At 43.3% G+C, this 144179-nt stretch overlaps 1 protein-coding gene across 1 annotated transcript; it reads left to right on the plus strand.

Annotated features, from left to right (window-relative positions):
* The first annotated feature begins 2149 nt into the window (after positions 1 to 2149).
* On the plus strand, positions 2150 to 80430 carry LOC134585735 (vomeronasal type-2 receptor 26-like). Its single transcript, XM_063441199.1, has 10 exons — positions 2150 to 2450; positions 2577 to 2748; positions 22884 to 22984; positions 25348 to 25448; positions 25847 to 25974; positions 26898 to 27189; positions 63058 to 63861; positions 67168 to 67395; positions 76995 to 77118; positions 79523 to 80430. The coding sequence occupies exons 1-10, from the start codon at positions 2150 to 2152 to the stop codon at positions 80428 to 80430; spliced, it is 3159 nt and encodes a 1052-aa protein (XP_063297269.1).
* The last annotated feature ends 63749 nt before the right edge of the window (positions 80431 to 144179 follow it).

Below are 144179 nucleotides of genomic sequence, written 5' to 3' on the forward strand. Positions count from 1 at the left end.
TTATCTGCCGTCACATTCTGTGTTTCTATGTTTCTACTGAAGGTTTCTACTGCCACACAGTTACAACAAGGGTAAAGCACAAAATTTCAATGCTGGTCTATGTCCCTCAATAGCTGCAATCAAAGTGTTTAGAAGAAGTATAGATAAGTTGACAATCTGTGAATAAAATGAACATTGACTAGCTCTCCTAACCATCAATCATCTTTTATTTCCATGTCTTGATTGGGCAGCAGATACACCCCACATGATTGGGTAGACCTCTTGTCTATCTTTGAAAACAAACCTGCTTCTTTGGCCAATCAAAGCAAAAAAATAGAACAATCTCCTCTTCTTTCCATACTGTTTTTTTTTTTCTGGAGCCAACAACTCATGTTTGAGTTTGCTTTAGTCAGTTCCCATGAGATTCTGGCATGAGGTGGCTCGTAAATCAGAATTTTGGTTAATCATCAGATCTGTTAAAAGTCGTTTGAATACCAATTCAGCACAAAAAAAAATTCAAATTTTAGTCTAGTTGTGAATATAACACACATAACTCCTAGCTAAATCATGTGCTTTTCCATTTCAAGCATAAACCAGACAGGCTGCTCCTATCACAATATATCGGAAAAATATATTTTTTTATATATATTTAAACAACAACCATGAGCCACAAGGAAGACGTGTATAAGAACATCCTACCAGTGGTTGGAAAAGGCAGGAGTGAAAGACAGCACTAAGTCACTAATCCTAGCAGCACAGGAACAGGCACTCAGCACCAGATAAATAGAAGCTGGAGTCTACCACACCAGGCAAGACCCAAGGTGCAGACTGTGCAAAGCGTCCTCTGAGACAGTGTGATGAATGTAAACTCACCACTGGTTCTTGGAGGGGCCTGCTTGCCAGCCTCTTGCCCCAGGACTATGGTCCATGTATTAGACCTTGGTTCAGAACTATGGAAAGGCTTTGTTCATGCCTTTTCCCTTATGTGGTTTGGTATATGGGGCTTACTGAACGGATTGTTATTCTGTTTGGTTACCTAACAGTTGGACCACCCGCAAGTGGAGTGTGCAGCCCATTAACCTCACTGACTTATGTTTAACCGCAACTTAATTGGTGATCGGCTGGGAGGTCGCCGTTGGGCATGCGAACATGTGGCGGCGGCCATCATTAGCAGCGAACACAGACAGCGGTGTTTTGTCGTCGAGTGCATGGAACTATAATTGGACACTCGACTGCGCAAACACCGCTGGGACTTCCATCTCTACATATGTTCAGCTGGATTTGTATGGGAAGAGTGGCGTTCGGTGGGAGGAAGCTCCCGAACGAGAGACATAGACTGAACCTACCCACGAACCACTAATTTCGGTATTTTGACTGTATTAAGTATGCCCGAGAGAGACCAACCTTTACAGCCTGAATTCGTGGAACTCTTTTTGGACAGGAGCCTCATGTGCGGTCGGTCAAAATATGACTTCCATGGAAATCCTGATCTCGGTGATTTTTGGATATATTGGTCACCCAGATTGGGGCTATCAGGGGATGTAACTTTCGTGGGGTTTCCATGGGTATTAAGGGTATTCTTGGGGTACTGCTTAAATGTGTGTTTTTGTGCCTGGAGATAATTACATTAGTACAGTTCCTGATCCAATTATCTCCCAGGCACAGGGGAGGGATTGTCTCATTTTGTATGGGAGTGTCCTGGACCTGAGAGCCAATGTAATTGCATGTATGTTTTACTGTAGTCTACTCTCAGGTCCAGAATGTAGTTCCCCTTGCATGGGGACTTGTATAAACCAGTTCTTCTTCACCCTCAACACAGAGCCTCATCTCGAGATTGTAGGGAACAATACCCTATACCAGCTATATCACAAGGTCTTGTAAGAGCTATCCTGCTATACTCTCTGGAGAAGGAGAGGTCTGCGCACTGGAAGCTGGTTCAGGGTGGGTGGAAGACGGTTAGACCTCAGCCAAGCTGTAATGTTGGAAGTGGGTACTATTGTGCTGATTGTGTCTGGTGGAGTGCTTGGAAGTACTCGGAGGTACTAGGAAGCATCGATTGGCGGAGGCACCCAGTCGGAGTGCCAGACGGTCCACCACATCTGGTGGCAGCAGTGGGAATGCTTCCTAGTGAGTGGAGAAGCACCCTGGAGACACCGTTTATGGATTTAGAATGGAGGGCAACGCTAGCACTCGTGCAGCGTCCCTGTCTACAGAGGAACTCGGGAGAATGGAGCAAGCTAGCACCCGTGCAGCGCCCCCATGTGAGGAAGAGATTCTCTGGAGGTTGCAGCAACACTTAGCCCAACAGGATGGGCCTGTATCAGAGGAGGGCATACTGGTCTGGAGAGATGCCACTCGGACGGAGCTGTGGTATGAGGTCTTAGAGGATGTGCAGTGGCAGCAGAGAGAGAGCCTTCCCAGTGAAGAACAACGGTTCCAGATACACATGGCCCTGCAGAATAAAATAAAAGGTAGGTGAGGTGCAGTGAAAGGAATAAGTGCAGGCAAGCCTCTGTGAGGAGGTCACTCCAACCCCAAATATGTACCAAAAAACGGTTGTTTTTTGGTACACATGGCACTGCTGCTACCTTTCCTAGGAGAGCAACTGCTGGATGAGTGGGTAACGGAACTGTGGGACCTGACCTGGAAAGAGCTGTGGTTGGACGAGGCTTACCGGGCACCAAAGTGGTACGCCAACCGGCGCGACCATTGGATGACTGTAGACAGTATGCCGGCGGGTGAGGACTACAATGACCCAGGCTTACTGCGGTAGGCCTTTGAAGCAGCAATGATTTTGGGAGTCTAGCAGAGTATCGGCTCTGGGACATCGGTGACATTTGGGGAACCCAGCTGGATATTCCTAGAGCTCAGCCCCCATCCCTAAGCAGTGGGTGGGGGCCCTAAATAACAATAAGGTCAGATGGGCTATTTTTATAATAAAGTATAAAAGTTATATATTTTGATGTATTATCATGTATGCAACAAAACGTGGTATTTTCAAGCGCTTGGAGATAATTAGGTTAGTGTAACCATTGAAACCAATTATCTCCAAGCTAGGAGGGTGCTTTTTCAAAAGATACATTGTATCTACTGTCCTCCCCCCAGCTCCCTGTTCCCTGTGCGGCGGTTGGGGGCCCTAAGGGGGGGACCTATTGTCTTCCCCCCAGCCTCCACCCCTGAGCGGTCGGGGCCATAAATAAAAATGGGGAGAAGGAATACCTTATTGGTATTTAGGGCCCCTACCTGCCACTCAGGGGTGGGGGTGAGGGGGTGCCCCACTCGCGCATCACTGGTGGGGGCTCACTGTTTAATAGACACGTCCCAACTCGCGGTATAGCGATTAGGGGCATAATTTACTAATACTAAGTGACCAGCTTCTCTAGAGGCTGGGTCACTTGCTGCACTGGCCGATCACAGCCATGCCATTAGAAGGCATGGCTGTGATGGCTTCTAAGGGCACACGAGTTAAACGATTCTTGATTGGCTACCCTGCGGCCTTTCAAAATGCGTCATTAAATCGCCGAACTCCAACCCGAACATACAGTGATATGTCCGTGTTCGGGTCTGGGTTTCAAAAAACTTAATGTTCATCTCTAATATGGACCAATACTTGTGTAGATTAGCACTAACATGACAATACTTGAAAACAAGATAAATTTCACTGTATCTTTCCTGGTAAAATATCTTATAAATAAAATATTAGCTGTGTCATCATCGTGAGCTAACTAATATTTCTATTCACAACATTATGCTTGTGTTGTTTTCTAAATCATATATGTCACACATTGTTGTTGTCAATTTTGTTTTGTATTTTATTTTCAGTTTTGTGAAAAATGCTAAATATAAAAAATAAATAAAAAATAAAAATAGAACAGAACTCCAGCAGTATTTGGTGAGCTGAATACCCTGCCTCAATTTTGCCTAGTTAATATCTTCATCTGCCTTTATTCAATCATAATTGGCACATTATTAGCAATACGCTCAATGTGGTTTTAACATGTGTTTCAACTCTGTAGACATCCATCAAAGCAATAACAAGAACACATTAAATTAGTGGCATATCAGTGCAAACATCGTCATTGATTTTATTAAAAGTATTTAATTTCTTAACCAACATCATATAATCATGATTGTAATATTTTATTATTTGTTAAATAGTCGTAACCAACAATATTTTTTTTGAACAAGCCATTAAATCGTTAACCTATCTGTTTTATTTTTCATTCATTTGAAGTTCACAGTAAACCTCTTTGGAATTACTGTGATTTGTCATTCTCTGCTATAACGGATGCTAAACTCTCAATTGATTCAGCCAAACACAGCTCAGAAATCATATACTGTACTTGCAGTTTGTGTATGTTTCCTCCCTTTCATGTCTCATATGATTACAAACCTTTGCCTATCATTAAACAGATTCACTAGAGGTCCTGTTGCCCAGTGATTAATTACATAGAGAAAGTTGTGAGTTTAATTTAACAATAGCCAAAGAAAAGAAATGTTCTAGAAAATTATAATGTACTTTGTTGTATCTATTTCAGGAAAAATACAATGAATGATTTGAATGCTAGTCTTTATTTTAACTTAAGTTTGCAGAAGTTGTAATTGTACTATAAGTGATGATATAAAGCATAAGAAAATAAACTTATGGTAAAGTTGTTTTTAATGTTTAGGACATTTAATAGGTTTAATTTTTTTAGTGTCCAAAGTGGCTCTGGACATTAAGGTGTGTTTGTTTGTTTGTTTTTTGCTTAAAATGTAATAAACGGCATTTTAACAAAATACATTTTATTTTATTAGAGAATGTAAATACTATATATTAAATAATATATAATACAATTTTCATTTAACATATTAAATCTAAGAAATCAAATATGTGAAAATGATTCACAATATAATTTAAAATAAAAATAATTATCCAAATGAACTGGATAAAACCAGATATCATGCATATACAAAATAATGTTTAACAGTAAAAAACACGTTATGTTTAATATGTATCTATGTCTTTAAACTACTCAAAGAAAAGTGACTATTTGCAAACAATATAAAGAATCTAATAAGAAATACATATATAAAAAGTAATTAAATATATAATAAAAAGAAATAAGACATTTTATTAGAAATATAATGAAAAATATAATTCAAAATAAATATTAAATAACCAAGTAGCAAACAACATAAAATATAAATAAAATACAAACCAATTAGGTATTACTTATTTTTTAATATTTTCTTTGGTGTTTTCAAATCGTGTTTTTTCTTTTAGTCTTTTAAAACCATAGACACATATTACGAATTAACTGTTTTTTACTGTTAAATGTAGATGATGTCTTATGGGGAACCTATGGTGGTGTTATTTGTTTATGAAATCTGGAATTTGGTACCATTTGGTTTGGCCGATAAAAACAATTGAAAAATAAACCTGAACTGGTCAAGTGAAAAAGGGCGCCCCCTGGTGCATAACTATACATATATACAATGAAGTTATAAAACATAACCTTTAATAGTTGCTGTAGTAAAAAACTCCAATAGGGAGTTAGAAAAAGAAAACAAAAGTAAACTTAAAAAATGGGAGGATAGGTGTCTAGATGGGGATAGATAACCTAGAGGTATCTCCTGGAGGATATAAAGCTAGATAAAGCTAGAAATCCCCCCAACCTGTATAGTTTGTCTCTTATGAGCAATCCCAGCTGGAATTGCCAAAATAGAAAATATAATTATGAGCCACTTCTGTGATCGCTAAACACAATCCCTGCATATAAAGAGTGCTTGCTTATGGCAAGAATAGTGCACACTTAGGAAACAATTGTAACAGAGAGTAGCGATAGAAAGGCTCCACGTATTCAGCAGCTAGTTTAAACATATACACGGATACATAGTGGCAGTTTGCACAGTATCTATAGCAATACTGTCACCAGGGGACGGACAACAGCGAGAGGGAGAAAAAGTATATATATTGAAGGTCTAGTTGACAGCTGGGATATATGAATTGTTTATTTTTCTACTAACACATGCATGTGAGGGTTATCCCCTGTCTTGGTCGCCCCTTGACACACACCCAGTTGCTTCCCCTCAGGGGTACCCAACTACTCTATTTACGGAAAAAACAATTGGGAACACATTCACACAATTAAGCTGTGACCATTTCAGAGACATTATTACTCTACTTTTGGCTAATTGCTGATTCACTTTCTCCCCCTAAACTGCCCAAACTGCAGCTGCTCCACTCTGCTGTCTTGGGGTTATGCTGCTACCACTGCTGAGAGTAGTAGACAATGACTGACAGAGACCCATGAATGGTCGTCTCATGCAGCCTACTTTGTTACTGCTGGAAGGGACCCTTCAAATGTTAGTCTTCTCCAATTACACAATGATGGAATAGTACTGTTGCTGGCAGAGACTATAAATTGTGTGTCTCTTGCAGCTTACAAATAACTGCCCTGAAAGTAAGAGATTGGTTTATTGATCGTACCTGTTGCTGGCAGAGACTATACATTGTGTGTCTCTTGCAGCTTGCAAATAACTTCACTGATAGCAAGAGATCGAACAGCAATTAGTTTAGCGCACACTGAGCAGATGCCTGAGCTGTGCCTTCAAGGGCACCTAGACTCTATACATGAGCCAAAACTAACTGTCTGAATCCAGTGATATTAACAATAGTACTGCCCTGATGGTAAGAAAATGGTTTGAAGATCGTGATTCTCCTAATGGCAAAGTAACTATAGACTTTAGTTGTCAACTTGTCTGCATAAAGTTCTACATAGGTTGTTGCCGGCTGGGAGGTGTTTCACTAATAGGTCTGAGCAGGAAAATCCCTAATCTGTCCCTTCAAGGGCACCTAAGTAATACACTTTAACTATCTGTTAATGAGTGCATGCCTAAAGTGCATATAACACTATAGTTATATCGTAAATAATACACTTTAACTATCTATGCCGAATGCATGCCTAGAGTGCATATAACACTATAGTTCTTGGATAGCCTGTGTTACGGTTGCCTCCAAGCTAGCTGAAAGTTGGACGTTTGGATATCCTGGTTCCCGAGTTTGAAGAGGGAGAGCACCGCTCCGATCAGCATACAGTGATATTTCCTGAAAGTGTAGAATAATTTTACTAGCTATAGTACAGCTAGAATAACACCTTTCCCTACAACACGAGTCGAGGCTGCGAGTTGAGGGTGAAAACTAACTGGTTTTAATGGCACTCATACATGGCAATTTATACCTGATGTACCTGATGGTACACTGGACAATGCAATATCCCAACCAATGAGAATACAATGTATCTTTTGAAAATGATCCCTCCTAGCTTGGAGATAATTGGTTTCAATGGTTACACTAACCTAATTATCTCCAAGCACTTGAAAATACCACGTTTTGTTGCATACATGATAATACATCAAAATATATAACTTTTATACTTTAATTTAAAAATAGCCCATCCGACCATTCGTTGGATAGCTCAGATCTGAGTGCACCAGATATACGAATTGCGCTCAGATCTCACGAATGGTGTATAAAAGTCACATCATTATAGTTTGTTTGTATGATTTTTGTGCGAACGGATGGGACAACCAGCATTTCAGCGGAATTCGTGTAAATCATCTGCCGATTATAGTTCCAAAGATTTTACCCCCAGGTCCCGCTGAGCACTCAATGACGGCATACGAACAGCGACCACCTTGGAATAAGAACTTAGACTGCGGTTAACCGCAGAAACCACAGCTTAATTACACGCCAGGGTCTAGGTGGTCATCGTTCGACAGTTCTTTCGTGCGAGGTTCAGAATTCCGTTCGGGCAATTGTGCGCAAACGGTGACCACCCTGATGACGGCCAATTAGGTTGCGGTTAACCACAAACCGCAACTCCCAGTGGTTTTGAGGTCAACAAGGTTAACTAGCGGCACACGCCAAGGGCCAGGTGGTCCATCATTCGTATATACGAACGGCTTGCAGGATGGGTTTGTGTAAAACAAAGTAACAAAATGTAACAAAAAGTAACTGTATATATTCGACAGAGGGGATCTCTGTAACAGCCAGGTCGGGTGAAGGGAGATCCTTCCTGTCCCTATATGCCGGATACTGGGTCTTTGGTTTCTGATCCTCTCATGCAGAGGTAGGTCAGTTTAACCTATCTAGGCTAGCCCACATGGGCACAGTAACTTTATGTAATGTTTGATCGTGTATTAATTCCCCGAGTGTGGATGACCAAAAACTTTCCCTGGTACCATATGTCCACAGGTGACACACCTCAAACAGTGGTAGCATCCGAGTTCTGTGATTGGCACCTTAGCTTGATAACAATGGACAGGGTAGGTATGTACTAACAGATCTCTTAAGTTCTTATTTCTTTTGAAGCACATCATAGGTGGATTCCTAAACTCTGCCGGTAGCGATGTATCATTGACGAGAACTCTCCAATCGTTATTTTTAATTTTCGTAAACTCTGGTGATGCTGTCGTATACTTAGTTGGAAATACCATCCATGGTGTTAGTTCCTTAGCGCTGTCACCCACTCCATCACCCTGACATTTCTGCAATGCCTTCAGAAGTGTATTCTCCTTGTAGCCTCTATGAACAAATTTGTCCCACAAAGAGGCAATTTGAGTATGTGCGTTATGAAGACTAGAATTATTTCTGAATACACATAAGAACTGTGAATAAGGCAGAGACTCTCTCAGGGCAATGGGATGAAAGCTGGTTGCATGAAGTAACGTGATTCTATCTGTGGACTTAGAAAACAGAGTGTGGGCTTGAGTGGAACCCTCTCAGTAGATGCTGTCTAAGGGTTGTGGAGGTATTGAGGAGGTTTCCGTGGAAATATTAGTGGTTTATTAGTGGTATTTTAATCCCTCTGTTGGTCGCACAGAATCAGATACAGCACCAGTGCACAAGTTGCCTGTCCTAGTAATTTATGCTTGTTCCCTGAGTAATACAGACTTATGATACAGAGTTATCACGGCACTAATGATGGCACAATCTTTCACACGCCCCCTACTCAGTTCCTTGCAGCACAATTTACACTTTGCAATTCACCCTTCTGGGTAGCTATCAAAGTAATTGCCAAATTCGGACTTGGCATGATATATTCACCTCAACCCTTCACCTTGTGATTAGTGAATATGCAGGTGCATTTGCATTGGTGGCAGTGGAAACTAGCCTTTACACTAACACTTTTCTGAATAATGGTAATAGGAAGGGAGGTGAAGGTATCAATAATAAAATCACTGCGTGAGCTATATAGGTAAGATATGAAGCACCAACTATTTCCACTAAAATAGGTGATTATACTGCAGATAGATATGGACAATAGGTGCAGAAAATAGTGAACTGCTGCCTCTCCTATCCAGGCTATCCTTTTTTGCAATTCAACTGCAGTCAATTTCCTCCTGGGACCTACTTAAAGTGGTTTTGAGTGGTGGGGATATAGTGATATAATCACATAATTACCAAGACTAGACAATGGGGGCCCTATGTGGGTACTTTGCTCTGCTACTTCATAAAAATGTGGCTCTAACAGGTCTGAAAAAGTCTCAGCTGAGCCTTAGTTGCTTCTTGGGGATTGTAGCAGACTTCATTCCCTTGTCCGTACCCCCTTGTTCATCTCGCGAATGGAGGGTGTGTGTGGTCCCCGTTTTTATACCTCATCGAACACCGACCTCCCCTGGCTATTAACCACAAACTAACACCTTGACACATTGCGAGTGGCCGCCATTCGTATAACCAAACGCACGTGGGCCAAGGCATGGTGGCCATTTTGTCTTCTGAACACAGGCAGCGGTACATGGTCATCGAACACCTAGAACTATTTTCAGCCACGCAAGTCCACTAACCCGGGCGGAGTTCGTACTGCTGCCCGTTCTACTTCCCGACCAACTAGACGAACAACATTCGGGAGATATGAACTACCGACCTGGGGAGCATTCGCTCCCTAAAAGCCAGAGGGAGCGTTAGTCTATGTTCGCACAGGTACCCCTGAAAGCCGACTTGCCGTCACCATCATTTCTCTGTAACTGTTCTGGGATATTGCCTTGTGACCAGTCGGTCAGAACTTTACCCGAATGGCGATTCCGTTCTACTGAACAGATCTGAGCGCTTTTTGGATATATTGGGTGCTCAGATCAGAGCTATTCTGGGATATATGAATTGTGGGTTTCTTGTAAATTATGACTATGTTTTGGGGGTATTTTGTATATATAGGTGCGCTGTGCCTTTAAGATAAAGTTACTTAAAGTGCATCAAGTGATTTTTTGTGCAAAATGTGATATATATAAAGTGCATAAATTTCCTTAACACATGTATTGTGCACATATGTGTACAACTGTGGTAAAATACACAAAGCACTCACTTATAAATGCATATGTTGATCCTCTCCATGTAACATAAAAAGGAGGGAGAGAAAAGCAATGATAGTGTAAATCTATAAAGAGAAAGCAAAATGTTATAGATAAAGTGCACACTCACAAAAGTAGAGTATTAAAGCCTGCTCTAACCATGACAGCTCCAAACATCAATCCCTCCTGGGATAAAAACAGCAGAGAAAATCGATCCACTTCTTACATGTATTGCACAGGTTATTTCATAGCAGCTTACTCCAAAGTTCCCCTTTGTATATACAATGTAACAGTTACTACACATACTACAGATACATTGAGGACTTGATTTGTATATGGAAAGGATCAGAGGAGAATCTTAAATTATTTTAGAAAGATTGAATACAAACGGGGTATTACTCTAACTAGTGATTTTAGTAAGTCTAACATAAATTTTTTTAGAGTTGAAAATGTATGTAGAAAACAATATAAATAAAACAAAATGTATTTTTAAAAAAGTAGATGCCAACAATTATGTCCTCTATAATAGTGACCATTATACACCTTGTCTGAATAATATCCCTAAAGGACAGCTACAAAGGATTAGGAGAAATTGTACGGATAAAGAGAAATTTGAAGAACAGGCCAGGTAGTAATGGATAAATTTACTCAGAAAAAATATCCGCAACAACTTTTAGAGAAAGCATATAATGAAGTAATAAACTTAAATCCAAAAAAATTACTAGGGGAACACAAACCCATAACTGATACCAACAGAAATAAGGAAAGGACACTCCCTTTAGTTTTTTATTTTAATCAAGATTGTAAGAAAACTAAGTCAACAGTAAACAAACACTGGCATGTTCTGAAAAAAGATAATGAACTCTCAAAAATTATTCCCGAAAAACACTTTATTACTTTTAGAGGAGCACTACATTTTAAACGGATCTTCTCTTTTAATCACCCCAAAAAAGATATCCCAAAAACTTTTTTAGACGACAAGAACTCTTAAAGGTATTAAGAAATTCAAAACTAAATTTAATGATACAGATTTTTTTTATAAAATATTTTATCACATGTTTTAGTAACAATGTAATTTATTTATTAATATGTCCTTGTGTACATCAATATGTAGGCCTTTATATATATATTTTATATATTTTTATAAATCTTTTATGATAAATTATAGATACTGGACTGTTTTGAAATGTGTGTATACATGAGTATATACAAGTACACACAATTTTAAAGATGTTTAATAAAATGTTTAATATAATTCTGTAGATTTTATATTGTTGTACTGTTTATTTAAGATATGATTATACTAGAGAATTATGTTTAAATACTACTTTTTAAGTTTTAAATGGTTATGTTTGTGTTTAATAAAAGATGTATTTTAAATGTTTACACTTAAGTAAAATTGTAATGATCTATTCATACAATGCTTTTTCAAATCACATTACTGCTTAACCCCTTAAGGACCAAACTTCTGGAATAAAAGGGAATCATGACATGTCACACACGTCATGTGTCCTTAAGGGGTTAAACGGAGGTGTGACGAAACCAATCTCGCCACATTGTATTGGAGGAGCCTGGTTGCCCGCCTGCTGCCTCTGGACTATGGACCGGCAGCTAAAGGGTTAATTTTACTGTGCAGAAGGATTTATTTCCCCCTTTCTGCTCAGCAGTTCGGTAGATTTCATCTACCGAACAAACAGCCGTTCACCAACCTCCCCAGAGCCGTGGGAAGCCGGCCGGCGTTGTTAATTGGCCACCCAGAAGCTGGAGTGTGCTGCCAATTTTATTAAAGACACGGAGGCTCATATTATGCATAACTCTTTCTTTATTTCCTCAGCAGCAAAGATAGAGGAATATAAATATTGTCAAAATGAAAGAAAAAACTGTATAGGCATAACGGGTAGCCGATCACATGGTAGAGGAAGTAGCTATATAAGTCCTGTGTCTCCCACAATCCCCCTCTTTCTTTGCTGCTTCCTCAGACAGATAAGTGTTACTTGTTTGCTCTTGACTCTGATTATTCAATTTGGTGTTTTACATGTAATTGTATTCATCTTGTATTTATTTATTCTGTTTGCCTTATTGTGCACTCTATTCTGTCTTGACCTGTACCGTCAGTGCCTCGGACTCCTTGGGGGTTCTACCCTTCTAGCCGGAGGTTTTTTCCTCCTTCCCTTCCCTCCCCTATTCTCCCGCTTTCCCGCGCGGGACCCGGCTCTGCCTCGTTGCAGCGGCCGTCTCCTGCCCTCGGCCGCGGCTGAGTGCTCTCCTCTCCCTTCTCACCGGCTGCCCGCGCGGCTCAGGTGCACGCGCCCCTTCCCCCGCCGGGCACCCGGTCGCGAGCGCCTCCCTCACGTGCGGCGGCCATTTTGGGCAGGCTCCGTCCTGTTTGCAGTGCTGCCGTGCGGTCGGTCGCCTCGTTTTGTCCTCTGGGTCCCCTGGCACTCTGACGGTCTGGTCCTTCTTTGTTTCTCCCTGTTATTTCTGTGGGTTACTCAACCCTTTTTTCTCCTTAGTATAATTTGTCAGTTTTTCTTAAACTTAAACTGTGGTTTTGCAAAATGCAGGATAGGGAGGATGGCCCTGTAGGCCCCCCTGGGGACTTTCACTCCGATAATCCTGAGGGTAATATGGCCTCTCAAGAGTTTCAGGCCATGCTGGAGGCCACTATGGCTTCTTCAATTCAGAAGGCTATTGCCTCAGCCATGGGGGCTGTTTCCTCCTCATTCTCACAGTCCCTGCATTCTGTGGTTTTACCTAATTTGGTCCCTACTACCCCCCTAGGTGTGGGTTCCCCTTCCCCTGCCCAGACTGTGCCTGGTGCCTGTAAGGCAAGGACTAAGTCTAAGAATGTCGGCTCCCACTCCTCTATGCAGGTGCTTCCTGCCATGACTGACACGCTGGAGGCGGTCACAGATAGCGCGCACCCCACGCGCAAAAGAGCCCCTGGCCGGGCTAAAAAGGCTAGATTATGGAAACGGGCTAGAGCCCTTGATGATGGGTCGGATACCGACCGGAGTGTGGAGGATGAATCCGACCTTATGGAGTACGACTCCTTTGATGATAATGACTCTGGCGAGGATTTGCCCCCTACGGGCGTCACCCCCTCGGGGTCCTCCGCCATGGACCGGGGCCAGTTGTTAGGCCCCTCTGGGGACTCCAAGGCGATCCTTGACCCACAGGGTAACCCCCTGTTCGACCCTGATGATTTGCGCCACCCCCGGTCCGCTGAATGGGTCCCCCCGGATCATATTGCCCAATATGTGGCTAAACGCATCCGCACGCCCCTTTCTAGAGAAGGCCGCAATAAGCTGCGCGCCGAATGCCCACGACCCTCCCTCCCGGGCTCTGCATGCAAGACCCCTGACATTGATCCGCAGATTGCCCAGTTTTTGAATAAGTCGGGGTGGAAATCTAAGAAGGGCCTTGACCACTCCCTAAAGGGTTGCCAGGACAAGATCCTGGATACGCTGGGACCCCTATCAAAGCTCTATGAGCTCCTCGACTCTGCTAGGGCGGGAGACTCGGTTGTTGATGTGGATGTGGCCATAGGTTGGGTCCAACGGGCGATATGCCTACTGGGAAACGCCAATACGGCAATGTCCACTGAGAGGCGTAAAGCGATCCTCCTGAAGATAGACCCTAAACTGGCCACTATGACCGTGGCGGAGCCTGATCCGACCGATGAGGGTTTGCTGTTTGGCACCTCTTTTGTTAAAGACATGGGGTCTTTTGTCAAGACCTTCACTGCCATTGACAAGGCACAGGCGAATATGAAGCGCGTGTTCGCGCCTAAGGTTTTCGGAGGGGCCGGGCGTAGCAGGAACCGTCCACCCGGCCGTGGTTTCCGTGGCGCATTCCGCGCAACCAGAGGTTCCTTTTTTCCCTCCCGGGGATTTCAGGACCAAAGAACCCCTCCCTTCTTCCCGGCCAGAGGTCGGGCCTGGGGCTCCAGGTACTCCCGCGGTGGTAACCCCGGCAGACGTCCTTATGGTAAGTACCCTTTCTTCCCCTGCCATTCAAGTAGCGGGGAGGTTGGCCCTATTTTACCGAGAGTGGGAAAATATCACCTCGGACGCTTGGGTTCTGCAGTGCGTAAGGGGGTATCGCCTAGAATTTGTTTCCATGCCTGTCCAGTTTTATTCCCCCAGGGAACTATCTCTTCCACCAGATCAGGACGAGATGATCTCCGCAGAGGTCACAGAAATGTTGTCCAAGGGCGCTATAGAGGAACTGCCGTTCACCGCCAAGGGCTTTACGAGCAATCTGTTCCTGGTGCCCAAGAAAGGGGGCGGAGTCCGCCCTGTGATAAATCTTCGTCCCCTCAACGCCTTCCTGCGTTACCAACACTTCCAGATGGAAGGTATACACTGCCTCAGAGACCTTCTACGCCAGTCGGACTGGCTGGCCAAACTGGACCTGAAGGACGCTTACTTCACGGTCCCTATTGCTCCGGAGTTCAGAGACTATCTCCACTTCACATGGCATGGGCGTCGCTGGCGCTTCACCTGCCTGCCTTTCGGTCTCTCCTCGGCTCCTTGGTGTTTCACCAAGCTCCTGAAGCCGGTAGTGGCGTTCCTTCGAACCCGCGGGGTTCGTCTCATTATCTACCTGGACGACATTCTGATTTTGTCCCAATCAAAGGAGGATCTCCTTCTTCACCTAGAGTGGACTACCAACCTGTTACAGAGGTTAGGTTTTCTGATCAACTGGGACAAGTCGGTCCTGGATCCCGCCCAGTCCATAGAATTCCTGGGCTTCAAAGTGGACTCCGTCCGACAGTTTCTGTTTCTACCGGGCCCCAAGGTGAAAGCCATCCAGAAGGAAATTCGCAGGGCTCTTCGCGTCCCAGACTTGTCCGTCAGGCAACTGGCGAGGATAATTGGCCTTCTCGCGGCCTCTATTCAAGCGATCTTCCCAGGTCCACTACATTACCGAGCCCTCCAGCGGCTCAAAGGGGCACACCTTCGGTCAGGTCACTCCTACGAATCTCGGATACGCCTGGATGCGGAGTCCAGAGACGAACTGGTGTGGTGGTTGGCACACATGGAGGCGTGGAACGGGAGGGCCATTTTCGGCTCCATCCCGGACGTTGTAATCGAGTCCGATGCCAGCTTACACGGCTGGGGTGCTCGTTGTGGAGACGTTTCCACAGGAGGCAGATGGTCAGACATGGAGAAGTCGTTGCACATCAACTGCTTAGAGCTCCTGGCAGGGGCGTTCGCGATCCGCAGCCTTACCCCAGGGCGGGCGAATTGCTGCGTTCTCCTCAAGATGGACAACGTGTCGGCGGTCCGTTACATAAATCACCTGGGAGGTACGAAGTCCAAAATGTTAGCGATGCTTGCAAAAGATTTCTGGCAGTTCTGCCTATACAACAACGTCTCGGTGACAGCGGAACACATTCCGGGTCTGGACAATTCGGGAGCGGATTGGAATTCCAGACACTTAAGAGACTCTGGCGATTGGCGTTTGCACGCTTCGGTGTTCCAGGGCCTGGAAATGTTGTGGGGAAAATTCCAGATGGATCTGTTCGCATCACGGCTGAACACACAACTGCCGAAGTTCTACAGTTGGAGACCGGACCCGGCAGCGGTGGCGACGGATGCCTTCCTCCAAGACTGGCCACAGGGTCGCCTGTACGCTTTTCCCCCGTTCAACATGATCGCACGCACGATCTCGAAACTGGTTCGCCACGACTGTCGTGTGGCGCTGGTCACTCCTCTCTGGAGATCTCGGCCATGGTTCCCTCGCTTGATGGAGTTGTCCATAGATTTCCCTCGGTTGATCCCAACCTTCCAGGACCTCCTTCTGGATCCGGATGGGAACTCGCACGACCTGGTGTTGCAACACCAGCTGCCCCTGATAGCGTGGTTCCTTTCAGGGGACCTTGGGTTGTCTCAGACGTTCCGCAGTCAACTCTCCTACTCCTCGATAACGCCTGGGCCCCAGGCACACGAACAGCTTATCGAACTTCATGGAGATCGTGGTCTGGTTGGTGCATGGAACGGGCAGTGGATCCCGTATCTGCCCCTCTACATTTGATCCTGGAGTTCCTCACGTCCCTGTTTGATTCGGGTAAGGCTTACCGCACGATCAACCTATCCCGCTCGGCTATTTCGGCCGGCCACAAGGGTTTGGATGGTTCCCCTATCGGCAGGCATCCTTTTGTATGTCGACTTCTCAAGGGTATTCGACTCGCCCGTCCCCCTCGGCCTCGTTTCTCTGCCTTTTGGGACGTCAACGTGATGTTGCAGTTCCTCTCATCATGGTACCCTAACCAAGAATTGACTTTGAAGCAATTGTCATCCAAACTGGTGATGTTACTCTGTTTAGTCTCTTGCAAGAGGATCTCTGATGTCAGGGCCCTGGATTGGGACGCCGTGGCATTCACCCCGGAAGGCGTGACTTTTGACATATCCAGGAGGACGAAATCTGCATCCAAGTCCTTTACATACCCTAGGTTTTCTGGTTGTCCGGCACTTTGCCCAGTGGATTGCGTCAAAGTTTATCTGGATGCTACACGTTCCCTCCGCTCCGCTGGTCTACATGATTTGTTCTTATCTTTTAAGTCACCTCACCGGCCAGTTTCGACGCCTACTCTAGCACGTTGGGTGCGTTGGTTGCTATCTTCTGCAGGTATAGACACCTCTGTTTTTACGCCTCATTCTGTACGAGGCGCGATGGCCTCAAAAGCCTCCTCAGTCGGATGTCGTCTGGAGGATATTATGCGAGCGGCAGATTGGTCCAGAGAATCGACCTTTAGGGACTTCTATTTCAGACCTATTGAACACATCGCATCTCGAGTGGTTGCACAGCTTTGAACTTGCATAATATGAGCCTCCGTGTCTTTAATAAAATTCCTAGATTTTACTAGTAACATGACGTAAAGTCATGATTTTATTAAAGACACGGAGGCGAGTATTATTCCCTCCCACCCTCCCGGTGTGGTCTTGGGATACGAGATGCTTGGGACTCTAAGGGTTTTTGCTGTTCTATTAGGTATGTATTTATTTATATGTATTTATTTATTTATATATATTTATTTATATGATTGGATGATATTGTACGTCTCATTATGTTTTTACTAACTATTTATATTTTGTATTTCAGAATCAAGTTTGTTGTTTGTGACTCCTCACAGTGATGTTTGGTAAGTCTGCAGTTTTGAGTCTGGAAATTACCATATTTCTCCGTCTTTTTTAGCTTGAAGTTATCGTATTGTTCCTGTCTCCTGTGTTGATCAAGTAGGACATCGTTCTTCTTACCTGGTCTTCGGTTTTCGCAAGAAAGAGGGGGATTGTGGGAGACACAGGACTTATATAGCTACTTCCTCTACCATGTGATCGGCTACCCGTTATGCCTATACAGTTTTTTCTTTCATTTTGACAATATTTATATTCCTCTATCTTTGCTGCTGAGGAAATAAAGAAAGAGTTATGCATAATACTCGCCTCCGTGTCTTTAATAAAATCATGACTTTACGTCATGTTACTAGTAAAATCTAGGAATTTACCTCCCTGAAGCTGCGGTTAATTGCCTGTTAACTGTGTGGCCGCTGTTACACTTAGCGGCCGCTAGGTGGCGCTGTTCTGGAGCTCCCCGGGCAGCCAGCACTTTTCTGCCCGGCTTTCATGCACCAAAATCGGACACTTTTCCGTGCAGGCACCGCTGAACCTCCAGCCCCTGGTTCTCATTCGTATGGATTTGGTGAATGCAGGGAAATTCGGTATTTTATGTTTTATGTGAACTGTAGTAACCCAGATAGCCTGCCATGGAGCCTGTTCGTATAATTAAAGACTTTGGCTCCATGGCAATTAAAATTTATTTGTGTGATCTGGGTGCCATTCACCTAATAATGTGCACCCAGACCTGAGCTATCTGGGGATATGTTACATGTCTGTGTTTTGTGTATAAAATGTGTCTGTATGTATTTTAAAGTGATAGTCTGTTTCTGTGTCACCATGTGCATAATGGAGTCTGGCCTTTGTTTTAGGAGATAATTGAATTACTTCATTAATTATCTCCAGGGCAGGGAGGAGGAAACCAAGATGCATGGTGGGAAAGTATTGTGGCTGTGTGTACGAAAATGATACATGTCTGTCTGCTGTTTCAGTCTTCCATCTGGTCCCCTAGGGGAGTGTCCACCAGGTGGGAGACCTGCATAAATACAGGGGCAGATAGCCCTGGATAAACAGACCACTGCTTGACCTTCAACACGGAGCCTTGTCTCGTTCTTGGGGGGATTCACTGTATGCTGTTGGAGATTGATTGCTAAGGAGTGTAAGCTGATGTCTGCTTTTCCTATTCATCTGCTAGCAGCTATTTGTGAGGTTCCAGCTGGAGTGCTACCTTATTCCCTTGTATGCAGTTCGGGAGTTTGGTGCATTCATTTATATCCGAATTCGTGAGTTTTGGTGCTTTTATAGTAGCTGTGCCTTGTTTGGGAAAAGGGGATTATCGCCTAAACGGATTTTTTCCCCTTTTATGCTGAAACGGTCCGTAACAGGAGGGATGCTAAACGCATGGGTGTGTATAAAAGACTATGACAGGCAAGAGTGGGCAGATCTGAAGAAGCCGGGAACACTGCGAAACGCGTCATCATGCTCGACCACACACGAACGCATGTGAAAGAAGTCGTCCTTTTTACTGTAAAGGCCTGAACTGTTACATTGTATATACAAAGTGGACCTTTGGAGAAAGCTGCTATGAAATAACCTGTGCAATAAATTTAAGAAGTGAATCGATTGTCTCTTTTGTTTTTATCCCAGGATGGATTGATGTTTGGAGCTGTTATAGTTAGAGCAGGCTTTAATACACTACTTTTATGATTGTGCACTTTATCTATAACATTTTGCTTTCTCTTTTATAGATTTACACTATCATTGCTTTTCTCTCCCTCCTTTTTATGTTACATGGAGAGGATCAACATATGCATTTATACATGAGTACCTTGTGTATTTTACCACAGTTGTACACATGTGTGCATAATACATGTGTTGAGGAAATGTATGCACTTTATATATATCACATTTTGCACAAAAAATCACTTGCTGCACTTTAAATAACTTTGTCTTATAGGCACAGCGCACCTATGTTTAGATTTTTTTGTATTTATTGTGTGTTGTTATGAGCTATAACACTGTTTAAGGTGCTGCTTTTTTCTAAGAATATTTGTGTTAAGTTTTAGAATTTATCTAGAGGACAAGTATTATTAGCGCCTATATATTCACTTGTCCTTGTTTGATATATTGCATATAAGTTACATATTTTCCTGTACCTGAGAGATAATTGAGTTACTCATTTTGGACTCAATTATCTCTCAGACACTGAGATGCCTGGTAGGGGCTTGTGTACTTTATGAATGGAGACCCCATGCTGGGGGTCTGTGCATAAAAGGCTGATTTTGTGTGAAATAAATAGGTTGCACACCCAGAACTGTGTGTCGTCAAGTTACTGGGGAGGGATAGAGCTATTCACATTTCAGTGCCTTATTTCTGAGTTCCAGTCTTCAAGGATCCAGCGGAGGAAAAGTCCTTGTCAGGACTAGCACTCCGCTACATTGGTTGACAGCGTCGGATTCTAGAGCTCACAACGGAACAAGAGCCACAGTTGGTGAATAGCAATACTGATTGGACCGTGGATGGAGATTGATTATACCATCCTAAAATGGTCTACTCAAAATAATCTCCTGGAGGCGAGAGGTATAGCAGCAAGCAATAAGAAAAAGGCCACCGTTATTGCCAAACTAATGGAAGGCAGCCGAATGTTCGGTAACCCTGAACCACCCGCAATGGAGGAAAATGCATTTCAAAAGAAACTATGATTTTGGCTGTCTTTTAATGTCGAAAAAACTTTGGTGGAAATATTGACATGAACCATATCTGAAGATCTAGCGTACGTACAGTCCACCACTGAACAACTAGCGCAGAAAGACCCCAAGCAGTAACCGTGATTCAGGAAAGTAAAGCCAAAGTACCGTATGGGGCATTTAAAGACTATGTAGAGGCAAATGAGGACATAGATGCCTTCCTTCAGAACTTTTAGTGGCTGTGCCATTTAGCGAAGAGGATTGGGTCCCTCCCCTAGCCGGCAGACTGACGGGTAGAGGCGGGAGGGGCGTAGAGGCATATTGGGTAGTCCCAAACAAGGACATGTAGAACTATGCTGTGATATTAGTCAGGTATGCCATAACTTCGGAGGTATACCACAGGCAATTCAGGGACCTAAGGAAAGTCGAGAAGGATTCCCATACAGAATGGGCATGCCAGCACCACAGGGCTGCCATGGCATGGGTACAAGCCCAACAACCGAGCACAATGGAAGGACTGTTACAATTGGTGCTACTGGAACAATTTTACAATGGTCTTTCCCTTGACATCCAAGAGTGGTGGAGAGATTGAAACCCCACCAACCTCACAGAAGCAGCAAGGCTGGCAGATGTCTGCTGACCCCAGAGAACCACACTGCAAAACGAATTTAGCAGGCAAACTCCCACTCCAGCACTGGTGGAACAACCTAGAGGCGGGGGCACAACTCCATGTCACCCCGGTTTATGAACCAAAACAATACTAAGTGACACCTATGCAAAAAATGGGGCACATGAGGAGAGACTGCCCCCAGAACCAGGAGCGGGCACAGTGGATTCGCCACAGAACTCTTCCACCGAACCGGACGGCCGCTCACTGCTACCAGACAGAGACAGCTCCCGAACAACCGGAGAAAAGTTGGGGAATCCTCCACAAAACTGATCCGATACAAGCGGCTGCAGACAACCAACAGCACCACCAGCAGTCCATACAGCTACAAGGGAAGGAAGTCCAAGGGCTCTGAGACACTGGGGCTACACTTACTCTAGTACGTCAACACCTGGTACCAGAGTCAGCCCAGACGGGCAGCTCTGTGGCTGTTCAGGTTGCAGGGGGCTGCCTACCAAATACTCATGGCCCGGGTTCACTTGAATTTGGGAGCAAGATTGGAAATGGTGGGAGTGGGGTAAATGCAGCCCTTGCCAGCTGAAGTGCTATTGGGAATGACTTGGGCAGGCTCACCTCCACGTTTGAGCCACCAGCCCCACCCACAGAATCATATCCAGTGACCACAAGACAGCAAGCCTACACCATAGACCACTGCTCACCTCCGGAGGCTTAGGTAAGGACAGATACCACAACCCTAGATATTCTGCCCTGGGATACCCCTTCTGATTTTGGGAGAGCGGTAGTCACAGACCCCACCCTCCAGATATATAGAAAGGCTGGGTTAGAAGGAGGAAGATATATATGGGACAAGGGATTGTTGTAAGGGAGTCTGAAAAAATAGTGTCAGGGTCCGAACCGACCCCTGTCAGACAACTTGTAGCACTGCATAAGTACAGACAAGAGATAGCCCCGACATTCCCCTCTCATGACACTTAGGAGTTAGCCGAACAAAATACCGGCTAACTCAAAATTTCTTCTGGCCAGGTATCTCACAGGATATTCAACAGTACTGTTAGACCTGTGATACCTGTCAGAGAGTAGGGAAGAGGGGAGACAGACACAAAGCCAAACTGCATTCCCTCCCCAATAATTGAAGAGCCCTTTGGCCGGGTGGTGGTAGACCTATTAGGACCCCTGGCCAAGCCTAGTCCCTCGGGCAAGAAGTACATCTTTAGGGTAGTGGACTATGTGACCCGATATCCAGAGGCAGTGGTATTGACCAACATCCACGCAGAAACAGTCGTGAAAGCCCTGATGAGAATTTTCACCAGAATGGGTTTCCCTCCGAAGATAATTTCAGATCAGGGCTCCCAATTTACCGTAGAAGTCACCCACCAGCTCTGGAAGTTCTGCTGCATCAAGCCAATTATGAGTTCCACCTACCATTCCTAAACGAACGGCCTGTGTGAACGGTTCAATGGGACATTAAAAAAATGCTCAGGACGTTGGTGGCCAACAGCAGGGACTGGGAGAGATTCCTGCCGCACCTCCTGTTTGGATACCGAGAGATGCCACAGAAATCCACAGGGTTCTCCCCATTCAAATTGTTATTTGGGAGATGGGTGAGGGGGCAATAGACCTTATTAGGGAACATTAGGAAGGCTACCTTTTCAAATGTACCTTGGTTACAATCCTCTGGCCATTCACTGGGTAGAAACCCCAGGTCAGTTACCATTGAGGTAGCCTTCCTACCAAATCCCTGAATCGGTACGGGAAAACATGCATAGGGAGATCGAAGAGATGCTCCAACTGGGCGTGATCAGACCATCTGACAGCCCCTGGACCTCCCAAGTAGTCCTAGTCCTGAAGCGGGATGGTGCGACTGTCCCGTCAACAAGTGGGATGTGGTCAACAGAAGCCAGAGCCTGCTAAGATTGAGGCACCAGCCCAGTGGCCTACCCCCAGGACTAAGACTTAGGTGTTAGCCTTCATTGGGACAGCGGGGTACTATAGGAAGTTTGTTCCCAATTACAGCACCCTGGCCAAGCCCCTTACCAATCTAACCCGTAAAAATATTCCTCGTCAGGTAGTGTGCTTCCACCGGAGCGTGAGCAGGCATACCAACAACTCCAACTAAACATTTTCTTGTTCACACAGATGCTTCTATATTTGGATTGTGAGCAGTACTGAGCCAATTTGGCCCCGATGGCAGAGAACATCCAGTGGCTTACATCAGTTGCGAGCCGTTACCTCGGGAAGTAAGACCAGGCTGTGGTGTGGGCCCTGAAAAAGCTATAGAGATATTTGTATGGACAACCATTATCCTTGCTCATGGATCCCTGGCTGAACCGGGTGGAGGAGACAATGTCAGGCTGCTGCGCTGGAGCTTGGCGCTGCAGCCTTCGATTTTACTATACACTACCACCCCGGAAAAGAAAATGGAAATGCTGACGTGTTGTCCAGACAAACCGAACTTGAGAAATGATCCGTGAGCACCCCTGGACATCCTCAAGCTGATCGGTCAGGAACAGACTGTGTATGCCGGCTTGTGGTTATGAAGGAGCATTGTAGAAGACTTAATTCCCTCATGTTCGGTTGTCTGTACCCCCTTGTTCATCTCCCGAATGGATGGTGTGTGGTCCCCCTTTTTATACCTCATCGAACACCGACCTCCACTGGCTGTTAACCACAAATTAACACCTTGACACATTAACTCCAGTGATTTCCCTGAGTGGCTGCCATTCGTATATCCAAACTCACGTGGTGCAAGGTATGGCGGCCATTTTGTATTCCGAAAACCGGCAGCGGTACATGGTCGTTGAACACCTAGAACTATTTTCAGCAAGCAAGTCCATGAGCCCGGGTGGAGTTTGTACCGCTGGCCGTTCTACTTCCTGACCAACTAGACGAATGCCGTTCTGGGGGGAGCATTCAATCCCTAAAAGCTCTGTAACTGTTCTGGGATATTTCCTCGTGGCTGGTCGGTCAGAACTTTACTCGAATGGCGATTCCGTTCTACCAAACAGATCTGATCACTTTTTGGATATGTTGGGAGCTCAAATAAGAGCTTATCTGGGATATATACGAATGATGGGGTCCCTGTGAAGTATGACTATGTTTTTGGGTTATTTATATTTTCCTGTACCTGAGAGATAATTGAGTTACTCATTTTGGACTCAATTATCTCTCAGAGAATAGGATGCCTGGTAGGGACTTGTGTACTCTTTGAATGGAGACCCCATGTTTTAGGTCTGTGCATAAAAGGGTGAGTTTGTGTGGAATAAATCAATTGTACTGCCAGAACTGTTTCTCTTCCAGTTACTGGGGAGGGATAGAGCTATTCACATTTCAGTGCCTTGTACCTGAGTTCTAGTCTTCAAGGATCTAGCAGAGGAAAAATCCTTGTCAAGACTAGCGCTCTGCTACAGGGAGCTACAAGAGATAGTGGGTAACACAAGCAACAACAAGCAGTTCACTGATATTTTGCTCTTGACATAAACCTTGCTTTTCGAAAAAGTAAAAAAGCAGTGTCAGTTAAAGTATGTTTATCGGTGTCATACCATGTCTTTCCATTGTTAGGGGACTTGTTTCTGGTTAACTCAATGCAAGTTTGAATTCTGAAGAGTCCGATTTGCCAAGACCACCCACAAGTCTTGGCTGAACAACACATGTCTTGTTTTTGTCAATCCTGATCAACAAACATACTAAATTAAAACATGCGCTTAAACTCCCACTACTCCTGGGAAGCAGTAAGGAAGGTTTGCCATTCTAACCTTCATTGAATAATTAATCTGTTATAATTTTAAAAATGAATCAATGCTTTCTGATTCATTTTCTTGATCATAGGTATTCATGGACCCAATGGAGGCTAGTACACGTGTGGCAAAATGCCTTGCTGCACAATCAAATGGTTTGAGACCATCTGCTTGAAATAGCTGAGATTCACTCAGCTATTTTGGTGGAAGCACCTATAGTAGCTGTTAGTTTCTGCAATTTTTTTCATTTGCCGAGTTGAAACAAGAGGGTCATGGCACCCAGAGCACTTCATTGAGAGGAAGTGACCTGAGTGCCTATAGTGTCCCATTAACATTTTTTTTTTTTTAAATAAAACTGTAAATTGGTAAATCGAAGAAACAAAGACAATCTCCTGTCTCCCACTCAAAGTTGTTTTACTGGCATCGTCACCCTCTCGTCCTCTGATGGAATTATTAGTGTGGTGTGTCTGGTCCATCTGCCCAGACAGCAGGCACACTACATTGGGAGTGGATGTGACAAACAGTGATATTTCAGTACCCAATCCAATCTCTTATATTGGTGCTCTCACTGCGGCTTCTGTTCTGCCTCTCGTTATGCTGATCTAGCCATTTGCCCCTCCATTTGCCCTATCCAAATTTTTGTATATTATCACAAATGTTTTTTTTTTTGCATAAAATCCATATATGGTTAAATATGCACTAATGCTAGAATTTGGAAATGTACCGGTTTGAAAACATAAAAGGTTTTGCAACTTGTTTTTAGATATTTCCCCAATTAAAAAATGCATTAATGAAATGCATGCATGTATGTTTTCATTGGTGGAATATCTACTAAACAGATATTTGTATTTGTTGCATTTGGACAGTGGAATGTCTCTTTAAGAAAACATATGTTGACATTCATTTTAATGGAGAAAATGCGGAATTAGAGTTTCTTAAAATCTCAAACTTGGTCAGAAATGACAATGTAATTATTTGACGTGTATTATATTTTAAGAAGAGAACAATTATTTGAAGCTATATGTTAAGAATAGAATGATGCTCTCAATTCACACACGTTGTAGCTAATATTGCTAGCAGTGATATGAATTGTTCAGGAAAGTATAAAGAGAGTTGTTAAGATTTTGACTTCATTACACTGACATGGAACTCCAGATGAGTTGTTTGCCCCATTTAGTAAACATGAATCTTCCAATACTCCTCTGTATTGCATTGGGTTATGTAATTCTATTTGGGAGCTCACCATACAGAGCTAGAACGTTATCTCATTTAAGAAATATCTTTCTATGTGTATTAATTGTATATCTAACACCCAGCAAATCTGAGATACAGAGTTTAACTTCTTCGTGTCATCTACACGTTCAGGAGGCATTCGAGGACTATGAATATTTTCATCAAGGAGACTTCATAATCGGTGGACTTTTCACTGTAAATTCAGCAGCACGTCAATTTAAGTTTAACAAAAACCCCAGAAAACATATTGTTTGCTTAAGGTAAGTCTAATACTTACAAATGACTGAAAAATGGAAAACTACTGATGTGCAATACCAATACCTATTCAGTTATACAGTAATAAAGTAGAATTTTTTTAATGTTTTTTTTAATCTAATTTCATAACATTTGAGAAAGTAGTGCAATAGAGGATGACTGAATTTATTAAGAACCAAAGTCACATTTGTATAATTTTTTATCTCAATACCCGTATTCTAAAATACTTGCTACAAGTTTACCATGTGGAAAATTAAAATAAACACTGGGCTCTCTCCCCTAATGAGCAACTGGACACACTATTTGCACCTTGATTAGTTAAGGAAAGATGATATAATTAGAGATATTACTGGAATAATAAATTGGATTTTCTTTTACAAGAAGAGTTAAATTAACTTAGGTTCAGCATCTCATCCATTTGTTTGCTGAGATAGTCAAAGCTGTATTTGTAATATTTTCCTATCTCTGATATGGTGATCAATTTTACACCATACAGGACTGACATATAATCTCACTAGTACTTAGTATAAACTAAAATATATAGTATTTTTTATTTCAACTGAAAATTCCTCTTACAGGCTAATTTACCAAAGTGAGAATTGGTGGATATTCACAGTGAATGTAAAGGGAATATAACATTTTAGGACAAAATAGTAAAATTTCATTTTATTTTGCTTATTTTGCTTCCGAGCATAAGCCGTTTTTCCAGATACATTGGGGACAAATAGACTAACCTAAATGTGGGTTTGACTCACTTTGCTACACCGGTTGTATTGAATAAGATCAAACTAAACACGGCATTTTGCGATAAGCACTTTAGAGCACTACAGATTGTTTTTTACTTTATTACTTCAGATTATCAATTAAATTTTATTAATATATTTATTTCAATTCCGCATTCTATTTGCATTTCCCTTTTTTTGTACAGGCCTTCCCGTCGTAATTACGTAAATGTTCTCCTATTTATTTTTGCCATTAAAGAAATTAATACAAATCCTGATATTTTACAAAATATTACTCTGGGATACCATGCATATGATACATGTTTAGACACGAGGAAGGCTGTGAAAAGTGTTTTACAGATATTGTCCGGACCAGGGAAGATTGTCCCTAATTATTCTTGTCTGGACCGTGGAATGCTGGTAGGATTTATCGGTGATCACTATTCAATCACTACCCTGCCCATTGCTCAAATACTGGGTGTCTATGGCTATGCTCAAGTAAGTAAAATTATCACTTCTAATATAACACTATGGGTGTTATTATATAAATTGGAAACCATTAGATATGGCAAAATAAATCACACATTTTAAACCTAAATAGCCATTTTTTATTCCGCAATATGGACAAATCACAAAGCAAACAAAATTAGGAATGGGCAACAGTTTTGTTTGTGATTTGGAGTGATTTGTGATTTGGCACCAAAAATAATATAATCAATGGGGAAAAAACTGATTGATGTATAGGGGACAGCCACTAGATGTTGTTCTCCAGTTAGAAGTGACCAATAGGAGAAAAAAGGAGGAACAGTGAAATATATCATATATTATACATTTAATATTATATCAATAACGATATTTTTTTTACTGCTCCTCTTATTTATTTATTCATCTAATATTCAAGTTTTTTGACAAATATAAATTTGCACACATTTTGGGTGATCATGATCAATGCATTAGTAAGAAAGATAAATGAATAGAATTTCTTACATAATGAATAAAATTAAAAATTAAATAAAACACATCTATTCAATTTAATTATTGATTTATTTTTATTTAGAGTGCAAGAAGGGAACCATGAGCTCTATAATTCTAATTTTACTGGATTTTTCTCTAAATACTCCAAGTTCCTTAGCCATTGCTGAGCACTGTAGAGGTTATGGTGCCAGGAGAATACTGGTGCCCTCTTCCCTCCTCCCCTCCCCCCACTGTAAATAGTCAATCCATTTTAGATTGGTTTCACATCATAATTCAGGTCAACCAAGTGCAACTCCCACATCTTCTCAGCAACCAGGAGAACTGGAAGCTCCTAGAAGCTACACTAATAACTTCACTTAACTAATCTGAGCTAAGCCATGCATTGCTGGACTAGCTCATTGGCTGGAAGAGTAAGTTGGTCGCTCTTCGTAAATGAGGTTAGCCTTGCACTGCTCCTTTTATTGATTTAACATGTAAATGTCCTATATTACAGGGGTGAGAAGGCATGCAGTCCCCTGACTTTTTAAATTTTTTCTCTTCCCACAAAATAGGAGATAAAAAGGGAAACATCTGAGATAGAGCTTCCATTTTTAATAATGGGTAAAGAGTTAACAATCTTGCCAAATTTTTATTGAAAGGATTTCATTTTTAACAATAATAATCATTGTTAAACAATGAAATATATGGAATAAAGAATAAGAATACATATAAATTAAACAAACAAAAAGAAACGGGGGGGGGGGAGGATATCCATCTATTATAAAATTGATAATGTATGCTTTATGAAAAAAGGGTTAAAAATCTACTCAGTGTTTCTGAATTTCATTTGTAACAAACTCCCCTTCCCACGTGAGTTTGCCACGAGCTCCTGGAGGAGCTTGCTTGCGAGCCTCTTGCCCACAGACTATGGGCCCTGCAGGGAAACCTGTAAAAGAATGTCGAAGTCGGTCAAAATTATGACTTCCGTGGCAAACTCACACATATCTTCCTCTTGTCACATATCTTCCCCATCCCAGGAGACTATCCTGACCCCAGCACTCCAATTGGTCTGGGTCTGTGATAGTCTGGTGGCCTTTCCCAAAAGGCGTAGTTGTCCAGAATGCCTCCTGCCCCAAGCACCCATTTATATATCCAGGGTCCTGCGGCAAAATAACCTGGATGCACTCCCCCATGGTTGGACCAAGTTGTTACTGGGGACGAAGGACGCAGTTCCCCTCATCCATGCCTGGTGGGCAGAGGCCAGCGGCGTTCTGCCCCGTAGCCAGCGTTTCAGCTTTGTTGGTCCCAAGCCCCAGGCCAGTGGCGCTCTGCCCTGTAGCCAATGTTACAGCTGGGGTGGCCTGTGTAACCTCAGGCTCTGGATAAAGGGAAAGGGGCAGGCAGAGGCCAACTGCTCTCTGCCCGGGTGACAGCTCTTCTGCCGGGAAGATGTCAGGGGAGCTGCCGCTGACATCCTCAACTTAGCCGGGATTCCACAGTTGGGGATCTGGGCGGGCTGCTCAGCATCCCTGTAAGGTTGGTGCAGAGACCTTGGTCCCATCTGCACCATCCATGCCAGGGGGCTTGTCTCTGGATGACAGACCCAGCTGCTAGGGGGTGGGACAGGCCATCTCCACTCCCTGTATCTTTCCCTGTGGTTGGGGAGGGGGACCAAATGTCCCCTGCCAAGGTGTCTCTGGCTACCGCTGGGGAGTGAGACCAACTGTTTCCACTCCCTGTATAGTACTCTGCCACTGGGGAGAGAGGACGATACGCTCCACTCCCTGTGATGCATACGGCCGCTGGGGAGTGAGACCAGTTGTCTCCACTCCCTGTAACACACATTGCCGCTGGGGAATGAGACCGACCATCTCCACTCCCAATAACTCGCCCTGCCACTGGGGAGAGGGACGGATTGTCTCCTCTCCCTGTAACACACCCTGAGACTGGGGAGTAGGACCCGTTGTCTACACTCCCTGGAACATACTCGGCCACTGGGGAGTGAGACCGACTGTCTCCACTTCGGTAAACCTGCCTGTCGCTGGGGAGAGAGGCTGACCGTCTCTTCTCCCACTAATACACTCTGCTGCTGGGGAGGAAGTACGACACCCTCCGCTCTCTGTACTGCACACTGCTGCTTGGGAGTGAGACCTTGGTTCAGTAGTGTGGAAAGTCTTTGTTCGTGCCTTTTCTCCGGGATTTACCGAATGGATTATACTTCGTATGCCCGACCAACTATCGAACAGCCAGACCACCCATGGGAGTCGTTTGCTGCCAATTAACCTTATTGACCTTGTTAACCACAACATTCTAAGCGGTTAGCTCGGTGGGCGTCCTTTGTATGTGCAAACACATGGCAGTGGCCATCTTTAGCCGCAAACACGTACAGCGGTGTTTGGTTTGTCGAGTGTATGGAACTATTATCGGGGACTCAACTGCGCAAACACCGCTGGGACTTCCATCTCTACATATGTTTGGCTGTATTCGTATGAGAATGGCAGCGTTCAGGGGGAGCAAACTCCCAAACGAGGGACACAAGGAAAGCATACGCACGAAAAGTTCTGTTCGGTATGTATTGTATTTTCTACTCCCGAAAGAGACCGACCGCACAGCCTGATTTCATGGAACTCTTTTGGGAAAGAGCCTCATGTGCGGTCGGTCAAACAGTGTGTGGCGGAACCAGCCCCGCCACTTGTGCCTGGAGAGGACTGCTTGCCAGCCTCTTGCCATGTGATTATGGTCCCTGGTAGGTTTGGCCCATTAAATACAGTATTTGGGCATATTGTATTTTATTATGCTGCTGCTGGCCCTTTAAGAACCATCTGGGGACATACTGTGGAGTTACTGGGTGGCCACCATTTCATGTATCAGAGGCACATGGTGAACAATGGCTGAAGCACATGGTGAGAACAATGGATGGCGGCCATTTTAACTCAAAGACACTGTTTGGACTTTTCTACACGGTGCCATCTCACCGGTATTTGGTGCACAAAGACATTGTTCAGTAGTTTTAAACTATACAACAGGGGACACATTATACAGTAATTATTTTTCATATAGCCTGTATATGTTCTGCGGAATCTGCATTAAACTGTATCTTCCAAACTACTTAACGGATCTGGGTGAATTTTGAATATGTGGTTCACCCAGATTTTTATGGGGTTATTGCATGTTTTGGGGTCCCTGTGATATGTTTTATAATACTGTATTTCTCTGCCTGTGATAATTATATTAACCATTGTGTTCAGTAATCATATCACAGGCAGAGGGGAGGATTTTGTGTGGGAGTGTCTGTGTGTATTGTACGGATTGATTGGTTGTATTTCAAAACCCTGTGGGCAGTACTATGCTTGTGGATTGTGAATAAAAGAGGCTGTATGTGCCAGTACAGTCAGTTCTGCTTGACTTCAAAATTAAGTATCGTCTCGTTATTGGGGGAATTGGATTGTATTGCCAGGAGTGTAAGCTGATTGTATGCTTTTCCTGTTCAGCGGTTTACAGTGTTCATGTGTTTCCTGTTCGGAAGTCGGAAGATTTGTGTAGGTTGCAGTTCAGGAGACTGGTGCTTGCAGTAGCTGCATTGGAAAGGGGAATATCACCTAAACGGTTTTAACCTCTTGTGTGCAAAACGGTCCGTTACACAGTGACTTCCATGGAATTTCCGAACCCCTGAACCGATCTGGGTGATTTTTGGATATGTTGGTTCCTCAAGATCAGGGCTATCAGGGGATGTGATTTGTGGGGTTTCCATGTGTTTCGGGGGTACTTTCAGGATAATTGAGAATTTGGGGGTACTTTGGAGATAATTGAGTTTAGTACAGTTCCTGACTCAATTATCTCTCAGGCACATGGGAGGGATTGCCCTGTTTGTGTGGGAGTGTCCTGGACCTGGGAGCCAATGTTATTACAGTGTATACTTTGTCATAGTCCCCACTCAGGTCCAGTGGGGGATGCTCCTGGAATATGTCATAGTAAACTCCTTGCATGGGGACCTGCATATAAGGCCAGTTGTGGCCAGGGCCGGACTGGGAATAAAAAGCAGCCCTGGAAAAATTTTATACCAGCCCCATCATTAATTGTGCCAGCTGTGACAGATATACAGTTCCAATTATTTAACCAACAAGAAGGAGCACACTCACAGAACTTAAAACAAACAAAAGAGCTGTTTTATTCTAATCAGATGTGCAACATCTTACTTCAACGTTTCATCCTTATAATTTTGAAAGGTCCAGTAATGGGAATGAAACATTGACTGAATGCTGCTGCACATCTGATTTAAATAAATGGTATTTTGTCTAGTCCTCATTCCTATGAGCGCACTCTTTGTTATACGTAGTTTGATACCAGGGAATGAAAGACTGAGAGAAAGGCAGGGTTATCCACTAAACTAATTTTTTTGTGAATGAAAATGTAAATTGCTAAATTTAGGCTACAATAGTCAAGATGTCACTATACTCAAGTTAAAATTTTTGTTTCTAATCCGATATTTTGGTTTAAATTATGAAATTTAGATTTTCACTTTTTAAAATTAAAAAATATTAGTAATAACCCTTTGGCAAATGTCAAACCCTTCTTACATTTTTATATATATATATGTGTGTGTGTAATTTCCAAGTGTATTATGCATGAATATATTATATTATAAACATAATAATTAATAAAATTATGCTTGCGATTTATATACATACATATATATATATATATATATATATATATATATATATATATATATAGTGATATAATACCATTTGTGCATATGTATCTATGCAGAATACTTTCACAAATGACAGATAAAGCAAAGTGAAATTTAATTGTTTTTATTCAACATGTCATTTAAAAAAAAACATATAGCAGCATAAACACAGATTTCTGATTAATGGATACTCACTGGCACGTACTGATGCCCACACACTCACATACACTGGCACACAATGATCCATACTCAAACACATACGGTGAGCCACACTGACACTCACACACAGTAATCCATACATTGATCCATACTGACACACACACACTGATCCATACTGACACACACACTGATCCATACTGACACACACAATGATCCATACTGACACACACATTGATCCATACTGACACAACAATTGATCCATACTGACAAACATTGATCCATACTGACACACACACACTGATCCATACTGACACACACTGATCCATACTGACAAACATTGATCCATACTGACACATACATTGATCCATACTGACACAACAATTGATCCATACTGACAAACATTGATCCATACTGACACACACATTGATCCATACTGACACACACACTGATCCATACTGACAAACACACTGATCCATACTGACAAACATTGATCCATACTGACACATACATTGATCCATACATTGATCCATACTGACACACACATTGATCCATACTGACACAAACATTGATCCATACTGACACAAACATTGATCCATACTGACACACACACTGATCCATACTGACACACACACTGATCCATACTGACAAACATTGATCCATACTGACACACACTGATCCATACTGACAAACATTGATCCATACTGACACATACATTGATCCATACTGACACTCACACACAGAATTCCATACTGACACACACATTGATCCATACTGACACACACACTGATCCATACTGACACACACTGATCCATACTGACAAACATTGATCCATACTGACACATACATTGATCCATACATTGATCCATACTGACACAACAATTGATCCATACTGACACACACACTGATTCATACTGACACACACTGATCCATACTGACAAACATTGATCCATACTGACACATACATTGATCCATACATTGATCCATACTGACAAACACATTGATCCATACTGACACAAACATTGATCCATACTGACACACACACTGATCCATACTGACACACACACTGATCCATACTGACACACACACACTGATCCATACTGACACACACTGATCCATACTGACAAACATTGATCCATACTGACACATACATTGATCCATACTGACACTCACACACAGAATTCCATACTGACACACACTGATCCATACTGACACACACATTGATCCATACAGACACACACACATTGATCCATACTGACACATACATTGATCCATACTGACACACACACACACTGATCCATACTGACACACACACTGATCCATACTGACACATACATTGATCCATACTGACACACACATTGATCCATACTGACACACATTGATCCATACTGACACACACACTGATCCATACTGACACAAACATTGATCCATACTGACACACACACTGATCCATACTGACACACACACACTGATCCATACTGACAAACATTGATCCATACTGACACATACATTGATCCATACATTGATCCATACTGACACTCACACACAGAATTCCATACTGACACACACATTGATCCATACTGACACACACATTGATCCATACAGACACACACATTGATCCATACAGACACACACACATTGATCCATACTGACACATACATTGATTCATACTGACACACACACACTGATCCATACTGACACACACACTGATCCATACTGACACACACACTGATCCATACTGACACATACATTGATCCACACTGAAACACACATTGATCCATACTGACACTCACACACACATAATTCCATACTGACACATACACTGATCCATACTGAAACATACATTGATCCATACTGACACACACACATTGATCCATACTGACACACACATTGATCCATACTGAAACATACATTGATCCATACTGACACACACACATTGATCCATACTGACACACACATTGATCCATACTGACACATACATTGATCCATACTGACACACACATTGATCCATACTGACACATACATTGATCCATACTGACACACACATTGATCCATGCTGACACACACATTGATCCATACTGACACACACATTGATCCATACTGACACACATTGATCCACACTGACACACACATTGATCCATACTGACACACACATAGATCCATACTGACACATACATTGATCCATACTGACACACACACACACTGATCCATACTGACACACACACTGATCCATACTGACACATACATTGATCCATACTGACACATACATTGATCCATACTGACACAAACATTGATCCATACTGACACACATTGATCCATACTGACACATACATTGATCCATACTGACACACACATTGATCCATACTGACACAAACATTGATCCATACTGACACACACACTGATCCATACTGACAAACATTGATCCATACTGACACATACATTGATCCATACATTGATCCATACTGACACTCACACACAGAATTCCATACTGACACACACATTGATCCATACTGACACACACATTGATCCATACAGACACACACATTGATCCATACAGACACACACACACATTGATCCATACTGACACATACGTTGATCCATACTGACACACACACACTGATCCATACTGACACACACACTGATCCATACTGACACACACACTGATCCATACTGACACATACATTGATCCATACATTGATCCATACTGACACTCACACACACAGAATTCCATACTGACACATACACTGATCCATACTGACACACACATTGATCCATACTGACACATACATTGATCCATACTGACACATACATTGATCCATACTGACACACACATTGATCCATACTGACACACACATTGATCCACACTGACACACACATTGATCCACACTGACACACACATTGATCCATACTGACACACACATTGATCCACACTGACACACACATTGATCCATACTGACACACACATTGATCCACACTGACACACACATTGATCCACACTGACACACACATTGATCCACACTGACACACACATTGATCCATACTGACACACACATTGATCCATACTGACACACACATTGATCCATACTGACACACACATTGATCCACACTGACACACACATTGATCCATACTGACACATACATTGATCCATACTGACACATACATTGATCCATACTGACACACACATTGATCCATACTGACACACACAAAAACACCTTCAAAAACACCTCCCACACACAATTACGCACTCAAATATACACACACCCTAAGAATCTTGGAAATTAACATAAAATACCTGGGTGCCACTGCTCACTGAGTCCACCTTGATCTGTGCTCAGCTCCTAGCTGAAAAGCAGCCTGCCTGCATCTCTATGTCTGCCCCCCTGCCCACTCCTCTCCCTGCCTGCAGCTCTGCCTGGCCCCCTGCTCACTCCTCTTCCTGCCTGCAGCTCTGTCTGGCCCCACTCCTCTCCCTGCCTGCAGCTCTGTCTGACCCCCTGCTCAGTCCTCTCCCTGCCTGCAGCTCTGTCTGGCCCCCTTCTCTCTCCTCTCCCTGCCTGCAGCTCTGTCTGGCCCCACTCCTCTCCCTGCCTGCAGCTCTGTCTGGCCCCACTCCTCTCCCTGCCTGCAGCTCTGTCTGGCCCCACTCCTCTCCCTGCCTGCAGCTCTGTCTGGCCCCACTCCTCTCCCTGCCTGCAGCTCTGTCTGGCCCCACTCCTCTCCCTGCCTGCAGCTCTGTCTGGCCCCACTCCTCTCCCTGCCTGCAGCTCTGTCTGGCCCCCTGCTCACTCCTCTACCTGCCTGCAGCTCTGTCTAGCCCCCTGCTCACTCCTCTCCCTGCCTGCAGCTCTGTCTGGCCCCCTGCTCACTCCTCTCCCTGCCTGCAGCTCTGTCTGGCCCCACTCCTCTCCCTGCCTGCAGCTCTGTCTGGCACCACTCCTCTCCCTGCAGCTCTGTCTGGCCCCACTCCTCTCCCTGCCTGCAGCTCTGTCTGGCCCCACTCCTCTCCCTGCCTGCAGCTCTGTCTGGCCCCACTCCTCTCCCTGCATCTTGCATCCATTTCAACCATTCAATATTTTCTGTATTTCAGTATATTTATTTTAATTAATATTCTTATTTCCATGTATACTTAATTTTCTTGTTTCTATAATCTAAAAATTATTAATAAATTAGATCAACTGAATTATAATTATTAAAAGTTAATACCGCATATTGTTAACCTGCATCTACATTTTGCTCAATACTAACAACTATTAATTATCACATTTATTTATCTGTCTGACTGTTTTATCACCAAATTATGGCAAATGCTGTGGCCTGTTGTGCCCTACCATTGTGGTGGAATCTCGGTAAAAATCAATTTAGTAGGCCGAGATTACCACGTGGCATGTGTACGTGCATATGCTGACGTATCGATCAGTTGGTTGCACGTGGCAAGATACGATCAGTAGTGTACGGAGCATGTGCGAGAATACAGGATGTAGTATTCCCCTCCTCCATTGTGCTGGACAAGCCATGCTGTGGTGGAATCTCAGTAAAATAAATTTACTAGGACAAGATTGCCATGTGGCATATGTGTAAATGTTGTATCAGTTAGTTAGTTACACGTAGCTAAGATACAATCAACACCGTATTGAGCAAATGCAGGAATGCAGAAACTGAAAACACTTCCCCTCCTCCATTGTTCTGGGTGAGCCATGTGGTCTAACAAGTAAGGGAAGTTAGGCTTTGTTCAGCTGATTGTGTAAAGAATATATGTGGGTAGAGTTAACTATAGGAGGAGCTATATGTCTATATCATGCATTTACACAGTCAGTTCTGGGCTCAGATCTTGTTGTATTTTGGTGACATAAGTCCCTCTGAGCCCCGGTCGGTGAATCGAATAAAGAATCTCTTCCTTCCTGAAGAAACCTGTGTCCATCTCTCTGTGCTTGGCTTCCGTCAGTTTCTCCGGTATCATTTGGTGCATTGGGCCGGGAAGCTCATCGTTCAACGGTAGCTGAGAAGCAGAGGCGTGAGACGGTCTATCTTTGCCCACGTTCTCTACGGCTGCACCCCTGAACTTCTGCGTGGACCTCCCTTCGTCTCGGCGCCACTGGTCTTTTGTCCAGGAGATCATCGGCCTCTACGTAGTAAGTGCTGGGGTGTCCCCGTCGATGAGTGTGAACCCAGGTTCAGGAACGAGGAGGTAAGACAACTGCTGTTTTAGACGGCAGACCCACTAGGGGTATACCGATTGTGCGGTAGGCCCAAAAGGGGTTTAAATCTGTGTATGGAATCTGCCCCCTCTGTCGGAGGGAAGGAGCGAAGGCGCACCGCTCAATCGAACGCTCTTTAGTAAGACCGTTTGATTTGGTTAGTCAGGCGGGGTTCTGGTGTAAATAGCCCTAGCCGGACACCGGTGTCTTGTCTAGACTAGCGTTCTAGGGTGTATATTACGTTCGCTAGGTCGGAGGGACCGGGAGACTAAGCGGCGTCTGTGTAAATTCGGTTCGCTAGCTCTCAACCTATCTTGGCTAAGTGGGAAGGCGTGTAAATTTGGAACCCACTAGATTTTTGATAGTAATCGACTAAGAGGCGTCTGTGTAAATTCGGTCCTCTAGCTCGCTATACGTGGTGCTTGGGCAGTGTGGCTAACCAAAACGGATGTAGATAGTTTTAGGTAGTCCATTCAAGGTACTGGCCAATAGTTTAGTTGGGATTGTAAATGTGTTAAAGATTGTTTAGTAAAGTGTATATCTTGTTAGATAGCGCGAGCTCAGCCGTCTAGCGAGAGTGTTAATAGTGTGTTGCTGTATCATAGTGCACGGTACCATAACCCTGTATATTTACTGACACTGTATATAAGTACTAATCATTGTCGTCTAATGCATGTTTAACACCATAACCACTAATAATTGTATTGTGACCTTAAATTGTGCTTTGACTTATGCTAACCGTACTGTAACCGCTATTTGTAAAAGACGATGTTACTGGGGTGTGTTATAGACGGGTAATTCATATATAGAGAATTATAGCGTGGGTGACTGTATAGTTTCGCCAAAGGGCATAATATTAGTTACTTAGTGACTGGTGTAACAGCTGTGTGTGTACGGGAATTCCCTGTATGTTTTGTTGTATGAGTTTGACCTAGTAACTGTGCCACATGGCGCTGTTGCCAGGGAAACGAGTGTGACTGTTGGAGGTGTGTTTGTTGTGTTTCTTTGAATTAGACGCTCCGTTGCTAAGTATGGCAGCGCCGGAATTTAAAGATAGTTGATCCCTTAGAATGCATGCTAAATAACTTTAAAAAGGGATATAATGTGTGTGATTTTGGGGACTACCTTACGTAGTAGAGAATGACCAGTTTGTGTTACTAGATGGTTATCAAAACTGGTCTGTCCATCCCCAATGGAATCTGACCCATCTGACCATCCCTCAACTAAATTCTTTGGCAAAAAACTGGTGCAGCTGGTATGTCCCCCTGTGCTCTAATTGTCTCTGGCTCTCAGATGCCTGTCCCCTCCTTTTTCTGTGCCTACCTACCCCCCCAACTGGTTCTTTGTATTCAGTTTTATTATTAGCAGTCAAAATTGTGAGGAGAATTCTTAATAACAGTAACTGAATCCACTGAAATCAGATAATTCTCAGCAATTACAAAACACCATAACCACTGAAAATACCATAACCACTGATAATACCATAACCACTGAAAACACCATAACCACTGATAATACCATAACCACTGAAAACACCATAACCACTGATAATACCATAACCACTGAAAACACCATAACCACTGATAATACCATAACCACTGATAATACCATAACCACTGAAAACACCATAATCACTGAAAACACCATAACCACTGATAATACCATAACCACTGAAAATACCATAACCACTGAAAATACCATAACCACTGATAATACCATAACCACTGATAATACCATAATCACTAATAATGCCATAACCACTGATAATACCATAACCACTGAAAACACCATAACCACTGATAATACCATAACCACTGATAATACCATAACCACTGATAATACCATAATCACTGAAAATACCATAACCACTGATAATACCATAACCACTGATAATACCATAACCACTGAAAACACCATAACCACTGATAATACCATAATCACTGAAAACACCATAACCACTGACATAACACTATAATTACTGAGCCTTGTGTGCCTTTAGTAACAGTAAATTAGTTTTGAAATACAACTGGATGAAATGGTCAATGGTATAGGACGCTGGAATACACTTTTACCATTTTTGGTTACTGGTCAGGCTCCTCCTAGCCCTGTCCGAAACATTTTGTTAACCAAGTTACTGACCAGTAAAATTAATTTATCCATTTCCACCTACCTCACCACTCCCCGACCGGAACCTATGACTAAACAACCCTATCTAAGTCCCACCCTAACCTGACAAATGACCGGTGCCCTCCAACTTTGACATTTACAAATGCCACTGCAGCTTACCCCTGGTCCACCACACATTGATATTAATGGTCAATTACAGTTGGCAGACCCTGTATTTGTTTATGTCCCGTTCACCATGACTGATCTGTTTAATTGGAAGACCCATAATTCCTTTACGAAAGCATTCGAGTAACCTAATTCTTTCTATGAGAGATTGCTGGAGTCATATAGTTTATATACTCCTTTTAATCCAGAGGCCCCTGAGAACTCTCGAATGAACAACTCAGCATTTGTCAGCCAGACCCAAGGTGATATCAAAAGAAAATTGCTAAAGTTAAAGGGATTTGTAGGAATGTCCATATCACAGTTCAGGTGTATATGAACAGGGAGATTAAAAACAAAGCAGGAGGAAGAACGTAAAATGAGGATGAAGGCAGATATGCTAGCTGTAGCTATCATAAGTGTAGAGAGACAGGGAAGGGAGGTGAATAGAGGAGTTGAGAATAGCCTGAGTAAGGGAGGAAGTAGGAATCACTGTGCGTATTGTAGAGAGGAAGGATATTGGAAAAGTGACTGCCCACATAGAGAAAGTCTTGGAGGGAATGACAGTAGTATACTATTCCCCTACCTAGAGATTAAGGGATAGAGAAGATAGAGATTTTGTCAGTCTGGCTGACACTGTCATGGAAGACTATTGATACCGACTGGGCTCCATCCCCCTTTAGCCAAGTGCAGCCTATGGTCGATGTATCAATAGAAGGAAAGAGGAGCTTTTTCATGATTGACACTGGTGCTGAGTACTCTGTGGTAACTAACCTAGTTGCTCCTCCTTCAGGAAGACTATAATTATGATAGGAGCTACTGGGAAAAGCGCTGCTAGACCAATTCTCAGGAGTCATACTTGTATTCTAGGAGGCCATTTGGTTAAGCACCAGTTCCTATATATGCTGGAGTGTCCAGTTCAGCTTCTAGGACGAGATCTATTATTAAAGCTTCAAGCCCAGATAACTTTTAAACCCAACGGATCAACGTATCTGAAGTTTAATAGATCACCAGGCATAATATCAGTATCGGTGCAAAGGGAAGAAGAATGGCACTTCTACTCTATAATAACAAATACAGACCCTAAGAGTGATGAATCCTTATTTGACATTTCAAGAATATGGACAGAGAATAATCCTCCAGGACTTGCTCGCAATATTCCACCAATACACATTGAATCAAAGCTTGGAGCATATCCTGTTAGCCTTAGTTAGTACCATATATTATAGAGGGCTAAGGAAAATATACAAACCTATGTGGATAAGTGTGCAAAGTATGACATCCTAAAATTCTGTACCTCCCCTTGGAACACTCCATTATTACCTGTTCAGAAGCCGGGATCAGATGAGTATCATCCTGTACAAGATCTAAACGCAGTTAATAATGCAGTAGTCAATATACACCCAGTGGTACCCATCCCCTATAATCTGCTTGCTTTAATACCAGGTGGGGCAACCTACTATACCTTCCTAGACCTCAAAGATGCTTTCTTTTGTTTCTGGGGTACTGCTGAAAAATTATGTATGGGCATCCACCTTCCATACTTGGTAACTTAACGGGGGATTTGAGTCAGTTGGGAGAAGGAATTACCCGGCAGCAGGTTGTAGAGTTGGGTAAAACTATGGAGGAGGTACAGAAATGGGTACAAGATAGATTACCTGTGAATATTTATCCACCTGTTCATTCTTACCATCTAGGGGATCAAGTGTGGATAAAAAAATGGAACACTGTTCCATTAGGTTCCAAGTGGAGAGGTCCCTATGTTGTTCTTTTATCTACCCCAACAGTTGTAAAGGTTGTAGAAGTGACTCCGTGGATTCATCACTCTAGGGTAAAAAAAAAAAACCAGCGGCAGATTCCTGACAAGCTACCATAGATCCAGAGAATCCTTGCAAGATCCAGTTGAAGCGTGTGACCGAGTTGGATTAAAAGTGTTTTTTTTTGCGAAGATAATATTGTTAAAAGGGAACATCAACAAAGATCTACAAGTGAGTGTTTTTGACGGCCATAATAATGCCTGTCCGCTCACCAACGTGTTATTAAAAGCCAGGAAAGTCTCGAAGGGACCCCTGTGAAGACGAGCAGAACTCCATTCCCTGCAGCCCTTACATCCTGGAAGCTGAGGTGCCATCGCACGGACGAAGACTGAGGATGAAGACGTCGAAAGAAGTGCTTTTGATAATGTATATTTTTGTGTCTTTTTATATTCAGGAAGGTAGAGGTACCGACACTCCTAGCTGTGAGGTTTGCATTAAGACTACTAAGACAGGTAATCATATTTCCCAGACCCTAATTTGGCATTCACAATATGAGTGTAAAGGTGATGTGTCTAGGTGTATATATCTAGGTATAGAATATAGTGTATGCCATTTAGGAGTAGGAGAACCTAGGTGCTTCAATCCGGAGTATCAACCCCGTACAATTTGGTTGACCCTCAGGAATGGAGATCCTCAGGGGACCCTAATAAATAAAACTGAGTTAGAAACCGTACATTCTTCGGGTGTTCTGCTATTTGATGCATGTAAAGCAATATCAAGTGGTAGAAAGCCGTGGAATGTATGTGGGGATCTTAAGTGGGAGAGAACGTATGGGTCTAATGATAAATATATTTGTCCCAGTAGTAAAAACAATTATGTAAGTCCGAGATGCCCAGATAGGAATATAACTTTTGCCCATATTGGTCTTGTGTGGGGTGGGCAACTTGGGGACCGACAGTAGATAAGGATATGATTGTTACTAAGTTGCCTACAAAGCCATATTGTAAGTCTAGGGAATGTAACCCAGTCCATATACTCATAAATAATCCTGAACGATTCATAGATAGGTTCGGTAACTTATTTGGGTTCCAAATATATGGGACGGGTTTAGATCCTGGGACAATATTATTTATAGGGATAGAGACCGATACGGTAACCTCCCAAACTCATCAAGTATACCATTCTTTTTATGAAGAGATGAGTATAGATAATAAGATCCCCCATAATGCTAAAAACCTGTTCATAGATTTAGCCGAAAGTATTGCCGGTAGTCTCAATGTTACCAACTGCTATGTGTGTGGAGGTACTAACATGGGAGACCAATGGCCTTGGGAAGCAAAGGAGGTAATGTCCGGTTCTGAGGCAGTTGACCAATTAATATCTACACAAGCCAATTATCATATGAGTGTTAGAGGTAAATCTGAGTGGAGATTAAAGACCTCCATCATAGGTTATGTTTGCATAGCGAGGAAAGGAATGATGTATAATACTTCTGTAGGAGAATTAACTTGTCTAGGGCAAAAAGCTTATGATGATGATACGAAGAATACAACTTGGTGGTCGGCTTCAAATGTCTCAGAACCATCTAACCCGTTTGCTAGATACGCCAATTTAAAGGATGTGTGGTTTGACCTATCCATCACATCTACCTGGAGAGCCCCAGCAAATTTGTACTGGATCTGTGGTAAGAAAGTATATTCGGAGTTACCACAGGACTGGGAAGGGGCATGTGTATTAGGTATGCTCAAACCATCCTTCTTCTTGTTGCCAATTGAAACAGCAGAGACCTTGAGAGTTAAAGTTTATGATGTGAATCATAAAAAGAAGCTAGCATCCTTGAATGTAGGTAGCTGGGAAGATAATGAGTGGCACTGGCTACCTTAGCGCGCTTCATTGCCAATAGGAGGGATGTAATATGTGAGGGAACTGGTTAACAGCCAAACTGTATGCCCATGAAGTGTTATTGTATTCTAATACAGGGATTCAAGCCTCATTCTACCATTAGGCAATTATGGATTCCTCTGTAAAGCACATAGCCTTCTTACCAGGTAAACCAGTTGGGCTGTTGATAAAGTCCTCCATTCACTTCCAGTGCAAATAGAAGGAGGTGTATGTGGAAAGTTCAATCTCAGCAACTGTTGTCTGCACATAGATGATGAAGGGCAGGCAGTGGCTGATCTCACAAGCCACATGGCTAAACTGACGCATGTACCGACTTAAGCCTGGAACGGGTACAATTCTAGTAGTTGGTTTGGAAGTAGGTACGAGCAGCTTGGAGGGATCAAGACATTGTTAGGAGGAGTCATGTTGATTATAGTGTGTCTCTTTCTACCATGTTTGGTTCCATTGGTAATTACGTCCATACAGAGTGTCATAGAGAGCACGACAGAAAGGAAACCAGCTGCGCATGTAATGGCTGTTTGCAAGTATGAACCCTTGGCCCAGAGAGAATATATTCAGAATGAGGAGTGCTGAAGGAATTTGTAAGGATGCTAAGATGCTTACGAGGTCGGTTCTGATTCATGGCAACCTGAGGTGTAAGCAAACTATGGTTAAGTGATGCATCTGGAATTGTGAAATATCAGAAGCATCAAATGGGGGAATGTGGTGGAATCTCAGTAAAAATAAATTTACTAGGACAAGATTGCCATGTGGCATGTGTGTAAATGTTGTATCAGTTAGTTAGTTACACGTAGCTAAGATACAATCAACACCGTATTGAGCAAATGCAGGAATGCAGAAACTGAAAACACTTCCCCTCCTCCATTGTTCTGGGTGAGCCATGTGGTCTAACAAGTAAGGGAAGTTAGGCTTTGTTCAGCTGATTGTGTAAAGAATATATGTGGGTAGAGTTAACTATAGGAGTAGCTATATGTCTATATCATGCATTTACACAGTCAGTTCTGGGCTCAGATCTTGTTGTATTTTGGTGACATAAGTCCCTCTGAGCCCCGGTCGGTGAATCGAATAAAGAATCTCTTCCTTCCTGAAGAAACCTGTGTCCATCACTCTGTGCTTGGCTTCCGTCAGTTTCTCCGGTATCAATGCGGTCAAGCAGGAAGTTACCGTATATACTCGAGTATAAGCCGAGTTTTTCAGCCCATTTTTTGGGCTGAAAAACCCCAACTCGGCTTATACTCGAGTCAGAGTCTGTATTATGGCAATTTGCATTGCCATAATACAGACTGGGGGGAGAGGGGGGCTGGCAGAGCTGTACTTACCTTTCCTGCAGCTCCTGTCAGCTCTCTCCTCCTCTGCCGGTCCGTTCAGCACCTCGGTCAGCTCCCAGTGTAAGTCTCGCGAGAGCCGCGGCTCTCGCGAGACTTACACTGGGAGCTGACAGAGAGAGCTGCACAGACCGCGCGGAGGAGGAGAGAGCTGACAGGAGCTGCAGGAAAGGTAAGTACAGCTCTGCCAGCCCCCCTCTCCCCTCACTGAACTGCCACTGGACCACCAGGGAAGGAGCCCCCCTCCCTGCTATGTATCAAGCAGGGAGGGGGGACGAAAAAAAATATATAATAAAAAAATAAGAAATAATAATAAAAAATGTATAATAACAAAAAAAAGAGGTATAAGGACAACTATGGGAGGGAGGGGGGGGGATAAGGACCACTATGGGAGGGGGGGGGATAAGGACCACTATGGGAGGGGGGGGGGATAAGGACCACTATGGGAGGGAGGGGGGTATAAGGACCACTATGGGAGGGAGGGGGGGGATAAGGACCACTATGGGAGGGAGGGGGGGTATAAGGACCACTATGGGAGGGAGGGGGTGGGATAAGGACAACTATGGGAGGGAGGGGGGGTATAAGGACCACTATTGGAGGGAGGGGGGGATAAGGACCACTATGGGAGGGAGGGGGGTATAAGGACCACTATGGGAGGGAGGGGGGGTATAAGGACCACTATGGGAGGGAGGGGGGGTATAAGGACCACTATGGGAGGGAGAGGGGGGGATAAGGACCACTATGGGAGGGAGGGGGGGTATAAAGACCACTATGGGAGGGAGGGGGGGGTATATGGACCACTATGGGAGGGATGGGGGGGGATATGGACCACTATGGGAGGGATGGGGGGGGATAAGGACCACTATGAGAGGGAGGGGGTGGGATAAGGACCACTAGGGGAGGGGAGGGTAAGGACCACTAGGGGAGGGGTGAGTCAGGACCACTGGGGGGGGGGTGAAGGAACACGGGGGTGGGGAGGTAAGGACCACTGAGGGAGGAGGAGGGGAAGTCAGGACATATGGGGGGGGAGGGGTCGGCAAAATGTTTTTTGCCTACGGCGGCAAATATCCTTGCACCGGCCCTGCACACACTGCATTCACACACTGCATTCATACACACACACACTGCATTCATGCACACACACTGCACTCATACACACACGCTGCACTCATACACACACGCTGCACTCATACACACACGCTGCACTCATACACACACACATACGCACACACTGCATTCATTATACACACACTGTAAATAAATATTCAATTAATATATATTTTTTAGGATCTAATTTTATTTAGAAATTTACCAGTAGCTGCTGCATTTCCCACCCTAGTCTTATACTCGAGTCAATAAGTTTTCCCAGTTTTTTGGGATAAAATTAGGGGCCTCGGCTTATATTCGGGTCGGCTTATACTCGAGTATATACGGTAATTCTTATTTGTTTTGATTGGTTAAGAGAATGTGCGGCTGGAGCTTAATATGGGAGGAGTTATATGCCTATATAAGGAGCCTGCACTATTGTCCGGGGCTCAGAACTTGTTGTATTTTGGTGACATTAGTCCCTCTGAGTCCCGATCGGTGATCCGAATAAAGAATCTCTTCCTTCCTGAAGAAACCTGTGTCCATCTCTCTGTGCTTGGCTTCCGTCAGTTTCTCCGGTATCATTTGGTGCATTGACCGGGAAGCTCATCGTTCAACGGTTGCTGAGAAGCAGAGGCGTGAGACGGTCTATCTTTGCCCACGTTCTCTACGGCTGCACCCCTGAACTTCTGCGTGGACCTCCCTTCGTCTCGGCGCCACTGGTCTGTTGTCCAGGAGATCATCGGCCTCTACGTAGTAAGTGCTGGGGTGTCCCCGTCGATGAGTGTGAACTCAGGTTCAGGAACGAGGAGGTAAGACGACCGCTGTTTTAGACGGCGGACCCACTAGGGGTATACCGATTGTGCGGTAGGCCCATAAGGGGTTAAATCTGTGTATGGAATCTGCCCCCTCTGTCGGAGGGAAGGAGCGAAGGCGCACCGCTCAATCAAAAGCTCTTTAGTAAGACCGTTTGATTTGGTTTGGAGTCAGGCGGGGTTCTGTGTAAATAGCCCTAGCCGGACACTGGTGTCTTGTCTAGACTAGCGTTCTAGGGTGTACAATTTGTTCGCTAGGTCGGAGGGACCGGGAGACTAAGCGGCGTCTGTGTAAATTCGGTCCGCTAGCTCTCAACCTATCTTGGCTAAGTGGGAAGGCGTGTAAATTTGGAACCCACTAGACTATTGATAGAGTAGAAAGACTAAAAGGGTTCTGTTGTAAATTCCGCCCTCTAGTTCGCTATATATGGTGCTTGGGCAGTGTGGCTAACCAAAACGGATGTAGATAGTTTTAGGTAGTCCATCAAGGTACTGGCCAATAGTTTAGTTGGGATTGTATATGTGTTAAAGATTGTTAGTAACGTTTATATCTTGTTAGATAGAGCTCAGCCGTCTAGCGAGAGTGTTAATAGTGTGTTGCTGTATTATAGTGCACGGTACCATAACCTTGTATATTTACTGACACTGTATATAAGTACTAATCATTGTCGTCTATTGCATGTCTAACACCATAACCACTAATAATTGTATTGTGACCTTAAATTGTACTTTGACCTATGCTAACCGTACTGTAACTGCTGTTTGTAAAAGACGATGTTACTGGGGTGTGTTATAGACGGGTAATTCATATACAGATAATTATAGCGTGGGTGACTGTATTGTTTCGCCAAAGGGCATAATATCGATTACTTAGTGACTGGTGTAACAGCTGTGTGTGCACGGGAATTCCCTGTGTGTTCATTGTGTTATTGTGTACGTTTCACTTGGTAACTGTACCACGTGGTGCTGTTGCCGGAAGAAACGGGTGTGACTGTTGAATAGAGTGTGTGTATAGCATTCGTTGTCAACGACGCTCCATTGATAAGTATGGGCGCGTCGGAGTCGACGATTTTGGATCCCTTAGGTTGTATGGTGAAGAATTTTAAAAAGGGATTTACAAAATGTGATTTTGGGGTTAAAATGTCTTCTGTACGTTTGGTCACTTTGTGCACTAGGGAGTGGCCTACTTTGGTTGCGGCATGGCCGCCACGTGGCAGTTTGGATCCAAATCTGGTACAGCGTGTACACGTTGCTGTATCAGGTAGGCCTGAACTTTACGGACAGTTTCCATACATTGATTGTTGGAGGCAGGCCGTAAACGACTCGCCAAGATGGATCCGGATATGCCACGAGGAGTAATGTCACCTCATGGTGGCCAGGACTTGTTTGTCCACTAGGACCACGGTTAAGCCCATTTTGGACACGCCCCCTGAGTCCGAGATCCCTATGCCGCCCCCTTATTTCCCTGTAGGGGGAGGTGATACAAGTACAGGAAGTTCTACACCCACTCGCCCGTTGTCCCCATCTGCTTCCTCCTCAAGTTCGGAATCCACCCCCCGCCATACTAAACCTCCCCTTCCGACACCAGCCCCCGTTAAGTCCATTTATTCCGATTTGGCGCCATTTCAAGATTCCGGTCAGGCTTCCTCTAGCCCGGCTCGGAATATTTTATTCACTGGCCTTCCCCATGATAATGCTTCCCTATCCGCATGTCTTACTACCCCCCGACCGGAACCTCTAACCGACGCCCCTCCACGAAGCCCTATACTAACCCGACAACTGACCGGTACCCAAAAACCCAAACATTACCAAATGCCTCTTCGTTTGAATCCTGGGTCAGCCTATCTTGATGCTTTAGGTCAAATGGTGTATGCTGACCCAGTCTTCGTATATGTCCCGTTCACGACTACCGATCTCTTGAATTGGAAGACCCACAATTCCTCGTATACTGAGAAACCACAAGCCATGACCGACATGTTCACCTCGATAGTCCAGACGCATAATCCAACCTGGGCTGATTGCCAGCAATTATTAATGACATTGTTTAATAATGAGGAGAGGACTAGGATTAATCAAGCGGCCATTAAAGCGCTAGAGTACTTTAAACCAAGCCAATCCAGCAGCATGGGCCGCAACCCATTATCCTAATACCGATCCCGACTGGAATGTTAATGGCGCAGATATGGTTCAACTAAAAGCCTATAGAGACGCTATAATTGCTGGCATGAGAGCCGGAGGGAAGAAAGCCATAAATATGTCGAAGACAGTTGAGGTGATTCAGAAAAGTGATGAAGCGCCCAGTGTCTTTTATGACCGATTATTGGAGGCATACCGCCTGTATACCCCCTTTAATCCGGAAGACACCGAGAATTCCCGAATGGTAAACTCTGCCTTTGTCAGCCAAGCCTACGGGGATATTAAGCGCAAGCTACAGAAGTTAGAAGGGTTTGCAGGAATGTCCATCACCCAACTAATGGAGGTAGCAAATAAGGTGTACATGAATAGGGAATCAGAAAGTAAGAAAGAGGAAGAGCGCAAGATGCGTTAAAAGGCGGATATGCTAGCGGTAGCGATCGCAGGCGTAGATAGACGGGGCCCAGATAGAGGCGATAGTAGGTGGAATAGGGAGCCCCTGAGGAGGAATCAGTGCGCGTATTGCAGAGAAGAAGGGCATTGGAGAAGCGAGTGTCCGAAAAGAGAGCAGTACGAGAGAGACCCACCCAGGGCAGGTTATGGAAACTTTAGAGGCAGAGCGAGAGGTAGAGGAGGCCCCGGACGGAGTAATAGTGGTAACAGAGGAAGTGTAAGAGAAGACAGGTACTATCCCGCAGCGCAAAGGTCCCGCGATAGAGAAGGTAGGGACTTTGTAGGATTGGCTGACACGGTCATGGAGGACTATTGATACCGACCGGGCTCCATCCCCCTTGGTCGAGCGGAGCCTATGGTCGATGTATCAATAGGGGGAAAAAGGAGTGCATTCATGATCGACACTGGTGCTGAACATTCGGTGGTGACTAACCGGTTCTTAACCCCTTAAGGACCAAACTTCTGGAATAAAAGGGAATTATGACATGTCACACATGTCATGTGTCCTTAAGGGGTTAAAAGTCGACTCTGTACATTGGGAGGCCACGTAGTAAAACATCAATTCCTTTACATGCCTGAATGTCCAGTCCAATTGTTGGGACGTGATTTGCTATCCAAATTACAAGCGCAGATTACGTTCCTACCAAACGGAACAACATCCTTAAAGTTTAATGGACCTTCAGGTATTATGACATTATCTATATCAAAGGAAGAAGAGTGGCGACTTTATACAGCGTTGACTAGCCAAAACCCTAGGAGTGATGAATCCTTATTCAACATACCAGGAGTTTGGGCAGAGAACAACCCACCAGGACTGGCCCGCAATATTCCACCTATTAAAATCAAACTAAAACTTGGGGTTTATCCAGTGAGCCTACGACAATATCACATTCCGCAGAAGGCTAAGAAGAACATTCAATCTTATCTGGATAAGTTCATACGGTATGGTATCCTAAAATTCTGTACTTCCCCCTGGAACACCCCATTGCTGCCTGTTCAAAAGCCCGGTACAGATGAGTATCGCCCTGTGCAGGACTTGAGAGCAGTCAATGATGCGGTTGTTAGTATACATCCAGTTGTGCCCAATCCGTATAACCTGCTTGCTTTAATTCCGGGCGGGGCTACCTATTTTACAGTCTTAGACCTCAAAGATGCCTTCTTTTGCCTCCGAATTGCCGCAGAAAGCCAATGTATCTTCGCTTTCTAATGGGAAAACGCTGTAACGGGCTCGAAACGCCAAATGACTTAGACAAGACTGCCTCAAGGGTTTAAAAATTCACCAACCCTATTTGGTTCAGCTCTAAGTCAAGATCTACTGGATTTCGAGTCCATCCCAGGAGAGTGTGTATTGTTACAATATGTAGATGACTTGTTGATAGCCGCAGTCACAAGAGAAATATGTCAGCAAGCAACGCACGATCTACTACACATTCTCTGGAAGGCAGGATACAAGGTGTCTAGGAAGAAGACTCAGTTGTGTCTGCCAACTGTCAAATATCTGGGATTCCATATCTCTGAAGGTCAAAGGATAATGGGGCCAGAGAGAAAAGAAGCTGTGTGCCAAATACCAACACCCAAGAATAGAAGACAAGTGCGAGAGTTCTTGGGGGCAGCAGGCTTCTGTAGGATATGGATTCCCAGTTACGCGATATTGGCAAAACCTCTGTATGCAGCTATCAAGGGTACAGAACACGACCCCTTCTTATGGACTCAAGAACAGCAAACGGCATTTGAAGATGTGAAGAAGGCTTTGATGAGTGCCCCAGCATTAGGTCTGCCTGATCACACATGACCATTCTACCTGTATGTACACGAGCAAAGAAGAATGGCTGTGGGAGTATTGACACAGTACTTGGGATCATGGCAAAGACCTGTTGCCTACATGTCTAAGCAACTGGATGCAGTGGCCAGCGGACTTCCACCTTGTCTAAGAGCCGTAGCTGAAGCCGATAAACTCACTCTGGGTCAAGAACTTTATGTACGAGTCCCACATGCAGTACAGACGTTGTTGGATTACAAAGGAAATCATTGGTTTAGTAACAGCCGTATGACCAAGTATCAAGCAATGTTGTGTGAAAACCCAAGAGTGCATTTAGAGACTGTAAATACCTTAAATCCAGCTACCCTTTTGCCACAACCTACTGAAAGTCAACATGATTGTTTGGAAGTGATGGATGAAGTATTCTCAAGTAGACCAGATCTTCGTGATTTTCCCATCCAGAACCCCGATGTTCAATATTACACAGACGGCAGTAGTTATGTGAAAGAAGGGATCCGCTATGCAGGATATGCAGTAACAACGATAGACAAGGTGATAGAAGCTCGGCCACTGGCAAACGGAACATCAGCACAGAAAGCAGAATTGATAGCACTGACACGAGCGTTACAATTGGCTGAAGGTTTAAGAGTGAACATCTACACGGACTCCAAGTATGCGTTTTTAACCACTCATGCCCACGGAGCTTTGTATAAAGAAAGAGGACTATTGAATTCTGAGGGCAAAGAAATCAAGTACGCAGCTGAAATACTACAACTATTAGAAGCAGTATGGGAACCGAAAGAAGTCGGTATTATACATTGTCGAGCGCATCTGAGAGGAGATGTCGATGTAACTAAAGGAAACCGGATGGCAGATAATGCAGCTAAGTGTGCCGCTGAATCAGGAAGACAGGAATATGTGGAACATATAGCTGCTCTTATACCAACCCCACTGTCTCAATGGACTCCAGTTTATACAGCTCAAGAAGAGGAGTGGTTAAAGACTGAATCTGGAAAGTATTTGGAGAACAAATGGTATCAGTTAGAAGATGGGAGAATAGTTATTCCAGCATCACTAGCGGTAGAAATTGTCCAAAACTATCACAATGGGACACATTCTGGGAGAGATAGTACAGAAGAATCTCTCAGAAAACATTTCTACATACCAAGATTGTCCAACTTAACTCAAGCCATTGTACGAAGATGTGTAACGTGTGCTAAAAATAATGCAAGGCAAGGACTAGTAAAGCCACCAGGAGTCCAGTTTATGGGGGGACTCCCTATGCCCGATCTACAAATTGACTATACAGTAATGCCTAAATCTGGTGGACATCGCTACCTACTAGTAGTTGTGTGCACCTATTCAGGCTGGGTAGAAGCATGTCCTACTCGTACAGAGAAAGCAGGAGAAGTTGTGAGATTCCTGCTACGAGAAATAATACCCCGATATGGACTACCCTGCTCTATAGGATCGGACAATGGTCCAGCTTTTGTTCATCAATGCCTACAACAACTGACTCATATGCTTGGTATAAAGTGGAGACTTCATACGGCATATAGACGTCAGAGTTCTGGTAAGGTAGAGAGAATGAATAGAACTATTAAGAACCAGTTGGCAAAAATGTGTCAGGAAACCCAACTTAAGTGGAACGTTCTTTTGCCCATAGCTCTGTTACGAATCCGCAGTACACCTACCAGAAGGATGGGCCTCTCTCCTTTTGAAATCATGTATGGGCGACCACCTCCCGTACTTGGTAACTTAAGGGGGGATTTGAGTCAGTTGGGAGAAGGAATCACTCGGCAGCAGGTTGTAGAGTTGGGTAAGACTATGGAGGAGGTACAGAAATGGGTACAAGATAGATTACCTGTGAATATGTATCCCCCAGTTCATAGTTACCACCCAGGAGACCAAGTGTGGATTAAAGAGTGGAATAATGTACCTTTAGGGCCCAAGTGGAGAGGTCCTTATGTTGTTCTTTTGTCTACCCCTACAGCGATAAAAGTGGCCGAAGTAACCAGCAGCGGTCGATTCTTGGCCCTAGCTACAGCAGATCCAGAGAATCCCTGCAAGATCCGGTTTAAGCGCACGACTCAGTCGGAGTGACGAGGAACCTTGTGGATTACAAATTTTATTGTTTCAGAGATTGGTAAGTGAGTGAGACGGCCATAATAAAGCCTGTCCTCTCACTAACGAGTGATTTAAAAGTCAGGAAAAGTCTCGAAGGGACCCCTGTGAAGACGAGCAGAACTCCATTCCCTGCAGCCCTTACAACCTGGAAGCTGAGGTGCCATCGCACGGACGAAGACTGAGGATGCCGAAGAAAGATGTGCTTATGATAATGTTTATTTATATGTATTTTTATATTCAGGAAGGTAGAGGTACCGACACTCCTAGCTGTGAGGTATGCATTAAGACTACAAGAACATGTAATCATGTTTCCCAGACCCTAATTTGGCATTCGCAATATGAATGTAAAGGAGATGTATCTATGTGTAGATATCTAAATGTAGAGTATAGTGTATGCCATCTAGGGGTAGGAGAACCTAAGTGCTTCAATCCAGAGTATCAACCCCGTACAATTTGGTTGACTCTCAGGAATGGAGATCCTCAGGGGACCCTAATAAATAAAACGGTATTAGAATCCGTACATTCTTCGGGTGTTCTGCTATTTGATGCATGTAAGGCGATATCAAGTGGTAGAAAGCCGTGGAATGTATGTGGGGATCTTAGATGGGAGAGAACGTATGGGTCTAATGATAAATATATTTGTCCCAGCAGTAAAAATAAGTATGTGAGTCCTAGATGCCCAAATAGGGATTATAATTTTTGCCCATATTGGTCTTGTGTGGGGTGGGCAACTTGGGGACAGACAGCAAACAAGGATATGATTGTGACTAAGTTGCCTACCAATCCATACTGTAAGTCTATGGAATGCAATCCAGTCCATATTCTTATAAATAATCCTGACCAATTCTTAGATAGATATGGTAATTTATTTGGGTTTCAAATATACGGGACGGGTTTAGACCCTGGGACAGTATTGTTTATAGGGATAGAGACCGATACGGTAACCTCCCAAACTCATCAGGTATACCATTCCTTTTATGAAGAGATGAGTATAGATAATAAGATCCCCCATAACGCTAAAAACCTGTTCATTGATTTAGCCGAAAGTATTGCCGGTAGTCTTAATGTTACCAACTGCTATGTGTGTGGAGGTACTAACATGGGAGACTAATGGCCTTGGGAAGCAAAGGAGGTAATGTCCGTTTCGAGGCAGTTGAACAATTGATATCTTCACAAGCCGATTATCAGATGAGTGTTAGAGGTAAATCTGAGTGGAGATTAAAGACCTCCATCATAGGTTATGTTTGCATAGCAAGGAAAGGAATGATGTACTTCTGTAGGAGAGTTAACTTGTCTAGGGCAAAAAGCTTATGATGATGATACAAAGAATACAACTTGGTGGTCGGCTTCAAATGTCTCAGAACCATCTAACCCGTTTGCAAGATATGCCAATTTAAAGGACGTATGGTTTGATTTATCCATCACATCTAGTTGGAGAGCCCCAGCAAATTTGTACTGGATCTGTGGTAAGAAAGCCTATTCGGAGTTGCCACAGGACTGGGAAGGGGCATGTGTGTTGGGTATGCTCAAACCATCCTTCTTCTTGTTACCTATTGAAACAGGTGAGACTTTGGGTGTTAAAGTGTATGATGTGAATCATAGGAAGAAAAGAGGACCCATAGAGATAGGCGCCTGGGAAGATAATGAATGGCCTCCCCAGCGTATTATAGATTATTATGGGCCAGCCACGTGGGCAGAGGATGGTACTTTTGGATATAGAACCCCAATTTATATGCTCAACCGCATTATAAGGTTACAGGCGGTGGTTGAGATTATTACTAATGAGACCTCACAAGCGCTCAATCTTCTAGCAAAACATAATACAAAGATGAGGACAGCAGTGTACCAAAATAGATTAGCCTTGGATTACCTATTGGCAGTAGAGGGAGGTGTATGTGTGAAGTTTAACCTGAGCAATTGCTGTCTTCAGATAGATGACGAAGGGCAAGCAATAGCTGAGCTTACTAGCCATATGGTTAAACTAGCGCATGTGCCTACTCAGGTATGGAAAGGGTACAATCCAAGCAGTTGGTTTGGTAGCTGGTATGAGCAGTTTGGAGGGCTTAAGGCATTGGTAGGCGGAGTCCTACTGATTTTAATGTTGTGTCTACTCCTGCCATGTCTTATCCCCTTAGTAGTTAGGTCTGTGCAAAGCCTGATAGAAAATATAGCAGAAAGGAAGGCTGCTGCACAGATAATGTCCATATATAAATACGAGGCTCTAGATCAGGGAGAACCAATGCAGGAAGAGGAGTGTTAAGGGATTCACATCATAGGAAAAGTCTGGTCTGGTTCATGGTAACCTGAGGTGTATGCAAACCAAGGTTAAGTGATGCCTCAAGTAATTGTGAAATATCAAGAGGCATCAAAGGGGGGAATGTGGTGGAATCTCGGTAAAAATAAATTTAGTAGGCCGAGATTACCACGTGGCATGTGTACGTGCATATGCTGACGTATCGATCAGTTGGTTGCACGTGGCAAGATACGATCAGTAGTGTACGGAGCATGTGCGAGAATACAGGATGTAGTATTCCCCTCCTCCATTGTGCTGGACAAGCCATGCGGTCAAGCAGGAAGTTAATTCTTATTTGTTTTGATTGGTTAAGAGAATGTGCGGCTGGAGCTTAATATGGGAGGAGTTATATGCCTATATAAGGAGCCTGCACTATTGTCCGGGGCTCAGAACTTGTTGTATTTTGGTGACATTAGTCCCTCTGAGTCCCGATCGGTGATCCGAATAAAGAATCTCTTCCTTCCTGAAGAAACCTGTGTCCATCTCTCTGTGCTTGGCTTCCGTCAGTTTCTCCGGTATCACCATGGCAGAGACCCCAAATTAATAGTCTGCCCCTCTAGTGCAGGGATAAAAAGTTAGGGATCATTTAGCACTCCAGATGGTGTGGACTACATAACCCATGATGCTTTTATAGCCATAATACTTGCAAAGCATCAGAGTAGATGTAATCCACAATATCTGGAGTGCAGAAAGTTGCCTACCCCTCTTCAAGGTGGATTAACAACAATGTAATTCTAACTAGATTAGTTGGACACACAGGAACAAAGTGGTTAAGGACGATACTCAATGAGCTTGCATGCTAGAGGGATTGGGATAAAGTAACACGAAAGGTAGGGGTATGTGACGAACTTGCCTCCGGGACAAGCTCCTGGAGGAGCCTGCTTGCTAGCCTCCTTCCCTAAGGACTTTGGGCCCTGCTAAAAGACTATTAAAAGACATTGGTTCATGGGATTCCCTTGGACTGTTTGGAAACCGAACCAACGGACCACCTCTGATCTTATTGACTCATGTTAACCTCTCCTAAAACTTCAATAATTGTGGGTTCTAATTGTGAGTCTGAGAGGCTGCATTTAGTATGCACGAATACGTGGGAACCGTGTGGCGGCCATCGCGAAAATGCAGGCAGCGGTGTTTGGACAACACTTAAGGAATAACCCAATCATGCCATATAATTTGCAAATGTAGCAGTACAGCCTACTTCACAATAGATATTTTAAATATTTTCACACATATTTGATATTTTACAGTGAATTTCATTATTGAATTTGTCACACCACACTAATTTGAATTCAATGACATTCTGAGTTAATAAATACTACCGTACCTTGTTTACTTTTATTAGGGTTAATGTGAAATTGCCAAATTAGAGATGTGCCATAATTTGGGAATCCCCTGTGATACTTACTATGTACATTTGGTTTTGGATGATTTTGCGACCAGTCAGATTTTCGAGCAAATTCCAAAGTTTGAAATAACTAATGCACGAAGCAAGCAAAATGGCCAATGAATTAACTGTTTTATTTATTTAATTATTCAGACAAAAACAGCTAGATGGTAAATAGTTACTCAGTACTTAGTTATGTGGTGGCTAGCATGCCTATAGTGATCTATTTGTCCTGGTGTAAGTGTGCCTGAAACTTACAGTCAGGTCCATAAATATTGGGACATCAACACAATTCTAATCTTTTTGGCTCTATACACCAACACAATGGGTGAAATGTAACAAACGATGTGTTTTAACTGCAGACTTTCAGCTTTAATTTGAGGGTATTAACATCCAAATCAGGTGAACGGTGTAGGAATTACAACAATTTGTATATGTGCCTCCCACTTTTTAAGGGACCAAAAGTAATGGGGTAGATTAACAGTCATAAATCAAGCTTTCACTTTTTAATACTTGGTTGCAAATTCCTTGCAGTCAATTACAGCCTGAAGTCTGGAACGCATAGACATCACCAGACGCTGGATTTCATCCCTGGTGATGCTCTGCCAGGCATCTACTGCAGCTGTCTTCAGTTCCTTCTTGTTCTTGGGGCATTTTCCCTTCAGTTTTGTCTTCATTAGACATGTGCAATTCGTTTCGGGCTGAATTTGAATTCGGACAAATTTCGGGCAATTCGGACATTTGGGTACTTCAGAATGTCCGAATAGCCGAAGTGCCGAATTTCCGAAGTGCCGAATTACCGAGGTCCCGAAGTTCCGAAATTACCGAATTTCCGAAGTGTCGAAGTGCCGAAGGGCCGAAGTGCCGAAGGGCCGAAGTTCCAAAGTGCTGAAGTTCCGAAGTTCCGAAGTGCTGAACTGCTGAAGTGCCGAAGTTCCGAAGTTACTGAAGTTCCGAAGTGCCAAATTGCCGAAGTTCCGAAGTGCCAAATTGCCGAAGTTCCGAAGCACAGTATTGCCAAAGTGCTAATATACTTATCCAGTGGAAGAAGATGAATGTTACACTGTATACAATTTCAAATAAAAAGTATATAAACATAGCCAGGATTCAGCTGTAAGCATTTGCAACACTTACAACAATCAAGTAACATACATTCATATAAAATGTAAGTTACTTGGCCAGTCAGTGTAATGACAGGAATGAATAAGTAAATAACTCCCTAATTCCCACTATATTAGGGAGCTATCTACTAAAAGGCTGAAAGACCTGAATCGGAAAGATTACTTAGTATTAGTAAATTATGCCCTATTGCCCCCCCCCCAGCCCCCACCCCTGAACGGTGGGTGGGGGCCCTAAAGTAAAGTAACGGGGGGGGACCTAATGTCCTACCCCTGGCCCCCACCTCTGAGCAGTGGGTGGGGGCCCTAAAATACTAATTAGGGGGGGGACCTAATGTCCTCCCCCCTGGCAACAACCCATGAGTGGTGGGTGGGGGCCCTAAAACACTAATTAGGGGGGGGACCTAATGTCCTCCCCCCTGGCCCCCACCCCTGAGCGGTGGGTGGGGGCCCTAAATAAAAAACAATAACCTTCCCTCCCCCGGGTGACTAGGGGTCCCCAAACCCCTAGTCACCCCCCCAACAAAAATTTAACCCCTACCTACCCCCCTCACCCTAAAAATAATGAGGGGGGACCATTTAACTAAGTACCTGAAAAAAATACTTACCATTTGATGTTTTATTTCTTTCAAAATCTTCTTTTTTCAGCCCCAAAAAAGGTCAAATAAAAAGGCATAATAAACGACGCACTTTAAAAAAAAAATCCTTCTTCACCTGGCGAGGGCTCTGTGCAGACTGAGCTCTGCAAGGCGGGGAAGGCTTATAAAGCCTTGCCCCACCCTGCAATTAGGCTCAGAGCACTCTTATTGGTGGGTTTAAGCCATCCAATCAGAGTGCTCTGACAGGTAAATGAAGAGACTGACAGGTAAGTCTCTACATTTACCTGTCACAGCACTCTGGTTGGTTTGAAATCCACCAATCAGAGTGCTCTGTTTCATTTTACACAGCATGGGAAAGTTCTTTGGAATTTTCCCACGCTGTGTAATTTGACTCATAACTCTAAGGAGTCGGGCCAGGGGGGAGGACATTAGGTCCTCCCCCATTCTAATTTAGGGCCCCCACCCACCGCTCAGGGGTGGGGGCCGGGTGGGAGGACAATAGGTCCCCCCCATTATTTTACTTTAGGGCCCCCACCCGCCGCTCAGGGGTGGAGGCTGGGGGCAATAGCCCCCCTTTAGTTTAAAAGCCCCCACTCGCGCGTCGCAGGTGGGGGCTCGGGAGGGGGGACCCATTTAAAAAAAAAATTAACAGTGAGCAGCCACTGGCTGCTCACTGTTTAATAGACATGCCCCTACTCGCGGTATAGCGAGTAGGGGCACAATTTACTAATACTAAGTAATTTTTACTTAGTATTAGTAAATTTGGCTGAAAGACCAATTTAGGTCTTTCAGCCTTTTGGTAGATAACTCCCTAATACCGTGGGAATTAGGGAGTTATCTACCAAGCAGCTGCAAGAGACGTTCCGAAGCTGCCGAAGTTGCCGAAGCTGCCGAAGTTCCAAAGTGCCGAATTGCCGAAGTGCCGAATTGCTGAGGTCCCGAAGTTCCGAAATTACCGAATTTCCGAAGTGTCGAAGTGCCGAATTGCCGAAGTCAGGAATTGCCGGAGTCCCGAATTTCGGAATGCCGAACCGAAACAAAAATTTTTCACATGCACATGCCTAGTCTTCATCAAGTGAAATGCATACTCAATCGGATTCAGGTCAGGTGATTGACTTGGCCATTGCATAACATTCCACTTCTTTCCCTTAAAAAACTCTTTGGTTGCTTTTGCAGTATGCTCCGGGTCATTGTCCATCTGCACTGTGAAGCGCCGTCCAATGAGTTCTAAAGCATTTGGCTGAATATGAGCAGATAATATTGCCCAAAACATTTCAGAATTCATCCTGCTGCTTTTGTCAGCAGTCACATCATCAATAAATACAAGAAAACCAGTTCCATTGGAAGCCATACATGCCCACGCCATGACACTACCACCACCATTCTTCACTGATGAGGTGGTATGCTTTGGATCATGAGCAGTTCCTTTCCTTTTCCATACTCTTCTCTTCCCATCACTCTGGTACAAGTTGATCTTGGTCTCATCTGTCCATAGGATGTTGTTCCAGAACTGTGAAGGCTTTCTTAGGTTTTGTTTGGCAAACTCTAATCTGGCCTTCCTGTTTTTGAGGCTCACCAATAGTTTACATCTTGTGGGGAACCCTCTGTATTCACTCTGGTGAAGTCTTCTCTTGATTGTTGACTTTTACACACATACACCTACCTCCTGGAGAGTGTTCTTGATCTGGCCAACTGTTGTAAATGGTGTTTTCTTCACCAGGGAAATAATTCTTCGGTCATCCACCACAGTTGTTTTCCGTGGTCTTCCGGGACTTTTGGTGTTGCTGAGCTTACCGTTGCGTTCTTTCTTTTTAAGGATGTTCCAAACAGTTGGTTTGGCCACATTGGTTGGTTTGGTTTGGTTTGTTTTTGTCAGCCTAATGATTGCTTGCTTCACTGATAGTGACAGCTCTTTGGATCTCATATTGAGAGTTGACAGCAACAGATTCCAAATGCAAATAGCACACTTGAAATTAACTCTGGACCTTTTATCTGCTCCTTGTAAATGGGATAATGAGGGAATAACACACACCTGGCCATGGAACAGCTGAGCAGCCAATTGTCCCATTACTTTTGGTCCCTTGAAAAGTGGGAGGCACATATACAAACTGTTGTAATTCCTACACCGTTCACCTGATTTGGATGTAAATTAAAGCTGAAAGTCTGTAGTTAAAGCACATCTTGTTCATTTAATTTCAAATCCATTGTGGTGGTGGTGTATAGAGCCAAAAAGATTAGAATTGTGTTGATGTTCCAATATTTATGAACCTGACTGTATACAGCCTTTTCATAGCTGTTTCAGTCTTGTGCGTTTCTTACTCCGCCTCTTACTTTTCCCAGACCCTTCATGACTCTTATGATCCCCATCTACTTTGTGTATCTCTCCCCCAGTACCTTTGTGTGCCTCTTACTTCCCTCCAGCCCCCTTTTGTGCCCCCCCAGCCCCTATGTGTGTCTCTCCCCTAGCACCTTTGTGCTCTTAGTGACCACTTCCTGTTATACCTGTTAGAGGATACCTCTACTGCGGTACACATGGCCACGTTACATGAAGTGACAGGCAGGAGGAGGAGTGCTGTGCTGTGCACTCCCCAACTGCCAGTCACCTGACCACCATGGCCAGTGTGACCTAAGGCCTTATGAGTTCACAGGCCCTGGGTAGAGATTACACACTTCATTCTAGCCACACCAATTCATACCAGCAATGGGAACTGTGATAGGTCTGATGACATTCTCTGCCAGTCACAGCTACCTTTGTTGATCAGGCTAATGCATTAGCCCAAGCAGCACATAAGGAATGAGATGCTGGGAACTCCAATTTAATATTAAAATATTAAACACTGTTTATTCCTGAATGGAAAGATGATGCCACGGGACTCCAGACACTATAACCACTTTAATGAGTTGAAGCAGTTAGTGTGCCTACAGTGTCCATTTAAATACTATGCCTCCAAATATCAGCTATTAATAACTATAGAGTTAGATCTAAATATCATCTTATGAAAGGTTATACCAAATATTATGCTCTCTTTTGCGGTTTATAGCAATTGGATGCTTTGGGGGCTGGCTTACTACACCTGTAAGGAGTCAAAAAATATAGAGATATTGGCACAATTGGCTAGACCCACATTTATAGGGACATTACAGCCAGTGGCAGATCCAGAACCTAATCTTGGGAGGGGCACATGGTTATATATAGAAACATTAACACGGTTAGCACTGTAGTATTATGGTGCCAAGAATGTTGTGGCACCCTCCCAGAGTAAGTAGTCAAACCATTCAAGAACAGTTTGACAACTTACCTTGGGTCTGTCGGGGTAGGTGTTAGGGTCTGTAGTAGGGGACAGGGGCAGTAGTGTGTGTGTGGTGCAACATGTGAGGGGTGTAGTGTGTGTGCGTGAGGGGTGCAGTGTGCATGAGGGCTACAATGTGTGTGTGTATGAGGGGGTTCATGGGGGTAGTAATGTGTGTGTGTGGGGTGCAGTGAGTGTAGGGGGCAGTGTGTGTGAGTGAGGGGTGCAGTGAATGTAGAGGGGCAGTGTGTGAGTTAGAGGTGCTGAGTGTGTATGGGGGTGCAGTCTGTGTATGGGGGGCAGTGTGTTTATGGGGTAGTGTGTGTGAGTGAGGGGGCAGTGTGTGTGTGGGGTTCAGTGAGTGTATGGGGGGCAGCGTGTGAGTGAGGGGTGCAGTGAGTGTATGGGGCAGTGTGTGAGTGAGGGGTGCAGTGAGTGTATGGGGCAGTGTGTGTGAGTGAGAAATGCAGTGTCTGTGTGTGTGTGTGTGTGTGTGTGTTTGTTTGTATGTATGTGTGTGTGTGTGTGTGTGTGTGTTTGAGGAGTGCTGTGTGTGTGTGAGTGGGTATTGTGTTTTGGGGGGCAAGTGGGAGCAAATTCAATGTATTATTTTTTTTTATTAAAAAAAATTATTACATTTTATATCGCTCCTCCCTTCTTACCTTTGTCCAGGGTCGGGGGGACATTTCCTGCAAACCCTGGTGGTCCAGTGGAGAAGCCCAGGTGGTCAGGTTGGAGTGAACACTATGTACCATATATTTTTACATGTCCTTTACTGGTGAAAGTCAGTGGTGTTCACTATGGGTACATATGTGTAGACTTTCTCCTGAATAAACAATTGATATTTTCTACTTAAATAGTTATCTCAAATTCAAGGTTCTACATCTTAAGTATGTCAATATCACATGCAATAGCAAAACAACAACCCCCTTTTTAGTTTTAAGTGTGGTTTAAAAAGTAGACACCATCTGATTAATAGATTTGTTTTCAGATATATGTTTTTATATTCTTCAGGACGTTTAATTAACTATCACTTTTTTGTATATATGTGTCTACAGATTAGTTATGGAGCCACAGACTACGTACTAAGTGATAAACAGGTTTATCCACATTTTTTCCGAATGCTTCAGAATGACCATGTCCATCACTTGATAATAGCCAAACTTCTGAAATACTTTGGCTGGACCTGGGTTGGAATTATTGCATCACTGGACATATCTGGGCAGCAAGAGAGTAGAAGTCTAACAAATTACATGATAAGTTATGGTATTTGTGTGGCTTACACACTACAGATTAATATAGACCTAATACAAAATGGAAGAGTGTCAATGCCAGTTGTTCAGATGTCTTCTGTTCAAGTTGTTATAATTTGTGGATCATTTTCTTTAGCTGTTGTTAATGTGTTAAAACGGAGGGATGTGCTTCAGGATCAAACAATAATTTTTTCAACTTCCTGGGCCTCCAACAGTTATCTCCTGGACAGTTTTACACAAGAATTTTATTTTAGTTTAGCTATAGAGCTTTATCCAATTACAATTCCAGGAACTGAGCTGTTCTTTAATGATATACACTCTTTGACATTTCCAAATGACATGTTACTTGAAGAACTTTGGCTGATAGACTTTTACTGTTTGTTGTCAAATACATCAAAGCATGCTCAGCTTGCACCTCTTCTTAACATACCTCTTCGGAACTGCACTGGGAAGGAGAGGATAGACACTATAAAAAACTATCTGTTTCTAGGAGTTTCTCCTCGAGTGTTCTATGCAGTAGAAATCATTTCGAGAGCTTTGAATGACATGAATTTATATTTTAAATATTCATACTGTAAAAAAACTAAGTTCTGTGATTATCATGGTAAGGTAAGCATAACAGAAAGTGCATCACAGTGATACCTTACATATACACACATATTGCATATACAATGAACTACAATGAAAAAAGAATAAGATTTTGTGGTATATGCAAAAAAATAAAATATATTTTCTTACGCCTCCTGGGTTATTCCTCATTCTTGGGTCCTCCACCAGAGGCCAGAGACTCTGAAGGTTCTGTGCTCTATCGATCTATCGATCTATCTATCTATCTATCTATATTCCCGTTGGTGACCAGGGTAAGACTTGCAGTGACCTTAGGGTAAGCCCTGTATGCCCTGTATTTCCTCTCCTACCCAGTACTGCAATGAATTTCATAATTTGTTATACCTGTTAGATCCTACTTGTTTCAGTGGTTTTGCAGTGCTTATATTAGCCTGCATTTTCTTTGGTCCTGTAGTTTTTCCTAGGGTTTATTTGGTCTTTCACATTTTTCTCACCACATTTTCTGGGTCTCTTTTGGGTTTCCTGTTGTTTTATATCCTCCATTTTGCTAGCTTCTACCCCGTGCTACTGTGCATGTGAGAAATGAATCCATACACAATGCCATTTCCGTGCATGCGCGACCGTGCAAAATACCACATGCGTAGTATGTATTTCAATGCTGCATGCAATTATGTAATTCATTAAGTATTAGTGCGCCTTTTTAAATGCCAAATAAGATTTTTTTGTTCTAGGATTCCTTTTTACTTTGTTATAAGCATTTTGGTCCCAGTTTTTGCTCACTTTGTTGCGTTTTTAAATCTTTCAGTATTGCTTCACTTTTGGTCAGTTTTAAAGGTATATTTCACTGGATGTTATGGACTATATCAAGCCGGTAGTTTCTCAGCACATTAAAAAAGCTGGCAAACATATACAGATCTGCAAGAGCAATCAGATGATTCAAGGGAAGTGGATGCTTACAGGGAAGTCCTCTCCTCTACAGAAGAAGATGCACAGCACACTCCTGGTTCACTGGACCCTGCTTATGTGCATCATTTCATTTGTAGGTTTTGCAGATCCTTAACATGAAGGAATTTGCAAAGGATGAACCTTCGAGCTACATATCTCATAAGAAGAAGAGCACAAAACCATTATCGATCTTATTCTAGATGAATGTTCTAAGAGTGAAAAGAAGCTCTTAGTTCAAGGTAGAATTTCACATATCTATCCATTTGAGACTTCTGAGGCTGCATTTTGGGCCATTGGCAAAAAAGGAGACACTGTAGTGTTAAGCTTAGCTAACCCTATAACTATAATCAATAAACCCAACTCTCTAAGATATTTAAAGGACAAAATAATAAACTTAAATCTCTCAAAAGCTTACAATGCAACTGGCACAGGCTTTCATCCTGCTGAAGCCTTACCTTATGACTCCAGAGTTCTTAACTTAGACAGTTAGACATTGGAGGAGGATATTAGATACAGTTGAAACAGATCTTTGATTAATAAAAGTTTAATTAAGGTTGCATTAAAGTTACGTACAATGGACTATATGTCAGAAGCTTCAATAGACATAGAACTTTGATCCTCTCTATGTCTGCTAGGAGGGCCCTTTAGCTTATATCTTGGGCCATAGGAAGCTTTTTCAAAGAACAATCTCTCCTCTGTCCTGTTTCATGGTGAAATGCTGCTTGGAAAACATGAGGTTGACTATATCAAGAGAGCAAAAACTAAGTACAGGGGAGGGACTTTAACAACATCATCATTCTTGCAGACAACAAGAACACTCTGTCCATGATGTTCATGGTTGTATCCAGTCCTCCAGCATCATGGGTGGTTTATAATCTATTTGGGAGCTCAGTTCGACACAAAGAAACGGTCTGACTTTCTTAAGACAAAGGGAAAATACTAAAACTAGGCGATAACTGTATTATTAGTTCAGGAAACACCTGGATCAATGAGCAGTAAGGTCAGTGTGGGTGATACCAGATCCACCCAGGGCTTAACCCTTGTAATGACAAAATGTAATACCAAGAAAAGGAATAAATCCCACTGTAAATAAGAGTAAGGAATTCCAGACGGGTAAGTAGGTGTAAATGAAATAAACTGAAAAACCACAAGCAATGTACCAATATAAAAGCTTGATAGGGATACGACCACACAGTCCCACAGCGGAACTTAATTAAGAACAGTGAATCAAAATGTAAAAGTAAAGTCAATTTATTATAGTCACAAAAGTAAAAATTGATACATGTGTTCAGTCTATATCCACTTGGGGAATGGTAAGCAATTACCTCTAGTATAATTCTGGGATGCCCCTAGTGACTCTCCTGATTTGTGGATATAATCCAATTGATAGTTAGGAGAGAAATGTCACAAGGGGAAAATCCCCTAAACAGTGCACTGTCTAATTATCTGTCTAGATATTCAGAATCCCTCTACTAAAGACATCTTAGAGTTGCTTCAGTCTGGTCTGGAAAAATAATTTGAGTTACAATACAATGATGGTATGGTATAAAAAGACTGCACGCATCTAAAAGAGTATCATCACTGGATGGATTGTCTCAGCCATTACCAAAGCTTAGTGAAATAAATAGCAACAGTATAAAAATTTAAAAAGATACATAACCATATTTAAGCGTTAAAGGAGACATTGTTCGTTTTAAAGGACCACTCTAGGCACCCAGACCACTTCAGCTTAATGAGGTGGTCTGGGTGCCAGGTCCTTCTAGGGTTAACCCATTTTTTCATAAACATAGCAGTTTCAGAGAAACTGCTATGTTTATGAATGGGTTAAGCCTTCCCCCTATGTCCTCTAGTGGCTGTCTCATTGACAGCCGCTAGAGGCGCTTGCGTGCTTCTCACTGTGATTTTCACAGTGAGAGCACGCCAGCGTCCATAGGAAAGCATTGAGAATGCTTTCCTATGTGACCGGCTGAATGCGCGCGCAGCTCTTGCCGCGCGTGCGCATTCAGCCGACGGGGAGGAGAAGAGGCGGATCGGAGGAGGAGAGCAGGAGGAGATCTCTCCGCCCAGCGCTGGAAAAAGGTAAGTTTTTACCCCTTTCCCCTTTCCAGAGCCGGGCGGGAGTGGGTCCCTGAGGGTGGGGGCACCCTCAGGGCATTCTAGTGCCAGGAAAACGAGTATGTTTTCCTGGCACTAGAGTGGTCCTTTAACAAACATTGTTTAAGCACTTAAACTATTATCTCGACTGAACTTTGAGTATTATTGTGAGAATAATTTGTAAAAAGTTTGCCTGAATATAAATTTTCCCAGACTTACAAAAATAAGAGATAACACATTCTATTCTGTTTTAATACTAGGTCAGCTCATAATTAATAACCCATTGTTTGTGTTTTCATATTTTTTAAGTTACATCACTTCATAAGAAATATGAAATATAAATTTGATTTAGAAAATCTTGTAAACTTCTTTGATGAAAAAGGAGAATTTGTCTATGTTTACATGATAACAAACTGGATAAATGTTGGGAAAACCATCATGGATGTTAATGTTGGTAACTTCACACCGTGGGCTCCCCATGGCCAGCAGCTAATTATCAATAAACAGGCCATATCATGGAAGACCAAAGACAACACGGTTAGTGAGTTATTGTAATATCTGTCAGCAAGCAAAGAATATTTATTAAAGCAAGTTGAATTGTTAGTGTAACACTCAACTAAAATGTTTGCCTTGACAATGGCAGGTGAGCTTACACTTTAAATGAGCATTTTAAAGCACCTGAATGATTTGACCACTTATTATTTGACAGCACAGTGCACTCTCAGCCCTGAGAATGGGTCTGACCTGGGCTGAGACCCTAAAAAGACCAGAGTCTACATTTTGCAATGTATTACTGTTAGCCCCAAGTAATGTGCCCAGTGTCTGAATGGTAGAAATGGTGAAGGAGGGGGGTAGAGTGTAACTCCACTGGGAGCAGGCCATTCAAGGAGCTCTGGCTGCTCAAAGAATTGCCACGGGTAATAACAGCAATGCTTTGAATGCCAGAATTCTCAGGAGAAAGCAATACTGCATGCATCCGGTGTGGTGCAGAGCAGTACCTTGGACCTCCAGAGAAAGTTATCAATGACTGGGGGCCACAAAGTGTGTGTACATATGTATAAGAGTGTATCTGTGAGTGCAAGAGTATGTATATGAGCAATAGTTGAGTGTATCTATGATTGAGGTTGTACATGTGTAATAATGTGTGCATATGTGTAACATTGTGTGTGTCTGGGAGTATGATAACAGTTTGTGTTTATATGTGAATGTATGAATGTGTATGTGCAATACAAAAGAATAGAAGAAGAGCCAAATGGAAGGTACACTTAAAGAACGGGGGGGTAACCCCAAATGTAACATAACAGGAGAACAGGAAGTGTACCTGCATACAGTGAGTAATTACTCAAAACAATATTAGTTCAGAGAGAAGTATTGGAATCTATACAGAATGTTGCTGTAAGACAAAGCATTGTACTAATAGATCATAAAAGAAAATATAAATAAATTTTATTATACTTGAATAGTACTAAAAAAAACCAAAAGTGCTAGTGTACAAAACGAAAACCTCAAATAGGTGCTGCAACTTAAACCCAAAATCAGTGTGCAGATAATATAAGAAACAAAAAAACAAAATCGTCCAAGTGGCCATGTGCAATACACACAGAGTGTATCTGTGTGTGTCACAGTTTGTATATGTGTAACTGTGTGTGCATTTGTATCGGAAACATAATTTATGAATGTATAACTGTGTGCTTTTTAAATATAAATATTATAATTTGATATATTAGAGAAAATTTATTTATACTTACCGTAATTTTCTTTTCCTGGCTATTATTCATGGCAGCATTTAACATATGGGTTTAGCTCCTCCCTCTAACCCTCAGGACAGGAAACACAATCAATCAAACAATTAAGCCTACCTTCCCCTACTATATTAGGTACCCCAGTATCCTCCACACCTCAGTCCAGTAACAAGACAAATAAACCAAGAGAGGGCGGGAGACTAAATGCTGCCATGAATAATAGCCAGGAAAAGAAAATTACGGTAAGTATAAATAAATTTTCTCTATTCCTGGCTAATCATGGCAGCATTTAACATATGGGATTCCCAAAGCAATAACCACTCAGGGAGGGTAAGTCATGCTACAAAAATTGTTTAATATCCACTTAAGGCTTATAAGAGTTCAAGACCGAAAGGCCAAACTCTGAATCAGAATGAGAAGAGACATCCACTCTGTAGTGACGTACAAAGGTCCTCAAAGACGACCAATTGGCAGCTTTACAAATGCTCTCTGCAGAAACCCCTGACTCTGCAGCCCATGAAGTAGCAATGGACCTTGTGGAATGAGCTTTGATGTCCTTGGGAACCGGAACCTGTTTTGACCTGTAAGCTCTAGAAATAGCCTGAACGGTCCAGGAACGAAGGGTAGCGACAGAGGCTGCTTCACCTTTACGAGAACCCCAAGGAATCACAAACAATTGGGGAGACTTTCTCCAATTAGCTGAACGTCCAATATATGTGGAAAGACACCTCCTCAGGTCTAGTGTATGGCATCTTACTTCTTCAGGAGATGATGGATCCTGAAAATACCCCGGCAGGACAATCTCTTGATTCAGGTGGAAGGAAGTAACAACCTTAGGAAGGAACTCAGGTCTAGGGCGTAACACAACTCTATCATCGAAGAAGGTAGTGAACGGTTGCTCAGAAGACAGTGCTCTGATATCTGACATTCTCCTAGCAGATACCAAGGCCAGTAACAACAGGGTCTTTAGAGAAAGAACCTGCATAGGGACCTCATCGATAGGTTCGAAGGGATGTTCCGTCAAGGCCTGCAGAACCAGAGGCAGATTCCAAGGAGCCGAGAATCCCTTGATAGGAGGTCTAATCCTAATGACAGCTTTGAAGAAACAAATCACAATAGGATTTAATGCCCAACGAACACCAGAAAGAGCTGAAAGAGCCGAGCAGTGCACTTTAAGCGTGTTAAGTTGAAGGCCTCTCTCCAGGCCTGCTTGAAGGAAACCCAGAACCTGAGACACGGAAGGGGAACTTAAATCTTGAACCGTGGAATTACACCATCGTGCAAAGGCCTCCCATACCTTATGGTAAGTAGAAGAAGTAGAAGGATTCCTGGAACGTAACAGGGTTGAGATAACCTGGTCCGAAAGGCCATGTTCAACTAGAGACTTCCTCTCAATAGCCATGCATGGAGCCTGAATTTGTGAGGCTCCGGATGAAACACTGGACCCTGAATCAGCAGGTCTTCTGATATTGGAAGTTCCCAAGGCAGGTCCATCGATAGTCTCTGCAACAGGGGAAACCAAGGACGACGAGGCCAGAAGGGAAGAACAGCCATCACCTTGCAATGTTCTTTGGAGATCTTTCTCAGAACAGCGTGTATGAGTGGAATCGGAGGGAAGACATAAGCCAGATTGAACACCCAACTGATGGATAGAGCATCCTGAGCAACTGCCATTGGATGGTATCTCCTTGACACAAAGCATGGAACCTGCGCATTCCGATAGGTTGCCATGAGGTCTACTTGGGGAAGACCCCACTTCTGGACCAACTGGGCGAAGATCCTCTTGGAAAGTTGCCATTCTGAAGCTTCTATTAGGTGTCTGCTGAGGAAATCCGCTAATACATTCTCCTTCCCTGGAAGATAGGTGGCACACAGGCCTTCCACATGATTCTGAGCCCAGGTCATAATGGGAACGATCTCTCTCATCAGGGCTACACTCCTTGTTCCGCTTTGATGGTTTATGTAGGCAGCAGCTGCTTTGTTGTCCACTCTCAACTTGACCCAGCAATGCCTGATGACCTGTTGAAAATGAAGAAGAGCCAGGAAAGTAGCTCTTAGTTCTCTGATGTTGGAAGGCAAGCATTGAGTTTTCGGTGGCCATTTTTCTTGAAAAAATCGATTGCCTAAATGTGCCCCCCAACCTGTCAGACTGGCATCCGTCGTAATGACCACCCAGTCTATTTCTCGTAAGGGGAATCCTCGGGAGATATGTTCCCACGACATCCACCAAAGGAGCTTCTGTTTCAGAGCCGAAGGAATGTGAATCAGTGACTCCCAATCCCTCGAGCTGGTCCTGAAATTTTTCAGAAAAAATTGTTGAAGAGGGCGAAGGTTCCACTGCGCCCACCTGACAAGCTCTATCGTGGAGGAGAGAGTCCCCAGGAGCCTCATAAACTCTCTTGCCGAGGCCGAAGTCTTCAGTCTGAAGTCTCTTATCCGATCTTGAAGTACGATCTTTCTGTCGCGTGCGAGAGATACAATCGCCGTGTCTGTATTGAAATTCGCTCCCAGGAATATCAGTTCTCTTGAAGGATGCAAGTGACTCTTCTCGTAGTTGATGAGCCAACCGAAATGAGATAGAGTGTCGAGGACTAGTTGTCTGTGTTGAAATATTATTCCTAGGTCCGGGGCCACTACCAGGATGTCGTCCAGGTAGTGAAACACCGCTACACCTTCTTTTCTGAGCAAGGCAATGATGGTGACCAGAACCTTCGAGAAGGTCCTTGGGGCCGTGCTTATACCAAAAGGAAGGGCCTGAAATTGAAAGTGTTCTTTCCGGACACAAAACCTGAGAAACTTTTGATGGGTGATCGTGATAGGGACATGAAAATAGGCATCCCTGAGATCTACTGATATCATCCAATCTTGGTGATGAACAACAGGGATGATGGAGCGAATGGATTCCATGCGAAATCTTCTGACTCTGAGGTAAAGGTTGAGCTGGTGGAGGTCTAGAATAGGTCTCCATTTTCCTTCCGGTTTCTTGACCAAAAACAGGGGAGAATAATAACCCTGGAATCTTTCTCTTATGGGTACAGGTACGATGGCCTTTTCCATAAGAAGATTGTAGACATAGAGACTCAGAATCTCTCTTTTTTGGATGTTGGCAGGAAGCCTTGTGCGAACAAACCTTGGTGGAGGCGGATATTCTTCGAATTCCAGATGATAACCTCCGCTGATAATGGATCTGACCCAAGCATCTGGAATGATTTCCCAGGCCCTCTGAAAGAATGAAAGACGTGCTCCCACTCGAGGAACCTGGAGTAAGCCACCTTCAGAACTGCTTGTTGGGGCGAAAGGAAGAAGTCTGCGTCTTGCCCCTAGAGGATTTTACATTCTGGCCGCTCTTCCAATTGGAATGCCTAGAGAATTCTCTGCCTGGTCTGTAGGTCTTACTTTCTCTAAAGTAGCCTTGATCCCTAAAAGGTCTGCGGTCCAAATGAGGTCTCTTAGGACGTCTATCTTGAGGCAGCATGACCTGTTTAACCTCCGCTGCTTTCTTAATAGCTTCATCCAGCGGTTTCCCAAAAAGCACTTCTCCCATAAAGGGAAGTGAGCATAAATTATTCTTAGAGGAAAGGTCTGCCCCCCAGGACCTTAGCCAAAGCGCCCGTCTAGCGGTGACTGAATGGGCCATAACCTTCGAAAGAATTCTAATAAGGTCAGTGGAGGATTCCAAAAGCCAGTCACTGGCGAGTTTGATATCCCTTAAGGATTCTGCCATCTGACGTTTACTAACACCTTTATCGATGTCATCCTCCAAGTCAAGCAACCAGGAACGCATGGCTCTAGACAAAGCAGAGATGGATACGGCCGGGTGGCAACCTAAACCCGCTGTCATGAAGGCTTTAGATAAATCAGCATCTATCCTTTTATCCATGGGCTCCTTAACCCCTTAAGGACACATGACGTGTGTGACACGTCATGATTCCCTTTTATTCCAGAAGTTTGGTCCTTAAGGGGTTAAGGGAAGCATTGCTATCAATCGGAAGCGTAGATCTTTTAGCAACCTTAATGATAGGAGCATCCACTTTAGGGACCGTAGTCCACAATCTGGAATCCTCCTCTTTGATCGGGTATAACTTTGAAAGCCTTCCCTGACTAGTAATCCTTTTACTAGGAATTTGCCACTCGTTCCTCATCAGGTCTTTAATCGAGCTGTGAACTGGGAAGGAAGGTCTTTTCTTATGCAAATCTCCAAAATGTCTGTCAGAAGCCGAACATTCTTTGGCCTCTTCCGGCAAATCTAATGTACGTCTAACAGCCATAATCAAATGCTCCATAGCTTTGGAGTCCAAGGAGCAAGGTTGTTCCATATATTCCTCTTCGCTGGAAGAGATTGGCTCTAAATCCTGGTACGCTGAAGGTTGTCTGTATTCGTCTTCAGACTGATCTGAATCCATGCCGAAGGTCTCACCTCTTGATCTCTTATTCTTGTGAGATTCAGCAATTCCCTCTACCACTGCTTGCTTAATCCAATACGCAATATCCTTTGCTGAGGAGGTAGAGGCTTGCGGTGACTTCTGGCGATCAGATTCACCTGCGACCATGGCTAAGCATCTTCTGCAGAGCCTGCAGTTATCCATAGGCCTTGCTCCACATCCCGGGCAGGCTGCCGGTTTTTCCCTTCTCCTCGATGGGGATCTGGGACAGGACCGGTCACGAGGGCTGTAAGAAACAGAAGTCATAAGACTGTACCCTCTATGCACTCTTTTTGTAACGTGAAGAAAACATAAAAAACATTGCTCACCTATGACCTATAGCAGATCTCGTTGATTTTGCAGAAGGGGATGATGGATCCATACTGACTGTAGGGCTAAGAACATTAAAAAAAAGGTAATGTATTCCCAGCCCAATATTATGAAGATTTTAAAAGAAAAGTAATTCACTTACCTGCAGAGATTTGAGAACAGTCTACTAGAGCACTGTATCTGTAAAGGGAACTGAAAACGAGCGTTTTTAAGTCTGAAAACCGCCATTTCAAATTTCCCGCTCTGCACCTTTAAAGGATCGCACATGCGCACTTGGTCGCGAGATCGCGAAACCGCCATTTTGGACATGGGCAAATTTTTCTCTGAGTCTGGTCGGACGCATTGCGCATGCGCGAGCGTCTTACCGTTATGCTGATCGTCTGATCGAGGTCTGAAGCACACACAGGACGCCAGAGGATTCCCACAGCCTGTGGAACTAACCACCCAGGCTCCCAGGGGTTCCCAACTCCATGGAGATTGGGCTACATGTGCCTGGGCTTCCTGAGGAGGGAGGCTGACCTCCACAGGGACAAGACCATATCAAACATGGTCAGGTGAGCAAAAAAAAAAATATTTCAGATAAACTGAGAGAAAAAGAAAAAAAAAAATATATATAAACTGTCCTAGGGCTAGGAGGACAGGAAAAGACTGAGGTGTGGAGGATACTGGGGTACCTAATATAGTAGGGGAAGGTAGGCTTAATTGTTTGATTGATTGTGTTTCCTGTCCTGAGGGTTAGAGGGAGGAGCTAAACCCATATGTTAAATGCTGCCATGATTAGCCAGGAAATATACATATCATATAAAACATTTTTATATATAAAAATTTTTCCAGGTAGCGTAACCAGCAGACTATAGTGGTTCTGGTGCTTTACTTGTTCTTTGAATTACCATTCTTGAAGGCAGTGGCTCCAAAAACCTCAGTTTTTTTTTTGTTTTTTTTTATAAAGATACAGAGATTTGTTATAGTGAACACGTAGCTTTTTGTTTTGTTTTTACACTTGGCTTGTAAATACGATTAGCCAACGCTGCCACCCAAGAGTAGAGGGAGTTCGAGCGCAGGGCTAATTTCTGTGTTTTTAAAGTAGGAGGAAATAATTAAAACATTGCTATAGAATGGTGCCACTTTGGTTTTGCTTAAATTAATTAATTAATATATAATGATGCACCACTTGCTTCTATAATTAATTTACTAGGTATATTTACCCATTCAATTTTTATTTATTCAGCAGTTATTATTCCACAGATTATTTATACAGAGATTATACTAAATATAAAAACAATGACCAATTTACAGTCAAGTCCATAAATATTGGGACATCAACACAATTCTAATCTTTTTGGCTCTATACACCAACACAATGGGTTTGAAATTAAACAAACAAGATGTGCTTTAACTGCAGACTATCAGATTTAATTTAATGGTATTTACATCCAAACCAGGTGACCAGTGTAGGAATTACAACAGTTTGTATATGTGCCTCCCACTTTTTAAGGGACCAAAAGTAATGGGACAGATTAACAGTCATAAATCAAACTTTCACTTTTTAATACATGGTTGCAAATCCTTTGCAGTCAATTACAGCCTGAAGTCTGGAACGCATAGACATCACCAGACGCTGGGTTTCATCCCTGGTGATGCTCTGCCAGGCCTCTACTGCAACTGTCTTCAGTTCTTGCTTGTTCTTGGGGCATTTTCCCTTCAGTTTTGTCTTCATCAAGTGAAATGCATGCTCAATCGGATTCAGGTCAGGTGATTGACTTGGCCATTGCATAACATTCCACTTCTTTCCCTTAAAAAACTCTTTGGTTGCTTTTGCAGTATGCTCCGGGTCATTGTCCATCTGCACTGTGAAGCGCCGTCCAATGAGTTCTGAAGCATTTGGCTGAATATGAGCAGATAATATTGCCCAAAATACTTCATAATTCATCCTGCTGCTTTTGTCAACAGTCACATCATCAATAAATACAAGAGAACCAGTTCCATTGGCAGCCATACATGCCCACGCCATGACACTACCATCTTTGGATCTCATATTGAGAGTTGACAGCAACAGATTCCAAATGCAAATAGCACACTTTGAATTAACTCTGGACCTTTTATCTGCTCCTTGTAAATGGGATAATGAGGGAATAACACACACCTGGCCATGGAACAGCTGAGCAGCCAATTGTCCCATTACTTTTGGTCCCTTGAAAAGTGGGAGGCACATATACAAACTGTTGTAATTCCTACACCGTTCACCTGATTTGGATGTAAATACCCTCAAATTAAAGCTGAAAGTCTGCAGTCAAAGCACATATTGTTCATTTCATTTCAAATCCATTGTGGTGGTGTATAGAGCCAAAAAGATTAGAATTGTGTCAATGTCCCAATATTTATGGACCTGACTGTATATGGTAATCCTTTCTAGTATTAGGTAAGACCACCCTTTTCTCACAGCCTGAATTGTTCAGGGTATTGATTCAAAAGGTGCAGAAAACAATCACAAAGTAGTTTGATTATTGCTGAAATACTGAAATGTTCATTTGCTCAGATTTACCAGTTGTGTAGGGAAGCTCCCATTCCACCACATCCCAATTATTATATTCATTTGTGGTGATTGTGGTATACACTGCACTAAACTGACTGTGACTCATCGTCTTCTTTGAGGAATCGGCTTGAGATACAGTATTACATGGGATGTTATCCCACTGCTAATCCAGAGGGTAACCAGTTTAAGTGATCACTTTGATTACTTTAGATACATTACTGTTAACGAGGTCTACTAAATAGGAGCACAGCTGCTGAAATCAGTTACTGCCGGGAGTCACTTCAAAGATCCGTTATATTTACTATAAGCTGAGACCAGTAATAGTTGATCTATTTTCCCAGTGTAAGTGCAGGCTAACTACAATCCTGGAAAAAAATATTTGTATGTCTGTGCATTTTAGCTTCAAATAGCCAAACCTTTGGGGTAAGTGAGAATTCATGGAACAATTATTTGTCATCTATGTTTCAAGTTCAGCTTACTTGGCCTAAAATCTGAAATTCTTTTCAATTCACTTTGAATTCTCTTTCTAGGGAGAAACCCCACATGTCTCCACCTGTAAATTGTAAAAGTAGCAGGGAAATTCGTAAAGTCCAACTCGAGATAACATAGCAGTAATTTATATACATGGGAAGACATGCACTCACTGGACTCTTATTCAATTACACTGCTTCCTTTAGTTTACATTACATCCTTTTTTTTTTTTTGCAGTAATAAACACTGACACGTGGTGTTTGCTACTGCAAATGTCAAAATCTAAAAAATAAATGATAATAATTAAAGGAGCACATCATCAAGTTGATTTACTAAAGTCCAGTGGTGTTGAAATTGGCACGACACACCTATTCACAGCATGATTCACAGTTTTCTAAAATGGGTAGCATGCCGAGATCTCCTATGCTCCAGCAATGTAGGCTATCTCCTGAGATAGAAAAGAGAGATATCTGATCTGCACTCGACCAGCATACATACGCTACTCACATTAAATATAATGCAGGCAATAAATGACATTACTGATCTTATGGACAGTCACCTAACTAGAGATTTTTCGAAAAAGTTTAGCTTTTCAAGTAAAAAATCTTACAAATAATGGTATATTTATTTAATCACTAGATTCCAGTGTCACAGTGCAGCAAAAAATGCTTGCCTGGCTACAGAAAAGTCCAAACGTCTTCAATCCACCACTGCTGTTATGACTGTGCCCCATGTTCACAGGGAGAAATATCAAATGTAACTGGTATGTTATATTTAAGACCATGACAATGCTTTTCTTTAACAGAATGAGACAAATATAAAAAATAACGGTAATGTAAAGGTCAAAAGTCAGTTTAGCGTTCTACCTTTATAATTAAGCAAATGCTATTTTCTTGCAGTATCCATGGATACATTTCACATAAAAATAAAATAAATTTAAAAAAATTGCTATATTGCTCTGATTTTCTATTTTACTAAAATTAATTTTTACAACAATGTTATGTTTTAGCTATATTATGGTATTTTTGTATATTTTATTTATGTTAGACGTTATGTAGCATACACAGATTATATTCCTTGTCTATTGATCTGCAGTAAACCACAGATATAAATAGATAATTAGTTATTAATGTATTTTTTGATACCTTTTATTTTGCATATAATGCTTTTTTATAAATGGTTTTTTTTCTCTGTATATAATTTGATGGACAATATACACTCATCAGCCACAACATTAAAACCACCTGTCTAATATTGTGTAAGCCCTCCTTGTGCTACCAAAACAGGATCTGATGAGCCAAGGCATGTGCTGCTCTACAAGACCCTTGAACATATCCTGTGGTATTTAGCATTGAGAAATTACCAGTAGATCATTTAAGTTCTGCAATTTGCACAATGGCACCTCAATGGATTGGATTTGTTTTTCCACCACGTCTCACAGATACGCAATTGGATTGAGATCTGGGGAATTTGGAGGTCAAGGCAGCACCTTGAACTCTTGGCAATGTTCCTCAAACTATTCCTAAAAAAATTTGTTGTGTGAAAGGGTACATCATCCTGCTGAAAGAGGCTACTGTAATCTGGGGACACCATTGCCATGGAAAGATGCATGTGGTTTGCAACATTCTCTAGGTAGGTGATCAAGTAACATCCACATGAATGCCAGGACACAAGGTTTCCCAGCAGACCATTGAACAGAGCATAATACTGCCTCCGCTGATCAGTTTTTTTCCCACAGTGCATCCTGCTGCCATTTCTTCCCCAAGGAAACAATGCACATGCACTCAACTACCCATCTGATCTAAAAGAATATAGGATTCATCAGACATTGTCACATTCTACCATTGGAAAGAAAACAAGGGGGAGGTGCAGCACCTAGATAGTCCTCTGTATAATGCATGTAATAGAGAAAGAAAAATAAAGGAACACAATAGTTGTAGTACAGGCATAGGCAACCTTCGGCACTGCAGATGTTTTGGACTACACCTCCCATGATGCTTTGCCAGCATTATGGGTGTAAGAGCATTATGGGGGATGCAGTTCACAAAATCTGGAGTGCCAAATGTTGCCTACCTCTGGTGTAGTGTATATTTGACTAGGAATGATGCAAATTAAATTAAAAAAATACACACTCACACTTTTTAGAAGCTTTAATACAGCTCCAACGTATGTGCCTGGGTGGAATAATCCTCACCTAAGGATCAAGTGCGAGTATAATTCTTCATATGTCCGTGGCAGTGGGAGGTATCCTCATAAAAAAAGATAAAAATTGTATATGGTGAAGTATGTAGAGCTGTGGAGCAAGGGTAGGTGTAGATAAAACAAATGTTCACTCACATGTGATGGAGCCATATATATGTCCCCAATGAAGCGTGTGAAGTGGTATGATCCCCACTCAAGGATACAGGTGTAGATGGTAGTTTTCAGTTAATATGTATATATGGAGAAACAAATAAAACCACAATAGTGTACACCGTGATATAAAGTGAGAAACACAAAAAAGGTTAAAAAAAATACCTACTCACATGCTTAAGAAAAAAGCATGCTTTGCTCAATACAATGCACTTAGGTGGTATTATTCCCACCAAGGACATAGCTCAGAAATCCAGCAGCAGCGGCAGAAAAAGGTCCAATAAAAAAGTACTTTAATGATAAAAATTCAAGAGCTGACTAATATGGCCCAACCTTTGACAGGTGCCATTGTAAAGATATAATCAAAGTTATTCACTTTACCGGGCAGTGATTATAATTTTGTGGCTTATCAGTGTAATGTACATCAGATTGTGAGATCTTATCTCCAACAGAATTTACAGACAACACCCGTCAATATATTTATTAAATAAGAGTATACATGCTTCAAATAAGGATACATTATGTAATAACCAGGTTATTGCTTGATCTTATCTTGGTATTCTTTAAACTGCAGCTTACACATTGTATGCCTCTGTATACTATTCTTCTTCTAGGCTGTCTGTTAATGTATGTAACACATTGTTGATGGACTGATTTTTAATCTTTTGTAAGTACCATTATAAATGTTTTGCTAATCATTTTAACTCATACATTTGCCTTCTCATGAACAGTCTGTAAGGTACAAATTTGAGTGTGAGGAAGATAACAGAATATTTTATGAATATCTTCTCATTGCATTTTGTATTTTTCTGTAGACAGTAACGCCTGCATAAAATGCACAGAGTATGAATGGCCCAATGAGAAGAAAGACCATTGTATTCCCAAAGAGTTGGACTTTCTCTCCTACACGGATGATGTGTTGACAGCAGTTTTTGCACTGACTTCAGTTCTATTTTGTTTTATAACTCTTTCTGTATTCGTTATTTTTGTTTCATACAGAGACACCCCGATTGTCAGAGCCAATAACCAGAACCTCAGTTTCGTTCTACTTGTCTCCATCATGTCAGGCTTTCTTTGTGTATTTTTGTTCCTTGGTCGTCCTGTTGATATAACTTGTGTGTTACGTCAAGTCTCTTTTGGAATTATCTTTTCAATAGCTATCTCCTCAGTGTTGGCCAAGACTATTGTAGTTTATATTGCTTTCAAAGCCACCAAACCTGGGAACAAGTGGAAGAAATGTATTGGAGTCAAAGTGCCCAATCTTATAGTTTTATTCTTTTCATCAATTCAAGTTATAATATGTATCAGTTGGCTAGCTGTTTCTCCCCCTTTTCAGGAGCTGGACACATATTCTTATCAAAGGAAGATCATAATTCAGTGTAATGAAGGAGTGGTTTATGCCTTTTATGCTGTCCTGGGTTATATGGGTACTTTGACTGCGGTTAGTTTCATTTCAGCTTTTTTAGTCAAGACATTGCCGGACAATTTCAATGAAGCCAAGTACATCACTTTCAGCATGCTGGTGTTCTGCAGTGTTTGGATTGCAATGGTCCCAGCCTACCTGAGCACCAAAGGGAGATATATGGTGGCTGTGGAGGTTTTCGCCATACTGGCTTCAAGTGTTGGACTTTTAGGCTGTTTGTTTTTTCCAAAATGCTATGTAATTGTGTTTAAGCCAGAAAATAATTCTAAGATGTATTTGCGTAGAAGTCAAATTAATTAGATACTCCAAGTACTAAAACAACTTTAGCTTACTAAAACAGCTTTGGCATATAAATCGGTTCCTGCAGTCTCGCTGCTCAATCCTCTGTTGTTTAGAATTGAAATCACTTTGAGGATTGTTCACTAATGTGAAGATTGTCTGGAATTCAAAGTAAATTAAAAGTGAATTTTACATTTTAGGCCAAAATAGAAGAACTGGCCATTTTTACTCCATTTTTAATCAACTCTGAATTCCTGACAATTCTCATTTTGTTTTAGGCTGCAACATTTTACAGGGTCTGTAACCCTTATAGCTGCCATGGACCTATGCCGTAACACATCCTGCTTTCCTTAATCTTTGTGTACAATTAATGAAGACCAGTCATTTATGAAGTTCCAGAAAAATAATAATGGCTTTTTTTTTTTAATGCGGGTACAGTGTATATATGAAACAAACACAATTTTCATAAGGGTGTATCCATCAGAAAATAAACCAATCATAGACGTTCAGTGCAAAAAAGTATAATTTCACATATAACATTACGTATTACAGGAAATCTACTGCATGTCTAGCATGTCTTCTCTAAACTATGCAAAGGTTATCTTCTCCGTATCAGCTTGCCCTGTGAAATAAAAGGGAGTACAGATTGCAGCCAAGAGAGACAATTCTTGCTTTTAACCCCTGCAGACGTGGAAAGACAAAAAGGTTTTTTAACCCTTTATTTACCTGTATCTATGACAAGTCCTCTTCTCTCTGGTACTGCAGGTAAGAGTTATGCAAGGTATCTCCAGTTGTACCAATTACACCTGTGGGCCTTTATTCAGTGCTTCACCTCTAATGCCCCCCTTCCGACCAACAAACCACCGAGGAAGACCTGTCCAGGTATTTGTAGATACAGGATTAAATGTTCTTAAATCCACGTCTCAGAATGCAATACACCTATAGGTCAATGCATATATTTATAGCTCTGTATGTCTAGGGGAATATTTACTAAGCATTGCATAGGTAAAATAATTAATTCTCCATCATTTTGATAGCCACACCTTCTCTAACTGTGATTCACACAGGTTCCATGAAAAAACAAAGTTTAATTTTCAAAACCACCTTATAGCAAAGTGTGTTTACTTTACTTTCCTGCTATGATAATTTTACTTTAACCCCTTAAGGACACGTGACATGTGTGACATGTCATGATTCCCTTTTATTCCAGAAGCTAGGTCCTTAAGGGGTTAAACACACAAATTAAGTTTCTGCAGGCTCTAGCAAGCAATTGACAGAGCAGTAGATAAAAACTTCTGTATTAAACTACAATAAGATACGTTTACTAATTAGACCATTCTTTCAGGAAGTGTATAGGGAGGAAGGGTGAGTCATAACAGGGGAAAGTGATTTTGCCAGGGCTTTGTAATCAGAGTGATTTAACTTGTAAATTACAGAGAATGGAACAGAGAGACTGCAGTCTGCAGGTGCATGACTAATACACCAAAACCACTTCATCAATCTTCAGTTGTTTTGTTGCTTATAGTGTCCTTTAATCCCTTAAGGTCAGAGCCAATTGTACAAGTTCTGATCAAAACAAAACGCAAACAAAACGTGGGATTTGCGCTATATGCCTGTTCAACCATAATTCACCTCTTTCATATTAAGTACACCCACACTTATTATATATAATTTTGTTCAGGAGAAACAGGGCTTTCATTTCATATCACATATTTATATATGAAACATAATTTAGTATGAATAGAATCTAAAAAAGTGTGAGAAAGTAAGATATATTGTTATTTTTCATATTCTGCATGACATTTTAACCGTGAATGTCATAATGCTGTTGCATTTTACTGCAATAAAATACACATATTTGTGTTCAGAAATGTCTCACAAGTACAACAGTATCCCCCCCCCCCCCCCATGAAAAGATTTTATGGGTTTTTGAAAATTTACAGGGGTCAAACATAGGGCTTTCCCCTTTTCCATGATTGCACGTTAAAATTTGACAGATTGGTTTGCTGGGCCTATGTTGACTTTGAAACCGTATGGCAGCCCAGGGATGAAAATTAACCCCATCATGGCATACCATTTGCAAAAGTAGACAACAGAATGTATGAAAAATGGGCTAAGTACAATCTTTTTTAGTAGCCACTTAGTAACAAACCCTGGACAAAGTTAGTGTTCAAAAGTAGTTTTTTGTTTTTGCCTTTTTCATAAATCAACTACTTTTTCACAAATGATATCATCATCATACATTTTGATACCGGAGAAACTGACGGAAGCCAAGCACAGAGAGATGGACACAGGTTTCTTCAGGAAGGAAGAGATTCTTTATTCGGTTCACCGATCGGGACTCAGAGGGACTAATGTCACCAAAATACAGCAAGTTCTGAGCCCCGGACAATAGTGCAGGCTCCTTATATAGGCACATAACTCCTCCCATATTAAGCTCCACCCGCACATTCTCTTGACCAATCAATACAAATAAGGATTAACTTCCTGCTTGACCGCATGGCCTGTCCAGCACAATGGAGGAGGGGAATACTACATCCTGTATTCTTGCACATGCTCAGTACACTACTGATCGTATCTTGCCTCGTGCAACCAACTGATCGATACGTCAGCATATGCACGTACACATGCCACGTGGTAATCTCGGCCTACTAAATTTATTTTTACAGAGATTCCACCACATTCCCCCCTTTGATGCCTCTTGATATTTCACAATTACTTGAGGCATCACTTAACCTTGGTTTGCATACACCGCAAGTTACCATGAACCAGACCAGACTTATCTATGATGTGAATCTTCAACACTCATCTTCCTGCATTGGTTCTCCCTGATCTAGAGCCTTATATTTATAAATTGCCATTATCTGTGCAGCAGCCTTCCTCTCTGCTATATTTTCTATCAGTCTTTGCACAGACCTAACTACTAAGGGTATAAGACATGGCAGGACTAGACACAACATTAAAATCAGTAGGACTCCACCTACCAATGCCTTAAGCCCTCCAAACCACTCATACCAGCTACCAAACCAACTACTTGGATTGTACCCTTTCCATACCTGAGTAGGCACATTGGCTAGTTTAACCATATGGCTAGTAAGCTCAGCTATTGCTTGCCCTTCGTCATCTATTTGAAGACAGCAATTGCTCAGGTTAAACTTCCCACATACACCTCCCTCTACTGCCAAAAGGTAATCCAAGGCTAATCTATTTTGGTATACTGCTGTCCTCATCCTGGTATTGTGCTTCGCTAGAAGATTGAGCGCTTGTGATGTCTCATTAGTAATGATCTCAACCACTGCCTGTAATCTTATAATACGGTTGAGCATATAAATTGGGGTTCTATAACCAAAGGTACCATCCTCTGCTCACGTGGCTGGCCCATAGTAATCTATAATACGCTGGGGAGGCCATTCATCATCTTCCCAGGTGCCTATCTCTATGGGTCCCCTTTTCTTCCTATGATTCACATCATACACTTTAACACCTAAAGTCTCACCTGTTTCAATAGGTAACAAGAAGAAGGATGGTTTGAGCATACCCAACACACATGCCCCTTCCCAGTCCTGTGGCAACTCCGAATAGGCTTTCTTACCACAGATCCAGTACAAATTTGCTGGGGCTCTCCAATTAGATGTGATGGATAGATCAAACCACACATCCTTTAAATTGGCGTATCTTGCAAACGGGTTAGATGGTTCTGAGACATTTGAAGCCGATCACCAAGTTGTATTCTTTGTATCATCATCATAAGCTTTTTGCCCTAGACAAGTTAATTCTCCTACAGAAGTATTATACATCATTCCTTTCCTCGCTATGCAAACATAACCTATGATGGAGGTCTTTAATCTCCACTCGGATTTACCTCTAACACTCATATGATAATCGGCTTGTGAAGATATTAATTGGTCAACTGCCTCAGAACCGGACATTACCTCCTTTGCTTCCCAAGGCCATTGGTCTCCCATGTTAGTACCTCCACACACATAGCAGTTGGTAACATTAAGACTACCGGCAATACTTTCAGCTAAATCAATGAACAGGTTTTTAGCATTATGGGGGATCTTATTATCTATGCTCATCTCTTCATAAAAGGAATGGTATACTTGATGAGTTTGGGAGGATACCGTATCAGTCTCTATCCCTATAAACAATACTGTCCCAGGGTCTAAACCCATCCCATATATTTGGAACCCAAATAAATTACCATATTTATCTAAGAACTTGTCGGGGTTATTTATAAGTATATGGACTGGATTGCATTCCATAGACTTACAATATGGACTGGTAGGCAACTTAGTCACAATCATGTCCTTGTCTACTGTCTGTCCCCAAGTTGCCCACCCCACACAAGACCAATATGGGCAAAAGTTATAATCTCTATTTGGGCATCTAGGGCTCACATACTTATTTTTACTACTGGGACAAATATATTTATCGTTAGACCCATACGTTCTCTCCCATCTAAGATCCCCACATACATTCCACGGCTTTTTACCACTTGATATCGCTTTACACGCATCAAATAGCAGAACACCTGAAGAATATACGGATTCTAACACCGTTTTGTTAATTAGGGTCCCCTGAGGATCTCCATTCCTGAGAGTCAACCAAATCGTACGGGGTTGATACTCTGGACTGAAGCACTTAGGTTCTCCTACTCCTAAATGGCACACACTATATTCTATATTTAAGTATCTACATCTTGATACATCTCCTTTACACTCGTATTGCGAATGCCAAATTAGGGTCTGGGAAATATGGTTACCTGTTCTTGTAGTCTTAATGCATACCTCACAGCTAGGAGTGTCTGTACCTCTACCTTCCTGAATATAAAAATACACATATAAAAACATTATTAAAAACACATCTTTCGTCGTCATCCTCAGTCTTCGTCCGTGCGATGGCACCTCAGCTTCCAGGTCGTAAGGGCTGCAGGGAATGGAGTTCTGCTCGTCTTCACAGGGGTCCCTTCGAGACTTTTCCTGACTTATACACTCGTTGGTGAGCGGACAGGCTTTATTATGGCCTTCTCACTCACTTACCAAATCTCTGAAACAATAAAATTTGTAATCCACAAGGTTCCTCGTCACTCCGACTGAGTCGTGCGCTTTAACCGGATCTTGCAGGGATTCTCTGGATCTGCTGTAGCTTGCCAAGAATCGACTGCTGCTGGTTTAATCCTGGAGTGATGTATCCACGGAGTCACTTCGGCTACTTTTATCGCTGTAGGGGTAGACAAAAGAACAACATAAGGACCTCTCCACTTGGGCCCTAACGATACATTATTCCACTCTTTAATCCACACTTGGTCTCCTGGGTGGTACCTATGAACTGGGGGATAAATATTCACAGGTAATCTATCTTGTACCCATTTCTGTACCTCCTCCATAGTCTTACCCAACTCTACAACCTGCTGCCGGGTAATTCCTTCTCCCAACTGACTCAAATCCCCCCTTAAGTTACCAAGTACAGGAGGTGGTCGCCCATACATGATTTCAAAAGGAGAGAGGCCCATCCTTCTGGTAGGTGTACTGCGGATTCGCAATAGAGCTATGGGCAAGAGAACGTTCCACTTAAGTTGGATTTCCTGACACATTTTAGCCAACTGATTCTTAATAGTTCTATTCATTCTCTCTACCTTACCAGAACTCTGGGGTCTATATGCCGTATGAAGCCTCCACTTTATACCAAGCATATGAGTCAGTTCTTGTAGGCACTGATGAACAAAAGCTGGACCATTGTCCGATCCTATAGAGCAGGGTAGTCCATATCGGGGTATTATTTCTCGTAGCAGGAATCTCACAACTTCTCCTGCTTTCTCCGTACGAGTAGGACATGCTTCTACCCAGCCTGAATAGGTGCACACAACTACCAGTAGGTAGCGATGTCCACCAGATTTAGGCATTACTGTATAGTCAATTTGTAAATCGGAAATGGGGAGTCCCCCCATAAACTGGACTCCTGGTGGCTTTACTGGTCCTTGCCTTGCATTATTTTTAGCACACGTTACACATCTTTGTACAATGGCCTGAGTCAAGTTGGACAATCTTGGTATGTAGAAATGTTTTCTGAGAGATTCTTCTGTACTGTCTCTCCCAGAATGTGTCCCGTTGTGATAGTTTTGGACAATTTCTACCGCTAGTGATGCTGGAATGACTATTCTTCCATCTTCTAACTGATACCATCTGTTCTCCAAATACTTTCCAGGTTCAGTCTTTAACCACTCCTCTTCTTGAGCTGTATAAACTGGAGTCCATTGAGACAGTGGAGTTGGTATAAGAGCAGCTATATGCTCCACATATTCCTGTCTTCCCGATTCAGCGGCACGCTTAGCTGCACTATCTGCCATCCGATTTCCTTTGGTTACATCACTATCTCCTCTCAGATGCGCTCGACAATGTATAATACCGACTTCTTTCGGCTCTTAAACCTTCTTCTTTCACTCTTAAACCATCTTCTTTCACTCTTAAACCTTCAGCCAATTGTAACGCTCGTGTCAGTGCTATCAATTCTGCCTTTTGTGCTGATGTTCCTTTTGCCAGTGGTCGAGCTTCTATCACCTTGTCTATCGTTGTTACTGCATATCCTGCATAGCGGATCCCTTCTTTCACATAACTACTGCCGTCGGTGTAATATTGAACATCGGGGTTCTGGATGGGAAAATCACAAAGATCTGGTCTACTTGAAAATACTTCATCCATCACTTCCAAACAATCATGTTGACTTTCAGTAGGTTGTGGCAAAAGGGTAGCTGGATTTAAGGTATTTACAGTCTCTAAATGCACTCTTGGGTTTTCACACAACATTGCTTGATACTTGGTCATACGGCTGTTACTAAACCAATGATTTCCTTTGTAATCCAACAACGTCTGTACTGCATGTGGAACTCGTACATAAAGTTCTTGACCCAGAGTGAGTTTATCGGCTTCAGCTACTAGCAGGGCGGCTGCAGCTACGGCTCTTAGACAAGGTGGAAGTCCGCTGGCCACTGCATCCAGTTGCTTAGACATGTAGGCAACAGGTCTTTGCCATGATCCCAAGTACTGTGTCAATACTCCCACAGCCATTCTTCTTTGCTCATGTACATACAGGTAGAATGGTCGTGTGTGATCAGGTAGACCTAATGCTGGGGCACTCATCAAAGCCTTCTTCACATCTTCAAATGCCATTTGCTGTTCTTGAGTCCATAAGAAGGGGTCGTGCTCTGTACCTTTAATAGCTGCATACAGAGGTTTTGCCAGTATCGCGTAGCTGGGAATCCATATCCTACAGAAGCCTGCTGCCCCCAAGAATGCTCGCACTTGTCTTCTATTCTTGGGTATCGGTATTTGGCACACAGCTTCTTTTCTCTCTGGCCCCATAATTCTTTGACCTTCAGAGATATGGAATCCCAGATATTTGACAGTTGGCAAACACAACTGAGCCTTCTTTCTAGACACCTTGTATCCTGCCTTCCAGAGAATGTGTAGTAGATCATGCGTTGCTTGCTGACATATTTCCTTTGTAACCGCTGCTATCAACAAGTCATCTACATATTGTAACAATACACACTAACCTGGGATGGACTCGAAATCCAGTAGATCTTGACTTAGAACTGACCCAAATAGGGTAGGTGAATTTTTAAACCCTTGAGGCAGTCTTGTCCAAGTCATTTGGCGTTTTGAGCCCGTCACATCGTTTTCCCATTGGAAAGCGAAGATACATTGGCTTTCTGCGGCAATTCGGAGGCAAAAGAAGGCATCTTTGAGGTCTAAGACTGTAAAATAAGTAGCCCCGCCCGGAATTAAAGCAAGCAGGTTATATGGATTGGGCACAACTGGATGTATACTAACAACCGCATCATTGACTGCTCTCAAGTCCTGCACAGGTCGATACTCATCTGTACCGGGCTTTCGAACAGGCAGCAATGGGGTGTTCCAGGGGGAAGTACAGAATTTTAGGATACCATACCGTATGAACTTATCCAGATAAGATTGGATGTTCTTCTTAGCCTTCTGCGGGATGTGATATTGTCTTAGGCTCACTGGATAAACCCCAAGTTTTAGTTCGATTTTAATAGGTGGAATATTGCGGGCCAGTCCTGGTGGGTTGTTCTCTGCCCAAACTCCTGGTATGTTGAATAAGGATTCATCACTCCTAGGGTTTTGGCTAGTCAACGCTGTATAAAGTCGCCACTCTTCTTCCTTTGGTACGGATAATGTCATAATACCTGAAGGTCCATTAAACTTTAAGGATGTTGTTCCATTTGGTAGGAACGTAATCTGCGCTTGTAATTTGGATAGCATATCACGTCCCAGCAATTGGACTGGACATTCAGGCATGTAAAGGAATTGATGTTTTACTACGTGGCCTCCCAATGTACAGAGTCGACTTTTAAGAACCGGTTTTTCAGCACTTCTTCCAGTTGCTCCTATTACAGTAATAGTTCTTCCAGATGGAGGAGCAACTAGGTTAGTCACCACCGAATGTTCAGCACCAGTGTCGATCATGAACGCACTCCTTTTTCCCCCTATTGATACATCGACCATAGGCTCCGCTCGACCAAGGGGGATGGAGCCCGGTCGGTATCAATAGTCCTCCATGACCGTGTCAGCCAATCCTACAAAGTCCCTACCTTCTCTATCGCGGGACCTTTGCGCTGCTGGATAGTACCTATCTTCCCTTACACTTCCTCTGTTCCCATTACTTCCTCTATTACCATTGCTCCCTCCGGGGCCTCCTCTACCTCTCGCTCTGCCTCTAAAGTTTCCATAACCTGCCCTATGTCTGTCTCTCTCATACTGTTCCCTTCGAGGACACTCACTTCTCCAATGCCCTTCTTCCCTACAGTATGCGCACTGATTTCTACTCAGGGGTTCCTCATTCCACTTACTATCACCTCTATCTGGGCCCCGTCTATCTATGCCTGCGATCGCTACCGCTAGCATATGTGCCTTTCTACGCATCTTGCGCTCTTCCTCTTTCTTTGTCTCTGTTTCCCTGTTCATGTACACTTTATTCGCTACCTCCATTAGTTGGGTGATAGACATACCTGCAAACCCTTCTAACTTTTGTAGCTTGCGCTTAATATCTCCGTAAGCCTGGCTGACAAAGGCGGAGTTTACCATTCGGGAATTATCAGCGTCTTCCGGATTAAAGGGGGTATACAAGCGGTATGCCTCCAATAATCGGTCATAAAAGAAACTGGGTGCTTCATCACTTTTCTGAATCACCTCAACTGTCTTCGACATATTAATGGCTTTCTTCCCTCCGGCTTTCATGCCAGCAATTATAGCGTCTCTATAGGCTTTTAGCTGAACCATATCTGCACCATTAACATTCCAATCGGGATCAGTGTTAGGATAATGTGTTGCGGCCCATGCTGCTGGATTGGCTTGATTTAAAGCACGGGCTTCATCCTCTTGCGCTTTAATGGCCGCTTGGTTAATCCTAGTCCTTTCCTCATTATTGAACAATGTCATTAATAACTGCTGGCAATCAGCCCATGTCGGATTATGTGTCTGAACTATCGAGGTGAACAGATCGGTCATAGCTTGTGGTTTCTCAGTGTACGAGGAGTTGTGGGTCTTCCAATTCAAGAGATCGGTAGTCGTGAACGGGACATATACGAAGACTGGGTCAGCATATGCCATTTGACCTGCGGCATCGAGATAGGCTGACCCAGGATTCAGACGAAGAGGCATCTGGTAATGTTTGAGTTGTTGGGTACCGGTCAGTTGTCGGGTTAGTATAGGGCTACGTGGAGGGGCGTCAGTTAGAGGTTCCAGTCGGGGGGTAATAAAGCATGAGGATGTGGGAGCTTGATTTTGGGATAAGTTGGTGAATAGAACACTCCGAGCCGAGCTAGAAGAAGCTTGACCGGAAGTTTGAAGTGGCGCCAAATCAGGATATTCAGATCTAACGGGGGTTGGTTCTGGTTCCGGAAGGGGAGGTTTAATACGGGGGGGGTGGATTCTGCACTGGAGGAGGAAGCGGAAGTGGATGAGGGCAATGGGGGAAGGGGTGTAGAACTTCCTGCACTCGTACCATTTCCTCCTAAAGGGAAGTAAGGGGGCGGCAAAGGGATCTCGGACTCAGGGGGCGTGTCCAAAATGGGCCTAACCATAGTCCTAGTGGACAAACAAGTCCTGGCCACCATGAGGCGACATTGCTCCTCGTGGCATATCCGAATCCATCTTGGCGAGTCGTTTACGGCCTGTCTCCAACAATCAATATATGGAAACTGTCCGTAAAGTTCAGGCCTACCTGATACAGCCATGTGTACACGCTGTACCAGAGTTGGATCCAAACTACCACGTGGCGGCCATGCCGCAACCAAAGTAGGCCACTCCCTAGTGCACAAAGTGACCAAACGTACAGGAGACATTTTAACCCCCAAATCACATGTTTTAAATCCCTTTTTAAAATTCTTTACCATACAACCTAAGGGATCCAAAATCGTTGACTCCGACGCGCCCATACTTATCAATGGAACGTCGTTGACAACGAATACTATGCACACGTTCTATTCAACAGTCACACCCGTTTCCTTCGGCAACAGCACCACGTGGTACGGTTACCAAGTGAAACGTACACAATAACACAATAAACACTCAGGGAATTCCCGTACACACACAGCTGTTACACCAGTCACTAAATAATCAATATTATGCCCTTTGGCGAAACTATACAGTCACCCACGCTATAATTCTCTATATATGAATTACCCGTCTATAACACACCCCAGTAACATCGTCTTTTACAAATAGCGGTTACAGTACGGTTAGCATAGGTCAAAGCACAATTTAAGGTCACAATACAATTATTAGTGGTTATGGTGTTAAACATGCAATAGACGACAATGATTAGTACTTATATACAGTGTCAGTAAATATACAGGGTTATGGTACCGTGCAATATGATACAGTAACACACTATTAACACTCTCGCTAGACGGCTGAGCTCACGCTATCTAACAAGATATACACTTTACTAACAATCTTTAACACATATACAATCCCAACTAAACTATTGGCCAGTACCTTGAATGGACTACCTAAAACTATCTACATCCGTTTTGGTTAGCCACACTGCCCAAGCACCACATATAGCGAACTAGAGGGCGGAATTTACAACAGAACCCTCTTAGTCTATTTACTCTATCAAAAATCTAGTGGGTTCCAAATTCACACGCCTTCCCACTTAGCCAAGATAGGTTGAGATCTAGCGGACCGAATTTACACAGACGCCGCTTAGTCTCCCGGTCCCTCCGACCTAGCGAACAAAATATACACCCTAGAACGCTAGTCTAGACAAGACACCGGTGTCCGGCTAGGGCTATTTACACAGAACCCCGCCTGACTCCAAACCAAATCAAACGGTCTTACTAAAGAGCGTTCGATTGAGCGGTGCGCCTTCGCTCCTTCCCTCCGACAGAGGGGGCAGATTCCATACACAGATTTAAACCCCTTTTGGGCCTACCGCACAATCGGTATACCCCTAGTGGGTCCGCCGTCTAAAACAGCGGTCGTCTTACCTCCTCGTTCCTGAACCTGAGTTCACACTCATCGACGGGGACACCCCAGCACTTCTTACATAGAGGCCGATGATCTCCTGGACAACAGACCAGTGGCGCCGAGACGAAGGGAGGTCCACGCAGAAGTTCAGGGGTGCAGCCGTAGAGAACGTGGGCAAAGATAGACCGTCTCACGCCTCTGCCTCTCAGCTACCGTTGAACGATGAGCTTCCCGGCCAATGCACCAAATGATACCGGAGAAACTGACGGAAGCCAAGCACAGAGAGATGGACACAGGTTTCTTCAGGAAGGAAGAGATTCTTTATTCGGTTCACCGATCGGGACTCAGAGGGACTAATGTCACCAAAATACAGCAAGTTCTGAGCCCCGGACAATAGTGCAGGCTCCTTATATAGGCACATAACTCCTCCCATATTAAGCTCCACCCGCACATTCTCTTGACCAATCAATACAAATAAGGATTAACTTCCTGCTTGACCGCATGGCCTGTCCAGCACAATGGAGGAGGGGAATACTACATCCTGTATTCTTGCACATGCTCAGTACACTACTGATCGTATCTTGCCTCGTGCAACCAACTGATCGATACGTCAGCATATGCACGTACACATGCCACGTGGTAATCTCGGGCTGCTAAATTTATTTTTACCGAGATTCCACCACAATTTTACTACTCTAAAACACTCAAATTTGTAAGCAAAAAACAAGGTGCAGGAGGGTGCTGAGAGCGGACAACAGCTCAGTTAGAATACCCTCATATTTGTATTTAGTGGTGTCTCACAAGTACAACAGTACACCCTTTGGCCATATTTTTATGGTGTTTTGGAAAGTTACAGGGTCAAATATAAGGCTTGTCCATTGCAGTTTTTTTTTTTTTTGAATTCTTTATTTTTGAAGCACATTGTCAGTTACATTGTGTGGTTATGGCATTTAACAGGTTACATGAGTTAATGCAAAGACATAATGGTATAGATGGTATGTTGCGCTTTTTTTTGTTTATGCAAAGGAAACAAACAAGCTTATCAGAGAAGTTGTCATGTCATCTAAACAGGAGTTATGCAAGATAAGGTAGCATTGACATAAGTTAGCATGTTAGATTAGCATAATAGTTTTAACTGAGGATACATATCATGGCTAGTCAGACATGGCGCTGTGAGTCAGTGTCGATTTAGCTTGACATGCTAGTATTCATATGTGACTGACCCGCCAGGCAATATAGGACCGACTTAGATAATTATAGTTACTCGCTAGTGTACATTAGCGTGATTCAGTTTAACCACCTAGGGACATTGGAGCACTGGGCTTGCCAGGTTTGATATACATGCAGGCTCATGAGGGTTACGTGCTGTCAATGGGGAGCTGCAGAATTAGATTGACTGTACTAAACACAAAATGGAATTAAGGATGAAATTATGCAATAAAGAATATACAGTAGTCTGATGTAAACTTGGGCAAATGTGGTAAGCAGCCGCTTGGTCTTTCCTGTAGCTGTGCTGGATCAGCCGATTCAGCCGGTGTCGTAGCTGGGATCAGGTCTCGTGGAGCTCACACTGATTACTTGAGTGCTTGATTTCCTGACTGCTAGGAATATGTCCGATCCTGCGTGTCTGCTGGCACCATCCCCAGGCAGAGAGCTGAACCTGCGCCTCATGTTCGTTGTCTCCATAAGGATAGGCAGGGTCAGAGTTCTGATAATGTCCCCACAGACCCGCCGGCGCTCGTGGGAGGTGATGGTGGAGTAAGAGTGCTCTCGGTAGTGAGTCAGATTGACTCTCAGTGTGCGTGGTGAGTGTTCACCCTTGAGAGATATCCGGTGGTCGGGGTGGATGAGGTGAGTACTCCGTTTGTCTTTGGGCTGCTGCCAGCGTGCGGTGTTCAGATCGGCACCGGTTTCCCGGAGGTGGATAGCTGTTGCTTCGGTGCAACAACCTCTGCTCTCCAGCATGTTGTAGACGCGGCGGCCATTTTGGTTTTTCCATGCGGGCCCAGGCCGGTCTCTCCACTGCTTAGATGTTGTGGGTGAGCACTGCATCCCTGGTGGGGGCCGGGATAACCCCCATCGGCCCACGAGGGGGAGAACGGGGCCTTCAATAGGAGTGAGAGAGGTCCCGCCGGACTAAGCAATGGAGATTGGCCGTTTCTCCTACAAGAGCCTCACAGCAGTCCGCAATCCCATCAGCCCATCGGTCAGTGCCGTCGGCAGGACGGGAGCTGACATGTGCCCTGAAGGTTGCTGCTCGGGTTCCCCTTTGCCTTTTGGCATCCCCTGGAGATTTTTCAGATGAGTAGGGGTAGTTTTGGGCTGATTATTGGGGATTCATTGGGGAGCTGAAGTGCTCCACGTCCATCCATCTTGGCGGACAGGCCCCGCCCCCCCCCCGTCCATTGCAGTTTTTACACATTGAAATTTGCCAAATGTTTGAGGACATATAGCAGCCAGAGAATAAGAATTGCCCCCATCAAGGCATATCATTTGAAAAAAGTAGAAAACCAAGGGAATTTAAAATTGGGTATGTCCAGTCTTTTTAGTAGTCACAAACGCAGGTCAAAGTTAGCATTCATATTTGTTGTTTGCATTTTTCACACAATAACTGCACTTTCACTGATGGTATCAACATCTTGATACATTTTATGGTTTTAAAACACTCATAGAAAGTCTTTAGGGTCTAGAGAAACATAGAATGTGATGGCAGATCACCCATCTAGTCTGCCCAATTTTCTAAATACTTTCATTAGTCCCTGGCCTCATCTTATAGTTAGGATAGCCTTATGCCTATCCCACGCATGCTTAAACTCCTTTACTGTGTTAACCTCTACCACTTCAGCTGGAAGGCTATTCCATGCAGTAAAGTAATACTTCCTGATATTATTTTTAAACCTTTGCCCCTCTAATTTAAGACTATGTCCTCTTGTTGTTTTTTTTCTTTTAAATATAGTCTCCTTCTTTACTGTGTTGATTCTTTTTATGTATTTAAATGTTTCTATCATATCCCCCATGTCTCGTTTTTCCTCCAAGCTATACATGTTAAGTTCCTTTAACCTTTCCTTGTAAGTTATATCCTGCAATCCATGAACCAGTTTAGTAGCCCTTCTCTAAATATATATATATATATATATATATATATATATATATATATATACAAAAATATCCTCTAACCTAAGAAAAAACAGATACAAGTGAAAACAGGTAGGGTTAGGAAACCGCGGTTTCCTAACCCTACCTGTTCACACTATTTCCGCCACAAGGTTGGGAATCCTTGTGCTGGTTACTGCTGCCCAATACTATTAGTATACCTACTACTATAGTGAGCGCCTTATCCTTCTGTTTAGATACAAGTGAAAGCAGCAGTCCTAATAATGAACCTAAAGATTTAATGAATTGTGTGTGCAAATCGCCATTTTACTTACCTTCAACTCGTGGGAACGCTTACCTGGTCCAACTCGTGCCCACGAACGACCCTGGTCATCCGTTTCACTGTCTTCCAACTCTCCAGAACCTTGACAGGACTCCCATATCTGCTCAAGTCACTTTGTTGACTGAATCATAAAAAAAAGTGAGTCGAGACACCTATCGCAACTCAGTCACGGGCGCTCAGTGTCATTTAATCTCCTTTCGCATACATCTTTTTTTTTTTTCTGTTTTCTCACGGCTATGCAAACAATTAGGCTATAGTACGGTCATTCGGCTATTTCCACCCTGTTCATATCCCACTGAGGTTTAGCGGACTTTCGGGAGCATGCCCACGAATGCACTTGTTCGGCTCAAACGTACAAACACCAAGTTGTTATATTTCTCAAACTATTGTTTCGTACAGTTTGCGTTAATCCCGTAACACTCGGTTATATACGAAAGCCCACCACAAGGGTCGTTCGTATGTTTATAACCGAACGCCGTATTTTAGTAGTAGGTTTCACACAATTTCATACTAATTGTTTTACTTCACTGTTTCAGTTAAATACTGTATGTTTTAAATGTCGGCCTCTAGTGGTCTGTTTTGATATTGCACAGGAGTTTAATTGAAGTCAGGTAATTACTGCATGTTTAATGTCGACCAGTAGTGGTCAATTTTGATATTGCACGGGCTATATTTGAAGTTTGATATTTTAAAGTGATTAGTTCAGGTCAAACAAGCGCTTGCTTGTTAATTATTTTTTCACGCCTTATCAGTATATTCTGACGTTAGGCATGTTTCTCTTTTTAGGGGACTCAATTGTGTTATTCAGGTTAATTGACAGTTCTTATTGTTCAAACCATAGGGAGGTTATCTACCTTCTAACTTAAGTTACATAAAGGCCATTGATCTTTTGGGCACAACTCTAAAGTTTTGCTCTCCAGAAGCAATTAAGTGGGTTTATACGTGTATATATTATATTCATATCATACAGATCGAATGCAGTATTACAGGTATTATATCTGTTTCAGATGCACAGAGCACTCTGCATTGGAGCTCCATCACTGCTACTATTCACAATTCACTGGGCGTTTGGTTAGTGGTTACAGTTATTGGCCCTCATTAGTTTGTCTAGTCCTTAATGTTTATTTTCTACACGTAATCTTATGGAATGTTTATAAATTCTTTGTTTCGGTTAATACTGAGTGTTAAATATCGGCCTATATTGGTCAGTATTGATATTGCACCTGCCAATATTTTAAGTTAGTCTTATGTTTTGTTGAAGGTAGTATTTAATTTAGGTAAAGCAAACGCATTGGTTGTTCATCATTTTCCATGCTTTGTCAGTAGATGCTGACGATACACTGGTTCGCTTAAATAAACAGTATTTGGTTTTCACTCAACTAAGTCTCTAAATGTTCACCCGGTGCATTTCTATACTTATGTCACTAAGGCTCGATTCCTTAACCTATGTCCAACATCAGCACTGTATAACCTGCACCTATGCTGTTACTATTCCATTTCTAACGTATGACTACGATTTCTTGTATCTGTTTCTATATTCAAGGGAGACCGGGTATTTGACACTTAACTGGGGATTAGATGTTATGACTAGCTCTGTATAGTAAGTTACCTTAATTAATGCCTTGGTGTATAATCATTTAACTAAGTTTAGAATACTTATCCTAATTCACCTGTTATGGTGGCTTCCTTCACTGCTTGCCTCAATTCTACTCAAGTGTATAGTATACTCTTTTGACTATATTACCACGTTTATGTCTTAAGTCTGTTGTTCTACTCTCGAAGATGACCCAGGCAGGGCCACGCACATACTTCTCACATAATTCATTATATCTTTAGGTTCATTATTAGGACTGCTGCTTTCACTTGTATCTGTTTTTTATTCTCTAAGGGTCACAGGTAAGAGGATATTTGTATTAAGGGAATTAGTGATAACATGGCTATTACATGTTACGAAGTACTCAGCATTTTAAGGGCAACATTATTCATCATACCCCTTGTAACGGCTACCCAGAGTGGAGAGAGGTATCTGCCGTTGGAGACGTCCTTTCCTGGGCCAGGTGCTTGGTTGAGGTGAAGAGGCAAAGTCCCATCAGCTAAGTCCCATCCCATCCCTGGAGGAGTAGAGAGGCAGAGCTCTGAGAAGAGCTAGTGATATATAGCAGGTTCCCTTTCAATAACAAGACACAGCTACGTTTTGAAGGGTGAAGTAGAACTCAGCTTTAATGGCAAATGCTCTCCTTTTATGCAATGCTCCCATGCAAGGGAGACATCCACAAGCAATTATACAGTAACCAATAAAACACAAGGTACATCCCACACATCTCCTCCCCTTAGATAAGCATTAACATAATTATTAAACACACATTTTTCCCCAAGTTTCTGGATGTACCCCAAATATCTGGTATAACTTGGTATCCTCTGATAGCCCTACTCTGGGTGAGCAACATATTTAAAAATCACCCAGATCGGGCCAGGAGTTCGGGTGTTATGAGGGTTTAAAGTTTTGACCGACCGCACAGGTAAAGTATCCGAAAATAGTTCCATAAGTTTTGGCCTTGCGGTAAGTCTCTGTTTGTGCGCTAAACGTCCCGAACTGCTTGCCATCCATGGGTCTGCTGGAGTTTGTATGAATCCCCATACTTAACTTAGTCTTTCTACCGAATGGCGGGACGTTCGGTAGTTGCAGCACGAATTTCTGGAAGTCTGGAGGTCTCAGCGGTGTTTGCTTGGTCGAGTGTCCAATTTTAGTTCCAGACACTCGACGGCAAAACACCACTATTCGGGTGTTTAAGATGGCCGCCGCCACGTGTAAAACTCCAGAAATGGCGGCCACCCAGGGACTTGAACAAAGCGTTTGCGGTTTTCAATTAGTCGCACAGGGAGGTAAATTGAAGTACAATTAAGCATCAGGGTGGTCCGGTGTTCGGTATTTAATTGGGTATTTTGGACAGTTCGTATTATAGTCTATGGCAATCGGTTGTAGAGTGGTTTTAAACGAATGAACAGTTCACATAAAGTACAGATCCCGCGAATGAGTCCAGAGGAGATCTGTTACACCCCTTATACTACATTCATTAGGTAGGTTTTATAGATTATTCAGTTGGATCCATGAGTTTGCCTTACATCTCACTCAAGTATGTTACATCATCGTATCTTTAGGTGCTATGTATCTACGATTTACTGCACAACCTCCTACTTATGGCTGAACGTTACATTGCTACATATCCTGTTAGGCAGAACAGAATGTCTACTTTTACATAACATACCACAATTCCTACTATATCTCGCTAACCCTGTAGATCTGCGCCAATCCACCGCATTTCTGACTACTTGTTCTCACATATGTCAAATTACACATACTCATTCAAAATCTTACCCTGCCTCCCTTAGTTAGTTTCATTACTGGCTGGCAGGGCACCAGGAGCCCGATAGCTTACACTTTCTCAGGCCTCTATGCCTTACGTTAGTAGTCCCGCGAGGCCAATATCCATCCTCATACTCTGAGGTATTACACCCATCGGCCCAACTCATAGTTAGTCAGCTCGCATGGTGGCATAGAGAGAGCCTCGCCTGTCACGCCCATTCTAGCTTATGCTTTAAAAGTCACAGAGAGGCCAACACCCGCCACAAGTTTGGTGGCCACGTATCCCCTCGCGCCAACGCATAGATAGAGCCTCTGAAGCCGCTTGGCATCTGGCAGGGCCTCACCCGTCACCAACTTGTTTAATGGTTTCACCACTTGGCAATAGCTAGTATACCAGTATGTCGTAAGGGTACACACAACTACTTCATGCTGTTTAACACATCTCTGCGACAGGAAGGTGGAGGGTCCTGTCCCTGCCCTGCACTCCTACTAGGTCTGATACATCGCACAAGGGACACGGCTAGTCCTACTTCTATTAGATCCTGGACTATACCTCGCATCACAGCAGGGCTTTTGAATGGCACATAAGGTACCAGCACAGCTATATAAACCAATTATCAAACCACATACATATTTTTGTCATATATAGGTACCACTAACCAGGCTTTTAGTAGGGAAATGACGGCTTAGTATTAGAACTATGTCTAGTATTGGAATCCTACCCTGTTGTATAATTATATGAAGCAGATTTAATTACATCGGACGTAACTATGTGGAGCCTGTAGAATTAAATGCATGGATGGTACTATTAGGTACTAGTAAGTACCTTCTGTCCAATTATACTGGATTAGAACATCATGTGATGAACTATATTAGTTACACACAGTAGATCTGGTTATCAGTAACAGGTATAGGTCCATATTTGCAAATATCTGTCAGGTAGACTCAGTTAGCTGGTTAGATACAGTAGGAATATATATTTATGTTGGCCTATGTAATTGGATTGCAGGTATTTTAAGACCTCACTCCGTTCTCCTTTATGTATTTTACATAAATTTAAACTCTTTTACAAAGGGCTGTCTCCTTACGACCCTTGCCGTGTCCTCCATATGCATCTGAGCATACGTTACATAACTCAATATTCAGTGCAAGTTTCGGTACGTTCAAGATATCCAACGGGATATTGACTATCTGTCTACATTACAAGTAAATTAGGATCCAGATTACATGCAATCCACGCAGATAGATGGGATATATCTTATTATGATAATATTTAGGTTGAACCACTTCCCTCCTCGTACATAGAAGCGGTTCATTCAGGATGATTTTCTCTACTAGTACAATTCAGCTTCTCATCTAAACATAGCATCACTGCATGCCTCCTTTAGCTTACGGTATTAGGCCCTTATTGTTTTCTATACTGTCATTCAGTATAACAGTAGTGATGTACCGAACTGTCCGCCGGCGAACAGTTCCTGGCGAAATTAGCGTGTTTGCGTTCGCCACGGTGGGGGGACACATGCGCAGTTCGATCCGCCCCCTATTCGTCATCATTGGGCAAACTTTGACCCTGTGCCTCTCGGTCAGCAGACACATTCCAGCCAATCAGCAGCACTCCCTCCCTTCCACACCCTCCAACCTCCCTCCCAGCATCCATTTTCGATTCATTCGGAAGATGCATGCTTAGTGAGAGGAGGGAAAGTTTAGCTGCTGCTGATTAGATAGGGAAATTGATAGCTAGGCTAGGGTATTCAGTGTCCACTACAATCCTGAAGGACTCATCTGATCTCTGCTGTAAGGACAGCACCCCAAAAAGCCCTTTTTAGGGCTATAACATCAGGCTGCTTTTTTTTTTTTCCTGTGTAATGTAATTGCAGGTGCCTGCCTGCCAGCTTCTGTGTGAGGTTCACATTGGATACTGTGCCTATTTGCCCAGTGCCACCACTCATATCTGTTTTAACAATAGGTTAAGCTTTACATTTAAAATAAATATTTTTTTTTCACTGTAATAGAAGAGCAGTTGACTGCCTGCCAGCTTCTGTGTGACGTTGGATGCCTTGCCCATTTGCACAGTCAGTGCCACCACTCATATCTGTTTTAACAAATGGTTAAGCTTTAGATTTAAAATAAATATTTTTTTTTCACTGTAATAGAAGAGCAGTTGCCTGCCTGTCAGCTTCTGTGTCAGGTTGGATGCCTTGCCCATTTGCACAGTCAGTGCCACCACTCATATCTGTTTTAACAATTGGTTAAGCTTTAGATTTTAAATAAATCATTTTTTTCACTGTAATAGAAGAGCAGTTGCCTGCCTGCCAGCTTCTGTGTGAGGTTCACATTGGATACTGTGCCCACTAGCCAAGTGCCACCACTCATATCTGTTTTAACAATTGGTTAAGCTTTAGATTTAAAATAAATATTTTTTTTCACTGTAATAGAAGAGCAGTTGCCTGCCTGCCAGCTTCTGTGTCAGGTTGGATGCCTTGCCCATTAGCACAGTCAGTGCCACCACTCATATCTGTTTTAACAATAGCTTAAGCTTTAGATTTTAAATAAATCATTTTTTTCCACTGTAATAGAAGATCAGTTAGTTGTACTTCAGCGTGTGCTCTGCAGACCTGTGCCAGCGTGCTTTGACAGTTGCCAATCATATCTGGTGTCTCTTTAGCGTGCTTTTACAAAGAAAACAGGTTTCCAGTGTAAGCTAATAGCAAACAGTCAGTGTCCTTCAAGCGGCTCTGTCAGGCCTTCCTTCAGCGTGTGCCCTGCACAACCCTGCCAGCGTGCATTGACAGTTGCCACTCATATCTTGTGTCTCTATAGCGTGCTTTTACAACCAAAATTTTGTTTCCACTCTAATAGAAGAGCAGTTGCCTGCCTGCCAGCTTCTGTGTGAGGTTCACATTGGATACTGTGCCCACTAGCCCAGTGCCACCACTCATATCTGTTTTAACAATTGGTTAAGCTTTAGATTTAAAATAAATATTTTTTTTTCACTGTAATAGAAGAGCAGTTAGTTGTCTGCAAGCGTCTGTGTTTCAGGCCTACTTCAGCGTGTGCTCTGCAGACCTGTGCCAGCGTGCTTTGACAGTTGCCACTCATATCTTGTGTCTCTATAGCGTGCTTTTACAACCAAATTTTTGTTTCCACTGTAATAGAAGAGCAGTTGCCTGCCTGCCAGCTTCTGTGTGAGGTTCACATTGGATACTGTGCCCACTAGCCCAGAGCCACCACTAATATCTGTTTTAACAATTGGTTAAGCTTTAGATTTAAAATAAATGTTTTTTTTTCACTGTAATAGAAGAGCAGTTAGTTGTCTGCAAGCGTCTGTGTTTCAGGCCTACTTCAGCGTGTGCTCTGCAGACCTGTGCCAGCATGCTTTGACAGTTGCCACTCATATCTTGTGTCTCTATAGCGTGCTTTTACAACCAAAATTTTGTTTCCACTGTAATAGAAGAGCAGTTGCCTGCCTGCCAGCTTCTGTGTGAGGTTCACATTGGATACTGTGCCCACTAGCCCAGTGCCACCACTCATATCTGTTTTAACAATTGGTTAAGCTTTAGATTTAAAATAAATATTTTTTTTCACTGTAATAGAAGAGCAGTTAGTTGTCTGCAAGCGTCTGTGTTTCAGGCCTACTTCAGCGTGTGCTCTGCAGACCTGTGCCAGCGTGCTTTGACAGTTGCCACTCATATCTTGTGTCTCTATAGCGTGCTTTTACAACCAAAATTTTGTTTCCACTGTAATAGAAGAGCAGTTGCCTGCCTGCCAGCTTCTGTGTGAGGTTCACATTGGATACTGTGCCCACTAGCCCAGTGCCACCACTCATATCTGTTTTAACAATTGGTTAAGCTTTAGATTTAAAATAAATATTTTTTTTCACTGTAATAGAAGAGCAGTTAGTTGTCTGCAAGCGTCTGTGTTTCAGGCCTACTTCAGCGTGTGCTCTGCAGACCTGTGCCAGCGTGCTTTGACAGTTGCCACTCATATCTTGTGTCTCTATAGCGTGCTTTTACAACCAAATTTTTTTTCCACTGTAATAGAAGAGCAGTTGCCTGCCTGCCAGCTTCTGTGTGAGGTTCACATTGGATACTGTGCCCACTAGCCCAGTGCCACCACTCATATCTGTTTTAACAATTGGTTAAGCTTTAGATTTAAAATAAATATTTTTTTTTCACTGTAATAGAAGAGCAGTTAGTTGTCTGCAAGCGTCTGTGTTTCAGGCCTACTTCAGCGTGTGCTCTGCAGACCTGTGCCAGCGTGCTTTGACAGTTGCCACTCATATCTTGTGTCTCTATAGCGTGCTTTTACAACCAAATTTTTTTTCCACTGTAATAGAAGAGCAGTTGCCTGCCTGCCAGCTTCTGTGTGAGGTTCACATTGGATACTGTGCCCACTAGCCCAGTGCCACCACTCATATCTGTTTTAACAATTGGTTAAGCTTTAGATTTAAAATAAATATTTTTTTTTCACTGTAATAGAAGAGCAGTTAGTTGTCTGCAAGCGTCTGTGTTTCAGGCCTACTTCAGCGTGTGCTCTGCAGACCTGTGCCAGCGTGCTTTGACAGTTGCCACTCATATCTTGTGTCTCTATAGCGTGCTTTTACAACCAAAATTTTGTTTCCACTGTAATAGAAGAGCAGTTGCCTGCCTGCCAGCTTCTGTGTGAGGTTCACATTGGATACTGTGCCCACTAGCCCAGTGCCACAACTCATATCTGTTTTAACAATTGGTTAAGCTTTAGATTTAAAATAAATATTTTTTTTTCACTGTAATAGAAGAGCAGTTAGTTGTCTGCAAGCGTCTGTGTTTCAGGCCTACTTCAGCGTGTGCTCTGCAGACCTGTGCCAGCGTGCTTTGACAGTTGCCACTCATATCTTGTGTCTCTATAGCGTGCTTTTACAACCAAAATTTTGTTTCCACTGTAATAGAAGAGCAGTTGCCTGCCTGCCAGCTTCTGTGTGAGGTTCACATTGGATACTGTGCCCACTAGCCCAGTGCCACCACTCATATCTGTTTTAACAATTGGTTAAGCTTTAGATTTAAAATAAATATTTTTTTTTCACTGTAATAGAAGAGCAGTTAGTTGTCTGCAAGCGTCTGTGTTTCAGGCCTACTTCAGCGTGTGCTCTGCAGACCTGTGCCAGCGTGCTTTGACAGTTGCCACTCATATCTTGTGTCTCTATAGCGTGCTTTTACAACCAAAATTTTGTTTCCACTGTAATAGAAGAGCAGTTGCCTGCCTGCCAGCTTCTGTGTGAGGTTCACATTGGATACTGTGCCCACTAGCCCAGTGCCACCACTCATATCTGTTTTAACAATTGGTTAAGCTTTAGATTTAAAATAAATATTTTTTTTCACTGTAATAGAAGAGCAGTTAGTTGTCTGCAAGCGTCTGTGTTTCAGGCCTACTTCAGCGTGTGCTCTGCAGACCTGTGCCAGCGTGCTTTGACAGTTGCCACTCATATCTTGTGTCTCTATAGCGTGCTTTTACAACCAAAATTTTGTTTCCACTGTAATAGAAGAGCAGTTGCCTGCCTGCCAGCTTCTGTGTAAGGTTCACATTGGATACTGTGCCCACTAGCCCAGTGCCACCACTCATATCTGTTTTAACAATTGGTTAAGCTTTAGATTTAAAATAAATATTTTTTTTCACTGTAATAGAAGAGCAGTTAGTTGTCTGCAAGCGTCTGTGTTTCAGGCCTACTTCAGCGTGTGCTCTGCAGACCTGTGCCAGCATGCTTTGACAGTTGCCACTCATATCTTGTGTCTCTATAGCGTGCTTTTACAACCAAAATTTTGTTTCCACTGTAATAGAAGAGCAGTTGCCTGCCTGCCAGCTTCTGTGTAAGGTTCACATTGGATACTGTGCCCACTAGCCCAGTGCCACCACTCATATCTGTTTTAACAATTGGTTAAGCTTTAGATTTAAAATAAATATTTTTTTTCACTGTAATAGAAGAGCAGTTAGTTGTCTGCAAGCGTCTGTGTTTCAGGCCTACTTCAGCGTGTGCTCTGCAGACCTGTGCCAGCGTGCTTTGACAGTTGCCACTCATATCTTGTGTCTCTATAGCGTGCTTTTACAACCAAAATTTTGTTTCCACTGTAATAGAAGAGCAGTTGCCTGCCTGCCAGCTTCTGTGTGAGGTTCACATTGGATACTGTGCCCACTAGCCCAGTGCCACCACTCATATCTGTTTTAACAATTGGTTAAGCTTTAGATTTAAAATAAATATTTTTTTTTCACTGTAATAGAAGAGCAGTTAGTTGTCTGCAAGCGTCTGTGTTTCAGGCCTACTTCAGCGTGTGCTCTGCAGACATGTGCCAGCGTGCTTTGACAGTTGCCACTCATATCTTGTGTCTCTATAGCGTGCTTTTACAACCAAAATGTTGTTTCCACTGTAATAGAAGAGCAGTTGCCTGCCTGCCAGCTTCTGTGTGAGGTTCACATTGGATACTGTGCCCACTAGCCCAGTGCCACCACTCATATCTGTTTTAACAATTGGTTAAGCTTTAGATTTAAAATAAATATTTTTTTTCACTGTAATAGAAGAGCAGTTAGTTGTCTGCAAGCGTCTGTGTTTCAGGCCTACTTCAGCGTGTGCTCTGCAGACCTGTGCCAGCGTGCTTTGACAGTTGCCACTCATATCTTGTGTCTCTATAGCGTGCTTTTACAACCAAATTTTTTTTTTCACTGTAATAGAAGAGCAGTTGCCTGCCTGCCAGCTTCTGTGTGAGGTTCACATTGGATACTGTGCCCACTAGCCCAGTGCCACCACTCATATCTGTTTTAACAATTGGTTAAGCTTTAGATTTAAAATAAATATTTTTTTTTCACTGTAATAGAAGAGCAGTTAGTTGTCTGCAAGCGTCTGTGTTTCAGGCCTACTTCAGCGTGTGCTCTGCAGACCTGTGCCAGCGTGCTTTAACAGTTGCCACTCATATCTTGTGTCTCTATAGCGTGCTTTTACAACCAAATTTTTGTTTCCACTGTAATAGAAGAGCAGTTGCCTGCCTGCCAGCTTCTGTGTGAGGTTCACATTGGATACTGTGCCCACTAGCCCAGTGCCACCACTCATATCTGTTTTAACAATTGGTTAAGCTTTAGATTTAAAATAAATATTTTTTTTTCACTGTAATAGAAGAGCAGTTAGTTGTCTGCAAGCGTCTGTGTTTCAGGCCTACTTCAGCGTGTGCTCTGCAGACCTGTGCCAGCGTGCTTTGACAGTTGCCACTCATATCTTGTGTCTCTATAGCGTGCTTTTACAACCAAAATTTTGTTTCCACTGTAATAGAAGAGCAGTTGCCTGCCTGCCAGCTTCTGTGTGAGGTTCACATTGGATACTGTGCCCACTAGCCCAGTGCCACCACTCATATCTGTTTTAACAATTGGTTAAGCTTTAGATTTAAAATAAATATTTTTTTTCACTGTAATAGAAGAGCAGTTGCCTGCCTGCCAGCTTCTGTGTCAGGTTGGATGCCTTGCCCATTTGCATAGTCAGTGCCACCACTCATATCTGTTTTAACAATAGCTTAAGCTTTAGATTTTAAAGAAATCATTTTTTTTCACTGTAATAGAAGATCAGTTAGTTGTCTGCAAGCGTCTGGGTGTCAGGCCTACTTCAGCGTGTGCTCTGTAGACCTGTTCCAGCGTGCTTTGACAGTTGCCAATCATATTTGGTGTCTCTATAGCGTGCTTTTAAAACCAAAATTTGTTTTTCACTGTTATAGATTGAATAGCAGTTACTTGTCTTCAAGCGGGTGTGTCAGGCCTACAGTGTGTGCTCTGCAGAACTGTTCCAGTGCACATTGCCAATCATATCTGGTGTCTCTATAGCGTGCTTTTAAAACCAAAATTTGTTTTTCACTGTTATAGATTGAATAGCAGTTACTTGTCTTCAAGCGGCTCTGTCAGTCCTTCCTTCAGCGTGTGCTCTGCAGAACTGTTCCAGTGCACATTGCCAATCATATCTGGTGTCTCTATAGCGTGCTTTTAAAACCAAAATTTATTTTTCACTGTTATAGATTGAATAGCAGTTACTTGTCTTCAAGCGGGTGTGTCAGGCCTACAGTGTGTGCTCTGCAGAACTGTTCCAGTGCACATTGCCAATCATATCTGGTCTCACAGTAGCTTGCACGCATATAGTACCACTAATCCCAAAAAAAATGACAGGCAGAGGCAGGCCACCCCGCAGGGGCCGTCGTGGTCGTGGTGCTGTGATTCCCTTTTGCCCTAGAATAATGCCCAGTTTTCAGAAGCCACGTACCCTGAACTTGAAAAGTTCTGAGGACTTAGTTGACTGGCTAACACAGGACACCCAATCTTGTACAGCCTCCGCTCGGAACCTTGACGCACCATCCTCCTCCAGCTTAGCTTCAGGCACCTCTCAAGATAGCACTCACCCGCCTGCCGCCACCACCAAAACTAGCACCACAGCCGCTTTACTTGGTATGTCAGAGGAGTTATTCACACACCCGTTTGAAGAAATGAGTGATGCGCAACCATTATTGCTAGAGGATGTAGATAACAGGGATATGTCTCAGGCAGGCAGCATTAAACACATGGAGGTACGGTGTGATTATGATGATGTTGTACCCGCTGCTGCTTCCTTTTCTGAGTTGTCAGATACAAGCGAAGCGGTTGATGATGACGATGCGTCCATGGATGTCACGTGGGTGCCCGCTCGGCAAGAAGAAGAACAGGGCGAAAGTTCAGATGGGGAGACAGAGAGGAGGAGGAGGAGACGAGTTGGAAGCAGGGGGGGGTCGTCGCAAGGAGCTAGTGGCACAGTCAGACAGCATGCATCGGCACCCGGGGTCATACCGACAGCACGCCAATCAACGCATGCTGTGTCCACCACCAGAATGCCGTCATTGCAGAGCTCAGCAGTGTGGCATTTTTTTTGTGTGTCTGCCTCGGACAACAGCGATGCAATTTGCAACCTGTGCCAAAGGAAACTGAGTCGTGGGAGGTCCAACACCCACCTAGGTACAACTGCTTTGCGTAGGCAAATGATCTCACATCACAAACGCCTATGGGATCAACACATGAGTACAAGCAGCACGCCTACTCTAAGCCGCCATCCTCCTCCTGGTCCAGCATCTTCAGCCACGTCAACCACTGCTGTCCTTCTTGCCCCCTCTCAACCATCCGCCACTGCGTCTCCCGCCTTGAGCAGTTCCCACTCATCTGCCCACAGTCATGTGTTTCTGTCAAGGACATGTTTGAGCGTAAGAAGCCAATGTCACCAAGTCACCCCCTTGCCCAGCGTCTGACAGCTGGCTTGTCCGAACTATTAGCCCGCCAGCTTTTACCATACAATCTGGTTGAGTCTGAGGCGTTCAAAAAATTTGTAGCTATTGGGACACCGCAGTGGAAGGTACCCGGCCGGAATTTATTTTCACAAAAGGCAATCCCCAACTTGTACTCGATTGTGCAAAAGGAAGTCATGGCATGTCTGGCACACAGTGTTGGGGCAAGGGTCCATCTGACCACTGATACCTGGTCTGCAAAGCATGGTCAGGGCAGGTATATCACCTACACTGCGCATTGGGTAAACCTGCTGACGGCTGACAAGCAAGGAATGCGTGGCATTGCAGAGGAGTTGGTGACACCGCCACGAATTGCAGGCAGTGTCACGCCGTCTTGGGTTTGACTTGCTTGAAAGCAGAGAGTCACACCGGACAAGCACTCCTGTCCGCCCTGAACGCACAGGTGGAAAAGTGGCTGACTCCGCAGCAACTGGATATCGGCAAAGTGGTGTGTGACAACGGAAAAAATTTGATAGCGGCATTGAAGTTGGGCAAGTTGACACATGTGCCGTGCATGGTACACAGGCTTACAGGACGTCCTGAAGCAGGCCAGGAAGGTGTGTGGCCATTTCAGGCGTTCCTACACGGCCATGGCTCACTTTGCCGATATCCAGCGGCGAAACAACATGCCAGTGAGGCGCTTGATTTGCGACAGCCCTACACGTTGGAATTCAACACTCCTAATGTTCGACCGCCTGCTCCAACAAGAAAAAGCTGTTAATGAATATTTGTATGACCGGGGTGCTAGGACAGCCTCTGGGGAGCTGGGAATTTTTTTGCCACGTTACTGGACGCTCATGCGCAATGCCTGTAGGCTCATGCGTCCTTTTGAGGAGGTGACAAATCTAGTCAGTCGCAGTTGTGTGTGTGCGTGTGTATGGCTGTCTGCCTGTGTGTGTGTGTGTGACAGGGTGAAGATTTCTTGCACATGGGTGTGACAGGGTGAAGATTTCTTGCACAGGGCGCCCAAAGGCCTAAGGCTGGCCCTGCGCATGGGTCAGTGGCTCTGCACCAGACTTCCCTCCAATTGATCAAAGTTAAAGGATTTCAAGTGGACTGATTACAATTACAGGGCCTCTAAAGAGTCCTGTATTGTTATTTGTCGTCACTACCTTCCCGCGTCGGGAGTGGGTCATTTGCGCCCCTGCTGCCTTCCTTGCATGTGGTAGCTGTTTGTCAGGGATTTGTCAATCCATATCTGCCAAGTGACCCTATGACAGGGTGAAGATTTCTTGCACATGGGTGTGACAGGGTGAAGATTTCTTGCACAGGGCGCCCAAAAGCCTAAGGCTGGCCCTGCGCATGGGTCAGTGGCTCTGCACCAGACGTCCCTCCAATTGATCAAAGTTAAAGGATTTCAAGTGGACTGATTACAATTACAGGACCTCTAAAGAGTCCTGTATTGTTATTTGTCGTCACTACCTTCCCGCGTCGGGAGTGGGTCATTTGCGCCCCTGCTGCCTTCCTTGCATGTGGTAGCTGTTTGTCAGGGATTTGTCAATCCATATCTGCCAAGTGACCCTATGTAGGGGGAACAGTCCCTATTCTGCTCTGTGTCAGTGTGTATCATGGTCTCTGTGGACAGGGAACAGTCTCTATTCTGCTCTGTGTCAGTGTGTATCAGGGGTTTTGAGGACAGGTGTCAATCCATATCTGCCAAGTGACCCTATGTATATCTGCTGTCAGTACACAGGAAAAGTTTAAATATTTCTTGTTCTACGTTCTCTGCAACTCCACGCACCGACTCATCCAATACGTGAAGAGCTGGGGTTTCTCTGACTCTCCTCAGTAGTGTATCAAACAGAGTCTGCACTGTGGTAACACGGACATCTTCAGGACATAACTCAACTATTTGCAGATAGGCAGTCTGCAGCTTCTCTTTTTCACCTGTTCTCTTCTTTCTCTTATGCGTATTCTTGTCTATATGCAGGTGGTCTCTTGCCTTTCTTTTAACCAATTCATTCCTTCCATATGGTTTCAAAAGATCTCTGGCATCATTACTTTCAACGCAAATAACGTCATCATAGTTAGTCTCCTCATTATTCAACGGGAAGAGAGTGTTTGCACTGACTACCCACAGCATGCTCTTGCCATTGCCTACTCCACCTTCAACGACAGGGTGCAAGTCCCAAGGAGAAGGATCATTCACTTTATTATCTGTCTTTATTTCACAAGTAGTGCCTGGAACATCCTCATGGGTCACAAGATGTAAATCTGGACTAATGTCAACACCAGGGTCTGGAAAATCATCAATTTGAAATTTTTCGAATAATCCCAGTGGGCTGCCACATTCTTCCTCCTCTGATGGTATTAAAGTTTGCAGAGATTCACTATGGGGTGGTGTCAAGCATTTTGGAGAACAATTAAGCATCTCCATCCCAATACGTTTCAGATGTCCTATCAGCTCTTCCACCCTATGCGATACTATGGGCAGGCTACCCGTGACGTCATTACTCACGGCCCTATTTCACGCGGACACTCTGTGTCAGTGTGTATCATGGTGTCTGTGGACAGGGAACAGTCTCTATTCTGCTCTGTGTCAGTGTGTATCATGGTCTCTGTGGACGGTGAACAGTCTCTATTCTGCTCTGTGTCAGTGTGTATCATGGTCTCTGTGGACAGGGAACAGTCTCTATTCTGCTCTGTGTCAGTGTGTATCAGGGGTTTTGAGGACAGGTGTCAATCCATATCTGCCAAGTGACCCTATGTAGGGGGAACAGTCCCAATTCTGCTCTGTGTCAGTGTGTATCAGGGGTTTTGAGGACAGGTGTCAATCCATATCTGCCAAGTGACCCTATGTAGGGGGAACAGTCCCTATTCTGCTCTGTGTCAGTGTGTATCAGGGGTTTTGAGGACAGGTGTCAATCCATATCTGCCAAGTGACCCTATGTAGGGGGAACAGTCTCTATTCTGCTCTGTGTCAGTGTGTATCAGGGGTTTTGAGGACAGGTGTCAATCCATACCTGCCAAGTGACCCTATGTAGGGGGAACAGTCTCTATTCTGCTCTGTGTCAGTGTGTATCATGGTCTCTGTGGACAGGGAACAGTCCCTATTCTGCTCTGTGTCAGTGTGTATCAGGGGTTTTGAGGACAGGTGTCAATCCATATCTGCCAAGTGACCCTATGTAGGGGGAACAGTCCCTATTCTGCTCTGTGTCAGTGTGTATCAGGGGTTTTGAGGACAGGTGTCAATCCATATCTGCCAAGTGACCCTATGTAGGGGGAACAGTCTCTATTCTGCTCTGTGTCAGTGTGTATCATTGTTTGGCTCACCTATGGCATTTCTCACATATCTGCATGTGCCTCGAGCAGATCTTGTCATAGGCACTTCGTGAAAATACTGACTTGGTCAGCTGCTAATTACTACTTTATTGACCATATCATATAGCATATGACCATATCCCTCACTTATCTTGTTCTCCATTACAGACTTTCCACTGAGGATCTACAGTTTAAACTGGTTATGGCTAGATTTTATGTTGTGCTAAAGCTTCTTGAGGTCAACGGTCAATTTCACTTCTTTTGCCACCTTTACATAAATATTTTAACACTACTAAATGACATTTGACAATTCTGTCAGTAATAATGCTGGATAACGACCTAACCTCGGTTTACTGTTCCCCTTGTCTGCTCCTACTAGCCCTACACGACAATACTCTAATGACAAGTATTTTCAGACTTTATCTTAGCATTTTACTGCATGGTTTGATAAGGTCTTAATTCAGCTAATTAAGCAGGTCACTCCTTCCACATAAATGCTGACAACCATACCTCCAGGAACATTCGGCACATATTAATGGGACGTTGAGACTATGAGGGCCTCAGCTTACTCCAGATATATACTTCAATCTGTTCTTAAATACGCCAAGTCTTCCATAACATGTATATGTAATATATTGTAATATGCTTGATTTGTAGGCTGTATAATTATGTATGGTATACTCTTTTTGCCCTCTTTTATTACAGGCTCACCGCATTGTTGGTTCCGGCACACCACAACCGACTTTTTCATATTACTATAGGTCTCATATAGGGACCTTACATATCTACTTCTAATATGCTCTCATTACGGCTTTTGCCCTGACCACAAATATATTATGTGTGTATATACAGACACACACACATATACAATATCTTGTACCCCGCACTCGCTGCTCATGGTCTTGTACTTGCCTTGATGCGGCCTCCAGCCAAATCATATATTCCACAGATAGAGTGCACTTGAAGGTCTTATTAATTGAATCAAAATGTGCTTTTATTCAGCAATTTCAGTGAAAGGGACACTATAGTCACCAGAACAACTTTAGCTTAATGAAGCAGTTTTGGTGTATAGAACATGCCCCTGCAGCCTCACTGCTCAATCCTCTGCCATTTAGGAGTTAAATCCATTTGTTTATGAACCCTAGTCACACCTCCCTGCATGTGACTTGCACAGCCTTCCATAAACACTTCCTGTAAAGAGAGCCCTATTTAGGCTCTCTTTATTGCAAGTTCTGTTTAATTAAGATTTTCTTATCCCCTGCTATGTTAATAACTTGCTAGACACTGCAAGAGCCTCCTGTATGTGATTAAAGTTCAATTTAGAGATTGAGATACAATTATTTAAGGTAAACTACATCTGTTTGAAAGTGAAACCAGTTTTTTTTGTCATGCAGGCTCTGTCAATCATAGCCAGGGGAGGTGTGGCTAGGGCTGCATAAACAGAAACAAAGTGATTTAACTCCTCAATGACAGTGAATTGAGCAGTGAAATTGCAGGGGAATGATCTATACACTAACACTGCTTTATTTAGCTATAGTAATTTAGGTGACTATAGTGTTCCTTGAATACAATTCATGACAGCATTTCAGTCCACCCGGAGACAAAACACTTCAAGTATTGTCCCAAGTTTTGGTTGGTTTGTTCTACTGTCCCATTGGATTGTAGATGATAAGCCAATGAAAAACTGAGTGTGATACCCATATATGCACAGAAAACCTTTCTGAAACAGGAAAACATTTTGGTACCTCTATCTGATATGATTTTCATAGGTATGGTGCAGACTAGATGGACCGAATGTCTCTTATCTGAATTCACACTCTATGTTTCTATGTTTCTATGCCATGTAATGGGGGGTACTGTTATTCTCGGGAGACTTCACTAAACACAAATATTAGTGCTTTAAAACAGTAAAACATATTACAACAATAATATAGTCCATAAAAGTGCAGTTCGTTTGTAAAAAATGCAAAAAACATCACTTTTACTTAAATTATCATCGTTGTAATACAATTTACCAGTTTGAAACACTAATATTTCAGTTCAGCCAAATCTCCCGAGTAAAACAGTACCCCCTATGTACAGGTTTTATGGTGCCTTGGAGAGTTACAGGGTCAAATATAGTGCTTGCGAATTAAATTCTCTGCACTTTCTCCCTGTGTTGTCAGGCATGTCAATCAAATTTTAATAAATCAAATTACATAATTATATTAAAAGATTACTTAAATATACATGTAGAATTTTAATATATATGCATTTATAGGTATTTAAATTCTACGTGTATACTAATGTAATCTTTTATGTAATTATATGTATTTATCTATATATACATATTTGCAGTTACCGTATTTATTCGAGTATAACGCACATTTTTTTTAACTGATTTTTAATTTAAAATTAGGGGTGCGCGTTATACTCGAATAAATATACCTCCCAGGACCGCCGGGCTCATTACAAGCCCGGCGGTCCTGGGGGGGCGGGCAGCAAGCGTTTACTCACCTCCGTGCAGCTCCTCCAGCTTCCCAGTGTAAATCTCGCGAGACCCGCGGCCAGCTCTGACGCTCTGACGTCGTCAGAGCTGGCCGCGGGTCTCGCGAGATTTACACTGGGAAGCTGGAGGAGCTGCACGGAGGTGAGTAAACTCTTGCTGCCCGCCCCCCCAGGACCGCCGGGCTTGTAATGAGCCCGGCGGTCGGTATTATCGAGCACCCACTCGAATATTTATTCGAGTATAACAAGCACCCTAATTTTAGATTAAAAATCAGTATAAAATTTTATACCGATTTTTAATCGAAAATTAGGGGTGCGCGTTATACACGTGTGCGTGTTATACTCGAATAAATACGGTATTTGTATTTTATATATAGATAGATAGATATAGAATGTCATTCTAAGTGTATTTTGTTACCAATATATATATATATATATATATATTAATAACAAAATACAGTTAGAATAAAATTACATATGAATATATAATTTATATAAAATTTTGTTTCAATATTTTATTTATTTTTAATTTTATTATTGTAATTATACGTATATATAATATGTGTATATATGTATTATATATATAATATACATATATATTTATATATATATATGTAACAGCATTCTAAGTGTATTTTAATACTAATATATATACTATTATTAATATTAAAATACACTTTGTATGACGTTACATATATATATATATATATATATATATACATATATGTATATATATTATATATAATATATATACATATATTATATATATAAAAACATTTCTATTTTAATTTTACATGTCTAATATATATTTTTTTACAGCTCCCACCAGCAGGGGGACTCTGACAGGGATCCTTACGATAGGTGTCAATCCATATCTGCCAAGTGACCCTATGTTGGGGGAATAGTCCCTATTCTGCTCTGTGTCAGTGTGTATCAGGGATCCTTAGGATAGGTGTCAATCCATATCTGCCAAGTGACCCTATGTAGGGGGAACAGTCCCTATTCTGCTCTGTGTCACTGTGTATCAGGGATCCTTAGGATAGGTGTCAATCCATATCTGCCAAGTGACCCTATGTAGTGGGAACAGTCCCTATTCTGCTCTGTGTCTGTGTGTATCAGGGTCTCTGAGGACAGGTGTCAATCCATATCTGCCAAGTGACCCTATGTAGTGGGAACAGTCCCTATTCTGCTCTGTGTCTGTGTGTATCAGGGTCTCTGAGGACAGGTGTCAATCCATATCTGCCAAGTGACCCTATGTAGGGGGAACAGTCCCTATTCTGCTCTGTGTCACTGTGTATCAGGGATCCTTAGGATAGGTGTCAATCCATATCTGCCAAGTGACCCTATGTAGTGGGGACAGTCCCTATTCTGCTCTGTGTCACTGTGTATCAGGGATCCTTAGGATAGGTGTCAATCCATATCTGCCAAGTGACCCTATGTAGTGGGAACAGTCCCTATTCTGCTCTGTGTCTGTGTGTATCAGGGTCTCTGAGGACAGGTGTCAATCCATATCTGCCAAGTGACCCTATGTAGGGGGAACAGTCCCTATTCTGCTCTGTGTCATAAAACAGCCCAGTATCCTTTAAAAACAATAAAAACAAACACAAGAATAAATGTGCTCCAAATAAAGAAATTAATGTGATAGAGAGAAAGTGCTGATATGCATGGATGCAGACTTAAGATGCTATAATATGCCTTGCCAATAGGCTGTTGAATACAATTCAGGATTATTCTGACCGAATAATCAACATTTTATTAAAGACAAGAGGCGAATATTTGCTTATATTTCTCTACTGAAACTCCCAGCAACAAAGAAACAGTTAACAGCAAGTAAAAAGTTTAACCAATCGGAATGTATAACAGAGCATGTCCAGTCATCAGGTTCCTCCCAACTCCTCTTTCTTGATGCAGTTGACAGTCGTAAAGAGTAAACGAAAACCTTAGAAGATTACGAACATAATTGGAACAAAATATATAGGTGTTGCAAAATACCTACCTAGCAGGGTGGGGAGAGTATTCCTTACGGGTGGGAAAATATTTGCCTCCTGTCTTTTATAAAATTTAGATTATTTGGTCACTAAGGCTAGAATAATCCCGAATTTTATGGCAAGACAGGAGGCTTCATATTTGCTGTTTTAATGCGAGGAGGACATGGAAATAGACACATGAGGTGATTGTCTAAAATAAAAGGTGCGGAAGGTAGATTTCCTGGACCAATCTGCAGAGGCTAAAATCTCCGCCAGAGAGCCCCCAGTCGTAAATGCAGAAGAGGCAGCCACGCCTCTAATAGAATGGGCACCAAAAGATGAGTCGATGCCGGCTAGAGCCAGGAGCCATTTGATACAATGGGCAATCGTGGGACAATACACTGGCTTGTGTGGACGCACATAAGACACCATTAGGGGGCCTGTTTGTGTTCTATGGGAAGTAGTGTGAAAGATGTAATGTCAGACGCAACAAGCTACACATAGCGTGGGTTTATCCTGGAAATAAGGATACCTCACTGTAGACAAATTGGATTTAGTGCGTAGGGTAATGGAGAAGTGTACTACCTCGGAGTAAAGTCAACGGCATGAACGTCAAATGCTCTGATGTCCGAAACCCTCCGAAATTATACCAAACAGAGAAGCAGTGCCAATTTGACAGTTGTCGGAAAGAGAGTGATTCATTAGAAGGCCAAGCCTCTAAATAGGATAGCACAATAGCAACATACCAAAACTGACTATATTTGGGAGCCAGAGGTCTTGCGATGCTGATGCCCTGCAAGAGTCTACATATGGAAGGGTGTTTGCCAACTGAGGAGTTCTCAAAAAGGGAGGACAGAAAGTTCATGGTATTAATTAAAGAAGCTGAAAAGTGATCATGGAGAAAGGGGGGAAGGCATATGCTCTGGACATTGGCCATGATTGGAGGAAAGCATCCACTGCCAGGCACGCTGGGTCTGGAAGCCAGCTGAAAAATGTGTCCATCTGACGGTTCAGGCGAGATGCAAACAGGTCCAGGTTGAGTGGTCCTCTCAGGAGCTGGAGGCAGTGAAATATTTGTGGGTACAGTTGCCAATCGCTGGAGTCCCTCCAATGACCGGAAAACCAATATGCAACAAGGTTGTCAGAGCCTTGTAGATATTCTGCATGAAGGCAGATGTTCCTATTCAGGCAGAATTGGTACAATTCCTTTCTCAGATCTGATAGCATCTTTGATCGGGAGCCACCTAGGCGGTTCACATACTGTACTGCTGAGACATTGTCCATCCTCAGGATAAGGCTGCAGATATAGGCCTCTTTGGCAAAGCTGCAGATCGCGAAAGAACCAGCAATTAGCTCGAGGCAATTGATGCGCAGTGCTTGTTCTGATGGGGACCAGAGGCCTTCGGTAGAACGTTCCGAGCAGGTGGCACCCCATTTGAGGAGGCTGGTGTCAGGGTACCTGAGGTCTCTACCTCCGAGAGAGGTAGAGACTTAGACGTTTATCCGTCCGGACACCATGTTTCTCCTGTTCCTCGCGGTCGACCCGTTCACATAGACGCCGGCCGCGAGGGAGTTACTTCCTTATGTAGCATGGTGCCCGGAGACCGACGTCATGACGCCAATCCGGAACGACCTGTCACTCAATCCGTTGGAGACCAATCAGGACTCGTCAGAGGCGTGTCTATCCTCTCTAGCCAGGGTATTTAAACATACTTCGCCCTGTTGCTCATTGCCCTGTCGTGGTTCTAGCCTGTCTAGTCACACAGTGCTCTGGTGTTTTCAGTTATCCTTTTGGTTATGACCCGGCTTGTTTGACTTACTCTGTTTACCTCTGTTATCCTTGACCCGGCTTGTTACTCGCTTACCTGTCCTCTCGTTCCCTCGACCTCGGCTTGTCTCTGACCATTCTCTATACTCTCTGTACGTTAGTCCGGCCATTCTAAGGTCCGGTATACGTACCCTGTACCTGTTTGTACTTTGCGTGTTGGATCCCTGACCCGATCCTGACATTACGACAGGGCCAATGGATCCTGCAGGTACAAACAGTCAGGTTTGTCCCTCTGATTCCAGGTTTGATGCCATGGAACACAGAATGGACCAAATGGCCTTAGCACTACAGGCGTTATTATCTCGTGCTTATAACCCACCAGAGGAGACGCGTACTACTCCAATTTCCTCTGTAAATTCAGGCCTAGAGGTAGCCACTGTAGGTGCCTCTTCCCGTATTACCCCACCAGTACGTTATGGTGGTTCACCGGAGAAGTGTCGTGGTTTTTTAAAACAGATCAGTATTCATTTTGAATTACAACCTCGCTCCTATCCTACCGATAGGGCAAAGGTTGGATTTATTATCACCTTACTCATTGAGAAAGCTCTGAGATGGGCCAACCCATTATGGGAGAACGATAACCCGTTGGTATATAATTATAATGCCTTTGTAGCTGCCTTTAGAAGAACTTTTGACCCGCCTGGTAGGAAGGTCAATGCAGACAGATTACTGTTGCGCCTGAGACAGGAGAACCGAACACTTGTGGATTATGCACTAGAGTTCAGGTCTCTGGCGGCAGAAGTCAAGTGGAATGAGCAGGCTTATATAGATGTATTTTTGAACGGGTTATCAGATGTTATCCTTGACGAAGTTGCTACTAGGGAGCTGCCTGAGAATTTAGAGGACTTAATTTCGTTCATTTCTCGCATTGATGAGCGTTTAAGAGAGAGACAGAACACTCGAGAGAGGAATCTTAGACCTACCTTTAAGTTAGCACCCGCATTTCAAAGTCCTGATTCCAATACCTCACTGTTTCCTGAACCTATGCAGATAGGCAATACTCGCCTTTCAGAGGAGGAGAGACAGTACAGGAGAAGGGAGGGATTATGTATGTATTGTGGAGTCAGAGGTCACTTGCGCCTGAATTGTCCTATTCGCTCGGGAAACGCCCGCACCTAAGTTTCTCTAGAGGACAGGCCTTGGGTGTTTCTATTTTGTCCTCTACTCATGATTATAAAAATCACAGGCTGCTGTTACCAAACAGGGGGCGGATACTAAGACGTGGTCTACTGAAGCTCTTGTTGCTTTCAAGAATCTCAAAGAACTTTTTGCCTCTGCTCCAATTTTAGTCCATCCTGATACGACTTTGCCGTTTCTACTCAAGGTCGATGCCTCTGAGACAGGAGTAGGTGCGGTTCTGTCACAAAGGTTAGGGGTGGATAAACCACTACACCCGTGTGGTTTTTTTTCCAGGAAACTTTCTGGGCCTGAGAGCAGATATGACATCGGAGACAGGGAACTGTTAGCGGTCATTAAAGCCTTAAAAGAGTGGAGACATTTATTGGAGGGGACCTTACACCCTGTTACTATTTTGACGGACCACAAAAACTTGTCCTATATTGGGGAGGCCAAGCGTCTGTCTTCTAGGCAAGCGCGTTGGTCCTTATTCCTGACTCACTTTAATTATGTGCTGACTTACAGACCTGGTTCTAAGAACTCTAAAGCCGATGCTTTATCTCGCCAATATGAACCTTCTACTATACCGGAACCGGTTCTTTCTTCTATAGTTCCGAAATGCAATATTGTTGCTAATACGAATCTCAGGATTCACTCTCCGTTACTGGCCAAGATCATTAAGCTGCAACATCTAGCACCTAAACAGACTCCTGCGGGTCGACATTTCGTTCCTCCTGCTCTTCAACTGGAACTGTTGCAGTGTCTCCATAACAGCAAGATGGCGGGACATCCTGGTATTCGCAAAACATTTGCTTTGATCTCCAAAGACTTCTGGTGGCCTGCTTTACGTAAAGATACTAAAGATTTCATCGCTGCTTGTGAGGTTTGTACTAAAACCAAACAACCCCATACACTCCCTTGTGGATTCCTGCATCCCTTAGAGGTTCCAGAGAAACCATGGTCCTGTTTGGCCATGGACTTTATTGTCGATCTACCTATCTCTAAAAAACAGACTGTTATTCTCACCGTGGTTGACAGATTCACTAAGATGGCTCACTTCATTCCTCTGCCTAAACTACCGTCTTCTCCCGAATTGGCAGAGATATTCGCTAGGGAGATTTTTCGTCTACATGGGATACCCTCCCAAATTGTATCTGACAGAGGCTCTCAATTTATTTCCCGATTTTGGAGGGCCTTCTGTTCACAACTAGGTATCAAGTTGAACTTTTCTTCTGCCTATCATCCTCAGTCTAACGGAGCTGCTGAACGTACCAACCAGAAAATTGAACAATATTTACGATGTTTTGTTTCCGAACACCAGGACGATTGGGTCGGTTTGATTCCTTGGGCGGAGTTTGCACACAACAATCTCGTCTGCGATTCTACTCATTCAAGCCCCTTCTTCATGAATTATGGCTTTCATCCGTCTATTCTTCCTTCGGCTTCTCCTTCCCAGGGGGTCCCGTCGGTTGATGTTCATGTGGCCAATTTGAGGAAGTTGTGGTACCAAACTCGACAAATCCTTATGCACAACTCTATGCTGGTTAAGAAACACGCTGATAAACGTAGAAGGGCGGCTCCGGTCTTTGTTCCAGGTGATAGGGTATGGCTGAGCACAAGGAACATCCGTTTAAAAGTGCCCTCCATGAAGTTCGCTCCCCGTTATATTGGTCCTTACAGGGTACTGACTCGAATCAATCCAGTTGCGTACCGTCTAGCTCTTCCTGCTACCTTACGCATCCCTAACTCGTTTCATGTTTCATTGCTGAAACCACTAATATATAAAACAGATTTTCCTTCACAACAGCCCCTCCTCGCTCTGTTCAGGTGGAGGGTCAGGAGGAGTATGAGGTTAACTCTATTATTGATTCTCGAATCTCACGGGGGAAGGTTCAATATCTGGTCGATTGGAAGGGTTATGGTCCTGAAGAGAGGAGTTGGGTACCTCAAGAGGATGTTCATGCTCCTCGTCTCCGCAGGGCGTATCACTCCCGCTTCCCATCTCATCCCGGTTCCTTCCGCCCGGTGGGCGTATCTGAGAGGGGGGGTACTGTCAGGGTACCTGAGGTCTCTAGCTCCGAGAGAGGTAGAGACTTAGACGTTTATCCGTCTGGACGCCATGTTTCTCCTGTTCCTCGCAGTCGACCCGTTCACATAGACGCCGGCCGCGAGGGAGTTACTTCCTTATGTAGCATGGTGCCCGGAGACCGACGTCATGATGCCAATCCGGAACGACCTGTCACTCAATCCGTTGGAGACCAATCAGGACTCGTCGGAGGCGTGTCTATCCTCTCTAGCCAGGGTATTTAAACATACTTCGCCCTGTTGCTCATTGCCCTGTCGTGGTTCTAGCCTGTCTAGTCACACATTGCTCTGGTGTTTTCAGTTATCCTTTTGGTTATGACCCGGCTTGTTTGACTTACTCTGTTTACCTCTGTTATCCTTGACCCGGCTTGTTACTCGCTTACCTGTCCTCTCGTTCCCTCGACCTCGGCTTGTCTCTGACCATTCTCTATACTCTCTGTACGTTAGTCCGGCCATTCTAAGGTCCGGTATACGTACCCTGTACCTGTTTGTACTTTGCGTGTTGGATCCCTGACCCGATCCTGACAGCTGGCATCTGATTTCAGAATGAAATCGGGTTGTAGACCAAAGATACCCCTTCCGTTCCAAGCTTCTATAGGTTGAAGCCACCAGTAGAGTTCCAATCGGACTTTGTCTGTGAGAAAAATCTGTTGGTCGTAAGATGTTGAGCGATGTAAGTAACGTGTTTTCAAACACGTCCTCTAATAGATCCACAAGAGGGAAAGAAGTGTTTGTCGTTGAAATGGGTATTGCCTGAGTTCCACTGATCCGAAGGTCGAGGCCTGTAGCCTGTGAAGGCAGCTCTGCCAGCCATCCGGCCTCTGTAGTGGCTGGGTCTCCTAGAAAAATGCTGGGTCCTAAAAACCTTGCGTAAGGAAGATTGCACTTTGGTAAGTGTTGTAAACACAGAGACGTGTTTACTCAGTTCTTTAATAACTTTGTCTCCAAATAGCATAACTTGTGCCTCAGGGCCAAGCTCTTTAGTGCCTAATTTGGCAAGCTTTGAATCAATTTTGTATAAGACGGCTTTCCGTCTTTCAGTTGATATGGTGACATTGACGTTGCCTAGTGTCCATTCTCGCACCATATGTGTATCCAAAGTGCCACCTGCCAAAGTCTCATCTGCAATACTGAATATCTCGATAAGCGGGCCTGCCATATCCATTATTTTATCCAGAGTGGCCTTCAGGCCTTGTTTCAAACCCTTTTCCCATTTTATATAAAAAGGTGACGAGCAAGGGGTCAAATTATGGGGTAATACCCACCTTGTCTGGGATAAAAGGTCGTGGGCATTCTGCTCTTAATTTAGCTCTCACTTCCTTTTCCAAAGGTTTACGGAGCCACATCCTGCAGAATTTAGCAATGTGGTCTGGAGGGGTCCACTTGGCAGATTGGGGGTGTTTGATACACCTAGGTTCGAAAAGGGGGTGGCCAGAGGTATTTAATAATATATAGTCAGAAATGGAGTTAGAGTCTGAAAGGGATTCATTCTGGAGTTCATGAGAGGGGAAATCCTCGTCCGAATACCCTGCACAGTATTCGTCTACTACCTGAATGTGCACATTAATGGTTCAAAGTTATATTTCAGATTATCTTCCCTAGTTCCTGAATGGGACAATCTTGGTGTTTTTGCCTATTCTTTGCCTTACACCGGCGGTAGCACTATCGCCTTTCCAAGGGCGTTTGCGGGAGTCTTCATCACGGTCTGAACCTTTGGAATCCTCAGACTCTGACAGCTGAACAATAGGAGCCCTAGGGGCAGACATTGACTGTTTGTGGATATCTGCTAAAGCTTTGGGAATTGAATCCGCAATGGTGTTATACAGCCAATCTTTAAGCTCCACAGAGACTGCCGGTTCAGGTAAATCAGACATAATTGAAGGAAAAACAGTGGGGTCACCACAATAATTTTTAAGATGAGGGTTTTTCTTGTTGTTGTTTTTTTATAAATGAAACAATAAAAATATTAATAGGCAGTGGACTTGAGTAAAGTAACACAAAATGTGTATAGAAAGTGGGTTCAGCCACTAATTGAACGTGGGGGTCACCCACAGTTAACCAGTGCAAAGGGACAGTATAACTGACCAGAGTTAATAACAAGCATAGCCTGTGTATACACAATTGGAGTTTACTTTGTAAAGAGGAAATGAGGGGGTCAACCTCAGGAGACAGTGAGGGGGTCACCCTCTGAAATGAGGCAAATAGTGATATAGAATAGAGGGGGTCACCCTCTGTAATAAGGCATATAGTAATATAGTATAAAATTACTAATTTGACCCCTTGCTCGTCACCTTCCTATGCAAGGGTTTAGTTCAAAAAGTGCAATCTGTAACAAAACAGAGTAAAAACCTTTGTAATGCTTTGTGACTACAGAGTTGTTCAAATTTAGATGGTATTAGAATAGCTGAAGTAAAATTACTTACCTGAATTAACCGACAGAGGTGCTCGAGAGCCGTTGGAGACACCTAACCGTCCAGACGTTCCGGAATGGAGAGTACTAAAAGTGTGCGAAAAAGCCTGCGAAAATGCCAAGAAGGAGATGGCCGCCAGAGGTGGGACGCATCGCTATGGTGACGGTAGGGGCTGGGAATAATGATTGCGGCGGTGAGGGCAGTGATACCGCCCATGGTTGGCAGCCGGCCAGAAGCCACAATCCGATTATTGTGGCATTTCTGGCCGCAAGAAGGAGGCAGTAAACAAGCGTTTCTGAAGGGATCAGAAACCAAAGTAGAGGGCTGAGCAGAGAATTAACTCAGCCATAAAGCTGTCCAAAATGTAAAGAAAACATTTGTATACAATACAAAATATTAAGAAAAAAATACAATAATATGAATATAATGAAATAAAAACAGTAGTAAAATATAGTAAGTCAGTTTAGTTGTGTTAAATAAAGACTATATTTGGAATAGACTCACATGGGAGGCAAGCAGATAAGAAAGATGAGTTGGGAGGAGTCTGATGACTGGACTTGCTCGTTTATACGTTCTGATTGGTTAAACTTTTTACTTACTGTTAACTGTTTCTTTGCTGCTGGGAGTTTCAGTAAAGAAAAATAAGCAAATATGAAGCCTCCTGTCTTGCCATAAAATTTAGAGAGTATATAAGATATAGAATGATACAACAATCAGTAGCTGAAAAGCTACTCCAATTAACCAGGAATAATGACTCTATATCATGTGCACTGAGTTTCAATGAGAGTGTGTACAGAAGACCATCAACTAACTAATAAATGGTAGTGACGGTATAGTATTAACCCTGCTGTGCAAAGCACGATCACTAGAGTGGGTGGTCTATTCCATATACATACAATAGTATAGGTCTAGCAGATAGACAGCTCACAAGTTTCTAGTAAAGGGAAGGGGGGAAAAGGGGAAAAAAAAAGATAAATTGTGGCAGCTAGATTAAAACATAGTCCTCCAATATCAGGCGATGCTAAGATATAAGCAATGAAAAGTATCCGTATTATGATAGTGTCTACATCTAAATCTCCTAATACCTTTCTGCTAAAACCCCCTGTGCCTTCAAGGGTACCTATCTCTAATTCCCCTAGATAATTAGACAAAATGGACCTCACATTAATACTCAGAAATTAAACGTTAACACTCCTAATAATCGTGGTTTAAAAATAATGCGGTAGAACTAGCATTGCTGCATGATGTAAAATAGGATTACTATCTTAGATCTAATAAAAGGTATCCAAAAGTGTAGCACGCGCCCCTGACGAGCGCGTTTCGCCCAAGCTCATCAGAGGGGAACCAACTGTAAGGGACACTAGGTTTCAAAAGGGTAAGTAAGACTCTGATTGGTAAATTGTTAGCCCTCCTACTTGGGAGGGGAATAGGGTATTCTTGAACTTAACCGCTTATGATGATTTAGTAACAGTTTTTTCCGATAACTATTCCGATAATATTATTATTATTTTTTTTTATTGAGTTATTCATTTGTTGCATTTTAAACTTTCACAATTATGTAGTATATGATTCAAAGTAATATTCCATTAGATGAAACCCAAACTAATTTGTTAGGATTTTCCATTGATAATGTGTTGTGTAATATGTAGCAATAATTTAGTATACAATTAGAACTAATACGAAATTTAAAAACAAAAAAAAGTATAGATTTGTATTCTGAAATCTAGGAGAAAGCTAGTAAGGAATCCAGAACTCATCTTGGTTATTTCTTATTTTTTCTATTATATATTTCATTATTTTTATATATGTATTTGTTATTAGATTCTTTATATTACTTGCAAATAGTGACTTTTCTTTGAATAGTTTAAAGACATAGATACGTATGAAACATAATGTGTTTTTTACTTTTAAATATTTTGCATATGCATGTCCTAAACATTATAAACAACGTTATACGTTTATTTTCTTATGCTTTATATCATCACTTATAATATAAATACTTCTGCAAACTTAAGATAATAAGAAAGACTAGCATTTGAATCATTCATTTTCTTTTTCCTTAAATAAACATGCAGAAACTTTATCTGATATAACAAAGTACATTATAATTTTCTAGAACATTTTTTTTCTTTGGCTATTGTTAAATTAAACTCACAACTTTCTCTATGTAATTAATCACTGGGCAACAGGACCTCTAGTGATTCTGTTTAATGATAGGCAAAGGTTTGTAATCATATGAGACATGAAAGGGAGGAAACATACACAAACTGCAAGTACAGTATATGATTTCTGAGCTGTGTTCGGCTGAATCCATTGAGAGTTTAGCATCCGTTATAGCAGAGAATGACAAATCACAGTAATTCCAAAGAGGTTTACTGTGAACTTCAAATGAATGAAAAATAAAACAGATAGGTTAACGATTTAATGGCTTGTTCAAATAAATATTGTTGATTACGACTATTTAACAAATAATAAAATATTACAATCATGATTATATGATGTTGGTTAAGAAATTAAATACTTTTAATAAAATCAATGATGATGTTTGCACCGATATGGAATTGATTTAATGTGTTCTTGTTAGTTATTTGATTAATGTCTACAGAGTTTAAACATATGTTTAAAACACAGTGAATGTATTGCTAATACTGTGCCAATTATGACTGAATAAAGGCAGATAAAGACATTAACTAGGCAAAATTGAGGCAGGGTATTCTAAAATCAGGAATTCGAGGTTACATGCTCCCCAGCACGGCAGGAGTTTTTTTCGATTTTTTAAAAAAATATATTTAGCATTTTTCATAAAATTCAAAATAGAATCCAAAGCAAATTTGACAAAAAACTTGTACATACAATAGTATAGGTCTAGCAGATAGACAGCTCACAAGTTTATAGTAAAGGGAAGGGGGGAAAAGGGGGAAAAAAAAAAGATAAATTATGGCAGCTAGATTAAAACATAGTCCTCCAATATCAGGCGATGCTAAGATATAAGCAATGAAAAGTATCCGTATTATGATAGTGTCTACATCTAAATCTCCTAATACCTTTCTGCTAAAACCCCCTGTGCCTTCAAGGGTACCTATCTCTAATTCCCCTAGATAATTAGACAAAATGGACCTCACATTGATACTCGGAAATTAAACGTTAACACTCCTAATAATCGTGGTTTAAAAATAATGCGGTAGAACTAGCATTGCTGCATGATGTAAAATAGGATTACTATCTTAGATCTAATAAAAGGTATCCAAAAGTGTAGCACGCGCCCCTGACGAGCGCGTTTCGCCCAAGCTCATCAGAGGGGAACCAACTGTAAGGGACACTAGGTTTAAAAAGGGTAAGTAAGACTCTGATTGGTAAATTGTTAGCCCTCCTACTTAGGAGGGGAATAGGGTATTCTTGAACTTAACCCCTTATGATGATTTAGTAACAGTTTTTTCCGATAACTATTCCGATAATATTATTATTATTTTTTTTTTATTGAGTTATTCATATGTTGCATTTTAAACTTTCACAATTATGTAGTATATGATTCAAAGTAATATTCCATTAGATGAAACCCAAACTAATTTGTTAGGATTTTCCATTGATAATGTGTTGTGTAATATGTAGCAATAATTTAGTATACAATTAGAACTAATACGAAATTTTAAAACAAAAAAAAGTATAGATTTGTATTCTGAAATCTAGGAGAAAGCTAGTAAGGAATCCAGAACTCATCTTGGTTATTTCTTATTTTTTCTATTATATATTTCATTATTTTTATATATGTATTTGTTATTAGATTCTTTATATTACTTGCAAATAGTGACTTTTCTTTGAATAGTTTAAAGACATAGATACATATTAAACATAATGTGTTTTTTACTTTTAAATATTTTGCATATGCATGTCCTAAACATTAAAAACAACGTTATACGTTTATTTTCTTATGCTTTATATCATCACTTATAATATAAAAACTTCTGCAAACTTAAGATAATAAGAAAGACTAGCATTTGAATCATTCATTTTCTTTTTCCTAAAATAAACATGCAGAAACTTTATCTGATATAACAAAGTACATTATAATTTTCTAGAACATTTTCTTTCTTTGGCTATTGTTAAATTAAACTCACAACTTTCTCTATGTAATTAATCACTGGGCAACAGGACCTCTAGTGAATCTGTTTAATGATAGGCAAAGGTTTGTAATCATATGAGACATGAAAGGGAGGAAACATACACAAACTGCAAGTACAGTATATGATTTCTGAGCTGTGTTTGGCTGAATCCATTGAGAGTTTAGCATCCGTTATAGCAGAGAATGACAAATCACAGTAATTCCAAAGAGGTTTACTGTGAACTTCAAATGAATGAAAAATAAAACAGATAGGTTAACGATTTAATGGCTTGTTCAAATAAATATTGTTGATTACGACTATTTAACAAATAATAAAATATTACAATCATGATTATATGATGTTGGTTAAGAAATTAAATACTTTTAATAAAATCAATGATGATGTTTGCACTGATATGGAATTGATTTAATGTGTTCTTGTTAGTTATTTGATTAATGTCTACAGAGTTTAAACATATGTTTAAAACACAGTGAATGTATTGCTAATACTGTGCCAATTATGACTGAATAAAGGCAGATAAAGACATTAACTAGGCAAAATTGAGGCAGGGTATTCTAAAATCAGGAATTCGAGGTTACATGCTCTCCAGCACGGCAGGAGTTTTTTTCTATTTTTTTTTAAATATATTTAGCATTTTCCATAAAATTCAAAATAGAATCCAAAGCAAATTTGACAAAAAACTTGTGGTACATATGATTTAGAAAACAACAGAAGTAAAATGTTATAGAAAAATTTACAAAAATTGCTCATTTTATTCCTTTGACTAAATTACCCTCATCTCCAGAATTGGCTGAAATCTTTGTCAAAAAAATATATTGCTTACATGGTAACCCCAAAAAGAAGAAAAGAAGTGTAAACCTAGGACAGAATGTCCAGGAAACACTAGTGAGATATTGAACTGAGTGGCCTGTCACTTTAAAATAAAAATCGTTTAATTGGTATACAAGACCATGAACAAAAGAAAAGAAAATGATACATAATATAAAATAAATAAATAAACACACTCAGAGAGGGAAAGAGGGTAAATGAGAAGCTCAGGGAGCTAAGGGAGGAGCTTCAGCGAGGGGTAATAGGAGGTATAAGTAGTATATAGCTATATAGGTGTCCACCCAAGAGAAAGGGTATGTATATGAGAGAGATAGATAAATAGCTCTCTAGAGATACGGACATAAGCTATAGTGACAACTATAATAAGAAGATACTCCAACCCAGGGCTCGAGTCCTGCAGGAACGCGTGGGAACGGCGTTCCTGCACTTTTTCCACAGCAGGAACGCCGTTCCCATTACTAGTCCTGCAGGACCCAGGGCTGGCACAAGCGGCTGCGAGAGCAGGGGGAGCACAAATCCGAATCCCCTGCCTCTGACTGGGGACTCGGATTTTTAAACTCACCTCTCCCCCTGCAGTCAGTGGAGTCGTCCAGCCTCTCCTGATGATGTCAGTAGGAGGGGGCGTGACTTTCTCTGCTCTTCTCACAGGACCGCTGGGGAGCAGAGGAAGCCACGCCCCCTCCTCCTGACATCATCAGGAGAGGCCGGCTTACTCCACTGACTGCAGGCTGCAGGTTCCAGATCCTGTCCCACCCCTCCTGGCCCAAGGTAAGCCTCAGGGAGGGGGGAAGGCACTTTAGGTTTTTTTTTGTGTTTTTTTATCCCTTTCCTCAGTCCCTGTCCCTGTCCCCCTAGTTAAGGCCCTGTCCCCCCTCCTCAGTCCCTGTCCCCCTATTTAAGGCCCTGTCCCCCCTCCTCAGTCCCTGTCCCCATATTTAAGGCCCTGTCCCCCCTCCTCAGTCCCTGTCTCCCTCCTTAGTCCTTTTCCCCAGTCCATGCCGCCCTCCTCAAGCCCTATCCCCTTACTCAGTCCCTGTCCCCCTCCCCAGTCCCTGTCCCCCTATTTAAGGCCCTGTCCCCCCTCCTCAGTCCTGTCTCCCTCCTTAGTCCTTTTCCCCAGTCCATGCCCCCCTCCTCAAGCCCTATCCCCTTACTCAGTCCCTGTCCCCCTCCCCCAGTCCCTGTCCCCCTATTTAAGGCCCTGTCCCCCTCCTCAGTCCCTGTCCCCCTCCTCAGTCCCTGTCTCCCTCCTCAGTCCCTGTCTCCCTCCTCAGTCCCTGTCTCCCTCCTCAGTCCCTGTCTCCCTCCTCAGTCCCTGTCTCCCTCCTCAGTCCCTGTCTCCCTCAGTCCCTGTCCCCCTCCTAAGTCCCTTTCCTGAGTCCCTGTCCCCCTATTTAAGGCCCTGTCCCGTTACTCAGTCCCTGTCTCCCTCCTCAGTCCCTGTCCCTTTCCTCAGCCCCTGCCCCCCTCCTCAAGCCCTGTCCCCTTACTCAGTCCCTGTCTCCCTCCTCAGTCCCTGCCCCCCTCCTCAAGCCCTGTCTCCCTCCTCAGTCCTTGCCCCCCTCCTCAGTCCCTGCCCCTTTCCTCAGTCTCTGTCCCTTTCCTCAGTCTCTGTCCCTTTCCTCAGTCTCTGTCCCCCTCCTCAAGCCCTGTCCCCCTCCTCAGTCCCTGTCTCCCTCCTCAGTCCCTGTCTCCCTCCTCAGTCCCTGTCTCCCTCCTCAGTCCCTGTCTTCTTACTCAGGCCCTGTCCCCCTCCTCAGCCCCTGCTCCCTTCATCAGCCCCTGTCCCCCTCCTCAGCCTCTGTCCCCCTCCTCAGCCCATGGCCCCTTCCTCAGCCCATGCCCCCCTCCTCCTAAGCTCCTGTCCCTCTTCCTCAGCCCTGCCACCTTACTCAGCCCATGGCCCCTTCCTCAACCCATGCCCCCCCCCTCCTCCTAAGCTCTTGTCCCTTTTCCACAGCCCCTGTCCACCTTACTCAGCCCCTGTCCACCTTACTCAGCCCCTGTCCACCTTACTCGGCCCCTTTCCACCTTACTCAGCCCAGTGCTCTTACTCAGCCCCTGCATACGAGCATCAGCCCCTGTCCCCCTCCTCAGTCCCTGCCCCTATTCTTCAACTCTGCCCCTCTTCCTCAGCCCCTGTCCCTCTTCCTCAGCCCCTGTCCCTCTTCCTCAGCCCCTGCCCATCTTCCTCAGCCCCTGCCCCTCTTCCTCAGCCCCTGTCCCTCTTCCTCAGCCCCTGTCCCTCTTCCTCAGCCCCTGTCCCTCTTCCTCAGCCCCTGTCCCTCTTCCTCAGCCCCTGCCCATCTTCCTCAGCCCCTGTCCCTCTTCCTCAGCCCCTGTCCCTCTTCCTCAGCCCCTGTCCCTCTTCCTCAGCCCCTGTCCCTCTTCCTCAGCCCCTGTCCCTTTCCTCAGCCCCTGTCCCCCTCCTCAGCCCCTCAGTTCCTGTCCCTTTCCTCAGCCCCTATCCCTTACCTCAGCCCATGTCCCCTTCCTCAGCCCATGCCCCCCCCCACCCTCCTAAGCTCCTGTCCCTCTTCCTCAGCTCCTGTCCCCCTCCTCAGCCCCGTGCCCTTACTCAGCCCCTGCATACATGCGTATAATTTTTGGGGGGTGAGGGGGAGGGGGGGGGGTGTGGATCTGGATCTGGGGTGAGTTCCTGCACTTTTTTACCCAGGACTTGACCCCTGCTCCAACCTCAATAAAGGTTACACTAGAGGACACTATTTAGACCAGTGTTGCATACACTGACTATTGAGATAGGATGAGTCCTCAGTGTGAACAATGCCAACTAAAAATAGAACGAGATTCCAGCCCCAGTTAATGGCTACACTAAAGGATATATCTTAGACCAGTGTTACATAGTAACTCACACTGGCTACTGTGATCGAATAAATCCCCAGTGAAAACATTCCATTACAAAAGAGTTAGCTCATACATGCCCTATGTACCGCTCCATACAGGCTGCAAACCCTCTTTCCCTAACTATACACCACAAACAGTGTTAAAGAAAATAAAGTGCTGTGGTTAAAAAATCATAATCTGCCTAACGTGTTTCGGCGCTATGAAAAGCGCCTTTCTCAATGGCTATCAACAAGGAAATGAACACGGACTCGTGTTAAATATGTTAAGCGGTATAATTTGGGCCAATCAGCGGTAAGTGTGGGCAGCGTTCTGTTAGACGCAATAGCCGTTACGATTGGTTCACCAGTCCATCAATCATGTGGTTAAACACCAATCGGAGACAGGGGAGGATAAGGGGCGGAGCTAAGTGCCGATCCTGGAACGCATGTGTATTGCGTTACCATGGACACTTGTTCCTACACAAGCCCGATCTCCAGCACCCATATGTATCTAAACGACGTGATTATAATCAGTGGGAAACACTGGAGCTCAGGGGGGATAACAAGCCTAATTATGCATTGTCTTAAAAATAAATGGCAACACACATTTATAAGGGTATTCCCAGCCTGACTCAGATGAAAGCACTAGTGTGCAGAAATGATTCCCATTAAGAACGTAACACGGGGGTTAGGATTTAAAATGAGATGGTGCTAGTAACATAACACAGCTTACCACTAAGTGGCTATAGTATATATTGACCGCTATTGATTCCTCAAAAGTTCATGAAAATGACATATTAACATAATGATACATACAATGAATATACTTAGTGACAAGCAACTAATATATAACCATAAGAAGGATTGTTATGATGCAATAAAAGGGGTGAATGTGAAGCCTTCATTAAGGCCATTTGGGGATAGGGTATTTAGTGTCTGAATCCAGAAGCATTCTCTCCTCTTTAGGATCAGATCCAGATCACCTCCTCTTATCCCCACATTAACCTTTTCAACCCCTGCAAACCTAAAGCATCTAAATGTCTCGCTGTGGTGTACTCTAGCATGTCTAGCCATGGGGGTATCCCTGTCAGATGAAACTGAATGAATATGTTCCATCATTCGTCTCTTAAAGGGACGTATAGTTTTTCCTATGTATTTTTTACCGCACTTGCATGTGAGAAGGTAGACTAGTCCAGTTGAATTGCAGTAAAAAAATTGATTGGAATTGTTTGTGTGCCTGAGGAGTTTTTGATGGACTTGGAATCTTTATCTATGTAGCGACAGGCTACACAGTGTCCACACTGATAAGTACCGTACACATTAAGCCAACTTTTTTTACTTACATTACGTTTGGAAAGGTGACTTGGTACTAACATATCTTTAAGATTTTTGCCCCTTTTAGCTGTTATTGAGACATGTGGGGGGATCACATCTTTTAGATGTCGATCTTGTGTAAGTAACCCCCAAAAAATAATATCTGCCAGGGGCTCTCAATAGAGATATCGCGAACATAAAATTTTCCGTTCGCGAACGGCGAACACGAATTTCCACAAATGTTCGCGAACGGGCGAACCGCCATAGACTTCAATAGGCAGGCGAATTTTAAACCCACAGGGACTTTTTCTGGCCACAATAGTGATGGAAAAGTTGTTTCAAGGGGACTAACACCTGGACTGTGGCATGCACTGGGGGATCCATGGCAAAACTCCCATGGAAAATTACATAGTTGATGCAGAGTCTGGTTTTAATCCATAAAGGGCATAAATCACCTAACATTCATAAATTGTTTGGAATAACCTGCTTTAAAACATCAGGTATGATGTTGTATCGATCAGGTAGTGTAAGGGTTACGCCCGCTTCACAGTGACAGACCAAACTCCCCGTTTAACGCACCGCAAAAAAACGCAAACAGTCCATTTGCACAACCGCAAACTCCCCATTTGCACAAGGTTGGATACCAAGCTAGCCATGTCCCGTTCCTTGTCCTCACTGATGTCATTGAGGGTCTCTTCCTCCACCCAGCCACGTACAACACCAAGGGTCCCCGAAAGGTGACAACAAGCCCCCTGGGACGCCTGCTGTGTTTGGTCTTCCACCTCCTCAAAGCCACCTTCCTCCTCTGACTCCTCTTCTTCAGACACCTCTCACTGCATTGCCTCTCTCTGCTTTATTATAAGGTGTGTTAAGTAGTACTATTCCTATCGTTTAATCCCTGTTTCGTCCCCTATCAGTGGACGTGTATATGGCATCGATTTTAGGAACCGGGAGATGGAAAAAGATGCTTGGTCGGTCCTCCTACTTCAAATTTGGGGCACTGCGCGTGCAATCTAATGTGCCACCAGATAGGAGTGGTGTGTTAAGTAGTACTATTCTTATCAGTTTAATCCCTGTTACGTCCCCCTTATCAGGCCTTTTTTAGTCGAATGTATCGCCCACTGTCAGTCCCTTCGGGATCCATCCCTCATTCCTCTTAATAAAGGTGAGGTAATCTAGACTTTTTTGACCTAGGCGACTTCTCTTCTCAGTGACAATACCTCCTGCTGCACTGAAGGTCCTTTCTGACAGGACACTTGAAGCGGGGCAGGCCAGAAGTTCTATCGCAAATTGCGATAGCTCAGGCCACAGGTCAAGCCTGAATACCCAGTAGTCAAGGGGTTCATCGCTCCTCAGAGTGTTGATATCTGCAGTTAAGGCGAGGTAGTCTGCTACCTGTCGGTCGAGTCGTTCTCTGAGGGTGGACCCCGAAGGGCTGTGGCGATGCATAGGACTTAAAAAGCTCTGCATGTCCTCCATCAACAACACATCTGTAAAGCGTCCTGTCCTTGCCGGCGTGGTCGTGGGAGGAGGAGGATTACTTTCACCTCTTCCCTGTTAGATTCACGTTGTGCTGTGACATCACCCTTATACGCTGTGTAAAGCATACTTTTAAATTTATTTTGGAACTGCTGCATCCTTTCCGACTTGCGGTAATTTGGTATCATTTCAGGCACTTTCTGCTTATACCGGGGGTCTAGTAGCGTGGACACGCAGTACATGTCGTTCTCCTTCAGCCTTTTTTTTTTTTTTTTTTCAATTCTTTATTTATCAAGTCATGCTTTACATCTTGTACAAAAGGGGAGGCAGTGTACAGAAGGTTTTGTGTAAATCACGTAGCGTTTTACAGTATGCATACAGTAGTATTTTATATCATCTCTATGTCTCAACAATATTCCATGTGCATTCATTGGTAGAGCGTTTAGTTACTCTGCTTTTGGGGGTCACCCCTCTGTATCTTCTGCTTCCTATTTGGGTCATTTATTGCATGCATGAGCGTTCAATATTTTGAGGAGGAAAGAAGAAAAGGGTTGAAACGAAAGATAATAGTATATCCAGTGGAGGAAAAGGTGGGAGAGGGGGTGGGGGGGGGGCGCCAGGGAGGAATCGCATCCATCCCGTGGAGATTGGTCGCTGTTAGCTAGAGTGCTTGTCTTTTTGTTTTCTGTCAAATACAGCTCGAGCTTTTGTGTGGTGTCTGTGAGTGTCAGCGGTTCGTGTAGTCTTCCCATGGCTCCCAGATTTTTAGGAATAGCGGGTAGGTATCCCTGAGTTGTGCCGTGAGCTTGTCCATAAGATGGGCTTCTTTTATGTTCTGTGTCACTCTATCCATGTGGGGCATGTCAGTGTGTAGCCATGTCTGTGCCATGGCCCGTCTAGCCGCCAGGTTAATTTTGTTGAGTAATTTTTGTTCTTTGTGTGTGAGGTCATCTAGTGGTCTTGTTGTGAGGAATGTCCCTGGCTCAGGTTGAATAGGTTTGTGTAGTACTGCTGCCAAGAGGTTGGCAATGTTTTCCCAGAAGCTTTTCGCTTTAGGGCACATCCACCACATGTGGAGATAGGTTCCCTTGTCCGCACACCCCCTCCAGCAAGTGTCCGTTGTTGTTTTTCCCATTCTATATTGTTTGACTGGTGTGGTGTACCACCTCATGAGTGTTTTGTAGCATTACTCCTGGTGTAGTACACAGGTGTAGCCTCCCATATGTCCTGCCATTCCCCGCTTTCTAATGGGTTCTATAGTTCTAATTCCCACTGTGCCACGTACGCGGGTGTCTGTGATTCGGTTGATGGTGCATTTAGTTGTGTATATAAGAGCGTTATGAGGCCAGCCCGTGGTGCTTCCCTGGTGCACAGTGTTTCAAAAAAAGTCGGTCTGGCCATAGCTGCTGTGCGAATGTGTGGTTTTCTGGTGAAATCCCTAAGTTGGATATACCTAAAATAGTCTTTCGTGTTTAAAGGGGCTAACGTTTTTAGGTTGTCAAAGGATCGGAGTGTGCCCGCCTGATAAAGCTGATGATACCTCTGTATGCCCGTGTTTTCAATGTTTCGGAAGTCTTTAGCCGTGAGGCCGGGCGTGAAAGCTTTATTTCTGAGGTATGGGGTTAGGGGAGATATCGGGTGGGATAGTGCATATTTATGTGTTGTAGCGTCCCATATCCTGATGGAGTTCATGATGGCCAGGCAGGTTCCTTCAGCCTTTTTATACGAGGGTCCCTCAACAGGCACGACAGCATGAAAGACCCCATTTGCACAAGGTTGGATGCCGAGCTACTCATGTCCCGTTCCTCGTCCATAGTGATCTCACTGAAGGTATGTTCTTCCCCCCAGCCACGTACAACACCACGGGTACCAGATAGGTGACAACGAGCACCCTGGGATGCCTGTTGTGGTTGGTCTTCCTCCTCCTCCTCAAAGCCACATTCCTCCTCTGACTCCTCTTCCTCACAATCCTCTTCCAGTGTTGCCACAGGTCCAGCAAGCGATGCTGATAAGGCTGTTTCTGGTAGTGATGGTGACCACAACTCTTCCTCTTCCTCTTCACGCTCATCTACAGCCTGATCCAGCACTCTTCGCAGGGCACGCTCCAGGAAGAAAATAAATTGCTGATGGTGCCTTCGGTGCGACTGACTAGGTTTGTCACCTCCTCAAAAGGACGCATGAGCCTACAGGCATTGCACATGAGCGTCCAGTAACGTGGCAAAAAAATTCCAAACTCCGCAGAGGCCGTCCTAGCACCCCGGTCATACAAATAGTCGTTAACGGCTTTTTCTTGTTGGAGCAGGCGGTCGAACATTAGGAGTATTGAATTCCAACGTGTCGGGCTGTCGCAAATCAAGCGCCTCACTGGCATGTTGTTTCGCCGCTGGATATCTGAAAAGTGCGCCATGGCCGTGTAGGAACGACTGAAATGGCCACACACCTTCCTGGCCTGCTTCAGGACATCCTGTAAGCCTGGGTACTTATCCACAAAGCGTTGTACGATCAGATTACACACATGTGCCATGCATGGCTTATGTGTCAACTTGCCCAAATTCAATGCCGCCAACAAATTTCTTCCGTTGTCACAAACCACTTTGCCAATCTCCAGTTGGTGCGGAGTAAGCCACTGATCCACCTGTGCGTTCAGGGTGGACAGGAGTGCTTGTCCGGTGTGACTCTCTGCTTTCAGGCAAGTCAACCCCAAGACGGCATGACGCTGCCGTATCCGGGATGTGGAAAAGTATCTGGGGAGCTGGGGGGGTGCCGTTGATGTGGAGCAAGACACAGCAGCAGAAGAGGACTCAGCCGAGGAGGTTATGGAAGAGGATGGAGTAGGAGGAGTAGAGGAGGTGGCAGCAGGCCTTCCTGCAAGTCATGACAGTGTCACCAACTCCTCTCCAGAGCCACGCATTCCATGCTTGGCAGCCGTCAGCAGGTTTACCCAATGCACAGTGCAGGTGATATACCTGCCCTGACCATGCTTTGCAGACAGGTATCAGTGGTCAGATGGACCCTTGCCCCAACACTGTGTGCCAGACATGCCATTACTTCCTTTTGCACAATCGAGTACAGGTTGGGGATTGCCTTTTGTGCAAAGACATTTTGGCCGGGTACCTTCCACTCCGGTGTCCCAATAGCTAAAATTTTTTGGAATGCCTCAGACTCCACCAGCTTGTATGGTAAAAGCTGGCGGGCTAAGAGTTCAGACAAGCCAGCTGTCAGATGCCAGGCAAGGGGGTGACGTTGTGACATTGGCTTCTTACGCTCAAACATGTCCTTGACAGACACCTGAATGTGGGCAGATGAGCAGGAACTGCTCAAGGCAAGAGACGGAGTGGCGGATGGTTGAGAGGGGGCAAGGAGGACAGCAGTGGTTGACGTGGCTGAAGATGCTGGACCAGGAGGAGGATGGCGGCTTTGAGTTTGTGTGCTGCTTGTACTCATGTGTTGATCCCATAGGCGTTTGTGATGTGCGATCATGTGCCTTTGCAAAGCAGTTGTACCTAGGTGGGTGTTGGACTTCCCACAACTGAGTTTCTTTTGGCACAGGTTGCAAATGGCATCGCTGTTGTCAGAGGCAGACACACAAAAAAAATGCCACACTGCTGAGCTCTGCAATGACAGCATTCTGGTGGTGGCAACAGCATGTGTTGATTGGCGTGCTGTCTGGCTGACCCCGGGTGCCGATGCATGCTGTCTGACTGTGCCACTAGCTCCTTGCAACAACCTCCCCCTGCTTCCAACTCATCTCCTCCTCCTCTCTGTCTCCCCATCTGAACTTTCCCCCTGTTCTTCTTCTTGCCGAGCGGGCACCCACGTGACATCCATGGACGCATCGTCATCATCAACCGCTTCGCTTGTATCTGACAACTCAGAAAAGGAAGCAGCAGCGGGTACAACATCATCATCATCACACCGTACCTCCATGTGTTTAATGCTGCCTGCCTGATACATATCCCTGTTATCTACATCCTCTAGCAATAATGGTTGCGCATGACTCATTTCTTCAAACGGGTGTGTGAATAACTCCTCTGACATACCAAGTAAAGCGGCTGTGGTGCTAGTTTTGGTGGTGGCGGCAGGCGGGTGAGAGGTATCTTGAGAGGTGCCTGAAGCTAAGCTGGAGGAGGATGGTGCGTCAAGGTTCCGAGCGGAGGCTGTACAAGATTGGGTGTCCTGTGTTAGCCAGTCAACTATGTCCTCAGAACTTTTCAAGTTCAGGGTACGTGGCTTCTGAAAACTGGGCATTATTCTAGGGCAAAAGGGAATCACAGCACCACGACCACGACGGCCCCTGTGGGGTGGCCTGCCTCTGCCTGTCATTTTTTGGGGGATTAGTGGTACTATAAGTGCAAGCTACTGTGAGACCAGATATGATTGGCAATGTGAACTGTAAGAGTTCTGCAGAGCACACACTGTAGGCCTGAGACACCCGCTTGAAGACAAGTAACTGCTATTCAATCTATAACAGTGAAAAACAAATTTTGGTTTTAAAAGCACGCTATAGAGACACCAGATATGATTGGCAATGTGCACTGGAACAGTTCTGCAGAGCACACACTGTAGGCCTGAGACACCCGCTTGAAGACAAGTAACTGCTATTCAATCTATAACAGTGAAAAACACATTTTGGTTTTAAAAGCACGCTATAGAGACACCAGATATGATTGGCAATGTGCACTGGAACAGTTCTGCAGAGCACACACTGTAGGCCTGAGACACCCGCTTGAAGACAAGTAACTGCTATTCAATCTATAACAGTGAAAAACAAATTTTGGTTTTAAAAGCACGCTATAGAGACACCAGATATGATTGGCAATGTACTGGAACAGTTCTGCAGAGCACACACTGTAGGCCTGAGACACCCGCTTGAAGACAAGTAACTGCTATTCAATCTATAACAGTGAAAAACTAATTTTGGTTTTAAAAGCACGCTATAGAGACACCAGATATGATTGGCAATGTGCACTGGAACAGTTCTGCAGAGCACACACTGTAGGCCTGAGACACCCGCTTGAAGACAAGTAACTGCTATTCAATCTATAACAGTGAAAAACAAATTTTGGTTTTAAAAGCACGCTATAGAGACACCAGATATGATTGGCAATGTGCACTGGAACAGTTCTGCAGAGCACACACTGTAGGCCTGAGACACCCGCTTGAAGACAAGTAACTGCTATTCAATCTATAACAGTGAAAAACTAATTTTGGTTTTAAAAGCACGCTATAGAGACACCAGATATGATTGGCAATGTGCACTGGAACAGTTCTGCAGAGCACACACTGTAGGCCTGACACACCCGCTTGAAGACAAGTAACTGCTATTCAATCTATAACAGTGAACAAAAAAAATTTGGTTTTAAAAGCACGCTATAGAGACATAAGATATGATTGGCAATGTGCACTGGAACAGTTCTGCAGAGCACACATTGTAGGCCTGACACACCCGCTTGAAGACAAGTAACTGCTATTCAATCTATAACAGTGAAAAACAAATTTTGGTTTTAAAAGCACGCTATAGAGACACCAGATATGATTGGCAATGTGCACTTGAACAGTTCTGCAGAGCACACACTGTAGGCCTGAGACACCCGCTTGAAGACAAGTAACTGCTATTCAATCTATAACAGTGAAAAACAAATTTTGGTTTTAAAAGCACGCTATAGAGACACCAGATATGATTGGCAATGTGCACTGGAACAGTTCTGGAGAGCACACGCTGAAGGAAGGACTGACAGAGCCGCTTGAAGGACACTGACTGGCTGCTATTAGCCTACACTAGAAACCTTTTTTCTTTGTAAAAGCACGCTAAAGAGACACCAAATATGATTGGCAACTGTCAAAACACGCTGGAACAGGTCTACAGAGCACACGCTGAAGTAGGCCTGACACCCAGACGCTTGCAGACAACTAACTGCTCTTCTATTACAGTGAAAAAAAATTATTTCTTTTAAATCTAAAGCTTAAGCTATTGTTAAAACAGATATGAGTGGTGGCACTGGGCAAGAGGGCACAGTATCCACTGTGAACCTCACACAGAAGCTGGCAGGCAGGCAACTGCTCTTCTATTACAGTGGAAACAAAATTTTGGTTGTAAAAGCACGCTATAGAGACACCAGATATGAGTGGCAACTGTCAAAGTACGCTGGCAGGGTTGTGCAGGGCACACACTGAAGGAAGGCCTGACAGAGCCGCTTGAAGGACACTGACTGGCTGCTATTAGCTTACACTGGAAACCTTTTTTCTTTGTAAAAGCACGCTATAGAGACACCAGATATGAGTGGCAATTGTCAAAGTACGCTGGCAGGGTTGTGCAGGGCACACGCTGAAGGAAGGCCTGACAGAGCCGCTTGAAGGACACTGACTGGCTGCTATTAGCTTACACTGGAAACCTTTTTTCTTTGTAAAAGCACGCTAGAGAGACACCAGATATGATTGGCAACTGTCAAAGCACGCTGGCACAGGTCTGCAGAGCACACGCTGAAGTAGGCCTGACACCCAGATGCTTGCAGACAACTAGCTGACCTTCTATTACAGTGAAAAAAAATTATTTCTTTAAAATCTAAAGCTTAAGCTATTGTTAAAACAGATATGAGTGGTGGCACTGACTGTGCAAATGGGCAAGGCATCCAACCTGACACAGAAGCTGGCAGGCAGGCAACTGCTCTTCTATTACAGTGAAAATAAATTATTTCTTTAAAATCTAAAGCTTAACCAATTGTTAAAACAGATATGAGTGGTGGCACTGACTGTGCAAATGGGCAAGGCATCCAACCTGACACAGAAGCTGGCAGGCAGGCAACTGCTCTTCTATTACAGTAAAAAAAATGATTTCTTTAAAATCTAAAGCTTAAGCTATTGTTAAAACAGATATGAGTGGTGGCACTGACTGTGCAAATGGGCAAGGCATCCAACCTGACACAGAAGCTGGCAGGCAGGCAACTGCTCTTCTATTACAGTGAAAAAAAAATGATTTCTTTAAAATCTAAAGCTTAAGCTATTGTTAAAACAGATATGAGTGGTGGCACTGACTATGTAAATGGGCAAGGCATCCAACCTGACACAGAAGCTGGCAGGCAGGCAACTGCTCTTCTATTACAGTGAAAATAAATTATTTCTTTAAAATCTAAAGCTTAACCAATTGTTAAAACAGATATGAGTGGTGGCACTGACTGTGCAAATGGGCAAGGCATCCAACCTGACACAGAAGCTGGCAGGCAGGCAACTGCTCTTCTATTACAGTAAAAAAAATGATTTCTTTAAAATCTAAAGCTTAAGCTATTGTTAAAACAGATATGAGTGGTGGCACTGACTGTGCAAATGGGCAAGGCATCCAACCTGACACAGAAGCTGGCAGGCAGGCAACTGCTCTTCTATTACAGTGAAAAAAAAATGATTTCTTTAAAATCTAAAGCTTAAGCTATTGTTAAAACAGATATGAGTGGTGGCACTGACTGTGCAAATGGGCAAGGCATCCAACCTGACACAGAAGCTGGCAGGCAGGCAACTGCTCTTCTATTACAGTGAAAAAAAAATGATTTCTTTAAAATCTAAAGCTTAAGCTATTGTTAAAACAGATATGAGTGGTGGCACTGACTATGCAAATGGGCAAGGCATCCAACCTGACACAGAAGCTGGCAGGCAGGCAACTGCTCTTCTATTACAGTGAAAAAAAAATGATTTCTTTAAAATCTAAAGCTTAAGCTATTGTTAAAACAGATATGAGTGGTGGCACTGACTGTGCAAATGGGCAAGGCATCCAACCTGACACAGAAGCTGGCAGGCAGGCAACTGCTCTTCTATTACAGTGAAAACAAATTATTTCTTTAAAATCTAAAGCTTAACCAATTGTTAAAACAGATATGAGTGGTGGCACTGACTGTGCAAATGGGCAAGGCATCCAACCTGACACAGAAGCTGGCAGGCAGGCAACTTCTCTTCTATTACAGTAAAAAAATGATTTCTTTAAAATCTAAAGCTTAAGCTATTGTTAAAACAGATATGAGTGGTGGCACTGACTGTGCAAATGGGCAAGGCATCCAACCTGACACAGAAGCTGGCAGGCAGGCAACTGCTCTTCTATTACAGTGAAAAAAAAATGATTTCTTTAAAATCTAAAGCTTAAGCTATTGTTAAAACAGATATGAGTGGTGGCACTGACTATGCAAATGGGCAAGGCATCCAACCTGACACAGAAGCTGGCAGGCAGGCAACTGCTCTTCTATTACAGTGAAAAAAAAAAATGATTTCTTTAAAATCTAAAGCTTAAGCTATTGTTAAAACAGATATGAGTGGTGGCACTGACTGTGCAAATGGGCAAGGCATCCAACCTGACACAGAAGCTGGCAGGCAGGCAACTGTTCTTCTATTACAGTGAAAACAAATTATTTATTTTAAATCTAAAGCTTAACCAATTGTTAAAACAGATATGAGTGGTGGCACTGGGCAAGTAGGCACAGTATCCAATGTGAACCTCACACAGAAGCTGGCAGGCAGGCACCTGCAATTACATTACACAGGAAAAAAAAAAAAAAAGCAGCCTGATGTTATAGCCCTAAAAAGGGCTTTTTGGGGTGCTGTCCTTACAGCAGAGATCAGATGAGTCCTTCAGGATTGTAGTGGACACTGAATACCCTAGCCTAGCTATCAATTTCCCTATCTAATCAGCAGCAGCTAAACTTTCCCTCCTCTCACTAAGCATGCAGCTTCAGAATGAATCGAAAATGGATGCTGGGAGGGAGGTTGGAGGGTGTGGAAGGGAGGGAGTGCTGCTGATTGGCTGGAATGTGTCTGCTGACCGAGAGGCACAGGGTCAAAGTTTGCCCAATGATGACGAATAGGGGGCGGATCGAACCGCCCATGTGTTCGCCCGCGGTGGCGAACGCGAACACGCTAAGTTCGCCAGGAACTGTTCGCGGGCGGACAGTTCGGTACATCACTATTCATCAACTTTCAGCATGCTTCAGGAAAGGAAATGCAGATAGGAGAACCGTAGGATGAAAACCATAATTCAAATAAAAAGGACTATTTTATGTAGAATCACAAACCATATGGTTATGTGCAAACTCAGACCAACCCAATTACCTTAATGCACAGTTAGGGCCAGATTAAGAGCCCAGTGGGCCTGGTGCTGACAATTATGATGGGCCTAATTACAAAATCTTATTGACCAAAAACACTAAAACAGTCCTACCTCCTAAGCGTCATGTATCTGATGGAGATGATGCTGGAGGGAATCTCATAGGATGCAGCTATGAGAAAACACATACTGTAGCAGATGGTATCAGGGCTGTCCTAAAAGACTGTAATATTATTGCAATTCGTGTGTTATTTTTGTTCCTATGGTTAAAATGTATGTGGGATTCGTATAATTGTTCGGTAGTTTCCATCCGTACTCCATATGAATGTAAACTACCGAGCCAATAGACCACCCCAGAGAGAAGTGTGTACCTTATTAATCGTTCACACTTCTCTAACCGCAGGTTAATTGGTACTTTAGTGCTGTATCTGGGTGGCCGCTGTTCGGTATCCGAACACGTCGCGGCGGCCATCTTACGCACGAAAATCTCAGCGGTGTTTGTCGTCGAGTGTCTGGAACTCAAATCGGACACTCGATTACCCGAAAACCGCTGAGACCTCCATGGCTCCGTAACTCCCGAACGGGAAGGCTAATTATTCTCCCGTTCAGTAGTTTCAAAGTACCGAACAAGGGGGTTCATACGAATCCAAGATTAATCGTGGATGGCAGTATTTGATGTGTATTTTACCTCCCGAACGAAGAGGTGCGGTCGGTCAAATTACACCCTCCACCTAACTCCCGAACCCCTGGACCGATCTGGGTGATTTTTGTATATGTTAGTCACCCAGATCAGGGGTAACCCCAGGATTATTGTAACTGCTTGTAACTGCTTGTTTTGGGGTAGATTCAGAACTGGGGGAAAACTACAGTAATGGGATTAAGTGTCATACTGAGGGGAGGAGATGTGTGGGAGGTAACGGTTATACTATTGGATACTGTCCTAATTAATGTGAATCCCTCCCTTGCATGGGAGAATGCTTTATAAGGAGACTGTGTGGATTAAAAGTCAGTTCTGCTCTTGATGCTGTGTGTCGTCCAGTCATTGGGATCTGTATGGTGATATTCTTGGATTACTTTATTTGCTGGAATTACTGCTTCATGGTGTTTTTACTACTTGTTCCTGAGCCTCACTGGGATCTATAGTGGAGTTAACCTGTGGAATATCAGGCCTCCTCTACACATACCCTATGCTAATCTCACGCTTTCAAGTAAACCCATACCCCCTAACAGCAGTGTCCAGGAAATAAGGAAGTCTATGGATGGGGTAAAAGGGTGGGCTACTTACACAAATGACATAACCAGAACTGCCGAAAGGGACGAACATACACATAAATGGGGCATTTCTGTG

Source organism: Pelobates fuscus, chromosome 1, assembly GCF_036172605.1.
Source record: "Pelobates fuscus isolate aPelFus1 chromosome 1, aPelFus1.pri, whole genome shotgun sequence".
Classification (NCBI taxonomy): domain Eukaryota; kingdom Metazoa; phylum Chordata; class Amphibia; order Anura; family Pelobatidae; genus Pelobates; species Pelobates fuscus.

What these genes read in the sequence shown, in the direction of transcription:
- LOC134585735 (XM_063441199.1), top strand. Translation starts at nt 2,150, where the DNA reads ATGGAGGGCAACGCTAGCACTCGTGCAGCGTCCCTGTCTACAGAGGAA. An exon ending in ACTTGGTCAGAAATGACAAT is followed by an intron (nt 25,449 to 25,846) that starts GTAATTATTTGA and finishes CTACACGTTCAG; the next exon opens with GAGGCATTCGAGGACTATGA. An exon ending in AGAAATATCAAATGTAACTG is followed by an intron (nt 77,119 to 79,522) that starts GTATGTTATATT and finishes ATTTTTCTGTAG; the next exon opens with ACAGTAACGCCTGCATAAAA.